At 36.6% G+C, this 124,601-nt stretch overlaps 2 protein-coding genes across 2 annotated transcripts; one reads left to right on the top strand and one right to left on the bottom strand.

The window, feature by feature from the left end:
- The first annotated feature begins 15,687 nt into the window (after positions 1 to 15,687).
- On the top strand, positions 15,688 to 44,995 carry ND-B17 (NADH dehydrogenase (ubiquinone) B17 subunit). Its single transcript, XM_090371499.1, has 4 exons — positions 15,688 to 16,106; positions 21,534 to 21,635; positions 40,381 to 40,437; positions 44,776 to 44,995. The coding sequence occupies exons 1-4, from the start codon at positions 15,819 to 15,821 to the stop codon at positions 44,866 to 44,868; spliced, it is 540 nt and encodes a 179-aa protein (XP_090227625.1). The 5' UTR covers positions 15,688 to 15,818; the 3' UTR covers positions 44,869 to 44,995.
- A 13,500-nt stretch (positions 44,996 to 58,495) lies between these two features.
- Positions 58,496 to 105,837, bottom strand: Sgf29 (SAGA-associated factor 29). Its single transcript, XM_090371498.1, has 5 exons — positions 105,697 to 105,837; positions 101,675 to 101,905; positions 83,523 to 83,751; positions 75,611 to 75,759; positions 58,496 to 58,950 (listed from the first exon to the last, which is right to left on the bottom strand). The coding sequence occupies exons 2-5, from the start codon at positions 101,747 to 101,749 to the stop codon at positions 58,540 to 58,542; spliced, it is 864 nt and encodes a 287-aa protein (XP_090227624.1). The 5' UTR covers positions 101,750 to 101,905; positions 105,697 to 105,837; the 3' UTR covers positions 58,496 to 58,539.
- Positions 105,838 to 124,601: the final 18,764 nt, after the last annotated feature.

Raw genomic sequence — 124,601 nt, 5'->3', positions numbered from 1 at the left:
AGATGGCAGTTCGAAACTCCGGAAAGCTTAAAAAATTACATGAAAACGTTAAAAGAAAGTTACGATAGCCTACATCAGATAAAGGCGGGAAAAATTTACTAAACACAGAACTCCGAAACGTGGAATAAAATATGAAATATTAATAAATAATGAAATCTGATGTCAGCAAAATAAATATTGATGCTAAATCAGGTATTTCATCGGGGGACTACACCTGACATAGCATCAACGGACTGCGTTTCCATACTTGCCCATAGTTATGCAAGAGAAAATTTATAAATGTAAATAAACAAATATAAAAATGTAAAAAAAAAAAAAAAAAAAAAAAAAACGAAAAGGTATCTCTTACAAAGTATGGACAAGGTAGTCCCTACGCAGTATTATAATGAAAATATAATTAAGAGAAAAGGGTGAATATTATAAAAAGTAGAAGATTAAAAATATTATACCTGAAAATGGCGACGCGAAACTACAATGGTCTTGTTTTTAACTCCGGTTTGCCATTTGCTGGCTTCAATCTTTATTCTATAGTTAATCTATTTTTTCCTTGTGGCCTTTAGTGTTGCTTGCATTGGCATTTATATTATTTCATATACATCTGCATCCTTTGCTGCTGCTTTGCGCGCTTTGGTGCATTTGTTTGTCCAAACAATTTTTATCATTCTGTTATCTCTATTGGTTTTAATGCACTATTTATATTAATTTAAGTTTTAGCCATCTGCTGCTTTGCGCGATGCTAAGCTTAAAACCACAGCCTCTCCCGTTTTATTTATTTATTTATTTATTATTATTATTTTTTATATATATATGGTCCTCTCTGGTACACTTCTCGCCACATTTCTTCTTATCTACCTAAATTTCTCCTTATTCTGTATATTTAAAATACTGTCTTAAAAACTGATTACAGAGGTCACTAGTCATCTATTTTTTCGTCAGTAGCTGTTTTATTTGTTTTGTTTGTAGTTTCGCGTCGCCATTTTCAGGTATAATATTTTTAATCTTCTACTTTTTATAATATTCACCCTTTTCTCTTAATTATATTTTCATTATAATACTGCGTAGGGACTACCTTGTCCATACTTTGTAAGAGATACCTTTTCGTTTTTTTTTTTTTTTTTTTTTTTTTACATTTTTATATTTGTTTATTTACATTTATAAATTTTCTCTTGCATAACTATGGGCAAGTATGGAAACGCAGTCCGTTGATGCTATGTCAGGTGTAGTCCCCCGATGAAATACCTGATTTAGCATCAATATTTATTTTGCTGACATCAGATTTCATTATTTATTAATATTTCATATTTTATTCCCCGTTTCGGAGTTCTGTGTTTAGTAAATTTTTCCCGCCTTTATCTGATGTAGGCTATCGTAACTTTCTTTTAACGTTTTCATGTAATTTTTTAAGCTTTCCGGAGTTTCGAACTGCCATCTTTACTTTTATTTATCATATTAATTAAAATATACATATATATATATATATATATAGATAGATAGATAGATGAAATAAAAATAAATTAATAGAAAAATACATAAAGATGGAGCAGTATTAAACACAATGTGCCGAGGCTAATAGAATAAGAAAAGTAAAGAAAAACAAAAGAATGAGAAATAAAAAGAGAAAGAATTATAAGAACTTTAAAAAAAATTATAAGAACTAAAAAAAAATTATAAAATTATCCGAAATTAAAGGCTGAATCAATGCGCCAATTAAACGTAGAAAAGCTGAAAGGGAAAGCAAAAATATATGATTAATAAGTAAAGAAAAATAGTGAGCATCAAACTGAGGGTGGGAAGACTAAGGGAAAGAAAAAGTTTGATGCAAACTAAAAAAAAGTTGATACATAGATCACGTATTTCATCAAGGGACTACACCTGATCATGTACCAAACCACTGCCTTTCTATACAAACGTATGCTAATGGAGGAAAGATTAAAAATAATATGGGGGGAGTGGGGAGGGAAAAAAGATAGATCCTCCAAAAACATAAGTAAGGTAGCCCCAATGCAGTGTATATAATAAATTAAGGAAATTAAATTAAAATGATTATGAATGCCTTGAATTCATGTATATAATTTAAGCATATGTCTGTTAAAAGGATATGTCTGTTAATTTTGCATGTCCGAGATAAGGAGAGGTAAAGTTTGACTGAAAATTTAGTGAAGATGTAAATTTAGTGTAACAGGCATTGGTATAGACAGGGCCGGCGGAAGCGGACCTCCATTGCAGGTGGGCGCCGTTTCGAAGTGTTAGTATGAAGTTTAGTATGTTTGGGGGCGCCCATTTCAGCTTTGCAGGCGGGCGACGTCCAGCCTAGCGCCCGCCCTGGTATAGAAACGGGAAATGAAACAAGGTGCGGGAAGGAAAAAGTAGTAGAAATAAAAGAGACGAAAATGGCAAAGAAGTAGGAAAACAAGAATGTCCGAATCGCCCTCGTATTACACTAATAGCTCAACAGGCGGAAAAACGAAGGATAAAAGTAAAAATATGAAAAGCAAAGAAAAGAGTTTAAATGATACTAGGCAAGCTGGGTGCGTAAATACCCAACCTCTTAGAGAGAGGGCCTTGACTGATGTGTAAAGTACACAAAATGTCAAAACTAATAGGAGAAGGATAGCAGAAATTGAAGATGATTAAGGCGTAAGAAAGAGAGAAATAATGTGAATATCCTATATGATATAATGAATTAAGCAAAATTATAGACTGAACTGACTGGATAGCCAATTAGAGAGAAGGGAACTGTAAAGCAAAAAATGATTAAATTAATATATATGAAGTTATAGCAAGCATCAGATAAGGGTGGGAAATTTTAGTTATAAGTCCAAGAAATGAGTAGAGAAATTATAAGATCATAATCTGATATTAGCTAAAAATAAAAAATGATACATAATCAAGTATTTCATCAGGGGACTACACTTGATGTATCAAAAACTGCGTTTCTATACTTGTCCATACCTGTGGAAGAAGAAGAATAAATAAATAAATATATATATATATATATATATATATATATATATATATATATATATATATATATATATTTTTTTTTTTTTTTTAATGAAAATCCCAAACACTCAAGACATTGAAACGTATAGTACTTAGTACCATGCATGGGTTGAAGGTTGAGAAGATGAAAGAAGATACTTGTTGGCATTAGACTTGGATTTCTGTAGATTGTAATTTTCAGGAAATACGTGTGAAGGGAGGTTGTTCAGAAAACGGAAGTTGAAGGAATAAATGGGGAAGAAGAAAAGTTGGTTCTGAGAGTTTGAAGGAAAAACTCTTAGAACAGTAAAAGGATGCTGACTGGTTGTGGCACGTGTTCGGACTGGATTGGAAAAGAGAGTGGGAATTATAAAACACAATTCAGAAGAACAGTGCCAATGGTAGTATCTATAGAATGCCCTCGTGGGTAGTACATTTGGTTGAATCGCCGTCTTCCCTACACTGGGTGGAAAAGACCTGGGTTAGAGTCCCGTCGATGACGAGAGGAATTTTCATGGACCTTTTTCACAACGTGACTGAGTTAGTCAGTCTCAGGCGAGGGTAGCATGGTTTATTCTCCCGAAAACTCAAGTTTTTATCCAGCAAACTGAAAATCAACCACAGAACATTCTCAATTACTCCTAAAACCCAATAACAACAGTATTTATAGAAAAGGAATGCAGCAGAAACAGAACGTATATGAGAAAGAGTGGAGACACTTTGTAAGAGATGGGTCCTTAATTAACCTAACTGCTCTCTTTGGAAGAGAAACTAGAAGCCTGAGAGAGTCTATGGGGCACTGTCCCAAGTGTGGGAACAATATTTCATAGTACGGCGGATTTGAGATTTGTTCAGAGTGTGTTAGAGATTAGAAGCCAGAGTAAGCTCTAATAGAGAAATATGACTTTGTCTAGAAATCTAAGAGTCATCGAAGATAAGCATAGGAGCAGAAAAATTCCTTTAGCAAGATATTAGACACGACTGAGTGTCAGAAGGATCGATATTAACTAAGTTATCTTTATCCCATTGGAGAATTACCTGGAAATTAGCATCTAAGGAATTCGTAGTGCATATTCGACAAGATGAAGCTGTTTGTGCAGGGCATGGTATCTCAAATTGGAAGGTGAAATGCAATGGGCTATCATCAACAAAACTATGGATACAATTTCCAGTCAGTGGAAGAAGGTCATTAATATACAAGAGGAAAAGGTTGGGAGAAATAACTGAACTTTGGCGAACACCGGCATTAGTGGAAAAGTTGAAGACAGAGAGCCAGCGATCAGCAAGAAAAACTGATACTCAATTGCAAAAACAGCCCATAATCCATAATACGGAGCTTGTTTAGAAGACCTTTATGCGAAACACGATCAAAAGCCTTAAAAATGTTGAGGGAAACAGCTTGAGTCTCACGATAAAGTGCTTGGACATTTTAAAACTTAGTGTGATTATTGCGTAAGAAATTTATGACCATAAAGCATGGTTGGGAAAACTATGGTCCGCTGGTCGTATACAACTTACCAAACCTTTGACCCAGCCCGGGGAGTCTTCGTAAACTGAATCTTTTTCTTGGCTGTACGTTTATCTGTTAATAGCAATGTGAGTTTTGTTAGTCTCACATTGCTATTATATCACTATACCTTTATTGTTTTTATTTGTAATTTCATACAAAAGAGGGTGCCCCTCAGTTTGACGATATTATTTACAAATACAAATGCTCCAATAAATATTACAATTACTAAAACTTTTAACATCTACCAAATTATTATTTTAAATTCTTAAAGGTAATATCTCGTTAATAAAAGCGATATTACCTTTTTATTTATTATATTTAAATTTAAATATTAATGAATATCAATAAATTGAATAGTAATGAAATTTAATTATCAATGAATGATTTTGGGAAGAATTAATAAAGAACGCACTAAGGTTCATTAAACTTTCAATTTTTTGCATGCATGTATCCAACCCTTACCCTCACAGAGTTCTTCAATTGTAATATATATATATATGTACGGCTCTCCCTTTAAAATTTTAAAAATTTACAGATTCAATTTATTTTGGTGTTGTGCTTTACCCGCTAGATGGAGCCACATCCGGACGTCTAGGTACTATTAGGAATACATCGTGAAGCAGTAAACAATATTTTAATGGTTGTTTATATTTACTTTTAGCCTAAAAACCTGAAAAGTTAATGATATAATAGTTCTTACTTATAAAACTGAATGTTACAGATATAAGAAATCATAAGTGTTTTCAGTGTTATTTCTTAGTTTGCAGTCTTGCAAGAACCATTTCTTCCTTTCTTGCTTTCCTGGTGCTGGAGATCCAGAAGGATGGCTGGGTCTTAATTTCTATAAGTTTATTGTTACTATATTCTTGCCATAATTTTTTTCATTGGGAGTAGTAGGTTTTTCACGTAATGGTTTTGTAGTTTTATACAGGAATCTTAATATCAATTACATTTGAATTTATTGGTTGTTTTGCTGCTTTATCTGCGTTTTCATTTCCGAGTATACCACAATGAGTTGGGTTTCAGCAGAATACCACTGTATGTTGTTTTTTCTTTCTTGTAGCTAGATCAGTTAGATCTGATTTGTTTCAGCAGGGTACGGTAATTGTGTGTTTCATTCTGCATTGAGCTGATAGAGTTTAAAAAATCGGTATAAATCATATGCTGTGCGCTGGTTTGAGAATCTAAGTGATTAAGGCCTAGGTAGATGGCAAAAGGTTCTGCAGAGAAATTGCTCAACACTCTGTTGGTAGAGAAGCAGAAACAGTGAAAGCAGGTAAGACTGCTGCAACACCTACTATCTTGTCTGAATTCGAACCGTCAATATATTGTATATCTGATTATATTCAGCATAGCTTTGGGTATGAATAGCATGAAGTTGTCTTATATTTAAACTTGCCCCACTGACTGAAATAACAATTACATTTAATCATAACTGCAGCCCATGGAGGATTAGGGAGGAGCACATATTGATAGATTTTCTCCATCTGTTGTAGATTACATTCTGAAGTGATCTCAAGGAGTCTAATGCCTGCAGGTATATTGAAATGCGTCTTATTTTTATATTGGGCAGTCCGTTGTGGTTGGAAGAGGCATGGCCAAATAGGATAAGTTCGCAGCCTCCAAACTTTAGACGCATAGTATATTAATAAAAATTTCCTTCTGATATGTAATGGTGGTTCGTGAGCTTCTATATATAAGCTTTGAGGTTGGAAAGTTCTAAAGACTATTAAAGCAAGTCAGAGAGCGTTGTGTTGTATAGGTTCAAGCCATGGTAGTGCACTCTTCCTGAAAGAGTGATAGACTGCAGAGCCATAGTCCAGACGAGATCAACTTAGAGCTCGATAAAGATTGAGAAGGCTAGTACGACCAGCATTCCAGTTTTTGGCAGATATTGCTCTAAGAATGTTCATTTTTTCTAAGCATTTGGTTTGGATTAGCTTTATACAGTATTCGTTAAGAAGATAAGTTTTTTTTTTTTTTAGTGTTAATCCAATGAAGCGCATGATACTAGTGAATGGGATTATATGCTCATGTAAATATAATTTAGTGTTTGGATCTAGATTTCGTTTTTTACAGAAATCTATGGCTGCTGTCTTTTTGTTTTGATAGATGACAAACTGCCATTGCAGTTTGCCCATGCAGTGGTTCCACTGATTGTCATTTGCTGTTGTCTTTCTATGCATGCCATATCTAGAGAGTGACATGATATTGATTGGTCTTTTGGAAAAAGATATGTTTGCACTGAATTTGGAAGGTCATTAGTTAGCTTGAGTAAGCTTTAGAGCAAAGAGATTGGGCTTAGTACCGATCAGCTTGTTATTTGTTATTTGATTTTTTTTAGGGGCATTAGCAACTAGGCCATATTGCTCCGGGGATATGCGGTGGTCATTCCCTGACCTTTCCGCATCCTCCCTATTTGGTGGTCAAGGGCTTGAACCCCGGTCTAATCGAGAAGCGTGTGCTACGCACTGCTGCTCCTGCCCACCTGGCTACGGAGGCGCCTAGTACCGATCCCTGGGGTATTCTCTGGTCTTGTGCTTGAAAAGAAAATTTGGTATCGTACTTGGAAGGATCGATGTTGTAGAATGTTTTGAATAAAGAGAGGAATTGCCTCTAAGTCTTAGCTCATAAAGATCCTACAAGATTTTATAACGCCAAGTAGTGTCAAATGCTTTTTCTATATCCAGACTCACCATAACTCTATGTTTTTTTTTAATGAATGCGTTGGAAATGATAGATTATGTTTTGATCAGAAGGTCAAGGGGGGGATGGATCTGTGCTTGCGAAAACCAGATTGATTAGCATTTAGCAAATGTTGGGTTTCTAATAGCCAACTTCAGTGGTTATTGATCATTCTTTCAAGAGTTTTCACAAGACAGCTGGAAAAGGATATCGGATATCAATTCCGAGGATTTGAAAGGGCAGTAATACCTGGGATAAGTATTTTCTAGAAAAATAAGGTTCTAGTAGTTTAATATGTCTTCTGCGTGTGCTTTATTCCAGTGTCATAGTCCTCGTAGGTATAATCGCCTACAGTTGGTATAATCGCTGTCCTCCCGACACCGGGTGGAAAAGACCTGGATTCAAATCCCGTCGATGACAAGAGGAGTTTTTATAGGCCTTTTTCACAACGTGGCTGAATTAGTTGGCCACAGGCTAGAGTAGTATGGTTTTTTTAGCATTAACATTAGTTGAGGTATATGATGCAAAAAAGCAAGCATATAGAGCATCAGCAATAAAAAAAACCCTTCCCATTTCACCCATCTGGTCATTTCAAATGTTTGTCTAGTCAGCCTTAAATTTATTTAAGCTATCAACTTCCACAACAACAGATGGAAGTCTCTTCCAGCAATCAACTACCCGCTGGTTAAAGGCAAATTTCCGCACATCTATTCTACAACTGATTTTCCTTAATTTGAATCTATGCCCCAACAGGTACTTAGTCTGAACAAGCGGAAGTATTCTATCAGCATTAAGCCTGCCCAAACCATTCAAAGCCTTGTACACCTAAATCAGATCACCTCGCAGGTGCCTAGTCTCCAGATGCTGCAACTTTCAGAATTTAAGAGAACCGCTTTGTTCCTCTCACTAATCTTGTTGCCTTTCTCTGTACTCGTTCTAGCAACTCTACATCCTTCCTAAAATGAGGCCTCCAACCTGTATGCAGTATTCAAGGTGTGGACTACCATTGCCTTATAAAAAGGTATAGTCACCTCCTTGTCCCTGCTAGCAAAATTCCTATATATCATTGACAAAACTCCATAATCTGCTCTGGTAGCCTGTCTGCACTGCTCAGAGAATTTCATATCCGACCGCACAATTACCCCCAGGTATTTTTCATTCTCCAACTCACTGAGTGTAGTACCACACAGTTAGCACTTTTCTCTTGGGTTTCTGCTACCCATGTACAGTACTTTGCATTTGTAAAGATTAAATTTCAGTTGCCACTTCTCAGCCCATCTGTCGAAATTTTCTAGATTCTGTTGCTATAACATACTGTCTTTACTGCCATTAACAACCCTGCCAACCTTTGTATTACTTGCAAATTTGGATATTAAGCCTAATATACCTTCATCGATATCATTGATAAATACACTAAACAACAATAAGCCCAATACTGAACCCTGGGGTTCTCCCCTAATAACATTTATCGACGTAGAGCAGTGTTTATTTATTACTACTCTCTGCCGTCTCCCGCTCAACTGTCCCTTTTCCATTGAAGGAACTTGCCCTTAATCCATACCGCTCCAATTTGTACAGCAGTCTTCCACGTGCAACAGTATCAAAAGCTTTCCTGAAATCCAAGTATATGATATCAAAATTATTTTTTGCATCCAGTCCCTTTGTGACCACATCGTTGTATCCAATCAAACTGGTGAGACAAGGGTTCCCCTTAACAAACCCATGCTGTTTCTGAACTATTACTGAAGTCTTGTCTAGGTGAACCTACATCACTTCTTTAACCAGTGACTCCATTATTTTTCCTGGAACAGAAGTTAAACTGACAGGTCTATAATTATTTGCGTCACCCTTTCAACCCCCTTTGTGAACTGGAGATACATTTGCATATCTCCAGTCCATGGGTACTTCCCCTAAATCTAAGGATGCTCTCATAATTATGGCTAATTTTCTTCCGTAAACTCGGATTTTTCGTCCAGAAAAATAAAATATACCAGAGAACCCTGCAATTTTCAGATAGTACACTGAAAGGACAAAATTCATAGATACCTAATTCCTGAAGAATGCGATCCTGTCACCCCTTTTGCTAATGGACGAACCCATTGCTTGGCAGGTATATAGGTACACTGTATTCACGTTAGACGGTAATTCAATGTCAGTATGGATAAACGTCATGATTTAACCATCTTTGAAAGAGGGATGACAGCGGGTGCCCAACGCATGGGTTACTCTATCGCGGAGGTGGTACAGAAATTGTACTATCCCCGTTCGAGAGTATCAAGAGTATATTGGGTAATCACCATTTCCAGAATAACATGTCATCGTGGACAGCGCTGTGGGTGGAGAAAGGTGGTGGATGAACGTGGCTATCAGCGTCTATCTCGCATTGTTTCAACCAACCTGAGAGCGACAGTGGCACAAATCACCACCGACTTCAAAGAGGGAGGTGCCAGAAACGTCTCCACCAGGACCATCAGGCGATCATTTGCTGCAATAGGTTATGGGAACCACCGGCCCACCAGAGTCTCATTGCTAATACCATGACACAGGACTCTATGCCTCAACTGGGCAGAAGAACATCGGCACTGGACCTTGAATGATTGGAGACGGGTCTCCTGATCCGTTGAGTCCCGTTTCCAGTTATTACTAGTAGACGGGAGGTCGAGTACCTGGCATAAACCGCACAACACTATGCCCCCGTCATGTCAACACAACAAGGAAATGTTCGGGCAGTGGACGGTCGGTAATGGCTTTGGGGTGCCGACCGGGCTAGCCGGGTGGGTAAAGTGCCTGCCTGGCAACCCAATGGTCGCGGGTTCGAATCCCTCCTCGGGCTTGGATCAAAGTACTGCAAAAACCTTGGGAGGTGCATTATGGCTACAGAAGCCGATGCGCCAACAACCACCAAAAAAAAAAAAAAAATGGTTTTGGGCGTGTTCAACTGGCACACGTTGGGACCTCTGGTACGTCTAGACGCATCACTGAATGGTTAGGTTACATGTCTATCCTTGCAGACCATCTGCATCCCTTAATGGTTATTGTGCACCTACAAGGCAATGGACTCTTTCAGCAGGGCAATGCGCCTGCCCGCAGAGCCGTGATAACTGGAACATGGTTCGAAGAGCATTTCGAGGATTTTACCACCATGGAATAGCCTCCCCATTCACCTGTGGAGCATCTTTAGGATGCTGTGGAAAGGTCCGTTAGAGCTTTGGATCCTCCAGCCAGGAATGCGACGAAATTATGGACTGCGGTACAGCAAGCATGGATGCAAACGCTTGTGGAACACTTTTGTGAACTAGTGGACTCAATGCCTCGCCGTGTGACTGCCCTTATTTGGCGAAATATGGTTCTACCCTTTACTAGGTTGGTAGGTATCCAATGATTTCTGTCCACTCGGTGTATATACGGAGCAATATCGCCTTATTCGTTAATGCTCCTAAAACCTAATAACAACAATCATTTGTCGTAGTTTTGAGTTGAAAATTCCGTCTGGACCAGTTGCACAATCGGGAGCGGCAGGGCCAGATGGAATGCATCACTTCACAATAAACTCTTTAAACGATTTTATTAGGGTCGCCTGAAAATATAATTTCAACCACTCATGTGTATTGTGTCTACAAATTGCATGTGTTCTCTCGTCGAGTCAAAAATTAGAAATTGAAAATATTCAAAAAAGAGCAATCCAATATGTTTGCTTTAAAAGTGGCCTTGAATACAATGAGAAATCCTACCAAGAGTGGTGTGTATTCTTTGGACTCGAAACGCTGGAAAAAAGAAGAGATAAAGCCGACTTACTGCTTCTTAACCATCTGTTAAATGGTACCCTGAATTACCCTCATCTGGTCTCACAAATAAATTTCGACGCTCCGACAAGAGCGTTAAGAAACCATTCACTGCTGAAACCATCCTATGCGAGAACAAATTATGGATACAAGAACTTCAACAACAGGACTGCAAGATCAATGAGCAAAACAAATATTAAGATATTTGACACCCCCGGACACTTCAAGAGGCAATTGAAATTGCTAACCTCATCCGGTACCTGACTTAAAATGGACTCTTCTTGCAAGTTCAAAGACTCTGATTGTGTAATGTGTGTGATGAAATACCAGTGCTCTGCCTTACTCCTACCTGTTCACTTAAATAGGATGGATGAGTCCTACTTTTACTTAGTTTTATTTTATCTGTACATTTACTTTTTTCTTTACTTTGGGAAATGTATACTCCAAGCTTCTGCTTTGAAGCTGTGTAATAATGCCTTGTAGCTGCACCCTCAGGCACGTTTGTTTGCTGTTTTGTAGCTGAATGGGCATATACCCCGGTGGGGCATATGCCCATTAAAGTTCCTCGCGTCATCGCGGGATTCGAATCCGGGCCTTTTCCACTCGCTGTGTGGAGGACTTTGGCGATACCACTTGTGCTACCGTTCAGACAAGTTCTGTCAGTAAAGTGTGTTTGTGTCAAACGGCATAAGGGGTTTTTCTCATCCACGTAATATACAGTACATTGTCTGTGAAACTGTACACTGTTGAGGCCAGAGATTTAAAAGAGTGTGGATATTGTATGTGTGTAGTGTTCTATACCGTTGTTCATCTGGCCATTTAACTGTTGCGTCCCTAATGAGTCCCATCGTTACCCACACTTAGCCCCTTGATGCCAGCCCAGGTACCCAGTAACTTTACTTTAATTCACTTTGGCAGGCCTTGCCACCTGGTTTCCTGAAATTTCAGTGGCTGGGGCCTAAAATAAAAACTATGGGAGAACACTGGAGTTGGAAAGGCCAAAAACTGGTGAGTACGGTTTAATTTTGACGTGATTAAATTTAGACGGGTGGAACATTCGGGTTCCTATAGGTATAGTGTGGGGGACTGAAAGCTGGGGGAAAGATAGAAAAATGGGAACGATAGGGAAGGCGACCCCAGAAGATCCTTGAGGCAGGCCCATGCTTCACCAGGTGAAGAAAAGGGGTGGCAGGGAGGGGAGCGACAGAGGGCCCGTCTCCTCCCTTGACAAAGGAGAAGAGAAGATAGGACCACGCAAGAGAGAGAGAGAGTAGTTTTGAGAGCCAAAATGGCCGACAGCAAAGCTGTGCTGTCTTTTGTCGTGATGATGTTCTCCCTAGGGAGGTCACACTTCAGACAGGGTTCCCCTCCAGGAGACGACATAATTCCGAGGGTGTCAGGTCTGTGTGGTCGCAGTGGGACATAAGTCCCGTGAGGTCTTATTGAAGCGCCACCAGTATTTTTTATTTTATTATTATATTAGGGTTACCCGTAATTTATTACATAAACCAGTATTTGTGTCTGTAAATTGCGTGTGTTCCCTGGTTGATTTTCCTGTTTTTCTGGACGAAAAAAACCCAGTTTCTGGGTTTTTTCCAACTAGCATATTTTCCAAAATTAGCATATTTTTCCAACTAGCATAGTTGGAAAAACGTTGCCAACTATGCTAGAGACCAAATAACTCAGCTACGGAGTAAAAAATGCCCACTAGAGTTCCTCGCGTCATCGATGAGCTGCCTGTAGACGTCACCAATGCAATGGTTAGTCCATACGCACCAGGGGTTCTAGTTCTGGCCAGCGAAACATGCCCAGTATTAATGCAACCACCGCCACTACCTGGATGGTTGGAACCATGCACGAAGGGTCATTGAATCATGTTGCTTGCTTCACACACAAAGGCATCCGTTGGCATGTTGCAATAGTTATTTGGACTCATCCGTACAGCACACTCGTTTCAGTCACACCACAGCATTCGATGTCGACGATGATCAACGGTGTGGAGAGGGTATCTCTTGGGTCGTTTGCTGTAGAATCCAATACGTCTGAGTGTGCATCGTCACCTGGAATATTCTTCTTGCATTCCCCATATTGTATTGCGATGTTATCTGTCGCACAGTGACCTGTCATTGAGTCCGCACAACTCGCTTCACCCTTTGCTCACCAAAAACATTCACATCGAGTAATCCTTTACAGTTCTGTTTGTGGGAGGTGGTTTGATCCACTCGACACCATTTTTTGCACACCTTAACCACAGTCAGGGTGGCCAACCATCCCGATATGGCCGGGACTGTCCCGATTTAGAACTTCAAGTCCCCGCTAATACCATCATTTGTCCCGATAAGAGAGAAAAAAAAAGTGTTAATTTATCGATTTTATGTATTTTTAATTAATGCATATTGGAATCTAACGGATGTGTTAAAAATTAACTCTAATAACAAGAGAAAAAGAGAAAGTCAAAAGGCATTTTTGTTCCTCACTAAGTAATGAATAAAAGAAAATGCGTGTTGATAAAAAAATGAGTGCAATTTTTCTCAAAATTTCCGGAGGCAAATAAGTTGTCTTCAATTGTATGCTCCATATTAAGCATACACATTCAAATGCTTCATCAGAACGAGTTTTCACCTTAATTCAAACTGCTTGGTGGAAAGAGAGAAACCATCTTTTATTAGAAAATTTAGAAGCCGAACTTATGGTGAAAGAAAACTATAATATATCTTGTTAAGAATTTAAAAAGCTTTTTAAAATCTTCGAAAGGAGAAGAATTTTACAAATAGCGAAATCTGAAGAAAAATATATAAAGTAAAAGTAGTCTTCCTTGCTATTTTTAAAATAACTGTTAAAAATAATATTATAGTTTATATAGGACAAATACATATTAACAACAATTACATAACAAATAAATACCATGATTGATTGATTGATAAAAAAATGTATTTGAATTGTAATTTTATATTTTTCTTTTACTTTTTGAAGGATAAAATGATATACTAAACATTTCGTTTCAAGTTGTCCAGCTTACCAATTTTCAAAAAAGGGACACCCTGACACAGTGAGCCACGAGCAATCGACAAGATGTGCCGTTTCAGATATGGAAGCATCTGACACACGAGGACCCACAATCATTCCCTTTTGAAACTTTGTGATATCTTTACTAAGTCCCATAATTTCTACTTGATCACTTTGCCTTGCAAGACCAAATGCAAATTACGACTGCTCTACCCTATGAAACTGTTCGGCTTATTATACTGCGAAGTGAAAACTACGCCTCATAGTCCCTTATGGATGAGGTGGTCATAATTCAGTGATCGCTAAGTGTATATATATATATCTACGAGTACAAAGGGTACTAGGAAAGTTTTGCAATATGACGCAACAATGAATCACAGGAAGCTGCTTGTTGCTGCATGTTGAGACATGTTCACACGTGCATAGTAGCCGCCGCGCCAAGTCGATGGGCTCAGTTATTCATTAGTAGTGAGAGTGTAAAGTGCTTGCGATGGCATCGTGGTCACGAAATGAGATAAGGACAGTTTTGCGGTATAATTTCGTGCGTGGTTTAACCATAGACCAGTGCTTAAAAGAAATGACTCTTGCACTAGATGATGATTGTCCACATCGTACAACGATATTCAGGTGGTATAGAGAATTCCAAAGGGGAAATTTCACTCTGGAGGATTCTGAGAGGCCGGGAAGGCCACGAACGTCAGTTACGGAGGAAAACGTTACTGCTGTGAGGAAAATGCTTGACGAAAACAGGCGAGTGACCTACCAACAGATAGAGGATACTTTGGGCCTAAATGCACCAGCAATTCGTTCAATTCTGCAAGATCATTTGCACGTGAAGAAACTTTGTTCTCTCTGGGTGCGGCATCAACCGACTGAAGAGCAGATGACACGACGTGTGACTTGGTGCCGGGAGATGTTAAAAAAGTTTGATAAGGGACAATCTCGGTATGTGAACAACATCGTGACAGGTGACGAGACTTGGCTGTACTATTACGATCTGCCGACCAAGGCTCAAAACAAAGTTTGGGTCTTTGATGATGACGACACACCCGTAATTGTCAGAAAATCCCGATCTGTAAAGAAGAAAATGATAGCTGTATTTTTCAAATCGAGTGGAATTGTGGAACATGTCGTTTTGGACACGCAGAAGACAGTCACAGCTAAGTGGTATACTGAACAATGCCTGCCTAAAGTCATTGAATCTATGAAGAACCTGCGGCCAAAGTCAAGAATGGACACCTGGTACCTCCATCACGATAATGCTCCAGCTCACCGCGCCAAAGCCTGCACCGAATATTTGACCACGACAGGACTGAAACTTCTCGAGCACCCTCCCTACAGACCAGACCTTGCTCCCTGCGACTTTGCACTGTTCCCACATGTGAAAATGAAGCTAAAAGGGAGGCGGTTTTCCAGTGATGAGGACCTTCTACGGGCTTGGGACAACGAGTGTGCTTCACTCCCTAGTGAAACTTGGCAGAACTGGTTTAAAGATTGGTTTCGGAGGATGGAGAGGTGTATTGAATGTAGAGGAAATTACTTTGAAAAAATTAAATCAACAAAGCTGAATTGCAAAACTTTCCTAGTACCCTTTGTATATTTATTTACGATTATATAATCAGTATTATTTTTAACAATACTGATTATATAATCATTGGTATTTAATTTAATTCCCATTATATACCGGTCTCAAACAACAATAGTTTATAGGTGGCACTGAAAGCCATATTGAATTCAGTGTTCGAAGAGTATCTGCCTACCAGTGCTACTGGAGGATATGAATACTTATTAAGTTTAATTTTCTTATTGATATTTCATTTTTTTGGAACATCTTTTCACCTACTCTAAGAAATATGTCGCTCATCAAAGATGGCAAGGAGTATCCGAATTACCCAGAATCTCCGACTGGAGGTGTTAAGCCTATGAGTATTGAAGGTCGATTTAAAACTGAAAGAGAGCGACTTTCGGGTGAATTTACTGATGCTGATAGGAAATGGAGAGCACAATGGCTAAAAGATCAGGAACTTTCTCCAAGTGAACCACGCTATGTACCAGAATTAGAAACGGAGTATAAAAACCCAATTCGCCGTTTTTATGGGAAGCCGTGGAATTTTCTTGCCGCAAGGCTTGTACCCATAATTGTAAGTGTAGGATGCGCATTCATTATTTTCATCTATATAATATCGGTGTAAATACACCATAGTTAACCCATATATTTGAGCTACGATTGTAGCGTAGAAGGCATCGTTTTAAATGTATCTCATAATGTGGTTGCCTTCACAACAAGATAGCTACTATTCTTTTGTGAAGGCAACCACATTATGAGATACATTTAAAACGATGCCTTCTACGCTACAATCGTAGCTCAAATATATGGGTTAACTATGGTGTATTTACACCGATATTATATAGTTAATTATCAAAACCCATAAGGATTATGCCTAGTGCATTTAATTTTCCAAATACATTATTTTCATCGTATGTCGTATCTAGAAGATAAAATGAAAGATCGATATTACATATTCTATTCCAAATACTTCGTGATTTTTGACGAATATTGACTAAATATTCCTCTTTATTTGTAAAATTTGCATTTTCTTCCAACTGTACCAGATGCACCTCTTCTTGGCTTTCCTTTCAGCGAGCACCTAGAGTATTACTTTGTATTACAGCTCGTCTGAATGCTTGTAGGAATTTTTAAACGCCTTCCATCAGTAGAATTTGACCACATCACTCTGCCAACTAGCTACATACTAATTAACGTGATACAACATATCACTTCGTTAACTACAGAAAAAGTAAAATACATTTTAACATATTATGTTACAAAAGTAAGCTAACCTAGCCTTTACCAGATACTAAAATAAGGGAAAAGAAGTGTAACCTGTTTGGGTGTTTTGTCAATTCCTCATTCAGCAGCTTAGCAGATTTTGACAGTGGCCAAAGCTTTTAGATTTCTTTACATTAAAATTACTGAAGCGAACATTGTAGCTGAGTGATTAGGCACAACGGCTCAGAAGTACAAATGCTTTGAATAGACCGTGGTTTAAGGTCATGTGATTGCTAAATACAGTTAATGATTGTATTGTCAAAATAATTAATTGTAACCTCCATAGCCAAGATCAAGCACAAGGGTACAAAAGTGCACACACTTAAGTGATGGTGATTCAAACCATTCAGCTACTAAATACGATATAAGGTTTGTGTAGTCTGTCTAGCTTGTGATCTCCTCTGACCTTATGTGATCATCCCTGAGCATAAATAGAAAATTTATTATTATTATTTTTTTAAAAATTCTTTGTCGAAGTCTGTGCAAAGAATCCCTGCAAGCATGGTGCCTTCTCTTGTTAGTTCTCTTTAGCAGCTCAGTCAGTGTGACTATTGCCATATGTATTGTATTCATTTTATGAAGTCTAGGTTTGATTCCCATCGGTGACTGAATTAATTTCTAAAGTCCCCTTCAGCCAAGGCAGAAGTAGGGTTCTTTGCTGTGAGTTATTTCAGGATTTTTGGCCTGTGAACTTATATAGACAAATACATATATGTGGGTATGAGCTCTGATGCTATTAAAATAATAATTTGAATTTTTCCTTTGCCTTTTATAAATAGAATCCCAAATAAATAAATGATTTCTTTAAAATGCATGTTAAAGAAATAAAAACAAAAAACAACAACAGTACTGTCTATAATAAAAACAAAAAAACTCCGAACAGACTACATGATAATCTTGGATAACTCTGGTGGACTAAAATCCAGCTGATCTGCATTTTCATTCAGGATTGTATTTAGCCAATCTCATGTAGGGAGAGAGAATAGCTCCCCCCCCCACAAAAGTTATTTTGTAACTTTTCTGGTGTTTTTAACCCAGAATAACACTTCTATCAAAAATAATTGATAAACAAAAGATGTATTCCTACAAATGACAGAAGTACATGTTCTGTTTTTCCCATTGGCCTACCTATAAGGAAATATCAGTGGCAAAATGCCAAAAGGACCTCCAACTTTATATTTGTCTGTATGGGATCCATCAGTTTGATAGTATAAACCAGGGTTGGCCAACAAGTCGATCGCGGATTTCATTTCGGTCGATCACGACGAATTTTAAATATACAGTCATCCCTCAGTTTGTGCACCTTGTGCAATGAAATTTTTGAGATGGTAGATCACAGCACATTTTGAAGGAAAAAAGTAGATCGCATCACAAATTAAGTTGGCCACTCCTGGTATAAACCATAGCTATGATGCTCAGTACATTCTATGTTGATTTCAATATTTGTAGAAGAATAAGAGAAATTTACCTCAACAAGGAAGGAAAATTGTTTTTCAAAAATTGCATTAAACTTCTTTTAATTTAATTATTTTTTAATTGTGTCCAATTGATTTTCTAATTGTTGTTTAATTATTTTAAATTTATTTTTTTTTACTGTAATCGTTTTGCATTAATGTTATATTCGTTTTAATTTCTGGAGAGTAGCATATAGGGATCTATCAGTGGAATTTTGCCACAGCTGTTTTACCCTAAGCCATGCCACTGATTGAGTCAAGGTTCACATGGCTTAAGGAGAGCTGATGTCAGTAAACCTTGAACATGGCAATTGTTCCCTGCCCTGTTGGCTCTAATAGGAAAAAGTGCATTTGGTAGCAAAAATATAACCCAAACATTATGAACTAGATCCTCCAAATTAGCTGGATGAGATACTTGGATATCCAAGCATCTCATCTAGGATAAGCATGGCTTTGTTGTTGATTTTTCTTTGCACAAAAACCCTTAATAAAGGTGGAGAAATAGTAGTAGTAATCAAGGCATGTGATGCAAGAAAGCAAGCTTATGTAGCATCAGCCCAAAAAAAAAAAAAAAAAAAACATTTCACACATCTATTCCCTCTAAATGTTTGTCCAGTTCCTCCTTGAATTTATTTAAGCTATTAACTTCCACAATGACAGATGAAATGAAGTGATACCATCACTTCATTTCCCTACACTTATTACTGTCATCCAGGCTTTTATCTGGAGTTTTTATCTCATTTCATACTCTTAATTTCTGCATTGTGCATGATCTGGTTTCTTCCTTTTGCAATTCTGATTGCACTTGATGGTTCCATGCTATAGCACATGAATTGTCTTCACCAGGCACATTCATACTATTATGTGCATCTACATGTAAGTTTTAAAATTCACTCATTGGAATAATAAATGATAAACAAAATTTACATTTTGTTATAATTTAAAAATAACTTGGAAACATAAAAAAAAAATATTAAAGTAAAATAATACTAACGATGTACAAAAAGTATCTACTTTTGTATAAAATATTAAAGAAAATACAATTAATTTTTTAATTTCTTTCTGGGAACATCTTATCCTGCAAAAAATTAATTTATATATTAATAAAAAATGATATACATATTTTATTTTTTGTAAGTTTTTTATATAGTGTTCACCGTACATGATAAAAATATTCTACTGTTTATGAGAATAAGAATAATTTTAATATTTACTCTTTTTTTGTAAATTGCTGCAATTTCAATAATGAAAGTTTATTATTGCCACTGCTGTGACTTGCCACCTGCATATTGATCCACAATACCTGTTCATTTGAACAACAGCCCTAGTCTTTACAGTGGCTTGTGGTAAATTAAATGCCAAACCTATAGGTACTTCACATTTTCTGAAACCAAACTGTTTTAATACTTCTAATTTCAATTGCTTTCTGTGAGTTTTTTTTTTTTCACCACTGTTCCTTAATCCTTTCAGTGTACAGAGTCTACTTTTTTTTTTATGTAGACTGGAGATTACATATGTAGATCTGTGTTTTGAAGATTGCTTCAAAACTGGCTTTAAATTTTTTTTCTAGTATGTACTGCAATATTATCTGTGTTTTCAACTAATTGTAGACAGTTTATAATAAATGGCAGTACAAAAATAGCTTAAATTTTGTCTGATTTTGGCTTACGAAAGCTAAAATAGAATTTCTGTGGAATTCATATAGAATCTGTTAGTAATACATGAATAGTTATTGAGGATATTAAAAGGGTAAGAACAGGTTTTATTGACAATTTTTTTTTTTTATAAACTTGTTTATGAAACTTTTTAAATTCTGATTTGACTTTTGATAATTTTACTCTAGTGTGTGTTGGAAAATAAAAGCCATAATAGAACATATCAGTATTTTAAAGCATTTATCTACAGAGTTTTTATTTTTACAAATTTCAAAATTCTGCAAAAAAAACCTTGCCCCACAGATTCTGCAACTATGAAAATTCACTGTAAGGTCCATGCTGCACCACGTGGCAGCAGTACTGGCAGTATGAGGATGTACCCACAATTAGGTATGTGGTTATGTTTGGACTGAACATTGTATAACATTTCATGGGTGAATTTTTTTATTTTATCCGTCACGACTTTTTTTTTTTTGTCAAAAAATAATAAAAATAGGAGCAAAAATCCCTCAGTGCCCATAGTTGAATTTCATCACGTGTCTTGTATGTATTTGTATATGTATTTCATCATGTATCTTGTTTGTACATAATTGGTATAAGATATCAATTATCTATGAACAGTGGACCCATGTACAAGTCCGTGGGGCTCTGCAAGTAGGTGCACTCTTTGCTCATTATGTGTACTACAAATTGGTTGCATAACAAAAACTCACTGTCACACTAATTCTTAGAGGTAAGTGGTTAGAGACTTATTTTAATTAGTGATTATGTATCAAACATACCATGTACATACACAAAGAAATAGATTTTTAATTTCATTTTTTAAATTTGTGTATTTCTGGCTTTTGCAGGTGGGTTAGAATATTTTTGTCAATCATGGTGTTTTATTTTTGAGAACAGTAAAAAAAATAACATTTTATTTTGGGATCTGCTAGTAAAGTTGGGAATCACAGGGGGGTTCAAGAACATTTGCATAACACTGATCTATACCAAGAAATGATGAGAGATATGCTCGTTTATCAGCATGTTGCATTATGGTATTGTAATGAGACCAAAGGTGGCTATCCTAGTAGTAGCAGTGATTTCAGAGAGGCACTGAATATGGGATATTAGAGTGAAGTGAAGCAAATCAATAATATAGAGAATGTTAAGTGAAAAAATCATCCCATTAAACTACTCAAATCAGATCATATAATAAATAAAAATAAGATCAATATTTTTGTGATGTAACTGGAACTTAGTCATAAATTACAGTAATTTTTATTTTGTTAATTATTGTACAGAAGAAAGTTACAATGAAGAGAAAAGAAACAGGTGCTAGTTAGAACATTTTCACTCTGTGAGTGGTAACATTAATAGTATTTTACTGTTTCAGAAATCTGTTTGTTTTTTTTTTTTTTTTTTCATTTCATTTTGCAGCAGTAAACAAAGATGAGTAATTTTTAAGGAAGTTTTTGTGTATGCATATATGAAATTGTATTCTATTAAACATACTTTGTAGTCCATTTTTAAAACCAGCAGAACAACATTTTATATAATTATAGCCAATTAAATATTATTGTTGGACTTATCTTGCTTTTTTTTGTTGTTTCCGTCTTTATTTATACCATTAAATTTTTTTTTTCTTAGGGACAGAATAATGCTGCTGCATTTCGCTTCTGGGTACCTAAAATATTGTTGGGAATATCAGCTCTTTATTTAACATACTACAACTTGAAGTATAATCAAAATGTATGTATAGAGAAAGTTATAGTAAATTAGGTTAAATAATTGTAAAACTTTTTTAAAATTAAAATATTTTATAATAAATTTATGGCATGCTTATATGAAATATACACCGATGAGCCAAAACAATATGACCAGCAAGTCATTATGCAAATTAAAGCAACTGCAGGTGAACTATGGTGCGTGCACGGGTTGGGACATGGTATAAAAAACACCTGATACTGAGCTCCATTAATCAGTGTTACTCTTGTTCTTCAGATGGGAAAGGCAACAGACTTAAGTGAGTTTGACAAAGGCCAAATTGTAATGGCCAGATGACTGGGTCAGAGCATATCCGAAATGGCACAGCTGGTGGGGTGCTCATAGTCAGTTATGGTTAGTACCTACTAGGGCTTGCAAACCGGTTTTATAAAACCGGTTAAATCGGTTTTCACATTGAGTTGTTAAAACCGAAACCGAGCTTCTAAAACCGGATTCGAATATTTTCTTAGTTAGCCCTCGAATATAGTTTTTTGTTACGCACATTTTCTTTTGTTTGTCTGGATCGTTCAACTGCTTTATGTTTTAAACATGTTCTTTATTTTATTTTATGTTTAGGTACGAATCTCATGGGCAAGTGGCCCAAATCTAGGAGGGGTACCTTTTATCTTCCCACCTGTATCATGGCACGATGCAGGCGTACTCATTTACGACTGAGTGAGTCGGAATGATAGCGTAAAATAAAATGCTCAACATTTCTCCGTTCCCTCTATCTTGTTCGCCAGGCAAGTTATGGAACGTGCCTTATTGATGGTTACCCGCTAGAAACAGATTCGCTGAATATTGCATCAAATTTCAATCGTAGAAAGTTTTTTGCTTCTTTAATCCTATTAAATATGCGATCAAATGTTCTCCAAAAAGCAGCTTCACCAAATTTAGCTTTTATGTAATTTTGAAAATACAATAGATTTAATTGGGGGAAAAAAAATTGCAAGTAAATAAATAAAAAATTTCTTTCGTGAAAATTTTGAAACTTGCCTCATTTAGACTCTTCATTCAGTGCTTGCAGGAGTGACGCATAGTATTGTGCCTTTGTGATCTTCAATATTTTTATTTAAAATTGTCGGTGATATAAATTCCTGCTAATTAATATTTATTACTCTTAATATGTCTAAGATGAAATCAAATGTATGGAATTATTTTGCTCAAAAAAGCAAAGATGAAGCACAATGTTCGTCTGGAGGATTGCCGTAGCCTAGTGGTCAGGTGCGTGGGTGCCCAAGTACACGTGCCTTGAGTGACCGGGGTTCAAGCCCGTGACTACTGAATATGGTGCTGTTTCTTGTATTCTATCTATCTTGTGAACTCCTTTGACCGTTTGGTCATCCCGGAGTATAAACAGAAAATTTATTATCTTTGATGTTGCATTTCAAGAAAATGCATCAGATTGACATTAAACAAGATAACAGTGAACCTCCCGTAAAAATGGTAAGAACGTTAGAAAACTTTATCGTTAAAAAATCTATGGAAGAAGAGATTTCAAAATTAGCTGCTTTAGATGGATTTTCTTTTAATTCAATTGCCAAGAGTGAGTTTATACAATCAAGCCTTCACCTTCAGAGAAATAAATATGATAAATTACCACCAGCCTCAGTGAATGGAATTAAAAATATGGTTCTGAATTATTATAAAACTAAGAAAGAAGAACTTCAGCATTTCAAAAATTCATTGGTTTTGGGTGCACGGTATTCATTGACTCTAGACAAATATACGTTTATACAAAATAAAAGGTACGTGAATATAAATGCGCATTCAAAAGAAAATCATTCGTCGTTAGGTCTTATTGAGATTAATGGTTCACTTGATAATAATTCAGAAGAACTGAGCAAATTGTTAATGGACACTTGAAGGAATTTGGTTTGAACTTGGATGAGGATATTGTTGCCTGCACCACCGATGGAGCTGCAATGATGATTAAGTTTGGCAAGCAAATTACTCCTAATCAACAATGTATAGCCCATCGTATACATCTGTCACGTGGAGATACACTCATGCGAGAGTATGATAGCGTAATAAAGAGATTAACTGAAGAGCCTTCAAAATATCCGAGTGAATTGGAAATCGGCAAAGAATTTAAAATTTTGGAGGCAACTAGCAGTAGAAGTGAAAAGCCGGAGAAAGTTTATAGAGCACTGCTGACCATTAAACCAACAAGTGTCCAATCTGAGAGAGTGTTTTCGATCACTGGCTTCTTTAACACAAAAATAAGGTCAAGTCTATCAGGAAAAATGCTTAATATACTGTGTTTTTTAAAGGATCATTTTCAGAAAAAAGCTGAGCAATAAATAGTAAAGTAATTTCCCCAAGCTGTTTTTTTCACATTATTTTTATTTATTTATTATTATTATTATAGGGCTTATTATTTTTTTATTTACTATACGAGAAGATAGTTTTTATTCAAAGGATTTGAATACAATTTGTAATTTTGTATAGTCTCAAGCTGATTACTTTTTAGGAGCATTTTAATTTTTTTTACTATAAGAGGTGATAGATTTTGTTTAAAAGATTTGATTACGATTTGTACAATCTACCCAAGATAAAATAAATACCTGTGTTATAAGCTTTTAATTATTTTCCCTAAGTCTGAGAAAATCGGTTTTGAAATCTCTTGGTTTTATGCAAGCCCTAGTACCTACTGAAAGTGGTCTGAGGAGGGAAAATTCACGAACTGCTGGTGAGGTGTTGGACGACCATGGCACATCAATGCTTGAGGTGAGCAAAGGCTGTCCTGGATAGTATGTGGCAACAGAAGGGCGACTGTGGCACAACTTGCCGGTAATTGGAATGCTGGTGATGGGAGTAATGTGTCACAACACACAGTACATTGAACCCTGTTGAAAATGGGACTGCATGGCCGCAGGATGCTCCAAGTGCCCATGGTTCACCCGCGACAGCACCTACAATAGGCACAAGAGCATCGAAACTGGACCTTGAGTGATTGGAAGAAGGTCGTCTGGTCCGATGAATCACGTTTCCTGTTGCACCATGTGGATGGTTGGGTACGTGTGCGTCTTTTACCTGGGGAAGTGATGTCGCCTGGATGCACCGTGGGACGAAAACAAGTTGGTGGCAGTGGTGTCATGCTTTAGGTGATGTTCTGCTGGGATACCCTGGGTCTAGTCATCCATTTATCGGGCACTCTGATGTCTACTACCTACCTAAACATCATTGCTAACCAGGTACACCCTTTCACGGCAGCAGTCTTCCCCTCTGGAGGTGCCGTCTTTCAGCAGGATAATGTGCCATGCTACACTGCTCAGATTATTCAAGACTGGTTTGCGGAACATGAGGAAGACTTCCAGGTATTGCCCTGGCCTCCAGGCATCAATCCCATCGAGCATCTGTGGTTTGTGTTGGAACAGCAACTCCAATCTGTGGTGTCTGAACCACGGACCTTACAGGAGTTAAAGGATCTGCTGATTACGTGTTGGTACCAGATACCATAAGACACATTTAGAAATCTTGTAGCATCCGTGCCTCGCTGGGTACGAGCTGTTTTGGCTGCACATGGAGGATCAACATCATATTAGGTAGGTGGTCATAATGTTTTGGCTCATCGGTGTAAGCTAATATAAATACATATAAAAGTTACTAGGAGACATTAAAATAACGTGCTATCTTTTACTATATTTATTTTAAATAATTTAGCAAATATTCATATTGGCTATTGGGTTTTCTATACTTCCTGTATATTTGTGCATTATAATATTTTGTTAAATTAACAGTTTTTTTTTTTTTTTTTTTTTTTTTTTTATTATTCTATATCCGCCATTCCTATATCTTTCTAAATTTTTTATTTTTGTAATGTATTTTCTTTCTTTGGCCTGCATCTTATTTTTCTGTAAGTTTTCAATTTTTCCTATTTTTAAATTGTAAAGCTGGTAGAAGTACTGCAACTGTTATTTAACTATTAGGTAACCCAATAGTTAAATAAAGTTTGTTTTTTGTTAGATTTTAATGCTATATTATTACTTTAATTACTAACCTAATGTTTGAAGGAGTTCATTTATGCATGGGTAAGCACGCACACAAACATCATTTCTACTAATAATTTAGATAATAATTGTATATATTGCTAACCTTTGACCTACCTGTATGTGGTACTTGACAAACCATTTTTTTTAATAAATTTAATTTTAGCTTTTTTTGTTGATTTGAAAACAGTGTTTTATTGATTATAACTTGCCCTACTTTTTGCTGTGTGAAATTTCTTGTAACTGTATACATTTTTTCACTCATCTCATCTAGAATACACACACACTATAACCATGTTGCTCAATTTCTAGCTTTTCATTAGGAAAATTCCAATTGAAAAAAAAAAAAATTTTTAGAAAAATGCATGTGAAAGGTAAAAAGAGCCAAATCATAATATGCTGTTGGTGCAGATATATTACGCATAATTCATACTTTTGGAAAGATCTCCAATTTATTAGGGGATCACATCTGGTGAGTATGGGCTTGGCACACCCAGGGTCCTGAGCTGGATATCATCATTCTTCTCTTTCTTGGTGATTCCCTTCTACTTTTGACACTCTCTCTCTCTCTCTCTCTCTCTCTCTCTCTCTCTCTCTCTCTCTCTCTCTCTCTCTCTCTCTCTCTCTCTCTCTCTCTCTCTCTCTCTCTCTCTCTCTCTCTCTCTCTCTCTCTCTCTCTCTCTCAGGGTAACTCGGGAACATTTTTTTTTCTTGATGCAACATAAGCTTCAGGCTTCCTTGCACCATATGGCTATTAATAATAATTACATGCATTATTACTTTTTTGTAAATGTGGCAGAAATCTTTGATGGAATGTTCACGTTGAAGAATCAAAAAAAAATAATAAATAAATGCATCTTCTCATTAAGATGCACATATGTAATGTACAAGTTAGTGCAAATGCATCATTTCAGTACATAGCTAACTACTTAAATAGTCATGAATTGGCATCATTAAGTATATCTTGTATTGAGAATACCTTCACAACAAGTTGTCATGACGTTGCACTACCTCGAATAAGTAACACTTCACCATAGGGGAAGACTACTGTTACTTTCTCAGCGGATACCATCACCCATACGGCACTGTTTTGGAGCTTATTGGCTGCTCATCAGTGGGTTGACAGGTACCCTGGTGTTGCAATGATGACAACCCAGTTGTGAAGTATAACTGATGAGGAGCCAATAAGCTCTGAAACGGTGCCGTATGGGTGATGGTATCCACTGAGAATAAGTAACAGTAGTCTTCTCCTATGGTAAAGTGTTACTTATTCGAGGTAGTGCAATGTCATGGCAACTCGTTGTGAAGGTATTCTCAATATGAGATATACTTAATAATGCCAATTCATAACTATTTAAGTACAGTCAAACTTCCCTATAACGAATTCGATAAATCCAGCAAAAAAATTCGTTATAGAGAAATTTCGTTATACAGAGAATATCTTTTTTATTAGAAATTGTTATCTAATTAGAAAATGAAAACGAATCTACATTTATTTTTAATGTATTTTATTTCAAAAACATACTTATTTAAATTACGTTTAAACAATTTTCGCTGGTATCACAAATTTTAAAAAAATCTGTAATTTTCGTTTGCACAGTACAATTAAAAAATGTCTGATTCTCAAAGAAAACCTCACATTTGTTCAGAGCATTAAAAAAATTATCAAGAACATTTTCACAAAGCTGTAGATCCATACGAACCATTTTAAAAGTGTTAATCATTTTTTTGCGAGTTGGCTTTTCTACGGGTTGTTCTGATGCATCTTCAGTGTCATCGTTAATTTCTTCTTGATCATGGTCGCGTCTAACACTATTCAGCAGTCTTTCATCTTCATTTGGATGTTCTGCTATAGTCAGATCTTGATCTACATAAACATAACTATCCAGTGTTATTTTATTTTCGATGTTTCGGACGATTCTAATAATGTCCGAAAGGTTTTCAGTTGTGAAAGGGGCAGTTCATCTTGTTCGTCCAGTTGTTCGACTTCTGTATTCAATGCAAATCCCGCTTTAAAAAAACAATTTTGAATAGTGTATTAAGTGACATCGTTTGCCCAACTTTTGCCAGTTCAGAGATGCAATCTCTAAGGTTAATTGTAACCTCCAAGTTTCTATTTTCTGATAACGCATTGACAATCTTTATTATTATTCTCTTTCGATAATGAAATTTAAAATTTTTAATAATGCCTTGGTCCATTGGCTGGAGTTTTGATGTTATGTTTGGTGGTAAAAACAACAACTTCGCACTTTTAAGTTTGGCAGAAATACTGGCAGGGTGTGCTGGACAGTTGTCAGTTACCAACACGATTTTCCTTTTGTTATACGCTTGTCTAGTTTTAATATCCATTCTTCAAAAATATCACTTGTCATCCATGCTTTTTTTGTTAAAGGTGTAGTCAACTTCCAAAGATTTTGTGCCTCTAAAACATCTTGGATTTTTTGATATTCCGATGACTAAAAGTCTTAATTTTTCACTTCCTGTCATATTTGCTCCAACTAGCACAGTGATTCTTTTTTTGTTTTCCGCCAAAACATTTATCATCCTTAAAAGCAAGTGTTCTATTCGGTAAACATTTAAAGAATAAGCCCATTTCGTCAGCATTAAAAACATCCTTATGCTCAAAATCTTCTTTAAGGTATTGTTCCTCGAACTGTTGCAATCTTCTTCGCTTACATTAACACTTTCTTCACAAATAACCTTTTCCACAATTCTGTGGCACTTAAATTTATCTAGCCACCCAGTGCTCACATTAAATTCTGTATGTCCAAGGGACTGTGCAAATTCAGAGCTTGTTGCTTAATTATTAGGCCTGATATTGGGATATTCTTTTCACGTATCATTTGCACCCATTTTATCAACATCTTCGTATATACACAACTTACTTCGCTTCTTGTCTGCTCCTCCTTCAATTGCATTTAAAATTGATTCTCAATTTTTTTAAAATTGTAGATAAACTGCTTGAGATATGCCGTATTTCTCCGCAACATCTTTTTTCTTAAAACTTTGGTCAATATCATAATCTTTGCTTTATCATTAATACTTAAACACTTTCTCTTCGACATTGTTCCGGCAATAGTAAAAATTACTTGACTGCAGCTCTTGCCGATACACACACCGCAAACTTCGCTGTGCTGGCCATATAGTGAATTGTTAGTACCGCCTACTCAATGACGTTCGCTTGCCAATTGAACAGTATCACGTGACCTTTCCTATCAATAAAGTCTTACAACCACTTTGAAGAACTATATGAGTTTGTGAATTTCTTTTATTCTGCTTTCATTCATATATACACGAAAGATAATTTATGATTAATGTATGCTGTATGTTACTTTTTAGAAAAAAAAAAATACAAGAGCATATAGCCTATGTGATTGATGACGACGAAATTAAAAAAAAAAATTCATGAAACCATCTACTGGGAGTCCAGTTAGATGAGAATGGACATATCATATAATGAACGAGGGTCATGTGGTAGGTGACGTGAATGTCACTCAGTAGGCATTACTAAAAACCGACTATGGTAGAATTCTATGTATTGCCGCAGCGAATTTCATTTTCTCCTGAGCCAATATCAATTTACAAATCTACCCTATTTATTGTAAAATTTACGACCACTTTTAAGAAAACCCATTTGGTTTAATAACTGTAACAAAAATGAAACAAAGACCCTCCTACGGGTGTCAATGGCCACATGTGTTCACTAAATGGATGATTATTTAATTCCAGATGCTAATGTGCAATTTTGGAAGAAAGGAGGCAGTATATTTGAGCAGCTGTTTAGCAGTAAATGCTTGAAAATCTTCAAAAATGCTTTTACTAATTTTTTTAAAAATTCGTTATAGAGAGAATAACACTTCGCTATATGGGGTTAATTTTACATGTAATTTCGTTTCAAGGTGCAATGTTTTGAGAAAAAATTCGTAATATAGAGAAATTCGTTAAATAGAAGTTCATAATAGAGAAGTTCCACTGTAGTTGGCTATGTACTGAAATGATGCATTTGCACTAACTTGTACATTAGTTAAACTCTTTAAAACCTGAGGCTTTAGCCCTAAACTATACTGATGCACATATATGTATTTTGGGTGTAAAATTATGGACTATGACAGAAAAAAGTGGTATTTGTTATGCCATCTATACAACCGAATGGCACATGCCTGTTTTGTTGAATTGAAAATGTTTTAGTTTTTTTAAAAGTTAAAAAAAAAAAAAAGTTTATTCCATCTTCCTTTAGCAATAAGCCTGTGTCTCATAGTGAAAGCCCTCCTATATTGGAGAGGTAAAGTCACACCATAAAATATGCAAATGTAGACAAGTCAATATAACTTGAAGAAAAATTTGGAACAGACTGAAAATTTCATCCACCTAAGTTAAATAAATGGATCTGGAAAAAAAATTTTTCTGTATTCCACAGCTATGAGAAAAGTCTGACCAACTCTTTTTTTTTTTCTATTAATACCTTCACTGCCACCTAAATGTGATAAAACTCATTCAATGTGCTATAATTTTCACAATGTTGAAAAATAATCAAAATTCATAAATCCCCAGCATTCCAAAACTTTGCGCATAATGGTTGAAAATTAAAAGTTTGGAATTCATTGCTAAAAGTGAACACTTTTGAGCTGAGCTGTAAATCAGAACAAATCTTAAAATTTTATGAAATGTTTATTCATGTATATAAACTAACATCAACATAAGCAAAGAACAAATAAACCTGTGTGCCAAGTCTGTAAACAAAAGCCAATCATTACCACAAAGAATTCAATTATCGTGCCAATACTTCAGTATTAGTATTATAATTGAATTCTTTGGTATGCTAATTGAAGTAGTTGGTAATTTCATGTGCCTTTACATTTACGGCATTCATTGGTTGGCAAATTAAGAATGACCACTCGTATGCATTGCAGACATTGCTCTTAGTGCCATTTTATGTTTATATGCATAAAGACAGTTTTTTTTTTTGTCCTTGCCTTTTCCCATTATTATTTGGGGTCAGCGTTTTTATTGTTTTGGCATGCAATTTTTATGGCCGGATGCCCTTCCTGACGCCAACCCTCACGCTTTATTCAGGTTGTGGATATGCGGTGGTCATTCCCTGACCTTCTGCATCCTCCGTATTTGGTGGTCACGGGCTCGAACCCCGGTTTAATCAAGAAGCGTGTGCTATGCACTACTGCTCCTGCCCACCTGGCTATGGAGGCGCCGCATAAAGACAGTGAACATGCTAATGGAAATCTTTACCATTTATTTGGTTATGAATGTTATATATGAGAATGGTAGTTTATTATTAGTTGTTTGTATCCAAGCTGTGTTTAAAAGCTATTTTCTTGCATAATGGAAATATATACTGCACACCTTAGCATCTGCAACATTTCCAGGTGTTCCCTTACTTTTGGCATGTTAAAAATGTTGTTGAAAAAAAAATATGAAAATAAATTCCACATTTAAATTAAAATATAAAGCAACAGTAATACACACATGAAAGGCAAATACGTCACTAAAACAAATCACACAACTTTCTTTTTGCTTTTACACTGCTAAATATGATTAATGTTTGTACTGATGATTTATTGTAAACTCCACTGACCTGGTGGTCGTGCCGAAGTATAAATAAGAACTTTTTTTTAATTTCAAAACGTATCTTCTTAGTGATTACTGTCCCACTGCTGGGCAAAGGCCTCTTCCAAAATCTTCCATCTTTTTCTGTCCCATGTCGTGGTTGGCCAGTTTCCTCCTGCAAACTCCTTCAACTTGTTGCACCATTTTTTTTGTTGACCTCTGTTCCTATGCCAAAACATTATGACCACCTACCTAATATGATGTTGGTCCTCCACATGCAGCCAAAACAGCTCATACCCGGCAAGGCATGGATGCTACAAGATTTCTAAATGTGTCTTGTGGTATCTGGTACCAACACATAACCAGCAAATCCTTTACTTCTGTAAGGTCTGTGGTTGAGTCACCACAGATCAGAGTTGCTGTTCCAACACAAACCACAGATGCTCGATGTGATTGATGCCTGGAGGCCAGGGCAATACCTGGAAGTCTTCCTCATGTTCCGCGAACCAGTCTCGAACAATCTGTATGGTGTAGCATGTCACATTATCCTGCTGAAAGACATCACTGTCAGGGGGAAGACCATTGCAATGAAAGGGTGTGTCTGGTCAGCAATGATATTTAGGTAGGTGGTAGATGTCAGAGTGCCCGGCTCATGGATGACTGGACCCAGGGTAACCCAGCAGAACATCGTCCAAAGCATGACACCGCCGTCACCAGCTTATTTTCGTCTTACGGTGCATCCAGGCGCCATTACTTCCTCAGGTAAACAACGCACACGTACCCGGTTGTCCACATGGTGCAGCAGGAAATGTGATTCATCGGACCAGACGACCTTCCAGTCACTCGAGATCCAGTTTTGATGCTTGCATGCCCATCGCAGGCGCTGTCGCGGGTGAACTGTGGTAGCATGGATACTCGAAGCGGCCTGCAGCTATGCAGCCCCATTTTCAGCTGGGTTCAATGTACTGTGTGTTGTGACACATTACTCCCATCACCAGCATTCCAATTACTGGTGAGTTGTGCCACAGTCACCCTTCTGTTGCTATGTACCATCCAGGAGAGCCTTCGCGCACCTCGAGCATCGACGAGTCGTGGTTATTCAACACCATGCCGGCGGTTCGTGGGTTTCCCCTCTTCGGACCACTTTCGGTAGGTACTAACCACGGCTGACTGTGAGCACCCCACCAGCCGTGCTATTTCGGATATGCTCTGACCCAGTCATCTGGCCATTACAATTTGGCCTTTGTCAAACTTTCCTAAGTCCGTTGCCTTTCCCATCTGAAGGAAGAGAGTAACACTGATTAACGGAACTCAGTATGAGGTGTTTTTTTACACCGTGTCCTGACCCACGCACATGCTGTAGTTCACTTGCAGTTGCTTCAATTTGCATAACGACTCGCTGGGCATAATGTTTTGGCTCATTGGTGTATAAGACTAAGCAAATTTGAAAGCATAATTTGCATCTAAATTTTCTTTTAATGTTTTCCAAACAATTTTGTGCTGCTGGCTTGCAAAAAATAAATTAATTAAAATCCTAATGTTTATATTTCAGCATAGTAGGTAGCTGGATTTCAGTGTGCAGAGGTTCCTCTCTTTCAAAAGGCAGTTCTTGAACAAAATTGTGGCTGTACAGTTTTAACAAGAAACTAGGTTTGATAGATAGCAACTTCTGTTGAGAAATATGCTCTGCATAACATCAAATTCCAGGAAATTTCTTGTTTTATACTTCACAAGAAACCATTTACAAGAAAAGAGGTTTACTTGTGCCTCCCATGAAACAGCTCAGAAACTAAATTAATAGTGCTTTTTGTATGTGTATATGGTGAGGTACGTATCTTAACAGGGGGTCTGGCCCAAAATCCTGACTGCCAGAATCCCGATGGCCAAAATCTCGATGGCCTAGAATCCCGACAGTGTCTACTATATTGTAAAAATATATGAATATATGAATATAATTCTATATGTTTATTAGTTTTTTAGTAAATATAATTTACCTTATTAGATTAATTTTGTAGAACGAATAAAAAAAATAACAAAAAAATTTTAATGACAAATATCTCTCAATTTGAAGATCATGTTTTCTGTTACAGAAACAGTTTTAAAATAAGATCAGCAAATAAAAATGACTTAATTTTACTTAATTATACTGCATTTAAGTGGTAATTTTTGAAGTCGAATTTTGGTACTTGTATAGGGCGTTTGAGCAATAATTATAGGTATAGCATTGAAATGCTAAAGATAAAAAACTTGAAATAAGAATATTTTCAGAATATGGAAATTTAGAGTAATATATTTTGGCAGCTGCGTAACATTTGTCATAAATATCATTAACGTAACTAAAACTAATTATACAGGTATTTGTTATTAGCCGTACTTTCACGAATTTCTTTGACAAGTACATGGCGCACATGACCTTCTGGCACCCGTGGTCAAGCCTACATGACCATGGGTGCTGGCAGGATATTTTGAAAGGGGTAACAGGAAAAAATATCTCATTTTCTTATTATAATAATAATAATAATAATAAGAAGAAGAAGAAAATGGGATTTCTTGTTAAAGATTCTGCAGTAGGAGAGGAAAGAATTCTATTTACAACAAAAATAAATTTTCAATGCCTATCATGTGCTCAATATTGGATTATGGATGGTATATTTAAAACCGTGGCCACAATTTTTTATCGATTATATACAATACGTGCACCTGTCAGTAATGAAAATTCTCGAATTCTTCCCTTAGTTTGATGACAACGAATAAGAGTGAAGAAAATTATAAATGTTTGTCTCAAGATATGATTGACTTTGTCCAAGAAAATGAAATTGAATTGAGACCACAGATCATATTAATTGATCTCAAATTAGCTGCAATACAGGCACTCCCTGGCTTACGTAATACTCGACTACGGAAATTCGACTTTACGTAAGTTTTTGCTGGTAAAAACTTAAAAAAATCGTGGAAACATATTTTGCATCCCGTAGGAATAAATGGAGGTATCATGAAAATATCGTAATATGAACCCAATAACACAGTGGTTCCCAAACTACTAAGATCTATGGACCCCTTCAAAAATGAAAAAAAAGTTTACGGACCCATTCAAAAATTTTAAAAAAGTTTGCAGACCCCTATATATATATATATATATATATATATGTTTCTGTGTGTGTGTGTGTATATATATATATGAACACTGGGTTTTCTGAAAAGAAAATTCAAAGTTTTATGTTTAAAACAACTCAACTTTATTATTTTTACATAAATATATAATAATAACTTCATTTATCATCAATTTGCTATACATAGAATGAATAATTTGACTAGTTCCAGAGGGTCGTTTGAAGTTGAAATTTTTGCATATAACTAAGCTATTTATCTCTCTAAAAGGTCATTTTTATAATGAAAATTGCACTACACTTTCATTATTGTCATATGTTACATTATAAGAATCAGTTTTGAATGCCTTTGTGATATTTTTCTAAAACACATTTCTGGAGGTCACGACCATAAAACAATAAAAACAATTTGCACTTTCCAGTTTATTGGCCTTTTCTGTTAGCGCAATCTATTATAAACAGGTAGTAAACTCAATCTTATTGGATTTGCAATAATACCAATAACTGGAATTCTGTGGGTATTATGGTGAAATGTTTTCCCTTCACTAAAATCTTGAATCATATAAAAAACATAAATGAATTTTCAGCATCTTCTCTTCATTTCTATTTACTTATTACAATGGTGAAGGGAAAGGGAAAACATAAAGGGAAAAGACCAACAGAAAGTGTAAGTACTGGCAGTGCTAGGAAAAGAAACAAAATTGATTTAGAAATGAAGATGATTAATTAAGAAGTACGAAGCAGGACAAAGTTTGTCATCTTGCATGAAATTAGACCTTGCTGCTTCAACAGTGAATACTATTTTAAGGGACAGTGTGCGTAAAAAAGAACATGTTAAAGGATCAATGCATTTAAGATCAACAGTGATCACAAAACAGCATTCGGGTGCTATATTGAAGATGGAAAAGCTATTACAGTGAAATTTCTCCCAACGGACACCTCTCGTTAACGGACATCTCTCTACAACGGACTTTTTCAAATTCCCCAACTCACCTCCATTGGTTTTAACGTGTTTGCAGCTTCTGTCTAGCGGACATTCTCTGTAACAGACGCGGACAGGCAATCTGCACTGTTTCGTTTAGATTAGCACTTAATTTTATCTCCTCATAACGGGACAGGCGGGCAAGCTCACGGCCCTTTTTCTAGGAACGTTTTTCTTCCACGTATTGCCTCAATCGTGTGTTTATTTTCTATTTCCAATTCTCTGAATTTTATCAAGGTTTATGTCGCTGTTCTAAACCCTTTTTCAAGAATTTTAAGGCACGGCACGTGTAAAACTTCTGATGAATTCGGTGTGTGTGCAGGGGGGGGGAATATGGTCGGCCTTTCGTCTTTTCAGTTTTCAGTTTTGTTCAGTGTCGTGCGAAGTGCACAATGTCTTCTCGTAAACATTTAACTTTAAAAGATAAAGTCGAACTCATTAATGCGTATGATCAGCAAAAAAATAGTGTTCGCAATCTCGCTGCAAAATTCAAAATCGGGAAGACGCAGGTAAGCGACATCCTAAAGAAAAAAAATGAACTGCTCAAACAATTTTGGCAACACGGAAATGATCATGTTCAAAAATCATTCCCGAAAATTGTTGGACTTCAAATTTATCGCGCACGTGCTAAAAAAATTCCCATTAATGGGCCTATTATTAGGGGAAAAGCTTTGGAGGTTGCGAAATCTATGGGAGTAAATGAGTTCAAAGCTTCTGTGGGATGGCTAGACAAGTTCAAAACTCGGCATAAAATTTCTTGGAAGACCGTAAGTGGTGAAGGTGGATCTGTTGATACTGGGGTTGTAACAGAGTGGACCGTCCAATTGGAAGATTTATGTCGTGATTTTGAAGCTAAGGATATTTACAACTGTGACGAAACAGGGTTGTTTTTTAAAGCTCTTCCTGAAAAACAATGAGTCTTAAAAACGAAAAGTGCCAGGGCGGAAAAATTTCTAAGGAACACTTGACTGTACTATTGTGTACAAATATGCTGGGAGACTTTGAACAACCTCTTGTTATAGGAAAACCACAAAATCCTCGTTGTTTCAAGGGCATAAAGTTGAATCTTTTGAATGTTGACTGGAAGTCTAATAAAAAAGCGTGGATGACACAAGATATCATGAGCGAATGGATAAGTCACTTTAACCAAAACATGATTCGGCAAAACAGAAAAATTATTCTTTTCATGGATAATGCATCTCACCCGCACATTGAATTGTCCAACATTCAAATCATTTTTCTGCCACCAAACACATCTGCAGAGTGTCAGCCCTTGGATCAAGGGATAATAAAAAATTTTAAACTTCACTACAGAAAACGTGTTTTAAGACATCTCATTGCAAACATGAACGATGTAACATGTGCGAGTGACCTTACAAAGAAAATCAGCATCCTAGAATGCGATTCAGTGGATTTCCTCTTCAGTAAACGCAATTAGAAAACAAACTGTCGTGAACTGTTTTGTAAAGTCTGGCTTCTCAAACGCAAAAATTGAAGTTGTGAACAGCAATGTGGAGCACCAAGAAGAACAAGAACTTCAACATCTATTGATAGTGTACGATACTTCCGCTGCAAGTGACCCTGGCTACAAAGATATAGACTCAAACCTCACTACAGAAGATGGTGCTCTAGATATCAACGACATTATCATCGATATTTTTCAAGAAGTTCCTCATGAGGATGAAGAAATGGAAGGAGGTCATTCTGCCGAAGAACATATTAACGATGAACCACCGATGAAAATAGAAGAAGCGCTCATACAAATCAATCGTTTAAAAATGTTTTTCGCCGCTGAAGAAGATACTGAAGGACTTTCGATGGTTTCTTCACTCCAAACAAATGTTGAAAACAAAATTATCAGCCGGAAGAAGGTGCAGAAGAAAATAAGTGATTACTGTATGTATTTTTCTTAAGATAAAGTCATAATATGCATAGCACAATTGTATGTATATTATTTACAAAAATATTGTTCAAAATCTGTATATATTTTAATTTAATTTTACATTAAACGTTTAACGATTTTTCTTTATCTCTTGTGTATGTAATTGTATATTATTTACAAAAATATTGTTCAAAATCTGTATATATTTTAATTTAATTTTACATTAAACGTTTAAAGATTTTTCTTTCTTTCTTTTTTTATTTTTTCTCCCTCAGACTTCTTGTTAGCGGACACTTCTCTCTAACGGACACATTTTCGTTCCCCATGGCTGTCTGTTAAAGGGAAGTTTCACTGTATATTAATAATAGCTTTTCCATCTCAGATTCTAGATTCAGAAGCGAATGCCCCTGAGTCCAGTGGCCATTCGAGCAAAAGCAAGAAGTATTTATGAAGATATTAAGGATAACTACAGCAAACCCCAAGCCAAATTCATGGCAAGCAAAGGGTAGTTTATTAGGTTCAAGCATCGCGCTGGTTTCTAAAACATGAAAGTATGCTGTGATGTCGCCAGTGTCGATTCTGCAGCTGCAGAGAAATTTTGTGGCGTTGGAACCCCTTCTAAATCTCCACAGCCCTCAACTTCCGCAGTGGTGTGCTTATCAGTTGGAAATGTTGATTCTAGCAATGATGCTCAAAAAAGTAAAACTTGCTGACGTTATGCCTCTCTTCCTTCTCTTTTTATAATTTTGAAATTTTTGTACACTTTTGTCATTTTTTCTGCACATGAGATAAAAAAAATTGAATAAATAATTCTATTTACACGTTCGTCAAACATTTATTTTTTGCTTCAATCGAATTTGTGAGTGCTGCATAAGCATTTAGGGAAATTCTGATTTACGTAGAGTTCCGCGGAACACAACTCTTACGTAAGTCGGGGAGTGGCTGTAAATGTCTCCAAAGGTGAGTTCCCTAATGTGTCTAATAAGGTCTGTTTTTTTTCCACCTGGTACAATGTGTTTGGAGAAAAATTCAAGCAAGTGTGGACTGGCATCTCAGTATGGCACCGGTGAAGGATTTAGTGTGCTGCTTCAACATTTGTGTGCCTTGGAGTGGTTTGAAGACAATTATATATATGGAAGAATTAGACAGTATATGTGTAATGGTACGGTGATTTGCGCTCCACCATTATGGTCTGTGTACGATTCCATTCAACTGGGAATTCCACGCACCCAAAACAGTGTTGTGACGCCTGGTATAGAACAGCATTTCCCAAACTGGGGGTCTGTGAAACACACCCTCTGGAACTGGTCAAATTATTTGTTTGACCAGTTCCAGCAAATTGGAGATAAAGAAAGTTATTATATACTGTATTTATGTAAACATAAAACTGAATTTTCTTTTCAGAAAACCCAGGTGTGTATGCATATATACGCACCTGGACTCTATACATGCACACAGAAACATATACATGTATATAGGCGTCTGCAAACATTTTTTGATTTTTGAAGGGGTCCGTAAACTTTTTTTTTTATTTTTTAAGGTGTCTATAGATCTCAGTAGTTTGGAAACCACTGGTAAAGAAGATGGGAGTGTATAGTTGGATGAGCACATATTGGCATATATAGGATCATCAAGGAAATATATATACATGTAAAGTGCGTGTTGTTTATTCATTAATATGACATAAAATATTAACATTATCATATACCGCTTGCATAACTGCAATGTACATGTTCCATGTGTTCAAATAAATTTTAATGTTTTTAGCAGCCGTTTTGATTATATGAAAAACATTTTTTATCGCAAACAATTTCTGAGATATGGACTCTAACTTTGTTTTTTTTTAAATACAATCTTTATGTCAGGATTTTAGGTGGCACCGCTTAATGGGAATAAGCAGACAACAATCCATCAATTCCTTCATGAATAAATCATAAAGCAAATATGTTATTTATGTAGACTTTCAGCCATTTAAAAATGGCAAGACTTTCTCTCATATTGCAGATTTATAGCTTTTTATTTTTTCTTATCAGGCACTTTACTAATGGGCGGTATCTTCTGATCCTCTGAAAAGATGGCTCTAAGGGTGTTGATACATTATTGTGAATAAAAGATAGTATACTTCTTGAAAGGAAAGCCTTTTTATTGGTTGTAGAATACTAAGGAAACTTGTGATAGTGTTTCATATGAGAAAGTAGTGAGTGCTATTTTAGAAAACATTTATTCCATGCAAATTTTAGCAAACAGTTCGAGATCATTTAATAGATGCCACCATCTCAGCTCATATTTGCAGTATAATATTCATTATGCAGTTTTAACATTCATCTGCTAGGACAGCGTCCGAGAGACCACTTCTAAATCTGGAGGTAAAATCAAATCCTACCACGTACCTTTTACCACAAATATTCTCTAACTGGTTATATACTTGTTATTTGGTTTTTAGGAGCATTAGCAACTAGGGCCATATTGCTCTGGGGATATGCAGTGGTCATTCCCTGACCTTTTCCCATCCTCCGTATTTGGTGGTTATGGGCTCGAACCCCAGTCTAATCAAGAAGGTTGTGCTACACACTGCCGCTCCTGCCCACGGAGGTGCCTATATACTTGTATTTTCTGTTGTTATTTTGATATACTATGAATTTCAAGACATTAAATTGTTTGACATTTAACAGATGTAAGGTGAACAAAAGCTTCTACCTTTCTTCTAAGCAACTCCCAATTCCACACGGTGTCTGTGGGACACCATGTGGGATTGAGTTGCAACACCAGTGATGGGTGTCTAATCTTGCCATATTGCTTTGATTTTGCTGGCTAAATGTGAATGGCTGACAAAAATATAGGCATTCACGTTGGAACCATGCAAACATCCGAGTTTCAATCTGGGGGATCAGTAACCTTAAATTAAAAAAAAAAAAAAAAAAAGCAATAAAAACATTATTATTGGTTTCTCTCTCATTTATTTTATTCAATATTTTTTTATTGGGTTTAGCAAATCAATAGATCACCATTTTCATTTCATTAATAAAGCTAAAAAATTTTTATAATTAAAACAAAGCAGGAGGTTAAATAGGTGCCATGTGAGTGTCCTTGTTACAATTGAGGGTGCAAGTGAGTGGAGATTAAGTGGATCCTCCATGTGTACGTGTTTCTTCATTTTTTTTCTAAATTACTTTAAAACTACATTTTGTTTAAAATATTTTAATAGGATTGGACCAGGCATGGTGGATGGACCGTAGCTATAACCCGGCCTGCTGTTGTACCTGTAAGTAATAGCTTTTTTTCCTCCCGAATGTTTGAAAAAATTAATGCTACTATATTATTATACTTCTAATAATAAGTGATATTACAGTAATATTCCAATGAGAATTTCAATACTGAATGAGATTAACTATATACAGTATGCTTTTGATAACTCAGTGCATTTTCCACTTTTTTTGATTTGATTGCTGCTAACTTCCGATCTGGTTTTTAAACCAAACACTCATTGCAGATCATCCATCACAGTCACTTCATAAATGGCAGCTGCCATAAGCCACGGTAATGAGAATTTAGATTTCCCTCTTTTGCGGCACAGTTCTAGAGGTAACATGCTCTCTGAGATTTGTGTTATGTGAAATTAAAATTTAAATCACTTGGTATCTTGGTTAACTACTTTGAGTGAGACACGTGACATTTAAAAGAATAAATAATACTGTATTTTGACATGTGATAATTTTAAAACACAAAGATTGATAAACAGATTCGTCTCATGTTCCACTATACAACCAGTAAGATCTATTACAGTGGTTTTCAACCGGGGTGCCGCAACAACATTCCAGGGGTGCCACGTAATTTGGATTTAAGTTACTTAAATCCAAATGAAAGAAATATATAAATAAATCATATACGGTATCTTTTTAATTTTGTGGTGATCTATAATTGATGTTTATTTAGTACCTCTATATAAAGAATAAAATTATTATATAAGTATATATAATTTTTATTATGAATTGTAATTTTGTTATAATTATATAACTATCATATGACATTTTTAGATTACGGTATAGTTTAGGCCAAAGCCTCAGGTTACATAAATAGTTTAACTAATGTACAAGTTAGTGCATTTGCATCATTTCTGCACACGGCCAACTATACAAGTAGTTATAACTTGGCACCATTAAGTATATCTCATATTGTGAATACCTTCACAACAAGTTGCCATGATATTGCACTACCTCGAAACGGTGCTGTATGGGTGATGGTATCCGCTGAGAATGAGTAACAATAGTCTTCTCCTATGGAGAAGCGTTACTTATTCGAGGTAGTGCAATATCATGGCAACTCATTGTGAAGGTCAATTGTGAAGTTGCAATATCATGTTGCCATGATATTGCAACTCAGTGCAATATCATGGCAACTCATTGTGAAGCATCATTAAGTATATCTCACAATATGAGATATACTTAATGATGCTAATTTATAACTACTTATGTAGTTGGCTATGTACAGAAATGATGCAAATGCACTAACTTGTACGTTAGTTAAACTATTTATGTAACCTGAGAATTTAGCCCTAAACTATACCATAATCTAAATTACTCCACACTATCAGGCATCTCTCATATTGTGGATTTATACTTCACAACTGGGTTATCATTGCAACACCAGGATACCTGCCCACACACAGATGAGGAGCTAATAAGCTCTAAAATGGGTGATAATATCTGCTGAGAATAAGTAACAATATTCTCCTATGGTGAAGCGTTACTTATTCGAGGTAGTTCAATGTCGTGGCAACTTGTGGACGTATTCACAATATGAGATATACTTAATGATGCCAATTTATAACTACTTATGTAGTTGGCTATGTACAGAAATTATGCAAATGCACTAACTCGTGCATTGGATAACATTTTTTTAATATTAGAGATATACAGGGTGTCTCAAAAATATTGGTACAAACGTTTAGGGGAGGTAGGAATATCTAAAGGAATGTGAATCGCATAGGAACCCATGACCGGAAACGGCACCGTAAGTCGCTACACGGCGCTGTTCATCAGTTCGCGAGAGGGAAAATTTCTGGTTTACTCATTCAAGCAGTATTCGCCGCACGAAGAGCATGCATCAATATACGAACTGTGAACTGGCAGACATGCACATAGCGTATGGATTAGCAGAGGGCAACGGACAATTTAGAGGTAACAGGAGTAGTGCGGGCAGACCACGTTCGACGCGAACTCCCGCCATAGAAGAAAGTGTGTTGAATACCGTCCAGAATAATCCTACCAGCACATGTGCCATTGCCTCTGCCTTAGGAGTGTCTCGTTGCATGTACAGCGTGTCTGGCACGACGATTCCTTACACCCCTTTCATCTCCAAAGGGTTCAGTTACTGCTCCCCCAAGATCATCCTGCACGTGTGGCTTTTTGCGCAGTGGTTTCTCCAAGAAAGTGTTCAAGACTTGAATTTTCCAGCCTATGTTTTGTTCACGGATGAGGCTTATTTCACTCGGGAAGGCTTATTCAATCAGCACAATGCTCATGTGTGGGCTCACGACAACCCACACGGTGTGCGCCCCAACATCGCTTCGCAATAAATGTGTGGGCAGTTATGGTCGGTGACTGCTTAGTCGGCCCATACCTGTTACCATCCCGCATGAACTCCGCTAAATATCGGATCTTTCTTGGACAAGTTCTACCAGGGTTACTTGACGATGTTCCAGCAAATGTGAGATGCAACATTTGGTTTCAATATGACGGGGCGCCTGCCCATTATGGAAGGTGTGTTCGTGACCATTTTAACAGGCGTTCTGGGCATCGATGGATTGGCCATGGTGAACCCATTGCCTGGCCCCCCAAGCTCACCTGATTTATTGAGCCTTGATTTCTTTCTGTGGGGGGGCCCTCAAATATATTGTGTATGAATTGCCTGTGGAGGCGGAAATGGATCTTGTGGCGAGACTCGTCTGTGCTGCTGCTACTGTCAAAGAAACTCCAGGTGTGTTTGACCATGTCCGCCAATCCATGCTGCGTCGGTGTCACGCATGCATCACGTCTCATGGTGGAACCTTCGAGCATCTGTTGTAACATCATGAAATGCATCCATCTCGTACTCCATTGTTAATATTATGTCAAATAAATGTTTGCCACTAATTACTGTCTTGTGTCATTTCTGCTTCTTGTGCCTCTGCTATTACTTTCCCGTGACGTTTTGGGTTCCTATGCGATTCACGTTCCTTTAGATGTTACCTACCTCCCCTAAATGTTTATACCAATATTTTTGACACACCCTGTATATATATATATACACACACACACACACAGAAAAAGAAATTAAGTCGGGGTGCCGCAAAATAAAATAAATTACTTAAGGGTGCCATTATTAAAAAAAAGGTTGAAAACCACTGATCTATTAGATCAGCCCTTTCTTTCTCATTTGAGCAACAGGAAATCATAAGAAAATTTTATTTCACAGTCAATGGAACAAACATTAACTGATTGTAGTCAATTATTTGAAACTTGCCAAAGTTTCAAATTAACCTTCAAACTGTGAGAACTGATTTAAAAAAAAAAAAAAATCAGATTTAATTGCGCATAACTCATGAAATTAAGAAATGTGTATCTTGAATGCCTCTACCAATTTCTTTATTTGACAAAGTTGATTAAAATAAACCTTTAATAATAGAAACATTTCAAGTCCAAAAACTGCAATATGTATAAAAAGTATAGAAAAAGCATTTTTCAGTTAGAGAAACCCCTGATGTGGGGGGAAAAAAGAAAAAAATTTTTTTTCTCCCTTGCTTTACAAAAAAAAAAAAAAAAAAAAATACAGTAAAACCTTTCATATCTCATATTCATATTTGGGTGATCATTCAAGCATCGCTTTTCTGAAGTATTTTTCCGAGAAGGAAAGCTTGTCACACCCACAAATTTTGAGGTTTTTTTTTTTTTTTTTTTTTTTGTGATGCCTCTTGATTCCAACTGACCCCCAGTAGTTGCTTTTTATTAGTAAATCTTTGCATGCACTGGTGGAATATTTTGACATTAGGAGATGGTAGCTGCTGTTTCTTGGTCTATGCCAATTCAAATGACTCTCCATTGTAAGCAGATTATATTATAGTATATTTATAATATAGAGCTGATGGGATGGACTATAGTATTAAACACATTAAACCAGTTATTATTATAACAATATTTATTAAACAAGAGTACAGTGCATAAATTCTCTCTGATGGTAATTAATGCTCGTCTGGTTCTTAAAAAAGCAATAAGCAGAAACAACAGGCTTGAGAATTGAAACACATTGGTGATGCACAAAAATATTTGCTATTGAGAAAGCAACTACCAGGGAAGTGTCGCCAGAAAAATTTATCAAAAGTCATTGATAATTATCAATGACTTTTGATAAATTTTTCTTAAATTTTGATAAATTCTTGTCATCATTTGTGATGACAAACTTCTGTTGTTGAGCATCAAGAAATAAAAAAAAAACGAGCATCTGATTTACAGATAAAACGGAACATCAGATATGCAAAGTTTTTATTAAAATAAAACCATCTTTCCTTCCCATTTTATTTGAAAATCAATTAAATCTCTTAAAAATATTAAAAATTCCATTACAGGGTGATAAAGACTATCCCAAACCAAGAGACAGATTTCATCCTTGGGAGTATGATGATCGTGGGTTCAACAAACGGAAGGTGTTCTTAGATTAACTCAGTTGTTTATTAAATAATATTAGTACTAAAAGAAATGGGTATTGAATGACTGTAGTTATAACTTAGAGAAGGGTACTGATAGAATTGTATCAAATATGTACAGAAAATAAAGCATCTGAATATACACATTTTTTTTCTCTGTATTCACTGTTAACCTACATTATATTCTAAAAGCATTCTCACTGAAATAGAAAATAAACCTGGGATGAGGACTAAGATGTTGCAGGCTGTAGGGAGCAAGTATAGCCCAATATTAACAGACTTAGAGCTATCACCATTTGCAATTTTTTAATAGTATCACTTGTGAACATGGAAGAGGCAGTGTCTAAAAAATATGTAATTATATATATTTATCTAACTTTTTTTTATTTGCCATTTTTTATATCCTGAAATAACAGAAGTTGCAGGATATATACATGTTCCTTTACTTTCTGTACCTCCAAGATGGTTGGATTAACAAGAAAACAGTCGACTTCCAGGGCAGTAAATCACAAAAACAACACCAGATGGCAGTTTGTTTCAACGGTCAATCACACTCTGACTGAAAACAGATTTTTGTATATCTATCCTACAGCCATCCTTACTCAATTTAAATTTATGTTCCCTTAAGTTTGTTGTGTGAGAAAGAGTGAGGATGCCATCAGCATTTAGAATACTCAATCCATTTAAAACTTTAAACACATCAACAAAATTTCCTCACAGGCACCTGGTTTTCAAATACCTGTAATTTGCAGAACCAGTCTTTTATGGTAAGAGTACCTTTTATGTTCACTAATCTTGTTGCTGTTCTCTGCACCCATTCCACCAGATCTGCATTCTTCTTAAAATGAGGCTTCCAGACCTGTGTGTAGTACTCAAGGTGTGGCCTAACCATTGCCTTATACAAAAGGATAATCATCTCCTTGTCTCTGCCAGCAAAATTCCTGTACATCATTGACAGGGTCCCATATGCTGTCCTAGCAGCCTGTCATCACCACTCACAGAACTTCATGTTGGACTGTACAATTATTCCTACCTAGGTCTTGTTCATTCTCCACCACCTTGAGTGTTGTGCCACCCAATTGTTATGTTATTCTGGGATTATTGCTGATGTAGTACCTTGCATTTATCAATGTTAATTACCATATCTCAGCCCATCTACCCAATTTTTCTGGGCTTTGTTGCAGTAGTATGCCTTAGTCCAACCATTAACCATGCAGCCAATCTTTGTAACAGCTGCAAACTAGACAATAAGCTTAATATGCCTTCATCAACATTAAGAAATATTGAAAATATTAAGGGTCCCAGCACTGAACCCTGAGGTTCCACTAATAACATTAGTCTAAGGAAAGCAGTGCTTATTTATAACCATCCTGTCTTCTACCACTCAACCATCCCTTTATCCATAGCAGTAACTTGTCCTAATGACAAACTGCTCCAATTTATACAGCAGTCAAAATGTCGAAACAATGTCAAAAGCCTTACTGAAGTCTAAGTATACATCAAAATTATTTTTTACATCCAGTTCCTTTGTTATCATGTCAGTATCCAGTCAGATTGGTCAGACAAGATTTCTCTTAACAGATTTGTGCTATGATTTCCTTATAACTATATTCCTGTGAAGATTATCCTGCAATATTTCTTTAACCACCGATTGTTACTTCCCCAGGAATAGAAGGCAAGCTTACAGGTCTATAATTACTAACGTCACCCTTTGGTTCTCCTTTGTGAATAGGAGATACATTTGCATATCTCCAATTTAGAGGCTCTTATAATTATGGCCAAAGGTTTGTTTACCTCACTTGCTGCTTCTTTTAATATAATTGGATGATTTCATCAGCTTTAGGTGCTTTATTTACTTTTAGCATCAACAATTTCTCTTCCATTTTCTTTTTAGTTATTACAAAATCATGCTTCTGGCATTCCCATTCTTGATTCATGCTTAAAGTAGTACTTACTGTAAATTTCTGAGTCCCTTTATGCCATTCATATCTAGTGGGCCAATGTAGTTCCATCCCTTTCCTTCTAGTGTTAACATAAGCCAGGAATTCTTTATATTCTTAGCCAAAGACCTTTCATTATCTGCCTTAGTTTATCTAACCCCCTCAATGATTTTATTGCATTCTACTTTGTAACTACAGTAGGTTTGTGTCCTCTTATAATTTATAATCATCCCATGCATTTTTCATCTCTGGCAATAGCCTATCAATTAATCTGACATGCATTTAGGTCTAAATCTTGAACAGTATCTCTTAGTTGGTATAAAAAGCTCAGTAGCTTCTATGATTACTTATCTGAATGCCTCTCAGTTAGAATTTGCAGTTGGTAACATCATCAATTGTAATCTTTAAGCAAATCTCACATTAATATGTTATGATCATTTCACTGCCACGTAGTGGTTCCTTTATCTGGAGATTCTTAATGCATGAAGTGGCACTGATAATAATCAGATTAAGACTATTGCTTTCTTTTGTTCTTTCTCTCTCTAACATGCTGGTATAGAAAGCAGTCATCCAATGCACCCATAAAAGTTCTGCTACTGTGTAAGCTGCATACCCACAAGTTCCAATAAATTTCCAGAAAGTTAAAATCCCCATTATGAGATTCTCTGATTTGCCAGCCCACAATAGTTGTTCGTTGTACTTATCAGTTATTTGGCCCATAAATACTCCTTCCCATTTTTGTTTTCCCAGTGTTTATATCACACCAAACTGACTCAACATTACACCCCACATCAACTGGGTGTATTTTCTTAGATTCTGTGTGTCTTAACTAAGAGCATAACCCCCCCCCCATCTTTCCTGTACACATTATACTCACCATATACAAATTCTATATCCTTTATGTTTTAGTGGCATCATGTACCATTATCCTTACATTGGCATTTGATGACGTAAATCAAAAACTCATACTTCATATTCATCAAAATTGTTTATTATACTCATAGCATTAGTGTACATGCAAGTATTCGTGCACCTGTTTTTACTCTTAGTAATCCTAACACAACCCACGTATATGCTTGTTCCATGAAGATCTCCAACAGGCCTTGTAATCCCTGACATCCTGCTTTCCAGACTTCTGATATTCCAATAGAAGTAGTGCAAGAATCACCTACAGAATCTGTGGCTATTAGTCCTGTATTCCCTCCAAGCTAGGATTTTTCTGACCAACCTGAAATTGTCTTGATAACATCAGCAAATATTCTTGCACTCCTGTTTGTATCCCATTGTCTAAAACTCTCTCTTGTTAACTAGCATGCAATGTTGAGACAAATTCTACCCCATGAGCATTGCAGTCCCTCAAGGGCTTAATGACCGAGGAGGCTCTCAAGTGCTCCATCCTGTTGTATCTAAGTAGAATTGCAGACACTTTCAAATTTAATTCTAACTCATAACTTTTTCTTTCTCAATGTTGACCTATATCTGGTAAGTACTTCCTCGGATCTCCTATTTTTAATAACATTGGTAACGTGTTCAACAAAATTGCGTTTTGTGCCCCTAAAAGATGATAGGTGCTCATAATGTTCACCCCTAGCAGACATCCATTTCTTTGGCAATAGAGTCATCAATAATAGCTATTTCCTGTACACCAGATATCTGCTGGGGAGGATGTCATCATCTGATGCTCAAGTGCAGGCTCTGGTATTTATCTGGGCAGCCAAGTGCTTGATGGGTCCTTAATTTTAATTCCTTCAAGGGCATTAGCTCTGTTCTTCAAATACTCGTATAAGCACATCAGAATGTTGATTTTGCACTCTTTACAATGAACAGATACACAGACATCCTGCATTGGATGGCTGATATCACACATTCCCTTCAGATTCAACACCAAGAATTATTATTTGGGCTGAATTTTGACTCGTCAGGAAACAGAACTTGAGTTCAGTATTCTACAATAAACAGCTCTCTTGCAAAATCGAGTTAGGCCAGAGGTGCTCAACCTATGGCTTGTGGGGTGTATCTATCCCACAATGAAGTTTTATCTAGCCTATAAAAGAATTTTAAAATTACCACCATTCAAGATTTTATAAAAGCCAAATACAGAACTATTGTCTCACAGAGTCATAAAATCCTCAACGAAGCTTTTCAGCATAAAAGATTGAACTACAGAGTTTGATGAATGCAATGCTAGTTGATGTTGAATTAGATGAAACGTAGATCAATTTTCGAGGCTGTTAATCATAGAATATATAATTGCAAGAAAGGTCTACAGCCTTTGCCTTTCCTGCAGTTACATGGTCTTGTCTCTTGTAATTGTTTACATAGCCTTGAAATGATGCTTTCAAGCATGCTAAAGAACTTGGTGATCCCACATGTAGTTGGATTATCTCCTTGCCACATTGTAGTCTTGAAAGAAACTTACCAGATATTTTCTCACCTAGCAAGAATAAAAACAAAAAATACCATTTAAAGCCTATTTATAGAAGGTGTGAAATTTTCATGTTGTGCACCATTTATGTGAATTTCCTGAAAGAGCACATGAAATTTATGTATGGTACATGTTTTTTCTCCAATTTTACTTATAGGTTGTCTCACATGTATGTGGAAAAAGTACAAGTTCCTTAACTATTGGACAGGCATATATTTATAACAAACCCTATCTTTTAAATTCATACAGTGAGTTTAAAAAAAAACTCCAAAAGCTGTGTTCTGTTGTTTTAACTTATCTTTATTATTTAATACAGTAGAATGGCAATTAAACAGATGTTCAATCAAATGGACAAGATTTTTAACAAATTAAGTTTTTTCTTCATAAAAAAAAATATTTACAGTTTCTATATATATATATATATTTTTTTTATTTATTTATTATTTTTTTCTCTCTCTCTCATTTTTTTCTTGTGTTTGAGATTATGCAGATATGCACGGATAATGCAGTGTGAAGGAAGTCAGAGGCTCTTGCTGCAATGGCCAAAACAAAAAATTTTAAACTGTGTTTCTCCTCTGCCTAGTTATCTATTTAGCAGGCCTTCCAATTTCCACAAGGTGTTGGCCTCAACTACCTATGAATGTAACTTATTCCAATGAATAACAACTTGCTGGCTAAACAAAAACTTTATATAATTCTTTCTCCCTTTTTTTGAACATATGGTTCTAGTGTCACCTGATGCCATTAAAACAAACTTCAACTTTGCTCATTTTGGTACTAAGTGGGGTTTCTGCAAACCATCTTTTTAGAAAACTGCAGTTTTCGGTTTGCATTTCTTGAAAACTGCAAATAACCATGGTTTTCATTTTTTTTTATAATAAATAATAAAATTGGAAAGTGGGAAATAAAAGTTTTAATAGTTTAAATTCAATTTTTATTTGAGTTTACATAATAAAATTTAAGGAACACTAAAGAATTGAGTAATTTATTGGATGAACAAGAGCAAATTTTTGTACAGAAATAGATGCTTAATGAAAATGTTCTTTCAGCATACGTAGATGTTGATCTTATAGTAGAGTGCTTCACAAATAAGTTAAGGTTCTTTCTCAAGTCACTAGTTTTTTAAACATCACAAATTCCTACTTCATTGTTTGATTTTCTGTTTGGTTTTTCCCAGACCACTCATTAATACATTGATTGCTTCACTGATTATCTTTAAAAAAAAAAAAAAAAAAAAACACGCTCTCTACTCTATAACTGGTTTTTCATCCAAATTTGGCTAATTTTTTGATTCTAAGCCTTGATAAAGTCAACTTAAAAGATCAGTAGCCTGATCTTTTAAAACTGCTTTCAATGGAATATTTGTAGGATGAAGACACTTAAGACAATTCTATCAAATTTTTATTTTCACAATCTTTCAATTGAGTTTGAAAGTTAGTTACCAATTTTCTGCTCATATCAGATCCAATTTGAGTCAATTTTTTATTACCCAAAAAATTTATAACACCTTGAGCAGTAAATATATTTCCATCATTGCAACTAACAGCTTCAACAGCAGCACTTGAAGGGGATAAAGTGATTTTTAGGTTTAGCGTTATTTCAAAATTAATATTTTCAATCAAATGATTTTTTAACATCAAAAATGTAACATTGGTTCAATCAAACTCCACCTTGTTTTTACATCTAATGCTAGCTCAATTTCTTTCTTAAAATTACTTAACTTTGAAGGAAACTGTTTTTAACTGGTTGATGCTCGAAAGAATTTAATGATTTTTCTTACCATATTTACATTTTCATGAATTTTTAAATCGCTGTTAACTTCAATGTAATCATGCTTATCAGCAACATCATCATAATAGTCTTCATTACCCATCTCTTCTGTGTCATCTTCAGTGTTAACTTCAGATAGTTTTTGCTTTTTATATAAAAAATATCAAACAGCCAAATGAATAGTGTGATTTATGCACGAGTCCAGATGGTCATTCTCGTCCATATTTTTGCATAATCCCATCATGTATTATTTCAACAATATATCATTTTTAAAGCTCATTCCAAAACTATCTAAATGTTTTCAACTTCGAGCATTATTTCATCTGCAGAACAAGTTCCTACAATATGAACTAAACCGAGGTTAAAATATAAATAATTTTCTTTGTGAATGTTGATGTTCAGATACTGATGCTGACTTAAACTTGTCCTTTCATCTAATCTAATGCTTAATTTTTTTCCCATCTTTTTTCAAATCTTTAAATTTTTTAAATGATTTCGTTTTTCTCTCTACATATTCTTTATTTATGATATTCATTGCTCACTTTTGTTTTTTCGGAAAATGTTGATTAGGAAACTGGTCAGCTATTGATTGGCGAATAAATGTGGTTCTTGTTATAGCCCTTATTGATATACCAGAAATGCATGCCATTTTTGCAACAACAGTTCTCACTGTATCTCGCTGGAAATATTCATTTATTAGCTTCTGTTTTTTGGGTGCTGACAGTTTTTATTCTGAATTTCTTCAGTATCTTTTTGCATTAATGTTGTGAATGCTTCATAGATGATTCAGCACTGCACCTGTAGATCCTCCAAGGCAAAAAGTAATTTTTGCCTTGCATTTTATACATTGGACTTTTGATTCTGTTTTTAATTTATTGAAATACTTCCAAACATCACTTTTTTTTCTGTCATTTCCTGGAGTAAAAGAAAAATGTTTTTACAATTTTTTATTTCATAAATGAGTTTGGTCAGTATGTACAGAATTAAGTTAGTATTTAAATTAGGCAGTATTTATTATTGATAAATAGTAAAAAATTGTAACTTTTCAAATTTTTTTTAGGTTTATGTGAAATATTACAAAAGTATTAAACAATTAAATATCAACCCAATATTTTATATATAGATACTTTACTTACTTTAGTTTCATTATTTAATTTAAAATTTATAATAAATTAGAATTTTAAATAAGATTTCTACCATTTAATTGTTTGCCAAACAATTTTTTTCCGCATAGTTAATAAGCACACTTCACTCAAAGGAGGAGCATGGGGATTTGAAAGTTGAAATTACAAATTAATAATTAAACAGAAAACAAAATATACATAGTTAATATAATATATATATTATATTATTGATATTATTTTATAAACTGAAAACCATGGTTTTTTAGCTACAGTTTTCAGTTTTTCATAAAAAATTGCATTTTATGGTTTGGATATATCCAATTCAGAAACACTATTACTAAGCTCTGTAGTTCTCACATCAAAGTTTTTCTTTCTCCTCATATGGGTGCCCTTTTGCCAATCTCACTATCAACATTGCCTGTATTTAAACCTTTTCAAGTAGTGCTGCATGATCAGTTGCCTCCAACTTCATCTCAGACTTCTATATATTGCTAGTTTTACTCGGAATTAGTATTATAGAAAGCAGGGTCATTCAGGCATGGGGGATTTGTGGTGCTTGGTGATATAGCTCCCTTTGATGCAAAGTTTTTTTTTTTTTAACTTAAAGCACATCTTATTTAGTACTGATGGATCCCTCAAGTGCCGGAGTATAAAACAAGAACTTTTTTTTAGGCCTGACACAGCGGAGTGGTCAGGAGAAAGAGTGCAGTAGCACGTGCTCTTTGAGTGGACCAGGGTTCAAGTTCGTGACTGCTAAATATGATGATTTATTGTAAACTCCACTGACTTGGTGGTCGTGCCAGAATATAAACAAGAATTATTTTATACAAGATACCACCAGATGTAATTAGCATTTTGAATAATCAATGTTTAACAATGCTACAAAGAACAGCATGTAGAACCATGGCCACCACCTGATCCATTGGAAGAATTAATGTGCAGCCAGCTTCTCTACTAATCATATAGACCCAAACCCTCTGGAATGTATTCTCTCTTCAGTAGTGAATTAGGTGTACATCCCTTCCAGCAGCCAAATCAGGAGTTTCTGTGAAGGCTTCTAGACTACTTTATAGCCCAAGATCTTGTTGAAAGTTGCAATGTTTAAACATGCACAAAGAGAAACCACTGAATTTTTTCAGTCCCCCCCAAATAATCCTTGCCTGAAGCAGTCCAGTTTGAATCCTCTGTGATCTACCATATTTCCCCGTGTATAAGACGCACCTTAATTTTGGGGCCCGAAATTTGAAAAAAAAATGTATTACATAAAGTTATTGAACTCAAGTTTTATTCATCATAAAATTCATACAACTCATCACTGTCAAAACTCCCATCCATTAGCTTGTCCTCATCTGTGTCTGATGACGAATCACTGTCTTCATATATTGCCTCATTCTCAGTTCCATCTATGGCATTTGAAATGCCACACTTCTTAAATGACTTGACAACGATCTCAATCTTGATCTTATCCCAGAATCTTTTCACCCAGGTACAAACTTCTCGTATAGTTGGTTTCTTCACTCTTCCTGCTGGTGTCAAATTGTCCCCAGAAGACTTCATCCATTGGTTCCATTAGTCTCTCATGGCAGCTTTGAAGAGTTTGTTAATGTTGACATCAAGTGGTTGGAGCTGGGATGTCAAGCCTTCAGGTATGACGGCAAGTTTTGTTTTTTGCTCTGCGGCAATCTTCTTTGTGTTTTTTGTTATGTGTGCCCTGAACCGATCAAGCACCAATAGGGCAGGTTTGCGTAAGAGCCCACCTGGTCTCCTGCTCCAAACTTTCTCAAACCAGATCTTCATCCCAACCCTTGTCATGAACGTGGACAATCACTCCTCGAGGAATGTCTTCTTTTGGCATTGTTTTGCGTTTGAAAATCAGCATAGGAGGCAGCTTGGTTCTGTCGGCACAAGCTAGAACTACTGTATAATGGCTCTTTTCATGTCCACTTGTCTTCACAGTTACAGTTTTCACCCCTTCTTATCAACAGTTCTGTTACTTGGGACATCAAATTGAAGGGGGACTTTGTCCATATTTGCAATCTGTCCCAACTCAAACTGACGTGTCTTCCGACATTGAATGACAAAACAATGAAATTCAAGGACCTTCTGCTCATAGCTTTCGGGCATCTTTTGGGCAAGTCTGGTGCATGTACGCATGCTTAGTCCATTCCGTTTCATGAACCTGAAGCACCAATTGTGTCCTCCTTTGAAATCAGTAACTTCTTTTTTTATCAGCAATTCTTCTTGCCTCATGCTGAACCATCTTTGTGGACACAGGAATTCCAATTGCCCTTTGCTGCTCAATCTATAGCTTCAGTTCCCTCTCTAAATTAAGCCATTTTGCTGACTTGCCTCTAATGACCTTCTTCTGCCGTGGTGTTTTCAGTAGGGTTTCTTCTTCCCGTAGCCAGTCTCCGATTGTTTTCTCAGTTGGAGGAGGACCAAACTTACGTTCAGCAACACGATTTCCATTCACTTTTGCAAACTGGATCACTTTTAACTTGAATTCAGCACTGTACGAAAATCTTTTCTGAGCCATTTCTGGGCAGAACGTGGCAAAACGTAACCTAATATATCGGTAACAAATGCGAAACAATGAGCACGAAGACAACAAGCGCAAAAAAGTGGGAAATGGAAGTAAAAAAAGTCTACAACCACTGTATAAGACGCACCCAGTTTTTAGACCCCAAATTTTTCGAAAAAAGGTGCGTCTTATACATGGGGAAATACGGTACCTTCTGGTACTGCCAAGATATGAGAGAGCTGCATGGAATTTGACACACTGGCTGAAATTTTGAAGTGTGATGCTGATGAACTCAACAATGGTACAGCTGACACTCAGCCTGGAAATAAAATTGGTGATTGTAGATATGAGGCTATTATCCAAAAAATCAAATCTGTACAGTGCAGACAATAAAAAAATGAAATGCGAGACAACACCTTGGATTTTCAAAAACTGGCATCCCTGCAGAGTAAACTGTAATTCATATTCGTGAATCAAAGCTTACCAATTGTAACATCTCAACAAGTGTTTCTAGACGCAGTGAAGAAAGTTAAAAGGAGTCAATAAATTATCTACATCCAAGCTTAAGCTCTAACTTCCTTACCAGATAGTTGCTCACCCATCTCAACTCAACCTGACAACCAACCCTCAATAACAACAAGCATCTGGTGATTAAGCTGACATTGAGGCACATAGGTTAGATGAACTACAAGATCTAGATGCCTCTATGCAGAATGATGAACCAGACAGTGAGGTATCTCGAGAGCTCACAAGTCAAATTAACCTTTATCTGTTCAGCCTTCAAAAGAAATTAAAATGCTGCACTTGTGGACCCTAAGGGTTTACAGAGCCACACACCTAAGCAAGCAGAGTGAAGACCCTGATTATATGATTACCATGCTGTCCTTCCACGGGTCTTTCCTGACAATTTGTTTTGTTTAACATGAGCCAGAACTGTGACATGGTCAGCTCAAATGGCATATACTACTGTGGCCCCAATGTTGACCACTCAGCTACATCAAATGCAGATAAAATATAAAACAAAGGGAGACATTTTATTTTTGTTAATTTTTTTTATGGCAAGTGCTACATAGTATTTGCTTCCTTGTGGTATTCTGTGATTTAATACTAATCTCATCCAATTTTTACTGTTTATGAACCTGTTTTTTATACAATCTTTTATAGGGTAGTTTACTTACCTGTACTTACCTATTCAAGTTGATATAATTTGAGTGGTTTTTTTTTTACCAATAATCAAGTCCAGTACAAAATTTTCTAGTTAACTCTGAAATAAAATTTCAAATTGTGTAAGAAAATAAATTTTCAAATAGATGCTCTGGAGCTGTCCAGATAATACAATTGATCTCTCAAGTTGTAAGGCTACCAACTTGAGTTGTCTTGTGCATTACTAATAATTAACACTTCTCTAAAAAGAGAAGTATAATGTTATTTATTAGTAATGTAGCAATATCCCCCCCCCCAAGATGGCCATTTTGGTAATAGTTAAACTCACAAGATGAGAGATATCAAAAAGTATGAACAGTAAATTTTCTAAAATGAATAAAGAAATTCTCTAAGCCTGGTTATAAAATAATGCAGTTCAACTATGGTAAGATTTACATCCTTATTTTATGACATGCATAGCCCCACAATTTGAGAGGTCAACACCTTTTGTAAGACACCTCTTTTTGGTCTGTGCTATAAAAATGTTGTAAATTGCATCAACTAACTAAACTGTTATTTACAAAGCAGGCTTAAAGCATTTCTTAGCTCAATTTTGAAAATTTGCTATTCACACTTTTTGGCGCCACTCATTTGTGAGTTAAGCTATCAGTAGATTGTTAGATGCTGTATTATTGAGGTACCCAGTCTTCCACCAAAGAGATGCCAAGACGCACCAAAACAGCAGTCTTCTCTTTTATGTTTTATGTATCAAGACCTAAGCAAATATGGTATTACTACCATATTTGCTTAGGTCTTGATACACCCCCAAAATTATATGGTTTTGAAATGGGAGGGATTAAGCAATTATCTACTTGTTGCTTCTTGCATAACACAATAACATGGCACTGATAGGAAATGAGCTTTTGGAGAAATCGTCCAGTAATTTTGTGCCAATGTTTTTTTTTTTTTTTTTTTCCAAGTGCAAGACTGCTTTTTGTTGCATAAATCTTCTGCACTAGCTATTACTTGCTTTAAACTTGTTGTGAGGTAAACCTACACAGTTGATATTTTATAATGCCCTTAACAGAATAATTTCCTGACTGATTGGTATACTACCATTTCTTTTTTCTTGCACAACAGAAAGTGCATGTTCATCAGCTTCTGGATTTATCCTTCTGAACACTTTGTATGTGAATACTGCTATTACAATTTATCTTTAAATAGACAACAAAAGCACATCTGATTCATCATCACACATCTGATTCATAAACTTAGTAGCAACTTGTCTATTGGTTGTTTCTGCATTCCACACAATTTTGAAATAGGCATCATAAGCACATCACAGTCCTTTAGTTTTTATACTTTATCATTCCTGTTTGGTCACCTGTGTCTATTCATAATCTGTATCATGACACTAATTGTATCTTTCATTTACAGACTTCTTAAAAACATGATATTGGGTTTAACTATGGTAATGAAAAAAGAAAGCGAGCAAATGCATAACACTAATCCCATTTTTATTTCAGTATCAAACTCATTGTGAAACCCAGAAATCTAGAATACTTGAAAAATAAGGTAAATAAATTCAAAGGCAAGGAACTACAAATGCTATGTGTTGATGAAATGGAATGTCAAAATATGAATCTCTCGAGACAGTATCAGTAAAATAATTACATTTAGAATGCTACACTGTTTTTCAAGAAGATTCTATATGCAACAAAACTTCGGTTTTGTTTGTTATTTAGGAGCATTAGCAACTAAGGCCATATTGCTCCGGGGATATGCGGTGGTCATTCCCTGACCTTTCCGCATCCTCCGTATTTGGTAGTCACGGACTCGAACCCCAGTCTAATCAAGAAGCGTGTGCTACGCACTGCTGCTCCTGCCCACCTGGCTATGGAGGCGCCGTCAAAACTTTGGTAAGCAAGCTTTGTGCTGCTCCATGTAGTTGCACACATTAATTAAAATGTTCATTTAAATTTTTGGATCAATGAAAGGCTCGAATAATGTCAAAAAATTGGTAATGATATGGTATATTTCCATTAAGATTCTGCTAGGTGGTAACACTGATTCATATCAAGCTTATGGCAATGTAATATTTAATCGGAGAAGCTAAAGCATTACTGTGTGGTCATGATAATGAACTGTGTATCTGTACAGGATGGGGAGGGGTAAGTAAAAATAGTTGTGCAGCTTAGGGAAACTCATTGTAGCCTTACGATTTGAGAGCTATCTTTCACGAGAACCAGCTCTTTTTTTTCTTTCCTGTGCTATAAATAAGGATGTACATCCTATCATAGCTAAATTAAGAAAATATTAAAATTTGTACAAGATAGTAACCATTGTAAGTAAACAGATTTACAGATTCGAGTTTTCTACCTTATACAATATGGTTATTATGACATATGACAATGTCTAAGCAGAATTCATCTTGGACATATAATCAATAATAAAGTAGTTACAAAACCCAGTGAATCAAATTTTAAGCAAAACTTAGATTTTTCATCAAGCAAAACTGAACATGTCATATCTATTATAAAATTTCATGTAAAATTTCATCCCAATTGTTCTTATTTCTATAAGAAGCAGTTTATACTTCTCTGGGTAGGAACAAGAAACTCTGTGAAAAAATTATGAAGTAGCTTTTGCACCTTTTCTTTTAATAAAGATATCTTTAATAAATTTGTACTTTCTTAATTACAATTTTATGTCCCACAAAACCAAAATGGTTTAATTTCCTCTCATTACGGCTGAGGATTAAAACTATTTTTTGCGACTTTCCTTGCAAGCTATAACGTATCGTTGTGCTACAGTGAGAGGTGGTGAATAACCATCTGAATAAGAAGAATCTTCAAATAAAACCTGATAATCCCCTTGTGGACCAGATGGTGGTTCATGAACCACAGCACGATAAAAACAAGTTGTTTGCGGATATAAAGCCATAATCAGTGTTCCTTTTGAAAATAATGCCTCAGGGTCAGTTTCGGGATGGGCTCTCATTAAAGGCAAGGGCATTACTCTTCGCCGGCTAAGAATATGCCTTTCTTTCTGTTCTTCATCAATGTCGTCAACTTCATATTTATTTGTGTTGTGATTATAATGAACAACTTCTGCTAATATCCAATTTTCATCACCATCTGAGCCTTTTACTAGTGCTGCCACCATATCACCAACCTATTAAAAAAAAAGTGAAAAATTTATTTAGGAGTAGTACATGGGAAGGATGTTAAGCAACACACCATAATAAGTATGCATCCAGAACAGAAATGCAAATATTCACTATGGGAGAAAACATCATTCAGCATATAAAGTTTCTTCTATAAACCAACTGGTCTCAGACTTAAAAAATTCACTCTATGAGTTAAGGACTTATCTCATGGGATCATAGTGCATTTAGCATAAAAATAATTCAAAATGCTATAAAATGTTTCATCTATAAACACCTACAAGTTTGTGTTTATTAATCCACTGCAAAAATTATCACTCTGCAATATTAAAAAAAAAATCTGATTATCACATTAACCTATAGGTACAGTGCATGCTACTTATTGTGATCACAAATAATTTATCACTTTTATGAAGTTCCAATCAAAGGTATATGAATATGTAGGAAAAAAACTGTTTATTGCAATCAGTACTTTGGTTTATTATTGCTTCTGTCCTTATTATGGTTTATGCACATGCAGTGAAAGTGATTACATAACGTTCTTGAACTCCGATATGTGATTGAGGTAATTAAGGGTTTGAATGGATTGAGCAAGCTCGATGCTGATGGTATTCTTCCTCTTGTTCAGACTATACACCCAAGGGGGCACAAATTCAAATTGAGGAAGGACATTTGCAGAATAGACGTGTGGAAGTTTGCCTTTAGCCAGCGGGTGGTTGTTTGCTGGAACAAACTTCCATCTGTTGTTGTGGAAGTTGATAGCTTAAATAAATTCAAGGAAGAACTAGACAAACTATTGGAGGGAATAAATAGGTGTCGTATATTTTTAATATTTTTTTTGGCTGATGCTGTATAAGCTTGCTTTCTTGTGTCATTTGCCACTGCTAATGCATGTCCAGTTACTGCTGTTGCTTTATAGAGTTCATATGGTTGTCAGCGTTGTTACTCCATGAAAGAAAGTATTGTATCTGTACTCCTACCAGTGTGACTGTTTTACAGTACAGCATCATCAGTCCTTTTCTATTTCTTGATTTGATTATTTCCTTTATTTGTTCTTAATGGCTTGTATGAATTGCAAGAAAATTATGACAGTTTAATTTTTATTGATGATTTTAATGTTTTCTTTTTGTCAACTTCACCCTTACATGCACATTTCTGCTCTGCGTCAATAAACAGCTGCATTCTTGCTTCTTCAGTAATTATTAATTGGTTATTATCATCAATTAAGCTGAGTCCTAAAGTGATCACAATAAGTGGTGTCCACTGTATTTATAAATCTATTTACAGTGTAAACCAGTTAACATAAAATGCAGGAAACCACACAAGTATTTTATGTTAACCAAGTTAACATTTTTTTAAATTTTAATTTAATCTCATGGGCTATTATTATTGTAATCAGGGTTAGTTTCGTTAGGCTAAGTAAAGCACATAAATATTTTATTGACCATATAATTGTAATGACAATTTTCTTTCTATTATTACATTTAATATAAAAACCAAAATGATTTAATTCAAGTTTAAAAATAAAATTTAATATTTGAGGTCTTTATAAGACTAAGATTTTTTTCTCCATTGATTAAGTTTCTAAAAATCTTCCTTTAAACATTCCATGGATATCTGCAGCTTAGTGAGCACAACTCTTCATTTTTATTATTAACACCTTTTCACTTTCTATTGACTCAGGTCTAATAATTCTGCAATATCACTGTGTTAAAACTGGTGTAGTGTGAATGTGGTCATCAACTCCAGTATACAGTAGTGCTCAAAAAAATTGCGTCAGCTCATTTTTTAGGTTGTATTTCCTTCTATTGGTAGTTAATCTTTTAGAAATAACTGAAAGAACATAAAATAAGTAATAACAATATACATATTAAACTATTAATTGCAGAAAAATTTACTGCAATTAATAGTTTAATATGTGCCTTATGGGTAAATATACAATGATACAATTAATAATTTATGCCTTATGGGTAAATATGCAATGATATAAATACTTCTCTCCAAAATAACAGCATGTTACTTATGGTTCATATAATAATAAAATTTCTATGAAAGCTGTAATTTTTTTTTTATTACTTTGCTCATAGGACAACAGGCAGCTATATAACAAAAAAAACACAACAAAATTTAGTTTGAATTAATGTCTCGTGCAGCTCAAACACAGATTGTCTCCTGAAGCTCTTTAAGTGTTTTTGGTTTCTTTTGCATTACTGAAACACCTACTTTGTTCTAACAATTTTCAAATGGATTGAGGTCTGAACTGTTCCTAGGCCATATTGTGCGAATTAATTTATCCTTCAATAATTTTTGCACCTGTGGACAGTAAAGATAGCAAAATAAATTACATTTATTTAAGCAAGAGTGTAACATTTCATAAATTACAGTTTTGCCTCTATGACATGGAGCAGAGTCAGCCAGAAAAATGCAATTGGCAACATACCTGCAGTGATCTCTAAATGTGGGAAGTAATTTTGTCTCAAGAATGTCCTTGTACACCTCAGCATTCACTGTACCCTTCACAAATTCAAGACAACCAACTCCTCTATGTGAAATATAGTCCCACATCATGTGAGATGCAGAATGTTTCACTATGGAGACGTCAGTCATGATTAAATTCTTCTTTTCTTCGTCTAACATTCTGTTGGCCGTCCAAACCATGTAAGTTGAATTTTGATTGACCCTCAAGACCAACTAGCATGCTCTTTTGCCACTGGGCTTTCATTTATTGCATCAGAAGTAATTTTTGGGCATACTAATAATCCTGATGAGAAAAAAGGAATCTACATACTGTAGCAGTACTTGACTTTACTCCTTTATGCTTCTCCTATGCTGTTTTGAGATCTGTCAATGAGGATCTTCTGTTTCATACAAACAGATGGATTCCAAATCTGTCCTGCACTGCAGAAGATATTTGTGATGTCCCACTTCCTTTCATTCTGTTTAGACTGCCAGTTTCTGATAATTTTTGTAATAAACATGCCACTATTCACTAATTACAGAAATCCTTTTAGCTCTTTCATGTGTAGACTGCCCCAAAGCATTTGCAATAGCATAGAATACTGGGCTTGTGGCACATGCACTGTATTTATACTGCCACTAGGGTGATGCAATCATGTATGGCACGTGACATCATCTAAGAGAGCTTGATAGAGATAGATAATGCAATTACAAAACATATATAATTAATAGATAACAGAGCAACAAAGGCTCAATATGTAATTCCTCCATGTATAAACTAAAACATATACTGTATGATATATTGCCAAATTTTATAGATATTAGGTGAATTTTGCAAGTGATGCAATTTTTTTGAGCACCATTGTATTTGTTAAGTATGATTTTTGTGGACAAACTCAAGATGGAGGACATATGCCTGAAGGATATTATCTAAATCACATTCAGAAGATGTGTCCTTAAGCATTTTAAATGTTATTTCAGTTTCATTTAAAAAAAGGATTCTTTTCCTATAGAAAATAAAATCCAGTGTGACAAAAACAGTTTGCAATTACTGACCTCCAGGCAGTGTACAACAAATGAAGAGTGTAAAAGTTTCAGGGATTTAAATTTCTCCTTTTATTCAGTACTACATAAGTATTTTTGTAGCAATATGTTAAGATAGTAAACTTTATATTTTTAATTATCCCTTGCTCGTATGGCTGCAATACACTGGTTGTGGTGTCATCTGAAGACCAATCCAATGAATTCCAACCTATTCACTTTTGGACAGGGTTGAAATTCATCAAATTCAACTACTATTGACAACCAAGCAACCTTATGGTTCTCCTCAGAAAGTGCTTATCCAATACTTTTATCCAAACAGTGAAAATATTTGCCTCTTTTTTTATTTGTTGCATATTAAATTAAAATTTAATATTTCTTAAATGTTTTTAAAAAAAATGAGAATGTAAAAAATTAGCAAAGAAGCAGTTTTTTCAGAACCAGCAGAATTGCAAGCAATCATCATGGTAATATAATACATTCTTCTGATTCTTTCCCCAACCTTGGAACACTTTTCACCTTTAGAAGGCAAAGTACATTTTTTTCCCCTGAAAGGCAGCAAAAAAAAAAAAAAAAAAAAAAACCATCTATCTGCAACTGAAAAATGACACCTTTGGCAGTCTTTCAGTGGCGAGGGTGAAGTACAAGGGGAGTATACAATTGTGTAATGCCAGGAGAAACCTCTTTTAATTCACCACAAACATTCCCTTAAACCACCTCATATTAAACTGTTCTGGCCAATGAGGGTTATAGCTGAACTCTGTTCTTCTTCTCTGTAGTCAAAACACATACCTACCATGTGTCATCAAAACAGGCAGGGCCAGAAATAGGAGCATTTTGAGTCCTCTTTATTATTATTAGCCATATGGTGCAAGGAAGCCTGAAGCTTTTTCTGCACCAGCCAAAAACAAATTTCTGAGTTACCGGGTGTGTGTGAGAGACAGAGAGAACAAGAGTTAGAAGTAGAAGGGAATCACCAAGACAGAGAAGAATGATGATATCTAGCTCAGGACCCTTGTCTGCTTAAATCAAAATCTTCATGCTCTGTTGTATGTAGACACTGCTGTTGTGGTTCAAACTTAGTTCTTGTCAAAACAGGTGTCAATTTTTCAGTTTTTTTTTTTATAATTGTCAAAAATGCTGAATATGGAATTCCAAACTTTTAACAAATGTCTGTTTTGAATTTATCAGTGACAAATTATTTGCACAAGCTGCATTTTCACTTTGGAAGCAGTGCACTTTGCTTATGGATTTTATTGGCAATCTTTAATATGAACATTTAATTTTTATAAAGATATAAAATTATACCTGCAATTTATTCCAGATGAACAAGGAAGACTTTATACAGTGATTCACTTAATATTGTAAACACAAATGATTTCACTTAAAAATTCAATAACAGCCTTATATACATTTAAAAAAAAATGTATATAAAGGGAGTTGGTTTTTAAGGAATGATTGGTTGAGCAGTAAATTTTTTTTTTTTTTGGGAGGGGGGTCAACAATCACAAAGAAAGGTCATGGACAGAGATGCAAATTGCTACAGCTGTTTTATTACCATGAAGTCCATTACTCATGGAAAATAACAGCATTTCTCAGTAGGACTGCTCAGGTAATATATTTATTACCCTGAGTGATGCAATCCAAAGTCACCCATGAAAAAGGAGCCTAAAGATTGGATGGAAAACCTTGTCTCAACTACCATTTCATATAATACAAAAATGTGTTTGCATGAATTTATTTTCTTAGGACTATAAATTATTTTCTGATACACATTAACACATTTGCTACCACCGATCAAACGGCACCAAAATAATATGCTGTCATCCTTAAGCGATCAATAAATGAGTTCTGTAAAAGTAAAGGAACATGAAATTAATAACTGCTCGATATTTTTGGCACACAACTGAACTTTGTACCATTTGAAGAAATGCTTGGTACAGTTTTATTTGTTCTTTGCTAGTGTTGAAATCAGTTTATGTACATGAAATAAAATTTTAAAAAGTTTGTTCTGATTTACAGATCAGCCTAAAAGCATTGCTTTTAGTTCGGAATTCCAGATTCTACTTTTCAACCATTATTTATTTTTAGGCAGATATTAATGGAGTTGCTCCTCAACATTCCAAAAACTATAGCACATGGAATGCCTTTAAATATAGGCGGCAGCAAATATGTTAAGTGAATAAACACTACAAAGTATGCAAGTCTGATCTTTTGTTGCATCAGGTGCAACAACAGATCAGGCTTGCATTTTGTGTTAAGGATTTTACACTGTACCTTGAATTCTTTAGTTTGCTTCTTTATTTCTAAATTTATTTTATTTTTTATTTCTATCTGTGCATTGCAAATGCTTTTCTCTCTTCTGATTTTGTTTCTCATTTAAAAATAATTTGACAGAAAAGGTCAGATATTAAAATTTTTATTTATTAAAAATAACACTTCAAATATTTCTACAAATACTAAATATAATATTTGTAGAAAAACAAATGCAAAAAAAAAAGTTTGCATAAATTTCCATTTAGCTGATTCTGCTTCTTTACAACCATAAAAGTTTTGGACTGTCTGATGAGTAATTATAATTAAAGGCTATCAACTACTCTTATTACAGATAATAATAGCAAAAAACTTCAAGATATCAAAATGATATATATAAGCAGAAGTAAAGAAGTATTTCAGTAGTTGAGTCTTCAGTCAAGAGAATCTGGGGCAATCCCACTGTAATGCATATAGAAAATGTCTTATTTCTAAAAAAAAATAATTACCATCAGGAGGAAAAGATAGATCAGATGTGAAGAAATTCTTCATTTTTCAGTAAATAGCAATGAGAGCCCACATAATAAAACTGAATTATCAGCATGCTTGTTCAAAGATAATGCCAACTCCCTGGATTTATAACAGACTTTTTTGACTCATTTAGACCCATTCTCTGTCTTACTATTGTTAGTTTTCCTCCATGTTTTTGCAAAAAAAATAATATGGTTTGGACATTAAATTCAGAATTTAAAAAAATTCTGAAAATATCTGCTTGTTTTCATTAAAAAAATTGGCTAATGCTGGTAATCAGGTATGCTAGTTTACATTGCATAAAAAATGTGACATGCATGAAAGAGCATGTGTGATACATGTAAATGTTTACCATTTTTTTTTTGTGGATGCAGTGAAGTAATAATATCCTTCAGTAAGACGCAAAGAAACTCACAAAGATAATTCTACAAATCTAGAATTAGTATACGAAATAAGTCGTTAACTTGGGCAGTCAGCAAAGTGGAATAGGGTGGAATCACACTATTGTCACCTCGTGAGGTTACATGGAAACAAGTCAAACATCAAATGTATGGGAGAGAGAGAGAGAGAGCTATATTTCCTGTTTTGTTTATTGGTCAGAGACAAACTGTTGTTAATGGCTGTAGTTGCAAGATAACGTGTTGGCCTTCAAGGCCGATTCACATCCTCATGAGTTTGCAGTGCAGAAAATTTTGTACAGCGTGAGTTTTCTGTTACGCTGACAGAAGAAAATAGAGGAAATGATAATAGAAACATGTCCAGTCACATAGATGCTCAAAGATGGCCAAAGGAGGGAAATAGACCAACAGTATTTAGAGGAGGAACAAGTCAATCATTTCAGTTTGTACAACTCATAACAATTTCTAACAAGTTCAATTTTTAGCATTGTGAACTTGTTTTTGTTATTAAATTTAATTAAAAAAAATTTTTGTTTTGTATTGTGACAGAATAAATCCTTATTCCAAATTAAACTTACATAATTTCAACTTTCCTTAAACATACAACTAATTTTTCCTTACCGCTGACTGAATTTCGAAATTGCATATTTTGCCCTTGTATGTCATCCTTAATTAGATTATATTGGAAATTAAATTCTACTTTATTCATCTGTAAGTACATCTTAAAATGATTTTCATCTTCTTCTAAGTCCTGCAGTAAATGCAGGACTTTTAAAATGATTTTCATCTTCTTCTAAGTCCTGCAGTAAATGCAGGACTTTTAAAATGATTTTCATCTTCTTCTAAGTCCTGCAGTAAATGATAGAATTTGCCCTTTTCTGTTCTCTTCCAGTTTATGTCGTGTATCTATTGCTTACTCTCTTTTGTTTTCTTGGTCAGGGCCCCAAAATTAAATATGGCTGGAGGCCTATTTCATTCTTAATCCACCTCTGTTCTCGGCTATAAGAAAATCATTTTCTAAATCTTCTTCAAAATCTGAAGAAGAGGGTGAAGTGTGGCAATTCATTTCACTTCAGCTTTCTCCAAAGAGGGAAAACACATACATAACATCGCTTGGTAGTAATGTGTCTCCTATGACTGACTTCGCAATTTGCACTGAACAGTGTGTTTACGGTCAAATGGCACTGGGAGGGGGGTTTCTCCCTTCTCCGAGTGATATGACTTGAGGTGACAATCACTGTGTGCCCTTGAAAACATAAATTGTTTTAGTTAGTGTCCAAGAAGATTTTTGTTCTAGTGGTCATGCTCAGTTTTCGTTTTACCGCCATTGCTGTTGTCAAACTTCAGTGCTATTTCTAGTGTCAGTAGATATTTTCGTTCTGCAGTGTTTGGGAGTGGATTATTCATTTTGTTTTGATAGTTTCTTATTAAAATTATTTTAGTAAGAGTTTGAGTTGTGTTGAAATAATTTCTTACAGAAAACTCCTAATGATCATGTCTGACGCAAAAAAGAAGTGTCATCAACATTCAGTATAATATTTAAATTTCGGGTTTGTGCCTTCTCCTAGTAATGACACAAAACCAATGTGTTTTATGTGAGAAAACGTTTAGTACGTTTAGAAAACGTAAATCTTCAAAAATGAAAGAACATTTAAAAAAAACAGCATAATGATAAAAGAGACAAAGACCTTGAATATTTCAAGACAATGAAGGAATTTTTAAATCGTACAACACTTAAGCCCTTTATAAAATCATCTGCAGTACCAGCAGCCAGTGGTGGACTACAAGCATCGTATGATATTGTTCTCCTAATTGCAAAGAAAGGAATGCCATATACTCTTAGTGAAGAAATAATTCTATCTATAAAAATAGCAATAGAGTCAAATTATGAAAAAGGATGCTAATTCAGTTTTAAGGAGTATTCCACTTAGTAATAATACAGTGCAACAGAGGATTGCTGAGATGGCAAATGATGTCCAAACAACAGTAAATTCAGAGCTGAAAGAGGTTATGTTTGCTATGCAATTAGATGAGTCAACATTTGGAAGTATAAATATTTTAATGTCATTTGTACGGTATTACAGTAGGAGTAAAAAAGCAATAATTGATGAATTCCTTTTTGCCAAAGGTGAAACAATTTTTAGATGTATGCAAGAGTACTTTGAAAAGTACGACATTCCCGTTAGTAATATAACCGCAATTGCAATGGATGGAGCTCCACCAATAAGTGGTAAGTACAGAGGATTTTTAGCTTTAGCTAAAAAAGAAAATCCTAAAATATAAACAGTACATTGTGTTTTACACAGACAATGATGGCAAAACAGTTATGAAGTATAACTATACAATATGAGAGATGCCTGATAGTGTATGATGTATTTAAACTATAATCATCTCTCAGGCATCTCTCGTATTGTGGAGTTATACTTCATAACTGTTTTGCCATCATTGCATCATTCGGGTACCTACCCACCCACCGAAGAAGGGCCAAATAGCCCTGAAACAGTGCTGTCTGGGTGGTGGTATCCATCTGAGAATAAGTAACATTAGTCTTCTCCTCAGGTGAAGCGTTACTTATTCGAAGTAGTGCAATATCATGTTAACTCGTTGTGAAGGTATTCACAATATGAGATATAACTTAAAATGATGGTGCTTTGCTAATATTCTGTTCATTCAGATTTGGCTATAAATAAATAAATAAATAAATTTTCTGTTTATACTCTGGCACGACAACCAAGTCAGTAGAGTTTACAATAAATCGTCAATACAAATATTTATCGTATTTAGTAGTCATGGGCTTGAACCCCGGTCCACTCAAGGAACGCGTGCTATGCACTCTCGCTCCTGACCTCAGGCCTATGTATTATAGATGCTTTCGAAATATACTTATACATTATAAAATATATTAACTTGAAGCTTATTGCTCTTGGAGGTTTTTGTTATTACTGAATTTTTACTTAGGGGGCGGCGCCTCCATAGCTAGGTGGGAAGGAGCAGCAGTGCGTAGCACAAGCTTCTTGATTAGACCGGGGTTCGAGCCCGTCACCACCAAATACGGAGGATGGTCAGGGAATGCCCACTGCATATCCCAGAGCAATATGGCCTTAGTTGCTAATGCTCCTAAAAACCAAACAACAAACAACCAAAAAGTTTGGGAACCCCTGGTGTAAATTATTGAATGGAACTGAAATTTATATACGATCAGACGTAATTCCTCTGCCACATCTGTTACAGCCATGTTTTCCTCAATGATCCCTACTAGTGTACTGCTGGGGTCTGCTGTACAATGCACAAATTTCTGCTGTTGGAGCTGGTTCTCCTGCATATGTTACAACCCACTGTATCCATATCAATAATAGTAGCAGCATGTGATGCAAGAAAGCAAGTGTATGCAGCATCAGCCAAAAAAAAAAAAAAAAATTCACACAACCATTCCCTCTAAATATTTGTCCAGTTCCTCCTTAAATTTATTTAACCTATCAACTTCCACAACGACAGATGGAAGTTTGTTCCAGCAATTAACCACCCGCTGGCTAAAGGCAAATTTCCGCACATCTATTCTACATCTGTCTTTCTTTAATTTGAATTTATGCCCACTTAGGTTCATAATCTGAACAAGTGGAAGAATCCCATCAGAATTCAGCATGCTCAACCCATTCAAGGCCTTATACACCTCAATCAGATCATCGCGCAGGTGCCTAGTCTCCAGCCACTGCAATTTGCAGAATTTAAGCCTCTCCTGGTAAAAGGATCCCTTCATTTCCCTCACCAATCTTGGAACTGGTTTTCCTTCTGCACATATTAGTGTTATTTCACACCATTTTGCACTCCACTTGTGCTTATCAGAAATGGCAAGTGATTAAAATTAACAGTAATAAATTTTTCCTAAGAATATAAGAGGAAACCTAGCTTTTAACTTTTGTTCCTCTATGCAAGGTCCTCTTGGAGCATTGGGAAAATATTTTTGAGTGGTAATGGCAAACTGATGTGTCAACTTTTTAATGACAAGAGGATACCCGACTTTTAATTTTTGTAGTGGGCTGTTGTTAAAAATTTCCAAACGGTAAGTGACTTTTTAAATTTTATTGGAGTTGTTATTAGGTTTTTTACACTGTTTTTACTGTTGGAACTGGTTTTCCTTCTGCACATATTGCAGTATTATTTCACACCATTTTGCACTCCACTTGTGCTTATCAGAAATGGCAAGTGATTAAAATTAACAGTAATAAATTTTTCCTAAGGATATAAGAGGAAACCTAGCTTTTAACTTTTGTTCCTCTATGCAGGGTCCTCTTGGAGCATTGGGAAAATATTTTTAAGTGGTACATGAGTTTGACATTCCAACTAGATGTGTTTTTCATCCAAAACAGCTGCAATTTCCTATGATTGATATTACAGCATTATCACAACAAATTTTGACCAATGGCCCAAGAGCATTAAATCCAGCATTTAAAAAAAAAAAAAAAAAAGGAAAGTGAAAAGCAAACCAATAAACAACAATTAATAGAATTTACTGGGTAATCATGTTTTTTTCATTCATTTAATATTATTCTAATCACTTATTTTTTCATCATTTTAAATAAATTCAGTTTTTTTATTCAAGAAATTTTTGACCGAAAATTGCCCAGCTCACTCAATTCATTAAAAATTAAACTTTCTTTGGCACTAAGGTCTCGGGAGCAGATAAAAAAAACTCCTAATTACAAAACTGATGGACACGTAGCGGGCATGACAACAAAAGCCACTGGGACCAATGAACCCTCAGTGGGACAAACATGCCATACCATCTGGCTAAATCACATATTCAGACTTTACCAAAAATTTTATCACATACCTTCATGTTTGAATTGAACAGTTTTACTATTCAACAAAATTTAAAGATTAAAATTATGAAAATTCTGCACAGTGTTAATAAGAGTAGCTGAGTGGAAATTTTTCCTGATTAATTAATACCAACATGTTCTGAACACATGATTTTATTCTTTTCAGCATTTTAAATAAATTTACCTAGGAATATTTTAAAAAATTAAAATGGGTGTATTTTGGTCACCTGAACTTCAAATTAACCAAGTTCTACTGTATCTAGAAAGAAGTGCTAAAAGGAATGGGACATTGAAACAGTTTCAAGTAAAAAAGATTTTGAAGCATGTGCATGCACATTGGCTTATCTTGGGATAAATATTTAACTAGACTGAACAGTGGCAACTTCTGGCAAATTTATTTAAAACAGAGATTAGAAGTGGTTATCAAATTCAAAAGTATAACAGTTTATCACTAGCAAGTAGCACTGTGACTCAACCAAATGCAGTTCATGCTCCAAAATAAGTTTTGAAAAAAAAAAGACAAATTGATGACCTCCTCAAGGAAAAGAACTTGCCATTTTAACTACTCTTTATATGTGAGAGGATATTCATTTGGGTGAAAAAAACAAAAACACTCTCTCCAGATCTTCTCTTTTGAGTGAAACTCTATAAGAATATCTTCCCTTGAAGCAATTATAATTAGCTGGTGTTTAACAGACAACCCAAACAGATATCCAAAGACAGAAAATTCCTAGGTAAGTTAATGTTTGAAGACATACTGTACTGTATTGGTAAACGCCATATAGACTATCTACGTGTGTGTGTGTGTGTGATAACTACTCTTTATACTATTATCTATATATAAGATACAGCCATAGAATCCTATGGTTGTATCTTAATATAAAATGCATATGTTGTCCATAAAATTCAATTTCAAGTCCAAAGTCTGGATTTTACAAAAATCACTTGTTTTCCTCCTGCTTATAGTTACCAATTCTTTCAGCTTTTCAAAAGTCAAAATGTGGCAGCTATGTATGTATACATATTTGAATCTGCACAAAACAGCAAAAATGCAGTCTAATTTTAACTGAGTGCTATTACCCCAGCGTGTAAACAAAAGTTATATTTTGAATACGAGTATCCACCAAAATACTGAAAAGGCAAGTCAGTGGCAGAGGAAAGATTAATTATAGAAAATGGCAGCAATTCTCTAAAGATACCACTGATGAGTGAGTGACCTTTAATTAGATGCCATCATAAGAGCAATACAAATTTAACATAGCAATGACTCTTGATGAGTGTAGCATTTGTTGTAAAAAACTTGAAATAAGATAAAAAAAAAAAAAAAAAAGCTTTGTAACAACAGGATTTGGATCTTCCATCATTTTTATCTTGAAAAGAAATACTGATAAGATATTAAAATTCTATGTTGATTTTCAATATCTTATCACTTTTTTCGGGATAATTAAAATATAAATACAGTACTTTCATCATACATGTATCACATAAATACATTGCACAACAAAAAAAAAAAAAAAAAGTTAATATCTCCTATGGTCAAGTTAGAAAAGTTTTCTTGCAAGTAAGAATTATTATAGTGTACAAATATGATACAAGTGAAGCTGCAACACTTAGTTTTTACTACATATAAATCATGTACAAATAATGCATAAAAAGTATAGTGAGCAAATAAAAACAAAAGGTCACATTATCTAAAGAAATCCAGAATTTGTTCTAATCAATGAATTATCAATGTTTTGTATGAACCAAGAATGTTGCAATAAATTTTATATTAAGACCTTAATTTTTTTTTAACATGAGTTCCCGTTTTCATTCTATCTGCCAGTTTACAATGCAGTTTCTGTTTGTAATAAATGAAACAAATTTTCCTAAAATACAGGACAATATCAAATATAATCTTTATTGTAAATGCATGCTATTAAAATGTAAAATACTGTAAATGTATCTCTAATCTGGAATCCTCAAGACCCAATGCATTTTAGAATTTTAGGTTTATTCTTCCTTTATTTTATTAGATATATGTGTATAGCCTTTATAACTCACATAACGCAAGTTATCATCATTTATCTGTGCTTCATACTAGCTCTGAATTGAAAATAAATGCTTTAATTAAACTGCATAAGTTAAAAAATACTCACATACAGTTTAAATCTACCATTTAAATAACAAAAAAACATTATTTTTGGCTTTTTCATAAAGCATGAGAATAGATACTGGAATGCCTTCACTCCAAATTGTTTATACTAGTCTTGCACTGTCTTAAAATTCCAAATTTCCTACTGAAGTAACTAAAAGCAAATTTTCTAATCACTTTTTATATCCCAGATCAGGTGTTGCAAATACCAGTTCCATGAGCTAATCACTGAAATATCTACACCAAAATGATCTCTTAGGTTACACACCGATTCTCCTATTTCTAACAATTGAAGATTTTCAATTTTATTCACAAATGCAAGTATCTCATATTTCTTTTCAGAGCTACTATGACCTTTTTTTTTTGGTCAACTATTTATCCATTTTAAGGATAAATAATATAAAATATGTACCAAGATATATACAATTCAATATGAAAGAGCTGAAGGATATCATTAAGAATGCATGGATGAAATAATTGTAAAATAAACAACCTAAACTGCACATTGGATGGACATAATAATTTAGAAAACTTCAACAATTATATAACATTAAAATATGAATCACAAGGTAATTGTGATCCATATTTTAATGTCACTCTGAATTTATTCAGCTATTTGTTAAATTAGTTAAATTAACTTACCAATTAAATTTCCTCCTGAACTGCTGGAACTATGGAATTATTCCATGAAAACAAAATATCAAAAATCCTATTGACAAGAGAAACTCAGGATAGGTGACAGCTCCATTACAGCTCAAATTGCAATAGGAAATCCAACAGAAACAAAAGACTGAGAGAAATCTCAACACAACCTGAGATACAGACTTTGATCCACACATCTGCCTAAACTGCCTGGAAACCCTCTCCCACCAGCAGCCTACAATGCACACTTTCTCCAAAACAAGTCCACTAGAACTGGATAAGTGAAGCCATCTTGGCTGCACACTTGCAGCCAAGATGGCTTCACAGTGCTTCAGCCTACAAGTCAAATCATAGGCTACCTAGGTAGCCTAATCTGTAATGGCTTCTTTGTTGCTGCACTGTAGAATTTCCTCAATTTTTTTATGTTGCTTTAAAACAGCAACTTGGTTCCTGTAATCCTTACTTTAATATTATTCGCTACTGGTGAGAGAATCAGAGTTCCAAAGTATTTGGCTTATTTATGTATAATCATTAGTATTAGCATTGACAATATAATGCGAGGAAGCAAGGCATATACAGCCCCAGCAAAAAAATAAAAAATAAATAAAATAAATAAATAATTTGTCCATTCCTTCTAATTTGTCCAAACCATCCTTAAAAGCAAATTATTCAAACTAACCACCTCTGCAACACTAGAAAGAAGTGTCCAGTACAACAACTGATTAATCTTTGGTTACCCAAAGAGTAATAAGTTGTTCATCTGTTTTGCAGTCATCCTTACCAATTTAAATTCCCCCTTGAGTGTTTTATCTCAGAAAGAATAAAGATGACATCAGCATTTAGTTTACTTAGCACTTTTTAGCCTTATACACTTCAATTAGGTTACCCTGTAGATGCCTTGGTTCCAGACATTGCAATTTATAGAACCCCAGTCTTTCTTGGTATGAATATCCTTTTGTGTCTCCAATTAATCTTGTTGCTTGTCTCTGCACCCTTTCCAACAGATCTATGTCCCTCCTAAAATGAGGTTTCCAAACCTGTATACAGTATACCAGATGCAGCCTGACCATTGCCTTATACAATTGGATAATCGCTCTTTTGTCCCCGTTGGCAAAGTTCCTGTATATCAATGATAGAAAGCTATGGGCTATTCTTGCAGCCTGTTTGCACTGCTCAAGGAATTTCACACCAGACTGTACAATTATCCCTAAGCCTTTTTCCTTATCAACTACTCCGAGTTCTTTACTCAGTATTAAACCTTAATTGCCATTTTACAGCCCATCTGTACAATTTATCTAGATAACAACCATTAACCACTGTGCCCATCTGTACAATTTATCTAGATAACAACCATTAACCACTGTGCCCATCTGTGTACCATCAGAAAACTTAGGCATCAAACTTGAAATACCAACATCAATATTATTAATAAATATGTTTATTAATAATCATTAATGAATTTAAAAACTTCACTCATTACATTAGTTCACGAAGGGCAGTGGCCATTTATAACCACCATTTGTCTCCTACTACTTAATAATCCTTTTATCCATGGTAGTAATTTCCCTCAATGCCACACTGCTCCATTTTTTATACAATCTTAAAATTAGTTTTCTAAATTATTATGCCCAATGTAGCATAGTGCACACTGTATTTAATTTACAAATATACAACTCAATGGCCAAGCATCGGCTGGTATTTATGTTCAGAACCATAACTGCTCTAAAATGCTGCCACAACAACTAAGGCAACTACCAAAATCACTTCTGAGTTCTAGGTTTTAGAAGTTTCCATATTTTGGAATCCCAGACTAGAGATGCTTAACTATAAATTGTGTTTTATTTCTATTTGTTAGTGAAAAGGTATATTATAAATAAAGAAAAGTGACTTAACTCTTTAATGGAAATAACAGAAACCATACAAAAAAAAACAAAAAAAAAACAGATTCACATTCAGCCTCTGATCAGAATTACCTACCATCTTTATCCAAAATCTGTTACTGTGAAATCAGAAATAATCTGTTTTCACTGCAGATAGAACAGGAATGCACTTACAGTATAAATTAAAACAAACTATGCTGTAAAATAATGAAATGAAAAAATTAAAAATGCATAGTGTCACTTTAGCAAGGATGTCTAATGTTTTTTTGCTAAGTCCTTCACTCTTTTGTGAATTCTCTGAAGCTGATGTAGAGACCAAAAGCACAAATGACTCCAAAATTGTAGTGATTATTGAGCTGTACACAATATTACAGAACACAGACAATTCCAAAATGCTGTCCATAAAAGAAGTAACCAGTACTTTACTGGACACACATATTAGAAATAAGATGATGGGGTGATGACTGTTATGCTGATGAACTTCAGTGAGTAGCAATTTATACAGAACCTACCTTTGCTACATAATTTGCTTCTGCTGGAACTGCTCCACACAGTGCAGGTGGAGATTCATTTCCTTTTGGTATCCAAAGTGGCAGAGTTAGGGCATTCTGCTGCAACATTTTCATAAGGGCGCCTCGACGAATTGTCTCTTTTGGACGTTCTAGAATAAATTAACTGTAGCTAAATATTCTATGTATATACATACATACATGTCATTAACAACAATAACATTCAGACTGATTATTCAATATTAAATGTCAGCTATCCAGCTAAATAAAAATTTTAATTTTATGTTTATACTAATATTATCAACTAATTATTGGCAAAATGGTGAAGTGGTGATAATGAAAATCTTTTTAACTTAGTTAAAAATATTATTAATATTAATATTAATAATATTTTAACTTCTTTTCTCAACACTGATGCAATAAGAAAAGAAGTGAAATAAATTAAAAATATTCTAGATGTTTTTTTGCATGCAGGTCAGGTTAAAACAAAAATAAGGGAATGGAAATATTCCTTTTTTATTATAGATATTTCTGCAGTGTTTACCACATGACTTCTCTTATAGAGCAGTTTCACCTTATCAGCTGTTCTGCTAGTTTTGTGTTATCTGGTATCTGCCTCTGATGAGACAGCTGTTACAAAAAACAGTACATGCTTGGCTACTCAGTTCTAAAATTTAATTTCAGTTAACTTTTCTGATTTTTTGGGAGTTTCATTAAGAACATCATATACAAAAATACTTGTCCCCACTGCTGCTTACACAACTTAGAGGATGTTGCACCCTACAAGTTGAATTCCACAACTGAAATCCATAACACATATGTAAAGAACTTGCCTATCAACTGAATGTATATTAAATCACATGATGCAGTACACAGAACATCTGCAGATTGCAAAAATCTTTTCAGTTTTGAAATAATCTGCACACTGCACCTTTAAAATCAAATGTATGAAAAGAATATTCTTTATAGATGGCATTAAAAACCAAGTTTTTTTGGCATGTTCATAAATGAGTAAAGCAACTGTTGTTTTCGCCACTTCCATCAATTCACATTTCGATTCTCTCAGAAATATTTGTCAAGCTACCCCAAATTTTATTAAATTCAAACTAACAGAAATCCAGTAGCTCAACTGGGATTCAAGGATATGAACTATGTAGTTGAAATCTGAGTTCTTGGAAACAAGCTTTTTGAAAAATTTTGCTTTTACTTAATTAACATATTAAATTGTGTTCAATAAATAATTTAGTAGTACTAGTCATGGTAATTAGCTTATTTTGAAAATTTAGCTAGACATTTTGTAAGTTACACTTAATATTCGTAGAGCTTCTGTATCAGTGATTTGGCACAAACCATCAATTCTGTAACTGCTAGAATAGGTTGGCTTTTTTTTTTTTTTTTTGTTTTTTTTGTTTTTTTTAATGTAGAAATTTTAGTAAGGCTATAATTAATTTCAAACTCTAGGAACATAATGGTATAGTGTAATACATATAACATAAATGATAGCGTAATACGCATTATTTCTGCATAACCTGTGAATAGAGTTATTACTGCATTTAAGTATCTATTAGTTTAGTGTAGTATTCTCAAATTAAATTGAATTTAAATGGAAGTCATATCTTAGACTAGAGCAGCAGGGCAATTGGCTCAAAGCAGCAGGAGTGCTATATGGCTTGGGGTCAGAAATGAAGGGGTGGTTTTCCTGTGAATCCCAACCTTTACAAAATGTCCTACTTGTTCAATGTTTGCAGATATATCTGGAATGGAACATAACACACCCAAGGGAGATGTCTTTGTGTGTTTGGTACAAAAACTGGAGGAAATTAGGTGTGAACTCAGCATTCTGATGATTTATGAGCTTGAAGAATAGAGTGGATGCCCTCAAAGGAATTAAAATGCAGGCCCATCAAGCTGATGCACAATGAAGAAGCTGATAAAGCTCAACACAAAATGTTATGCTTGTGCATCTGGCAACACAGCAACAATCCCCAAGGTAGAATGCACTGGTCCCATTGGAGGAGGTAATTATTGTCAGTGACTCTCTTGTCAGGGAAATGGAAAATATTCTGCGCAAAAAGGATAGGTGGAATAGGGCCAGGGCATGTTTGCCAGGGGCAAAAGTCAATGATATAAATCAGATATCTTTAAAGGGCACGAAGGGTGATACTGTTGTACGCATTGGCACTAATGATACTATGAGTAGATCTGAGCAATGTTGGAAAAGGTTGTGAGTTAGGATTACATTTGAAAGTGTCTGCAATTCTCCCCCAGACAACAGGAGTGAGTACATGCTGAGAGTCTTGTCAATCAATTTAGCCATGGAGAGATTATGCAAGGCTCATGGGGTAGAATTTTTCTGTGGTTGGAAAAGGTCGTGAGTTAGGATTACATTTGAAAGTGTCTGTAATTCTCCCCTAGACAACAGGAGTGAGTACATGCTGAGAGTCTTGTCAATCAATTCAGCCATGGAGAGATTATGCAAGGCTCATGGGGTAGAATTTTTCTGTGGTTGGAAATGTGTTGGAAAAGGTCGTGAGTTAGGATTACATTTGAAAGTGTCTGTAATTCTCCCCTAGACAACAGGAGTGAGTACATGCTGAGAGTCTTGTCAATCAATTCAGCCATGGAGAGATTATGCAAGGCTCATGGGATAGAATTTTTCTGTTTGGTTGGAAATGTGTTGGAAAAGGTCGTGAGTTAGGATTACATTTGAAAGTGTCTGCAATTCTCTCCCAGACAACAGGAGTGAGTACATGCTGAGAGTCTTGTCAATCAATTCAGCCATGGAGAGATTATGCAAGGCTCATGGGGTAGAATATTTCTGTGTGGTCTGACCCCTCCTCTCCTGTCTGTCCTTTCTGTACACATCCCAATTTAAGTGTATCCCATTACTGAAGGGATGGGATACACTTAAATTGAGGGGATACACAGACTAATACATTAACTACAGCTGCAGGTGGGAGGAGAGTGTGATTCTTGCACTGCTTCTACTGGAATATGCAGCAACCTGGAAAGCATGGTGTTGGGATTTCAGAAACTGCTGTGGATCCTCATGGAACATGTAAATACATGAGCTGTGTTAGGGTATCTAAGGCTAAGAACAGGTTCATGTATACTTGCATGTACACTAATGCAAAGTAAATACTTTTCATGAATTTGAAGTACTGATTAAGTCATCAAATGCAGACACTATAGGGATAATGGAGATGTGTTGTCACACAAACATAAGGGATGTGGGATCTGAAAATGGAGAGTACAATGTGTACAGAAAGGACAGACAGGAGAGGAGGGGTCATGCTCTTAGTTAAGCATATTAAAAATAAGGCAATGCATCCAGACATGAGTAGCCAGTGCAACATTGAGTCAGTCTGGTGTAACACAAACGCAGGGAAAACAAAAATGAGAGCAGGAGTGTATTATAGGCCTAATGACTGTGATGGGTATAAAGAACTGTACAGACATAGAGCTGGCTAATAAATCAGAATGTCCTATAATGGGCAATTTTACATTTTCAAATACTGACTGGAACTTGTGGATTGGTCACTCACACAGTAGCAAGACTTGTAGATTTATTGGATGACTGTTTTCCATGGCAGCAAAGTTAGAGAAGCAGCAAGAGGAAGCAATACTCTTGATCTGATTATCAGCAGTGATTCTTCGTGCAATAAGCATCTTAAGGTAAAAGACCTACTGGGTGGTAGTGATCAGTGTACTGATGTGGGATTTACTTAAAAACATAATTACTGTCAAGAGTAAAAGAAAAGGCTTTTGCAAGGGTGACTACAGCGGTCTCAGACAGTTTTTAGGTTCTACGCAGTCAAACCAACTGATGATGTTACCAACAGCAAATTCTAAATCGGATGCATTAAAGGAAGTAACTGTAGAACGTACTAGGCTTCTAATGCCAACTAAGAAATACTGTTCAATACTTAGACCTAAATAGATGTCAGATGAACTAATGAGGCTTGTGGCAGGAAAGAAAAATGTATGAGTACACAGAAATTAATGAGTGATACAGAAGCCTATAGTAGATATAAACTAGTTAGAAATCAAGGTTACAAAAGAGGTTAGGCAAGCTAAGGCAGATTATGAGAAGTCTCTGGAAAAGAATGCAAAGAAAAGCACAAAGACTTCTTTACTTATGTTAACAGTAGAAGGAAGGAATTAAATCACTTTGGTCCATTTGATATTAATAGTTTAACTCTTGATGATCCAACTCAGGTTGCTGACAAACTGAATAGGTATTCTGCATCTACGTTCATTCAATCAGACATGAAATTTCCATGCAATGTAAATTTATGGCTAGGAAGGCACATGGTATTCTACCCACAATTTATAAAACCTTTGCTAGTAATGAAAAGACTATTATTATCTTTCTAAACAAAGTGACGGTTAGATTGTATTTGGAATATTGTATTCAGGTCTGGAAGACATAACCTAAAAATAACACGGAACTTCGGGAGTATCCCCCAAAAGAAAAACAGAAGACTGGATCTCATGAAGGGCAACGCGCTGTCAAACACTTGAATAAGTTGCCTCCCAACATGTGCCTGGCTAAATTCAAAGCAGAATTGGATGATTACCTATTGTGAGTGGAAATAGTACGAATATTCTGTTTTATTTTATTTTATTTATTTTTAGCCAACGCAGAAAAAGTCTACCTCTTGCATCATTTGGTGTTACCAAGTGGCATGATAATTTACTGCCTTTCAACACTACTGTCATTAGATAAACTGAAAATTTAATTTTGCTTGTATTTATAATTCATTCAAATAAATGTATTACTAAAGTGTGGGATGAGAGACACTCTTTATTCCACAAGTTAAACTACGCATAAACTCGACATTATCATGCAAATAAGCATGTAAGTATATTCAATTTAATTTATTTTGTTAATAAGATTAAGGCAGAAATCATAAATGTAAGGATGTTTTATGCAAAAATTTATATACAAATTAGTTAACCATATTAATAAATTAAAAAATTATGGCAAGAAGTGCAGTTTATCTATAGATCAAATTTATTCCTTTATCTACCAGTTCTAGAGTTAATGAAATTCAAAATTCCCATAGTTATAATGTAAACAACACCTGCAACAGAGAGAAATCAAAGAAGTCTATATTCACATAGGAAATTGTGAATGGGTTATTTGTTTGTGTCTATACTCTTTTCATCCTAACTTTAATTCCTTAAATAAATAAATATACATCATCAATTAAAGCTATTATTAGCCAGCTGCCAAATACCACTATATTGTTTGGCAACTGACGAACAAGCTCTACTCAATAATGTATATTTGTTTATGTTAGGATTAAAGTTAAGTTTGAGTCAAGAGAATAGTTATAGAGGAAGACCTTCCAAAAATCTGCCTTACTTTAAGTTCTTCTCATTATAGTCTTATTTTAAGATTTATGTTCCCCATATAATCTTATACTGCTTACTAATAGAGGTAAGGAAAATAATTAGTTCCTGAATTCAGCTGCGTATACATAACGTTTATTCACTAAGACAAAAATATGCATATATGCTCATTTTTTTTTATGCAAAACTGAAAGTTTTGACATAATAGTGCAATGCTGTCTAGCCTTTCTAGCTGGCCATGCACCTCTTGTATAATTTTAAGAAGTTGGAGGGCTCACAAAAAAAAAAAAAAAAAACATATTCACCAAAAATAAGCACATGCACAAAACACACATCTTAATTGTTTCTTAGATTATTTCTTGTTTTATATGCTCATTGATAATTAATAATTTAGCAAAATGCATACAATTTTCTGTGCAAAAATGTTAAGCTCTGGAGAAACGAACTTCATTAAATAAACTTCCATTGCTTCTATTTAACAAATTTGCTTGTGCAATTTTTTAAAACACTTTTGAGTTTTATTATTTTCAATAATAGAACATTATTTTAGTAGTACAGGCAGGCAAAAGAGGAAAATTAGATACTTAAAATATGTAATTTTATTTTGAAATGATTAATTTTTGATGCTTACATCCTGTAATTTCCTCTAAACACCATTCTCAGAAAATATTCTTGCAAATTCAAGGGCAAACCACCTGATTTTACAAATGGTGCTATGGGAACTGAGAGTGCCATGTTACAGCACTGTAATAGGGTACCAATAGAACAAGAGCCACTTAAGTGGCAAAAAAATGTTTTGGTAGTAAGTTGGGAAAATTTTTATTTAGCCAATTTTTACTGGTTCAGTTGTGATTCCAACCCATGTGTTCTGTGACCTACCTGCTTAGATGGAAAAGAGAAGTGAAAATCTTTTTCAAAGGCTCTTCTCCTAAGATAGCATATAACAGATAGATGTGATATTATAGGAGGTTGACCTGGTGCTTCTTTTTTCCACACCATCACAGAGAAGCAGAGGTCAACCTCCCACAACCTATATCACCAAAAGAAAAACAATCATTATGGAAGCCTGGTCCATAACAGTGAAATCCAAACCATAACTTCAATAGAAACAGGAACAAATTGACCTTTCCATCCCCAACTAATTACTTGTTTTCAGAAACATCAATCCCAGGCTGTACAGAGGTTATAGGTTCAATAACCAGGCTTTGACAAACTTAGAAGGGTGAGAGTCAGATAACACTTCTCAACCAACGAGAATACGGTAGAATAGTGACATTAACAAGAAAAAGAATTGACATTAATAGGAAAATGAATGTTAGCATCCATAAATAACAGCAAACCACATTGGACAGCCAATCAGTGCTCTCTTGGATGCCATTATCACCAGCATCAGATATTAATACAGACATTCGAAAGTTGCTATACATGAAAACTGCTATACGTGAACAGTTTTGAAAGGGTAGTGAAACACTGTGGCATATTAATTTAATTTAAATTAGCTTAGTTTTTGCATTAGAAGTCACCAAAATAGAAAGAAAAATAGCTTTTGAAACCTATAGCAGTGTCAATAATTCATTTTAAATAAAATTACCTATTAATTTATTTTTCTAGCATATAGAATTGCATTAATTTTCTAGAAATCAAAAATGCACATAAAAACATTATTTTCAGTTTCAGTTAGAACAAACAGAGACTTTCCATTCCATGGGCACATTTCTTCTGCACTGGCATCTGTAATTCTCTCACTCTCTTCCAACCAGTCTGAACATGTGCACCAAACAGTCAGCATCCATTCACTATCCAAGTCAAACCCACGGAGCCAATATTTTTAAGACATATCATCAGAAACTTAATTTAGCATACTGAATGGGCTGGAAGTGAGAAATTGCTTCTTTGTTATAGAGATTTATAAACTAATAATTTTAATTTCAGGTGGAGTTTCAGTTTCTTATTTAAAAATTCAACAACCCATGTCACTCAAATATGCTAAAGACTTACAATTTCACTGACCTACAAAACACTGTTTAATAATGGGAATGAACTGAAGTAAATGACACTAATCTATCACATGAGAGATTAAGCTGTTTTGTTAAAAATGTAGCAATTAAATTGCATATAGCTCAATATATACACTTAAAACAATGTGACATTTTGAAGTCACAGTTTGTTAAAACATTTTCTCATTGTCAGGCCTGTTGAACCTAGATCTATCCGACTCCTAGATTTATGTGGAATGAACTATGGGCTGAACATCACTAAACTGTTTAAGTGTTTCTACTGAGGTGTATTCAATTTTACTGCAACATTTTCAATAAAACATCATAATCTCTCACATGACAGATTAAAGTCATTTACTGCAGTTCATTCCCATAAGATGAATAACTACATCACACCCCTTTACCAACTTAACTGTTTCATAAATTAATAATTTTAAATAAATGAATGTACAAATATCCATATAAGCTACCTGACTGCAATTTCATGGTATTAAATATTACAAAAAAAAAAAAAAAAAAAAAAAAGGTAAAAGATAACATTAGAAAGGATAAAAATTTACCTGAGTTTTTTGTTGCCAGCCTTCTTTCATTACGAATGCTTCTGACTTCTGCTATGGTATCTAGAGCTTTTCTAAGAAGTTCTGCTTCACTATCAGCATCTTGCATTGCTGTATTATATTGTCCCCTTAGCTTACTTTTGTAATATGGGGAAAGTTTCAGTTCATGTTGCATTCTTTCATGTGTCTTAGCTATATTTGTCAGATTATGTTCACTACGATTTCTTTCCTCCTGAGGAAGAAAAAAAGTGACTTTCTTTTAATCTTATTAGGATGGTAGAATATACTTGAATTATTTTATTTGCATACCAAAAACCTAGCAACAGTGATTTAATGTTAAAATATTCAAAATTTAAAATAAAAAAAAGTTTAGAGGGCTTGGTTCTAAATTTAATCATTTTATTTCTATCAAACATTATTAATAATTTCTTAAGTAATCATTTATTAATCATTTCATTTAACCACTCTATTCCTTCAACAAATGTGAGTATAAAATTCAGTAATACACTTTAAAAGGTTTGCACAAAATTAAATTAGTCCAAGATCTCTCCACTCAACAGGCCGTCATTTACGTAGTGCCCCTCCTTTTTTTTTTTTTTTAATCATTTTGTGGATTGCTACTTTTTTGTTAGTTTTATACTTTATTTGATAAACATCCTATTGTTCTTATTTGTAATGACAATTATGTTTATCACAAGTATTAAACTGCTAGAGACTGTTAAAATGATATATTAAAAATTCTGACTTTCCAGTTTTAATTATAAGTCTAAAATTTATTTAAAATTTTTCCAAAATAAATACTGACAATTCTGTACCTATTAATATCACAGTCACATAAAAAATATGTTCAATTTATTTGAAAGCATGGAATTTTACTTTTCATTATTTATAAACTTAATAAACTGAAAAACACTTGAAAAGTTGTGTTAACAATTATAGAAATGCCTACACTAGCACAGGAACCACAACTTTTCATTCAAGTTAACTCAAATTATGTGCTTCAGAGATGGGATCAAAAGAGACCTGATCTATGGACAAGGAAATTTTGGAAATTACTTCGTGAAAATATGCCTGCTCATCATGCAATAATAATTTCTGAATATCTTTCCAAACACTCAAGAAATAAATTACAGCTGTGCTGTGAACAAGAACCTAGTAAATAGTTAATAACATGATGCTATTTATTAAAATTATTTTACATAATGTATAAAGTATTAGAATAGTTGAATTCTTCAATGGATAACACCTGCAAATAAACACCATTTAAAGACTATTTTTCCAAACACTCTCACACACCATTTTCCTTATTCACCCAACCTTGACCATGTGCTTTTTATTTTATCCCCAAAATTAAAAATCTCATTAAGGGGAACAGTTTTCTGGTAAAGTAGAAGTTATGACAAATGCAATTAAGGAACTTTCAAAAAGGATTTTGAAGAAGCTTTTTTCCTTTCTTTTTTTTTCTTGACAACCACAAACAAGAAAAGTATTAAAACCTATTTAGTACCATGCGTGAGTTAAAGGATGAGAAAAAAAGAAAATAGTAGTTGTGTGTGTGGTTTTTTTTTTTAGGAGCATTAGCAACTAAGGCCATATTGCTCTGGGGATATGTGGTGGTCATTCATGGTTTGTAAAAGAGCTAATATTAAAAATTCTTAAAAATTCATCCACCAAGAGGTGAGTCGTTACATGCTGTTGCACGCTGAAGTCAATAGGAGCTTTACACACACACCTGGGGTGCCTCCGTAGCCGGTGGGAAGGAGCAGCAGTTCATAGCACATGCTTCTTGATTAGACCGGGGTTCGAGCCTGTCACCACTAAATACAGAGGATGCGGAAAGGTCAAGGGAATGACCACCGCATATTTCCGGAGGAATATGGCCTTAGTTGCTAATGCACCTAAAAAACAAATAACAACAACAACACACACACACCTAAAAGATGCCTCTATAGTATATAACCAAAAATAAAAATACCACCAAAATGTTCTCCCAGGTTATAATACACATCCAGTTCTACAATAGAAAAGGGACCTCTATTTTGTTGAACTGTAATGTGCTTTTACAATGCACGCCACTAATGCTGTAAAAAAATATATTTAAAAGCCTAAAAAAAAATCTAATATTTGTAGGTAGCCATCTCCCCCCTCCAAAGATTAATATTGTATTAAACTCAGTGATCAATGAATTGATAGAGTCAGCTACTATGGCAAATTACAACAGATTTGTTAAAAAACTAGCATTTAGAGAGGCAACAAGAGGAAGCAATACTCTTGATCTGGTTATCAAGAAGTGATTCTACATGCATAAGAATCTGCAGGTAAAAAAGACAATGAGTGGCAGCAATTACAGTGTACTAATGTGGAATTTAATTAAAGACATAACTACTGTCAAGGGTAAAGGGAAAGGCTTTTGCTTTCATAAGGGTGGCTACAGTGGTCTAAGGCAGTTTTTAAAATCTATGCAATTGGACCAACTGATGATGTTACCAACAGCAAATGCTAAATGGGAAGCATTCAGGAAAGTAATCAAAGAAGCTACTAAGCTTTTCATACCAAAAAGAAATACTGTTCAAGGCTTAGACCTAAATGTATACCAGATGAGTTACTGAGACATGTAGCAGTGAAGAAAAGTGCGTGGGACATATATAAATTATAAGGAGATACTAGAGTTGCCAGGTCCTACATTTTTTCCCCGTAAGCTTTACGTTTTTTTGGTTGATTTTACTGTTTGCATTTTTAATTTGTCTGCAAGTAGGTTTCTTCTTTTTTCCCCCTTTTTATGATGAAAATCATGTTTTAAACATCCCGGTAAATATAGTTAAAAGTTAGTAGCTAACACAGCCTTCAGATGATGCTGCAGCTATTCAAAAACTGTTGGCAACAAAGTTTTTTCAACAGTTGCCTACTGTGAGAAAGGCGGAAGAAGGTTTGTTGGTTGGTTGGGGATTTGTTTGTTTGTTTTTTGGTTTTTAGGAGCATTAGCAACTAAGGCCATATTGCTCCGGGGATATGCAGTGGTCATTCCCTGACCTGTCCGCATCCTCCATATTTGGTGGTCACAGGCTCGAACCCCAGTCTAATCAAGAAGCATGTGCTACGCACTGCTGCTCCTGCCCACCTGGCTACGGAGGAGCCATTGGTGGGCAGGAGCAGAAATGGGATTTATTTGGCACATCAGCATCTATGGCATAGTGCACCAGCGGAAGAAGTCGCAGAACATATTGTTCTTTCACTTTCATTGTGTTGAAATGTGAAGTTGTTAATAAGCCATAGTAAGGAATATTGAACTTTATAGAAATTTAATGTACATTGTGTGTTATTATTGGTATTTTTAAATATAAAAACACTTTTATATTTAAAACAGAAAGCAATAGAAAGTTTTTTCCCATATGCATTAGATATTTTGATCCTACTAAAGGTATAGAAAATAAATTGTTAGGTGTTGTTGAAAGAGCTGATGAAACAGGTATTTCTATATCTGAAATGTTATTAGAAAAGCTTGAGGCTTTTCACCTTAACCCAAAATATATTTCTGCGTACAATGCTGATAATGCAAATACCCGTAACTCTGAACCAGATTCCAATTTCAATCCAGTTGAATGGATCAACTATATAGCCAGATTCCAAGACAACATCACACAACCATATGATTACCAACCAGACCCCATTTCTAGTCCAGATGATGAGCTGTTTTCCATTCAAATCGATCGACAGCAGCTTCGTCAAGCCACCAACTCGCTGCGTCCGTCATGCACCGCTGGCATCGATAAAGTCCCGCATTTCATCGTAAAGTGCCTCAGTCCATATATCCTTGATCCTCTGCTCTACTTGTTCAACTCCATCCTCTCTCATAGAGTGTTTCCTGCATCCTGGAGCAAATACAGTCTTGCCCCACTACCTAAAGTTCAACTACCAAGCCAGCCAAAGCACTATAGACCGATTTCCACTGCATCCACGCTCCTAAAGCTACTGGAAAAAGTCCTTCTTCCGCATATAACACGCCATCTTCTTCCACAATCATCAAAACAACTCCATTATGTTCTCCCTAATAGATCAACTGTCTCCAACCTTCTGGCAGTCCAAACGGAAATTTTAAATGCATTTGAGGCCAAATCAGAGATGGCGGTTGTTTATGTCGATATTGAAGCTGCTTTTGATAGCCTCAACATCTCAGCCCTTCTGAATCTCCTAACCAATTTCTTTCGGATCAAAGGTGACGTTTTCGCTTTTCTGCACTCGCTCCTCCGGAATAGAACAGTGTACCTCACTCATCGTAACCTCTGCTACACCCGATCCATCAATGCTGGTGTGCCGCAAGGTGGCGTTTTATCGGGGTTACTTTTTACCGCCCTCCTTATTCCGTTTGTGTGTAACAGAGATGATGTCATTACCTACGCCGACGATATAAAGTTCCTAACGGAAATACCACCCTCAGCCGACAGGGGAGTGATCACATCGGAAATCTGTAATAAGATCACAGCTTTCTCTAGCCATCTCAACCATTTCGGTCTCGAACTGAACCCCCAAAAATCCGTTATTATGGTTTTTTCTCTGAAGAAGTGTCCCACATCCATACAACCCTCACTGCAGGGTGCAGTTATTCCAAGTGTTACTAAACACAAAGATCTCGGTGTAACCTTCGACCCAAACCTTAGGTTCAACTGTCACATCGAATGTGTTCTACGCAAGATCAACCGAATGCGCTGGATTGCCCGTCAACATCTTCTTCATAACACAGATGCAAGAACCACAATCAGATATCTGGAAACCATTGTGTATCCTACCTTTCTGTATGCCTCTGAAATATGGGCATCCGCAGTACCTTCTCTCATGAAGCCCATCTTCGCCAGTGAATACTGGATATTGAACTGGGCAACCCACAAACATCGACTCCCCCCTCAGCAGAGGACCACCAGCATGGCCGACCAACTCCAAATCCCGCGGCTGCCTCAAATAATCAGCATGAGGAGAACTGTGACCACAGTCAAAATGCTGGTTGGCAAAATCAACTCCCCTGACTTCTGGGATATATGAAAGTGGAATGTTCCACTTCCTTCCTTACGAGCCACCCCTCGTCTTCAGCTACAACGGAACAGGCTGAAGATCAGTGACAGATTCCTACCTGGACAAGTACTTCCTACAGTACAAGCCCTGCTAATGATCGGAGTTGACCTGCAGAAATTCGCTTCTGATCGCAATTACAGGCGCTCGTTGGCCGAACTTGTTCCCCTTTTGTTTGGCCCCTGATGTCGACTCATACTGATATCTCTATCTGCTATCTCCTATGAGGCACATAACGGCACGTCGCAGGCAAATCGACGAACTGTTTCACAAGAAAATGCAATACCGAACATCAATTTGGCACTGTGAAATATTCTGACTTGTGTGAATATGCTTAAATATGTGCTTTGTACATATGAACGTGCACATACCTTGGTGTACTGTCTGCCTCACAACTATGTACATACTCATATCTATTGAATGGCTAATGCTACGTTTTTAATTGTTATGTAATCTTTTATACTGCACAAATTTTTATACTGTACATATTTTTATATTACCCTATATCAATGTCAAGCCCCTGGCCTCCTGGCTGTGACGGGCACATTATTGTATCTGTATCTTTACTGTACAATAAAGATTTTCTCTCTCTCTCTCTCTCTCTCTCTCTCTCTCTCTCTAAATTTTGGAAAATATCACTCTGTTTTTCAGTTGTTAAGGGCAAGTAATGCCGATATTATTAAAGCTAATTGCATAATGTCATAAAATATGCTTGTGACAGTTTTGAAGTAGATATAGAAAACACTGTACTGAAAACTTCAATTTTTTTTCTGTATCAGCTAAAAAAAGGAAAAACTTATAATCATTTTTTTGACTTTGTGGAGCTGGACTGGTCTGAATTGGTATGCCAGGTACCAACGAGATGGTTGGCCTTAACACCAGCTATTAAAAGATTACTTCAAAACTGGTCTGCTATTAAGAGTTATTTCCAAAGTATTGATGATTGCCCGAAATATTTCTCCAAATTATTTCAAAGTGAGGATACAGATTCAGAAATAAAATTGCAAGTGGTTTTTAACTTTTTTGTCACTGTTGGAGAATTGCTAGATGTTACTACTAAAATTCTTGAGAAAAGTGACTTGAGTATTGTGGATTCATACAAATCAATGACAATGATCAGAAATAAAATAAATCAAAGAATCCAAGATCAATACTTCGGAAATTCCGTAAAGCAATTTTTGAAAAAGTTACCCCAGTGCAAACAGAAAAAGATTGTTGATGAATGTTGTGATTTTTATTCAAATCTATTGCAATACCTAGAAAAAAAACTATGACTTCAGTGAGAAAAATAAGTGTTCTAAGTTAATAAACTTTTCTCTGGAAACAGAAGAAATTAAATATCAAGATTCTGAAATGGCAATTGATATTTTTCAACTCCAAGAATGTGTAAATCTGGACGAGTTGTATGAAGAGTTTTGTGAGAATAGGTTGCAGTAGCTGGAAAGTGTTAAATGTACAAGAAGTGATGTGCACAAGTGGCTTGATTTTTTTCCCGAAGTTCCTAAAGAAAATGTACTCAATATCAGTAGAATAGTAGGATATTTGTTAAGTATTCCTGGCTCAAATGCTTTAGTAGAAATGGTGTTTTCGTTAATGAAACTGAAGTGGGCAGATGTCAGAAACAAAAGTCACCGAGAATTAATCAAGGCAGAGTTGCAGATTGCAATGAATATCTCTTTTATATGTAAAGAGTTCCTTCAGTATGTAAAACAGGATAAACAATTGTTAAAAAGGGAAAAATGTCAAAACAAGTACAATTAAAATATCAGACAATTTGAATTTTCTTGTATTTTTTAAAACTAATTTTATCGACAAAAAAAATCTTCCCTTTTTTTTTTAGGAAAACCTGACAACACTAGGTGATACAGAACCCTATAGTAGATATAAATTACTCTGTAATCAAGTCACAAAGGCGGTTAGGCAAGCTAAGGCAGATTATGAGAAGTCTCTGGCAAAGAATGCCAAAAAAAAGCAGCAAAGGCTTCTATGCTTATATTAACGGTAGAAGGAAGGTACTGAATCACATTGGGCCACTTGATGTCAATGGGTTAACTGTTGATAGCCCTGCTCAGGTTGTTGATAAATTGAATAGATATTTTGCATCTACATTCAAACATGAGGAATTCTTTATGGGAGTGGATGTTGGAAGTTTATCAAACTCCAACGGGGAGCTAAGTGACTTTGTGATAACTGAAAGGAGAGGGGAATAGAAATTGTTGAAGATGAAGAAAAAAGGGGAACCTGGGGTGGATGGATCTATTCAATCATATTAAGGGAGGTAGCAAAGGAGGTAAGCAAACCCTTAGCCATAATTATGAAAGCATCCTTGGATTCCAAGGAGGTTTGTGTGGACTGAAATGTGCAAATGTATCCCCAATTCAAAAAGAGGGATCAAAAGGTGACATAAGTAATTACACACCTGTCAGCTTAACATTTGTTCCAGGAAAAATAATAGAGTCATTGGTAATGTTAAGCTGCATGACCCTCTGAACAGGAATGCAATTATACTGCAATCACAGCATAGATTTGTTAAGGTGCGGTCTTGTCTAATCAATCTGATAGATTACTATGATGCAATGACCAAGGAACTGGATGCAAAAAATAATTCTGATATCATATACTTGGATTTCAAGAAGGCTTTTGATCCTGTTGCACATAAAAGACTGTTGTACACTGGTGTGCAAAACTTAAGAACCAACACTATTTCTACAGGTTACAACCACAAAATCAAACGAAACAGCCTGTGGTGATTTGCATAACAGTAGTCATTCAGTAGAAAGCTGGTGCACATGCAAAAATCTGAATTGTGATGAGAGGGCTCACATAAACAGATAAAAGCAGCAGTTATGTGCAAATTACTGAATAGTGAGCACGATTGTTACAGACACTCCATTGGTTTCATACAGTGCTACAGGCAGCAAAATGGCCGGTAAACAACATCCAGATGACTTTACCTGGGATTAAATAATTGGGAAGCTTGAGGAAGGTCGAAATGTGAGGAGTATGGCTGTAGAGTTCAGTATTGACCACAGCATCGTGTCACATGCATGGTCAGCCTTCAGAACGACAGGTCAGCTGTTCAAAGGACCAGTGGTGGTCGTCCACAAAAAATAATGCCCAATGATGACCGCTATATACTCCTACAGGCCAAGAGGGACCAACACCAGACAGCAGGATCCATTGCAAACCAGTTGCACAGGACGCAGGATATTGCAGTTTATTGTGGCCAGGCAACTCCACAAAGGTGGACTGTTTGCCCAACGGCCAATATACTGTGTCCCTTTAATACCTGCCCATCGGAGACACCATTTACAGTGGTGCACTGAATACAAGGACTGGACAGCAGCACAATGGGGTAAGGTACTCGTTATTGATGAGAGTAGATTCAGTCTCAGCAGCGATTCTGGACGTCAGCTAATCTGGTGAAAGGTTGGCACACAGTATCACCCCACAAACATCACTGAAAGGGATCGATATGGCGGTCGAGGTGTTCTCGTCTGGGGAGGGATTATCTTGGATGGACATACACAACTTCATATACTGGAAGGCGGTACTGTGACCGGTGCATGCTGCTGTACTGAGGTAATCCTTCCCCATGTACGTCTGTTCCGAGGTGCCATTGGCCCCGAGTTCGTGTTTATGGATGATAACACCACACCCCATTGCACTGCAGCTGTTGATATGCTTTAGGAAAGTGAGGACATTGTTCATATGGATTGGCCTGCCCGTTCCACAGATCTAAATCCCATTGAATACGTACAAGATGCTCTGGAGAGATGCCTGGTGGCACATCCACACCCACCAGAAAATGTTCACTAGCTGAAGATAGTGCTGACAGAGGAATGGATGATGCTACTGCAAGAACTTAACAATAACATTGTTCTAAGTATGGACAAGCAGTGCAAAGCCTGCATCAACATTAGGGGTGGCCATATCTCCTACTGAGGACCACCTCTTCCCTTTGTTCCATCTTTGGCAGTGATGCATCTGTATCATGGCAGCCGGTGCTATGTTGCCATTTTTGAATAGTCCCTCTGTACTGTTTTGTTTCCGTTGTTGTGTTCGTGTTATTTCCTTCATCATTTCTGTACCTCACGAGGTTCCTTTGATATGCTTTTCCCATATCCTGGCCACTCCTATGAGAAGTTACAGGTGAAAACCTGACTGGTCCTTAAGTTTTGCACACCAGTGTATAAACTGGAGCAATGTGGCATTAAAGGCAAGTTACTGCTATGGATAAAGGGATGGTTAAGTGAAAGAATATAACTGGGCACTGCTCTTTATGGACAAATGTTATTAGTGGAGTTCCCCCAGGGTTCAGTGCTGGGCCCATTGTTGTTTTCAATATTTATTAACGATACTGATGAAGGTATATCAGGCTAAATGTCAAAGTTTGCAGATGATACACAGGTTGGCAGGATAGTTAACAACAGTAATCAGGGTGAACTACTGCAACAAGATTTAGAAAAATTAGGTTGATGGACTGAAGTTGGCAGTTGAAGTTTAAAATTGGCAAATGCAAAGTACTGCATGTTACTTGCGGTAATCTCAGAGTAACTTATCAACTATGTGTAACTACACTGAGGGTGGTAGTAGAAAATGAAAAAGACGTCGGGGTAATTGCACAGTTAGATATGAAATTCTCCGAGCGGTGCAGATCTGCTGCCAGTACAGCACATGAGGTTTTGTCAATGACATACAGAAACTTTGCTAATAGGGATAAGGAGGTGATTATTCCTTTGTACAAGACCATGGTTAGGCTGCACCTAGAGTATCATATACAGGTCTGGAGGCTTCACTTTAAAAAGGTTGGTTGGTTGGTTGGTTATTAGAAGTTTAATGGCGCATCAGCATCTAAGGCTATCATGCGCCAAGTCTAAGGTAATAAAATATAAATATGTAAAAATATAAAATAGCGTATCTAGTTAATATATTATGCACAGAAATATGGCATAAAACATTTACAATATGTTAAATATTAGGGCAACCTAAATAAAACTATGTAGATTAATCAGTTGTAAAAATCTAAATACATCTGACACATTGTCATCGTCTGATAAAATCTGCCTGAGTGTATAGGGCTCAGACAGATGGTTAAAACACGAACGGCGTTCATTACTAAAATATGTACATTCGACTAAAATATGACGGATAGTTAAAATTGCTTTACAATGTCTACACACAGGACAATCATCAGCCCTCAGCAAATACGAATGCGTCAGGTGAGAATGTCCTATGCGTAGCCGAGCAAGAATTACTTCCTCCCGTCGGACCCTGCGCTGACTAGAATGCCAAAGCATTATTTCAGGCTTAATTTCATTCAGCTTGTTGGTAGGGCACCCATTCCAAGATTCTTGCCAACGCGCGCATAATTTTTTGTAGATCAGTTGCTTGCAGTCTGTATAGGGGGACTGACAAGCGGATGCGACTTTGTGGCATTGCTGATTTTGCTGCCGCATCAGCTAAGTCATTGCCCCTGATACCAACATGGCTAGGGATCCAACAAAAGCGAATATCGAAATTTAACTCTAAAAGGGAGTGTAATAGTTGCTGCACCCGACATAACACTGGGTGAGTGCTTTTTACATTGGATAAGGCCTGTAATACGCTTAGAGAGTCCATATATAGCATGCACTTTTGGTAGTGGTGGGTTTTTATATGATCCAAGGCCAGTTCTACTGCGTGTAGCTCTGCAGTGTATATGCTACATTCACTTGGAATACGACTACAGATTGTTTTACTTGGAAAGACACAAGCAGATCCCACAAACTCTTCAGATTTCGAGCCATCTGTATATACCGGCAAGAAATCAGAGTGTTCGGCAAGGTGTGTTGCAAAGATTTGCCGATATATACATGGCGATGTGTTAGCTTTCAGCCAACTCCTAAAACTGAAGTCACAAGACGGAGATCGTATATTCCAAGGGGGAAGATCTTGCTTGACTGACATTGATATATTGTCCAACGTGAAGCCAATATCATGAACCAGCTCTTGAATCCTGATACCAAAAGGCCGACTGGCAGTTTTACGCGTATTATATAGATTTTCCCACCGTAGCATATAAATAGATGTCCACGTGGGATGGTCAGGCAGGGATTTTATTTTTATAGCATATTGTAGCGACAATTGCTGACGTCGAAGCATCAATGGTGGTTCATTGGCTTCAACGTATAGACTTTGGACAGGCGAAGTACGGAAAGCCCCTGTGGCAATCCGAATGGCTTTATGGTGGATTGGGTCAAGCCACCGGAGTACAGAAATTCTAGCAGAAGAGTAAGCTTGGGAACCATAGTCAAGTTTAGAGCGAACAAGTGCTCGGTATAAATGCAATAATGTGCTTCTATCTGCTCCCCAAAAGATGGAGGCGATAGCACTGAGCATGTTCAAACCCCTCATGCATTTTGCTCTAAGCTGACGAATATGGTGTAGGAATGTCAGTTTTTTATCAAAGATAAGTCCCAAAAATTTTGTTTCTGCTACCACAGGAATTGGATTTTGTCCAAGTCTGAGTTCCGGGTCAGGATGTAGATTCCGTTTGCGGCAGAAATGCACGCAAACGGTCTTTTGGGAAGAAAACTTAAATCCATTAGTTAAAGCCCAGGAACTAAGGTAATTGACTGCTTGTTGCAATTGTCGTTCAATAACTCTCATGCTACAGGAATAACAAAAAATACTAAAATCATCAACGTACAAGGCACTATTTACTGATGGAGGAAGCTGTTTTGTAATGGAGTTAACTTTGACTGCAAACAGCGTAACACTGAGGACAGAGCCTTGGGGAACTCCTTCCTCTTGACAAAAAAGGCGGGACACACTGGATTTAACACGAACCTGGAAGAGTCGTTTAGATAAAAAATTCCTTATAAAAACAGGGAGGTGGCCTCTCAAACCAAAAGAATAGAGGTCTTTTAAAATACCATACCTCCAGGTTGTGTCATAAGCTTTTTCCATGTCAAAGAAGACTGATACCAAGTGTTCACGCTTTAAAAAAGCATCGCGAATCGCTGTTTCCAGTCGGATTAAATGGTCCAAAGTGGAGCGATTCCTTCGGAAGCCGCACTGAATCTTGTTCAAATGGTTGTTTGCCTCGAGGTAATATATGAGGCGGGCATTCACCATTTTTTCCAAAATCTTACATAGGCAACTGGTCAGTGCAATTGGACGATAGTTGCTGGGAATTTTGGGGTCTTTTCCTGGTTTTGGCAAAAGCGAGAACGGTTGCTCTACGCCAAGAAACAGGAAATTGATCCTCCAAATAAATTCGGTTGTAGAGATGTAGCAACAGCTCTAGAGAGTGAGATGAAAGATGTTTTATCATCTCATACTGAATTTCATCTGGCCCTGTGGCACTCACTTTCGAGGTAGCAAGTGCAATGGTTAATTCCACTTCACTAAAAGGCAGGTTATAAGTTTCGGCTTTGCTTGAAGGGAAGTTAAGTTTTTGTTTCTCCGCTTTCTTCTTTAACACTAGAAACTCAGCAGAGTATGAAGTTTCAGCAGATATAGTGGAGAATACTTCTCCTAGAGCGTTGGCAATAGCAGTTGGGTCTGCTAATGTACAACCATTATGTTGTAACATAGATGAAGGAGCTGATTTGTATTTACCCTTCATCTTCCGAATTTTATCCCAGACAACTTTGGTACTGGTCATCTGGTTAATTGAAGATGTAAACTTGACCCAGCATTCCTTTTGGCTCTGTCGGCGTATAAATCGTGCTTTAGCACGGGCACGTTTAAAAGCTATAAGATTTGCGGTGGTGGGGTAACGTCGGAATTTTCCCCATGACCGATTTTATAACTTTCTTGCTTCTTTACAATCTTGGTTCCACCATGGCTTTGGAAAGCGTGGAAATCGGGAGGATGTTTTTGGGATTGCAGTTGCCGCTGCGTGGATAATACACTCTGTGATATACTTCACTGCTTCATCAATTGATTCTTGCTGAATTTGTACAGGATCAAATTCAGTGAGTAGTGAAAATTTACTCCAATCTGCTTCATCATACTTCCAGCGTGGAATTCTAAATGGATGACAAGGTTGTCCATTCACAATGGTAGATATTACGGGGAAATGGTCGCTTCCATAAGGATTCTGTTCCACTTCCCAGGAAAGCAAAGGTAGCAAAGAAGGCGAACAGATGGAAAGATCGATGGCAGAGAAAGTACGGGTAGGCATATGGAAATAGGTGTTTATTCCCATATTTAGTAACGACAGGCCGTTATTGTCGAGAAAACGTTCAACAATACGACCTCGTTCATTAGTTTCTGCACTACCCCACAGGGTACTATGTCCATTAAAGTCTCCAAGAAGGCAAAAAGGAGAGGGCAGTTGCGTAATAAGATCGTTGAGATCTACCTGGGAAATGTGTGTCCCAGGAGGCAAATATATAGAACATATTGTAAGTAAAGACCCTATTGCTAAACGAATGGCTACTGCTTCTAAGTTAGTGTTCAATTGAACTTGTGAGAAAGGGGTATGGTTGCCCACGAGGATTGCGACTCCTCCATGGGCCGGGCCATCCCCGTTTCTGTCTTTACGAACAGCAGTAAAATTTCGCAATATGGGGTCATCATTTGGCTTTAGGTACGTTTCCTGCAAGCAAAAGCAAACAGGTTCATATTTGCGCATTAGCATTTTGACATCCTCCATATTTCGTTGGAATCCACGACAATTCCATTGCAGTAGTTTAGCCATTATTACTTGGAATTAGTGGGACCGTTGACTGGCTTCCGAAGTGATGCGGGTTTAGATTGACCCGCTTTGGGTTTTATTCTGCCTTTGGGAAATTGAGGGCGCCCAATATCCATTTCTTCCTCCGGATGAAGATCTAGAATAGATTCTTCCACACTTTCAGCTTCCTCATTTACCTCCATTTCCTCCTGTACCTCACTAATAACAGGTGGGGTTTTTGTTTGAGGTGATTTTCCTTTAGGTGCTACTTCCTTAGTTGGTATTGAAATGGGAGTAGCGACTGCTTTATCTTGCTGTGCTTGTGTCAACAAGTATCTAGCTTGGGGTGCAAAAGAATCACATGGCGATATTGATATATCAGTTTGCGTCGAAATTGAAACCTTCCTCAAGACTGCTTGTGCATAAGATTTTCCAGTGTTTGCTGGTGTTAACTGTTTCTTTGCTTCCATATATGGTATGTTCTGTTCCGTCTTGATTTTTTGAATTTGTTTTTTGTCTTTCCATCTTTGGCATGCTCTTGAATATGCAGGGTGTTCACCGCCACAATTCAAGCATACTGGTTTCGAGGCAGAACATTCCTTTGTGTCATGTTCTTTTGCTCCACAGCGGGCACAAGCAGGAGATCCACGACATGACATCTGAGAGTGGCCATATTTTTGGCATTTGAAACATCGCAACGGGTTTGGAATGTATAGCCTTACAGGACAGTTCAGATAACCAGCCTTGATGGAAGTAGGCGGTTTAGGTGTATTAAATGTAAGGATAAGAACCCTAGTTGGGACTAATTTTCCCTCCTTACGCATAAATATCCTCTTAACGGCTGTTACACCTTGATCTCTCAGTTCGGTGCATATCTCCTCTTCAGATGTTTCAAGGAGATCCCACTCGGCAATTACGCCACGCGATGTATTCAATGTCCTGTGCGGTGATGTCTTAATTGGAATGCCCCCAAGAGATGTTGCTTGGAGAAGCAATTCTGAATGTCGCACTGAAGACGTTTCTACTAAAAGGTCACCCGATCTAAGTCGTTTTACCGACTTCGGGGACCCTGCCAGCCCTTCGAGACCCTTCTGAATGAAGAAGGGCGACATTTTACCTATTTCCTTTTCACCGGTAGAATGTATGATAAGGAATCGAGGTACAGGAGGTGGTGCAGCGTCTGTTCGGTGTTTCTTTTTTGATGACACATTATCTTCATCAATTTCAGGTAGGGACCTCGTAGAGGCCCCAGAGGGGTTTGAAAGATTTAAATTACTCATAAGAGTAAAGAGAAAATGTCTGATGCCTAAGTACCTCACCCACCACCGAGCCCAACAAGGGGACGCCCACTCGTGAACTAGCAGGTACTGCGTACACGAATGGGACGCCGAGTTCGCTTAGAGCACCATACCCACGTTACCAATAAGTCTTTATCCCGTCCCAGGACCATAGGGAGGGAGACTTATTGGAACGCAGTTGACCCTAGCAGTATAGAACCACCCGCCGATTGATCCCAGTCGAGCCGGTCCGGGACCACCCGTCTCGTCGAAGCAGGGGCCAAAGTGGTGTATTAAGGCTGGGCCCCTTAACCACCAGGATCCCCCTTTCCGCTTCCACGGGTCGCGGCACACGGCTGCACACGCCGGATTCCAATGTTGTAACCCTGGAACCAAGGTATGGGCGTTGGATCCCAGTGATGCTAATCTGGAAAACCAGCAGCATCACTGGGAGGTCCCCTCACCACGTACAGGTGCCCACGTCGAGGGGACTTTAAAAAGGATGTAGATCTGATTGAACAGGTGCAGAGAAGAGAAACCAGACTGATGAAGGAACAAAAGAGTGCTCTTACCTAGAAAGATTTCAGTTCTGCAACTTGCCGTGTCTGGAGACTAGGCACCTGTGGGGTAATCTGATTGAGGTGTTTAAGACCCTGAATGGATTGAGTAAGCTGAATGTTAATGGCATTCTTCCTCTTGCTGAGACTACACACACACGAGGGGGCATAAATTTAAGCTGAGGAAGGATGGTTGAAGGATAGATTTGAGGAAGTTTGCCTTCATCCAGCGAATGGCTGACTGTCAGAATAGGCTTCCGTCTGTCGTTGTAGAAATGGATGGTTTGAATATATTCAAGGAAGAACTGGATGGGGGGAGAGCAGGGATTTCCCCCGTCTCCACGTTGCTTTCATTGTGGGTGTACCAGTTCGCTGGGAATGCCAGAGATTTAAAAGTGTGTGGGCTTTGTATTTGTGTGATATCATGCACCATTGTTCATCTGGTCGTTTAGCCGTTGGACCTCTGCTGAGGCCCAACGTTGCCCCACTTTCGCCCCGTGGGGGCAGACCAGGAACCCAGTAGACTTAGTTACTCTGGCAGGTCCTGTCACATAATTTCCTGAGATTTCAGCAGCTAGGACCTAAAAAAAAATAAAAAAATAATTTTTTTTTTTTAACTAATTGATTGCAGGAGAGTGGTGTCACTTGAATTTGAAAAGGCCAAAATATGGGCAAAAGGTGATTTGACATGCTTAAATTTAGGTGTGTGGGGTTTTTGCTAGCATACAGATAGAGAGGGGAGGGAGACTGAAGACTGGGGGAGAAAGGCAGAAGTATGGGGCCAATAGAGAAGGTGGCCCCAGGTTTCAGTGGGGCAGGCCCATGCACCACTAGAGAGGAAAAGTGGGGGTAGCGAGGAGGGGAGGAGATGGGGAAAAGTCCCCCCAGGAAAATGTAATTCAAAGATGAAGGGGGCTAGGGTGACCTCTTCAGGTCGCCATAGGGCATTTGGCAACTAAGCTGCATTTTGTTTTGTCATTTCTAGTTGCATCCTTTATGGGGCCCGCCCTGTCCTTGTATTTTCTTATTTCTGCTTTGGGTGTTTTCTTTGGGGAGGTTCGTTCCTTATTTGTCTCAGCTGGTGGTGAATCACTGCCAGCCAGGTGCTGCATCCACCATTGTTGTCTGGCTTGGTCAGGTTATCTCAATTTGTCTTTCAGTGCTCAGGAGGATTGATCATTGTAGTTGAGAGTCATACTCGAAGTGTGTGTGTGTGTTTTTTTTTTTTTTTTTGGCTGATGCTATATATACAGACAGTTCTCGCTTTATGATTTTTTTTTTTTAAGTATTAAGTATCAACCAAATCGAAAATATGAACATTAATTGCAATAAATAAATGCTAAACATTCATAAATATGGCATTTCAAACCCTGCACATGGCTATACAAATACAGTACTACTGTACATTGATTTCTTTGTTCATTCATGCAGATGAGAGCGTCTCACCGACACACACAACATAAAGCAGTTACCACGCCGACGTTACAAAGAGTAGTTGTGTTGCCTTTCATTTTCGCTCTCTTGTCTTATTTCTAAATTATCCCTCTTATTAATACTGTACAGTATGCCAAAATGAAGTAATACTACAGGGAGTGATGTTAATAAAAAGAAACAGAGAAGAAGAATAACATTGGAAAGAAAATGAGATTCATGCGGCCGGAATGATTGTTAAAGATCTATGTGCAAAATATTACCTAAGCACTTCAACTGTGTATACAATTTTAAAGGATAAATAAAAATATTTGAAGAAAGTTAAAAATGCTCAATCCATGCAGTCTACGTGGTTACGTACTAAAGAAGTTGACAGCATTGTTTCTCAAATGAAGAAACTTTGAACTATAAGAATAAGTGATCAAACACAACAATTGAATATGCCTGTTACCTATGCTACTCTTCGTGCAAAAAATCTTTATCCATTTTTGAGATGCTTAAAGACAAAAAAGGGGTCAACTGTGGATAAACAATTGTTTTGTTGACCTTTATTTAACATTACTATGGTCAAATTTCATTGTTGAGAACATAACCCCTGTTTATAACATTATGTCTATGGGAAATAAATTCCCATTTTACAAGTTTTTGCTTTACGAGCACGCGCTAGGAACAAATTAACTCGTAAAGTTGGGAACTACCTGTATAAGCTTGCTTTCTTGCGTCATCCACTACCACTACTGCTACAGAGCAATCATATATGGAGACTTTATTTCTCTTCTGAACTCAAACCCATTTGGTTTTAAAAGAAAACTGAAATGAATGAGCAAATATAGACTGAATTTCAAAATTACTAGTGAAGGTAATGCCACTCTAGCACATACGGTTCTCCCTAATGAAGCAGTTTTGAACAAACAAATATATACTCATAGCATCGATGGATACATGGATGGTCAAATCATATGCACTATTAATTACAGAAATAAGCTCTTGTGATTAATTTGATATAGTTTTTTTTCATGTTACATATACATAATAAAGTTACTAACTATTCAGTTGAAATTATTATTTGGTTTCTTTAACAAAAGGGAAAGTAAACAATAAAATAACGCTAGTGGGGTACATACAAAGGACATGCATTACAATATAAAAATGTTTACAAACCTGACATTGGTGTATAAGCTGATATAGTTCTTTTAACTTTTCTTGAACAACAGTGGTATCTCCATCCTTCTGCATCTTGCCTTTTCTCTGTTCCAAATGTTGTACACACCAGCTTACAGTAGTGGTTTATTATCGCCAGTGTTCTAGCAATGTTTTGAGATAGCGTTCAGATGTAATGCAACCTACCCAAAGAACACAGCCCCAAGATATGAGAACTATTAATGCCAGAACCTAGAAATATACATCAACAATATTAATTAACAAAGTATAAATTTTAATTATGAAAATACATCTACATTATAAATAATAAAAGAACAGCATGCATCAAATATCATCTCATAAAAAAAAATTTACTATGACATGAAATATTCAAATTATTTTCATTTGCACATAAGACTATCTTGGAAAGTTCACTGCACATTTTTAAAAATGAAGCAACACTACTATATTCATGCCCAATAGCTTCCTTCAACTATTCAATGTTACATGGCCTCAATTTATAATGGGAGTTTAAATTTCCCCAAATGGAGAAGCTCAAAGGAGATAAAACAGGACTTTATCTTCCCATTTAATTTTAATTTCAATTTAACTGAGCATAGAAAAAAGTTTTGTTCATAAATTTTATTGTTCTCAAAGTTCATATTACTTATGATTGATTTGTTATAAATGTCTCCATAGTTCACTGTGGAGCTATATATTTGGGGGAGATGTATATTTTGTATACATAAGCCATGTGGGCATTCATTATAGAGTAAAACTGAATACAGTAGACTGTCGAAATAACGACACCCCAAATAACGGAACATTTGAGCTAATGGCACATTGAGTTCAGATGTCTTGCAGTGCCAAAAAAAGAAAACGGCAAGTCATGTGATTACTGTATTTGTTTACGTTCGCCATTTTGAAAGTAAATTCTCTATTGATATCACAGATTATACCACTGTTTTACATTTATTTAAAATTAAAAATCCCTCACTATGGCTCCTAAAGTTAATAAGCCTCATACAGAGGAGAAAAGAAGCACAACATTAAAGCTTAGTGACAAACTTGATATAATCCAAACTATTTCATTAAGGTCACCCGGAAAGTTAATTCATATACCCATGTGTATTGTGTCTGTAAATTGCGTGTGTTCTCTGGTCAACTTGTCTGCTTTTCTAGATGAAAAATCCACAGTTTCTGAGAGGAAACCTTGCTATCTACACCTGAGACCGACTAACTCAGCCATGGAGTGAAAAAGCCCATAAAAGTTCCTCGTGTCATCGACAGGATTTGAACCTGAACCTTTTCCATCTGGTGTGGGGAGGACGGTGATGATACCACTGTGCTACCTGTGCAGACTAAACTTGATATAATAAAGAAAATAGAATGGGGCGTAAGTAGGAGTGTATTAATGGCGGAATATAACATTGAATCATCAACATGTTTATGTTAGTTATGTGCAGTTGATAAAATTGCATTATTAGTCTCTCTATTTCTTATTTAGCCTTATTATATGTGCATTAAATACATTAAAAATAAAACTTTTTTGTACTTCTTTTAGCTAAAAGAAGACATCTACTGTACTTCTTTTAGCCTTCCCTGGTAATTAGAATCAATAAATGAAGAATTTTGCTCAGTATTTACATGACGAGTGATGTTCAACTTTAATTTCAAAATAGATATTGTGACATTATGTTGTTGTTGTTATTTTGGTTTTTAGGAGCATTAGCAACTAAGGCCATATTGCTCCGGGATATGCAGTGGTCATTCCCTGACCTTTCCTCATCCTCCATATTTGGTGGTGATGGGCTCGAACCCCGGTCTAATCAAGAAGTGTGTGCTATGCACTACTGCTCCTTCCCACCTGGCTACGGAGGCGCCTATTGTGACATTAGCAACATCCAGTGCCGGATTAAGGCACGGGCTAGTGTGTGTGTGTGTGTTATGGGTGTTTAATGGTGCATAAGTTACACTGGCTATAGTGCACCTCACTGGCTAGTAGGGCCCTTGCCCAGGATGCTAAAAACAGAAGAATGATAGGGCAAGAAATATATCCTTAGTAAAAGGGCACCAAAAAATCTTTCTGCCCAGGGTACAAAAATACCTTGGTCTGGCTCTGCCATATGCTGGCCACATCAGTAGGCAATGATTTTGCTTTTAATTTCTGGCAACAGGGAAAAGGAAGCCCACTCATGTTTTATAACAAGATTATGTTTTCATATGGAAGGGTTGTTGGCTGAATTTTAAAACAGGGTCCCCCCCCCCAGACTGCCTCAGTCTTAGGGTGTTTATCCCCCCCTCCTGCTGTTTTAAAACAGGAAAATCAGTGCCCGATTTTAAAACAGTGGCAAGGGGGGAGAGTATAAACACCATAACTAACACTAAGAATAGCGGGTTAGGCATGTTAATGCCTTCTTCCTCTTCTTCTCGTCGCCATTTTGGAAGGGGGACCCTGTTTTAAAGTTTTACCGGGTTGTTTCTGATGCATATTTATAACATTGTGTATGGGATTAATGGCACTTAACATTGTCTCTACCTGAATGCAACTATGACCTTCAGTGAGTGTTCAGTAACTTTTTTTATTTCTTAGATCAGTGTTTCTTAAACTTACCATAACTGCATACTTCTTTTAAGAGTTCAGTCTTACTGACGTACCCCTTCTCAGGTGAAAATATTTTAGGAGTAGTTTTAATATTATTTTTTCTAGACTAGAGAAAATACAGTAGAATATATGATATCATTTATTGATATATAATAAAAGTTATAGATATATACTATATATAAAAATAATAATTTAAAAAATGGAAGTAATAATAAAAATCAACAACCATTCTGAGAGGACAGCATAGTATATATATGGTGGATTCATACCAGTCTGAAATTAAAGTACGCATATTAATTAGTGAAGAAAGCACATTTTGAATCCTTACTATTTTGGTCAGTAAATAGTGGAGGAAAAGTGAAATTTATATTAAAATGTATAAATTTAAATGAAGTTTAAATTGTTATGTACCAAGCACTTTTTTTTAACGTTTTACAGGACAGCTAACAACATCCACTGAGCAATAAAGGATTAATCAAAATTTAACAAAGCACACGTTTTGAAAAGACTATTGTCACTATCATTCTAAAATTAACTCAATTACTATTCATATATTCAACACAGTGGAGTTTATTCGCAGATGAAAAAAGACAGCAAGCAGTAAACAAACGGCATAATTATCAAGTGATTACATCGTACAGATGTCTGGCAAAACGTTGCTTGGGTCACTACATGTAAACAAACAAATCACACACACACAACACAGTGGGCTAATACGCATATACCGGATCATTTCAGAGTGTAGTCCAATAAAATTTGATGAAGGGAAGAAAAAAATATATAAGAAAACCCGAAAAATCATGAATTATATTGCTATATCATTTTTTATGATTCAATAAACTGATATTGCAGTTCTATTAAGAGAAGTTTTACACACTCTGGGCCGGATTTAAACTTGTGGCCCTAAGCTATAACATGTATGAGGCCAGTGGCGTACTACCATGTAGGCAGGCAAGGCAATTGCCTCCGGGCCCGTGCCCTTTAGGGGTATGGCGTCTTTGGCTGTCTCCTGTGTGCAATTTTCATTTAACTAGAGGCCCGAACATGTTCTTTGCCTCCGGGCCCGAAAAAGGATAGCTACGCTAGTGTATGAGGCCCTTCTCTCTTACAGTTCACCCGTGACAATATTAAATGATTTTTTTAAGATAGAGAGGCCCCAAGCTATATGTAGCTTGTTTAGCTTATGTGTAAATCCAAACCTGTACACACTGCAAGGTACTAAGGGTTCGGGTTTTCATGTTCTGATTCAATAAAGCGGCTGATTCAATTAACCAATAATTCCTATAAGCAGAACCCAATGTATTAAATTTTAATAAATTGTTTTCTGCAGCTTAAAAAAAAAAAAAAAACTATAATAAAGTAAAATAAAAAATTCTGCCGTGTTCTAAAACGGTTTGGGTCTTAGATTATATCAGAGAGCACACAACTTTTAACTTACCGAATTAAGAATCCTTCTGACTGCTCGTTTGCTATATTCCCACATTCACCTTCCTCTGCCCCAAGAACCTAGTGTTGTCTAAATATAAATATCAACTATTTACTTTAAAAAATTAAATAACAAAGTACAACAACACAACACTCTAACAACTTCTATAATCAAAAATACACAGTAGTGACACCTTTGTGTAAGAAAACAGTGGAGTGCTCATAATATAAATATTATTGCTGAAAACATGAAGGGGAGCAACTTAAAAAAAAAAAAAAAAAAAGGCCACTTGAAATAAATAAATAAAATAAATTTTATGTTTTACGCCGAAACGACCACAAGTTCAGATGAGTTCACAAAATAGAGAGAATACAACAGCACCGTATTTAGTAGTCACTGGCTTGCACCCCAGTCACTCAAAGCAAGTGTACTTATGCACCCTCGCGCTTGATCTACAGCATGACCTACGGTATATGATTTATGTGGCTACAGTATAGGATTACCTCATAGTTATACTACCAAAAAGCAATAGGGCACTGGAAATTATCAACAAAATGTATTAATTCAAAGAAATTAATAAGTAATTAATTGTTGGCCCACCTTTGTCAATGTCCCTGCTTGAATGACTTATGGTAGACTTTCTGCTGATTTCTGGAATAAAAATGTATTGAGCTCGATTGATCATTTTAGCATTCGTGAACTAACAAAGAAGGTCTTTTTCGCCTTACTTTAATCCTACATTCAAATTCACCACAAAGATGTTCATTTAGATTAAAACCGATTACCTGTGTTAGCCACTGCAATATCCTCATGTTATTCTCTTTAAATGACGCATTCACAATTACAGGTGAATATATGGGGGGGGAGCTAAAGCCCCAAGAACATTTTGCATTTTGTCTTATATTGTATAATTGTATTGTCACGTAAAAATACCAATGTAGAACTTACAGGAGATCCTGTAAGTTCTACATTGGTAGAGATAAAAGAGCTCTTTTATCGCTACCAATTGGTAGAGATAAGATGGAGGGTGTAACGGTCACTTCAGTAAAATTGCTACAGCAACAATGTAGGACACACAGCACTGTGCAGAACATCAATGTAGATTGCAGCATTAATGGTTCCATACCCTGTGATTATAGACCTGTTCCATATAACGAGAGCCATTCCCAGCACAGCCCTTGGAGGTAGCACAGTTGGTATAATCACAGTCCTCGGCACACAGGGTGGAAAAGACCTAAGTTCGAATCCCTTCAATGATGCTAGGGACTTTTATGGACCTTTTCGACAACATGGCTGAGTTAGACGGCCTCAGGCGAGGGTAGCTAGGTTTTTTATCCAGCAAACAGAAAATCGACCACAGTACACGGACCATTTACAGACATATTATAAACGGCACAATATGGCTTAAGTTTCTGATGTGCCTAAAACACAACAACAATTTCCCCTCACAGCCCACGACACCTCTTCCTACCAAATTTACCTCTACCTGCAGTTGCAAGTAATTACAAGTAGAGGCATCACACTCAGGAAATAAACGTTCTTCAGACAACCTCCAAACTCATCCATCAGATCGGAAGATCACGTGGCTTACTTCGTCCCACAGACGACTCTTTCCATAGATTCGGATTTAATGTTATTTTGTGCCATTCCAATCGAACGTGTGCATTGGTTTTTGTTATCAAAAGGCTTGCTGCAGCTCTACCGAGAAATCATGGTACACCGCTCTCAGCTTTTAAAAGTTTGCCAGTGGCCATTCATATCCCTAAACTAAGATTCTCTACGGTTTGATGGCAACATGAGGTAACTTGCAGTCTCGAGGTGGGTCGACTCCAGTCGATCTGATAATGATAAATTTGATGAATATAAGGTGCTGGTCAAACCATCAAAAGCAGATATCGTTGAGATATCAGCGACGCAGTGTCACACAGGTACACTGGTGTGCAAAACTTAAGGATCAGTCAGGTTTTCAACTGTAGCTTTTCATAGAAGTGGCCGGGATATGGGAAAAGCATACCAAAGGAATCTCGTGAGGTACAGAAATGATGAAGGAAACAACACCGATACAACAACGGAAACCAAACGGTACAGAGGGACTTTATTTAAAAATGGCAACATAGCACGGGCTGCCATGATACAGATGCATCACTGCCAAAGATGCAACAAAGGGAAGAGGTGGTCCTCAGTAGGAGATATGGCCACCCCTAATGCCGATGCAGACTTTGCACCGCCTGTCCATACTTAGGACAATGTTATTGATAAATTCTTGCAGTAACATCGTCCATTCCTCTGTCAGCGCCATCTTCAGATGGTGAACATTTTCTGGTGGGTGTGGACGTGCTGCTAGGCATCTCTCCAGAGCTTCCCATATGTATTCGATGGGATTTAGATCGATGGGAACGGGGAGGCCAATCCATACGACCAATGTCCTCACTTTAAAAAAGCATATCAACAGCTGCAGTGCGGTGGGGTGTGGCGTTATCATCCATAAACACGAACTCGTGACCAATGGCACTTCGGAACAGACCCAAATGGGGAAGGATTACCTCAGTACAGTAGCGTGTAGCGGTTAGAGTAGTACCGCTTTCCAGTATATGTCCATCAAAGATAACGCCTCCCCAAACGAGAACACCTTGACCCCCATATCGATCCTTTCGGTGATGTTTTCGGGGGGGTGATACACAGAATAAAAGGGTAACAGTGGCTGCAGGCAGAGGCAAAAGTGATTCTTGCACAGCTTCGATTAGAATGAGCAGCAGCCTGGAACGCAAGGTGATGGAGATTTTCAGGACTGTCATAGTGCAACAAGTAAATACATGGGCTGTTGGGCTGTGTTAGGGTAATCAAGATTAGGAACAGGTGCATGTATGCTTGCATGTACACCAATGCTAGGAGTATACTTAATAAATTTGATGAGCTTGAAATGCTTGGGAAGACATCAAAGGAAGATATTGTTGGGATATCACAGACGTTGTGTCACACAGATATAAGCAGTGCAAAATTGGAATTTGGGGAGTACAATGTGTACAGGAAGGACAGACAGGACAGAAAGGGAGGAGGGTCTATGCTGTTAGTTAAGAAAGACATAAAATCTAAGGAAGTGCACCCAACTGATGTTGGTGGACAATGCAGTGTTGAGTCTGTTTGGTGTGAAATAAGCACTGGGAAAGGAAAAATGAGAGTAGGTGTGTTTTATAGGCCAAATTATTCTGATGAGTATAATGAGCAATTGTGCAGAGAAATAGAGTTGGCCAGTAAATCAGAATGTCTTATAATGGGGGAATTTAACTTTCCAGATAGTGACTGGAACTTGTGGATTGGTAACTCGCACACTAGCAAGACTTTTGTTGATTTATTGAATGACTGTTTTCTACAGCAACAGGCAACGAGGGAGTAATATTGTTGATCTGATTATTAGCAGTGGTTATTCATGCATTAAGAATTTGCAGATAAAAGTACCACTGGGTGACAGCGATCACAATGTACTGATGTGGGAATTAGTTGAATATGTAACTACCATCAAGGCTAAAGGGAAGAGCTTTTGTTTTCGTAAAGGTGACAACAGAGGTCTCAGACAGTTTTTAAATTCTGTACAGTGGGATCAACTGATAATGTTACCAATGTTGAATTCTGAATTGAAGCCTTCAGGGAATTAATTTTGGAAGCTACTAGGCTTTTCATTCCAACTAAGAAATACTGTTCAAGGTTTACGCCTAAATGGATGTCAGATGAATTAATAAGGCTTGTGGCAGAGAATAAAAATGCATGGGATGCATATAAAGTAGCAAGTAACACAGGAGCCTATGGCAGGTATAAATTAGTCTGTAATCAAGTCACAAAGGAGGTTAGGCAGGCAAAGGCAGATTACGAGAAATCTTTGGCAAAGGATGCAAAGAAAAACAGCAAAGAGTTCTTTACTTATGTAAACTCTAGAAGGAAAGGGATGAATCAGATTGGACCACTTAACATAGATGGGTTGACTATTGATGATCATGCTCAGGTAGCTGATAAACTGAATGAGTATTTTGCATCTACACTCACACATGAGGAGTTATTCAATGAGGGGAGTGCCAGAAGTTTATCAAACGCTATCAAGGAGCTAAGTCATTTTATAATAACTGAGAGCAAAGTGTAGAAGAAATTGTTGAAGCTAAACAGAAGGAAGGCACCTGGGGTGGACAGGATCTATCCAATTATATTAAAGGAGGCAGCAAAGGAAGTAAGCAAACCCTTAGCCATAATTATGAGAGCTTCCTTGGACTCAGGGAGGTCCCCATGGACTGGAGGTGTGTAAATGTATCACCAATTCACAAAGTAGGTTCAAAAGGTGACACAAGTAACTACAGACCAATCAGTTTAATTTGTGTTCCGGCGAAAATAATGAAATTACTGGTTAAAGAAGCATTGCAGAATCATCTAGACAAGACTGCAGTAATAGTTAAGACACAGTATGGGTTTGTTAAAGGGAGGTCTTGTCTGACCAATTTGATTGATTACTATGATGTGGCCAAAAAACGAACTGAATGCCAAACGTAATTTTCATATAATATACTAGAATTTCAGGAAAGCTTTTCATACGGTTGCACATGAAAGACTGCTGTACAAATCGAGAGAGTTGTGGCATTAAGGGTAAGTTGCTACAATGGATAAAAGGAAGGTTGAGTGGGAGAGTGGTAATCAATGTTATTAGTGGAGTTCCCCAAGTTCGGTGTTGGGCCCATTGTTGTTTTGTATATTTATCAATGATATTGATTAAGGTATATCGGGTTTAATGTCCAAGTTTGCAGAAATTACAAAGGTTGACTGGTTTGTTAACGACAGAAAGACAGTATGCTACACCAACTGGATATAGATAAGTTGGGAAAATGGGCTGATAAGTGGCAATTGAAGTTTAGCATTGACAAATACAAATTACTGCACATGGGTAGCAATAACCGAAGAGAGAGTACCAATTGTATGGCATTAGCATTAGCATTAGCATTAGTAGAGGCATTTGATGCAAGAAAGCAAGCTTATGCAGCATCAGCCAAAAAAAAAAAAAAAAAAAACACTTCCACTTCACCCGTCTGTTCGTTCAAAATACCTGTCCAGCTGAGCCTTAAACTTATTTAGGCTATCAACCTCCACTACAAGGGATGGAAGTCTGTTCCACCAACCAACCACCCGCTGGCTAAAGGCAAATTTCCGCACGTCTATCCTACATCTGTCCTTCCTCAATTTGAATTTATGCCCTCTCAGATGATTATTCTGAGCTAGAGGAAGAATCCCATCAGCATTGAGCATGCTCAAACCATTCAAGGCTTTATACACCTCTATCAGATCACCTCGCTGGTGCCTAGTCTCCAGACACTGTAATTTGCAAAACTTAAGCCTTTCTTCGTAAGAGCACCCCTTTGTTCCATTCACTAATCTTGTTGCCCTTCTCTGTACTCGTTCCAGCAGCTCTACATCCTTCTTGAAATGAGGCCTCCAGACCTGTATACAGTACTCTAGGTGTGGCCTGACCATTGCCTTATACAAGGGAATAATCACCTCCTTATCCCTGCTGGAAAAATTCCTGTATATCATTGACAATACTCCATGAGCTACTCTTGCAGCCCGTCTGCACTGCTCAGAGAACTTCATATCTGCCTGCACAACCACCCCCCCCCAAGTCCCTTTCATTCTCTACCACTGTCAGTGTAGTACCACAGAGTTGATACATTGCTCTTGGGTTGCTGTTTCCCATGTGTAGTACTTTACATTTGTCAATGTTAAACTTCATTTGCCACCTCTCAGCCCATCTGCTCAACCTTTCCAGATCCTGTTGCAGCAGCATTGTGTCAGTAGTGTCCTTGACAACCCTGCCAACCTTTGTATCGTCTGCAAACTTGGACATTAAGCTTGATATACCATCATCAATATCGTTTATAAATACAGAAAACAATAATGGACCCAACACTGAGCCCTGAGGGACTCCACTAATAACATTAGTCCACGATGAGTAGTGTCCATTGATTACCACCCTCTGTCTTCTCCCCCTCAACCACTCCTTTATCCATAGCAGCAATTTGCCTCCAATGTCACACTGCTCCAATTTGTGTAGCAGTCTTCCATGTGCAACAGTAACAAAAGCCTTTCTAAGATCCAAGTATATAATATCAAACCTATTCCCCGCATCCAGTTCTTTTCCAGATCTTTAAAAAAGTTCTTTAATATAACTTTTGTGACTGCATCATAGTATCCAATCAAATTGGTCAGGCAAGACTTCCCCTTAACAAAACCATGCTGTGTCCGAGCTATAACTGAAGTCTTGTCTAAATGATCCTGCAGTGCTTCTTTAACCAGTGCCTCCATTAATTTTCCTGGAACAGAAGTTAAGCTCACAGGTCTATAATTACTTGTGTCAACCTTTGATCCTCCTTTGTGAATTGGGGTCACATTTGCACATTTCCAGTCTATGGGTACCTCCCCTGAGTCCAAGGAAGCTCTCATAATTATGGCTAAGGGTTTGCTTACTTCCTTTGCTGCCTCCTTTAATATAACTGGATAGATTCCATCCACCCCGGGTGCCTTTCTTGTGTTTATCTTCAACAGTTTCTCCTCCACTTTACTCCCAGTTATTTCAAGATTCTGTAGCTTACTGCTAGAGTTGAATACACCTCTGGCATTCCCCTCGCTGAATAACTCCTCATGTGTGAATGTCGATGCAAAATATTCATTTAGTTTGTTAGCTACCTGAGCAGGATCATCAACAGTTGACCCATCAATATCAAGTGGACCAATCTGATTCATCCCCTTCCTTCTAGAGTTTACATAAGTAAAGAACTCTTTGCTGTTTTTCTTTGCATCCCTTGCCAAGGATTTCTCGTAATCTGCCATCGCCTGCCTAACCTCCTTTGTAACTTGGCTACAGATCAACTTGTATCTATCATAGGCTTCTGTGTCATGTGTTAATTTGTAAGTATCCCATGCATTTTTCTTCTCTGCCATATGCCTCATTTGTTCATCTGACATCCATTTGGGCCTAAACCTTGAACAATATTTCTTAGTTGGTATGTAAAGCCTAGTAGCTTCCAAGATAAGTTCTTTGATTGCTTCCCATTTTGAATTTGCTGTTGGTAACATCATCAGTTGGTCCCACTGTATAGAATTTAAATACTGTCTCAGTCCATCGTAGTCGCCTTTACGGAAGCAATAACCCTTCCCTTTACCCCTAATGGTAGTTACCTCTTTGAGTAAATCCCACTTCAGCACACTGTGATCACTGCCACCTAGTGGTTCATTTATCTGCAGATTCTTAATGCATGAAGAATCACTGCTGATAATCAAATCAAGAGTATTACTCCCTCTAGTTGCCTCCCGAACATGCTGAGGTAGAAAACAATCATCCAATAAACCCACAAAAGCCCTGCTAGTGTGTAAGTAACCAGCCCCCAAATTCCAGTCAATATCTGGGAAATTAAAATCTCCCATTATAAGACTCTCTGATTTACTGGCCCACTCTATTTCCCTGTACAGTTTCTTATTATACTCATCAGAGTCATTAGGCCTATAGCACACTCCTACTCTCAATTTTGATCTCCCAATGCTTATGTCACACCAAACTGACTCAACACTGCACTGTCCAGCGATGTCGACTGACTTCACTTCCTTGGTTTTTATGTGTTTCTTAACTAATAGCATAACCCTCCCCCCTTCCTATCCTGTCTATCCTTTCTGTAGACGTTGTACTCCCCAAATTCCCGTTCTGCATCCCTTATATCTGTGTGACACCACGTCTCTGATGTCCCAACAATATCTGCCTTTGATGTTTTGAGCAATACCTCAAATTCATCAAATTTATTTACTAAACTCGTAGCATTGGTGTACACGCAAGTATACCTGCTCCTGTTATTATTCTTAGCTACCCTAACACAACCCATGTGTTTACTTGTACCGCAATGGCTCCCAGGAGTCTCTGAAATATCATGCATCTTGTTTTTCAGGCTTCTGCTCATTCTAATAGAAGCAGTGCAAGAATCTCTTTCACCTCTGCCAGTGGCTACTGTCAATCTATTGGTCTTTGTCTCCCCCCCCAAGCTAGCAGTTTTCCGACCCACCTAACACTGCCTCGATAGCATCAGCAAATATTCTTGCACCCTTTCTATTTAAGTATATCCCATCCCTGTAGAAGCAATCTCTCCTGTTAACAAGTACAGTCCAGGCTGAAAAAAATTCTACCCCTTGAGCCTTGCACAATCTTTCCAGGGCCGAATTGATCGACAAGGCTCTCATCATATACTCCCTCCTATCGTGTCTGGGCAGAATTGCAGACACTTTCAAATTCAACCCTAATTCTCGGCTTTTGTTCAACAGTGACCTGTACTTGTTAAGTAATTCTGCCGGTCTCCTACTCTTAATATCATTAGTATGGTACTCTCTCTTCCCCTGAAGAAAGTGGAAAGTGAAAACTACCTGTGGGTAATTGTGCAGTCAAATATGAAGTTCGCTGTGCAGTGCAGACGAGCTACTAGGGCAGGTCATGGAGTCTTGTTAATGATATATAGGAATTTTGCTAACAGGGACAGGGAGGTGATAATCCCGTTACAAGGCAAGGGTCAGGCCACACCTAGAGTACTGTGTACAGGTCTGGAGGCCTTATTTTAGGAAGGATGTAGAGTTGCTAGAACGAGTACAAAGAAGGGCAACAAGTTTGTGAGGGAAACAAAGGGATGCTCTTACCAAGAAAGGCATAAGTTGTGCAAATGCAGCGCCTGGAGGGTAGACACCTGCGAGGTGATCTGATTGAGGTATATAAGGCCTTGAATGGGTTGAGCAAGCTGAATGCTGATGGGATACTTCCTCTTGTTCAGACTAAGAACCTGAGGGAGTACAATTTCAAATTGAGGAAAGATAGTTGTAGAATAGATGTGCCGAAATTTGCCTTTAGCCATCAGGTAGTTGATTGGTGGAACAGGCTTCCATCTTTTGTTGCGGAAGCTAATAGCTTAAATAAATTTAAGGCTGAGCTGGACAGGCATTTGGAACGAATGGAGGGGTGAAATGGGAGGTTTTTTTTTTTTTTTTTTTGGCTGATGCTGCATAAGCTTGCTTTCTTGCATCGTATACATCTACTAATGCTGACTGTGTTAATAAATTTGAAAAGTGGACGATTTAAAATATATTTACAACAATGGAGACACACTACATTGCTTCCAATAGGATCGCTATCCTCCCCACAGTGAATGGAAAAGACCTGAATTCGACTCCAGTCGAATGAGGGGGAATTTTTATGTGCCTTTTTCACATTGAAAAAGACGTGTTAGTCGGTCTGAGACGAAGATACCATGATATTTTCTCCCGAAAACTGGCGTTTTTCTTCCAGCAAAGAGAAAATCGACCTTAGAGCACATTTAATGTACAGACAATATACACGAAGCAATATGGGCTTAGTAGCTGATGCTCCTAAAACCCTACAACAATAGCAATATTGCACCTTTTTTTTTGTTAGCGCATCGGCTTCTGTGGCCATAATGCACCTCCCAAAGTGTTTGCATTTTACTCTGATCCAAGCCCGAGGCGGGTTTCGAACCTGCGACATTTGGGTTGCCAGGCAGGCACTTTACCCGCCTGGATAGCCCGGTTAGCGCAACATTACACAAATTGTTCAGATTTTTTTTTTTTTTTTTTTTTCAGTATAAATTGTAATTCTCTATGCATAATGTTAACTTTTCAAAAATAGCTTCACTTTTTTTTTCATTTCATTTTATTTATTTATTTTTTTCTATTTTTATTGATAACAAGACACACTATAGATAATCGATAACAGTGTATCTGAGAGCAGTACAATGAATAAAGTTGATAAAGTATTTTAAAAGAAATTTAAATATTAAAATTATATGTTTAAAATAAGAAGTTTAAGTTTACTTTCCGGTAGTTGAAAAAATAACTGAATAAAATAAAAAAAATATTCAAGGGGAAAAAATTAAAAAATGGGCTTAGTGAGTTCTAATCTCTTCGCAGTGTAAAAAATGTGGTACACTTGTGGACTGAGTTCGTTAGAGATTAAGAGTTACCAAAAAAGGCCAACGAGGGAGTCAATCTGCTGATCTGGTAATTCTGTTTATTTAATTTTAAAACAAACATACTGTTCAGTGCTTCAACTACAATATATAGTGTATCTAGCTAACTATTGCAATATGTATGCCAAAAAAAAAAAAGGAATAATCATTGCCGAATTTCTATTGTTTTAATGAAATTTAGGCTTGTGGCAACCCTCTCTAAAGAAACCAAAAAAATCATGAAATTCCATCCAACGGTAGTGGAGTTATTACATGAGGACGGACAAAAAAAAATAATTGACAGATTTTTAATGATCTGATTTTGATGAAATTTGAAATGGCTAGACAAATCTTTCTAAAAGGCTCAAATATGAAATTTCTAAAAATCCATTTATTGAGAGTGAAGTTATTACACGAGTTTGAAAAAAAAAAAAAAAAAAAAAAAGAAAGAAAGAAAGAAAGATTAACTGGTGGATTATATGCTAATGCCCTAAAAATGCTTAATTAAGATTTATCATGAACATCCACCGATTCATAAACTGCAAAAGAAAATTTGGAACACGCCAATTCACAAATTTTGTGTTTATTTGCCACAACAGTTATATATTTTAGCATCAAAGAGCCTATCGTCTTCGCTATGTCTGAGAGTCCGCATGTGCTAACTAACTCTCAATGGATAGATTTTCATGAAACTTTATATTTGACTCTCCCAGTACAATTTGTTGACTCTTCCCAAATTTCATTAATATCGAACAAATAGAAATCTAGCAATTATCATTTCTTTGTCAGTCCGTCCGCATGTAATAACTTGACTACCAACGTATGCATTTTCACATTTCCATGAAGTTTTATATATATATATATATATATATATATATATATATTTTTTTTTTTTTTATGAAAACCCTAAACACTAGAGGTATTAGAACTTGCAGTACTTAGTGCCGTGCATGGGTTGGAGATTGAGAAGACGAAAGAAGATATTTGTTGACATTAGACTTGAACTTCTGTAGACTGTCATTTTCAGGAAATACGTACAAAGGACGTTTGTTCCAGAAAACGGCAGTTGGATGAATAAACGAGAAAGATAAAAAGTTGATTCTGTGAGTTTGAAATTGGACAGTAAATGGATGTTGGCTGGTGCCGGCACGTGTTCGCACTGTTTTGAAAGAAAGAGCGGGAATTATAGATACCAATTGAGAAGAACAGTGCCCATGGAAGTATCTGTAGAAAAGGCATGCAGCAGAAACAGTATGTCTATGAGACAGAGAGTGGAGAAAATCTGTTAGAGAGGAGTCATTAATTAACCTAACTGCCCACTTCTGAATGGAATCTAGAAGCCTGAGAGAAGTTTTGGGGGCATCGCCCCAGATGTGAGAACAATACTCCATGGTAGGGCGGATTTGCGATTTGTACAGAGTGAGCAGCTGTTTGGAAGAAAAGTAACGCCGAGAGCCAAAGAGAAAACCGAGTTTTTTAGATGCAGAGAAAGCAATATTTGTAATGTGTTTGTGCCAAGAGAAATTGGAAGTGAGGGTAATCCCCAAAAGAGATATATCATCTTGCGTATAAATCGGAATGTCACCAAAGATAAGCATAGGAGAAGAAGAAGAAGAATCCTTGTTGCAAGATATAAGACGAGACTGAGTTTTAGAAGAATTGAAGTCAACTAAGTTGTCTTTGCCCCACTAGAGCTCGGCATTTAAGGAATTGGTAGACGATATTCGTGAAGTTGAACTGATTAAGCAGGGCGAGGTTTCTCAAACTGGAAAGTGGAGTGCAATGTGCTAACATCAGCAAAACTATGGATAGGATTTCTGGTCAATGGAAGAAGGTCAGGAAAAGAATGGAGGAAAAAACTGAACCTTGGGGGGGACAACAGCAGCATTACTGAAGAAGTTAGAAGAAAGAGAGCCATTTACCATCCCCCTCAGTGAGCGGTCAGAGAGAAAACTGGATAAACAATCACAAAAAACAGTTGGCAAACCATAAGATGGAAGCTGGTTTATACCAAACACGATCAAAAGCCTTTGAGACGTCAACAGCAACCGCTTGTCTTTCACCGAACTTTTCCATTGAATTTGTCTATATATGGGTAAAATAAGCCAGAATATCACCAGTGGTTCGACACTGACGGAATCCATACTGGCGATCGTTGATCAGACTGAAGGTTTCTTAGGTAGTTTAAGAGTTGTCGGTTAATTGATTTCTCCATTACTTTAGAAAGAGTAGAAGTAATTGTAACGGGACGATAATTGGATGGGAGGGATTTGTCACCCTTTCTTGGAACTGGCTGGATATGAGCAAATTTCCAAACAGAAGGAAAAATACCTTTGGAATAAGAAAGTGAAAAAATGCGGCAAAGAACAGGAGTAAGTTCAGGAGTGCAGGTTTTGAGAACAAATGGAGAAATACCATCAGGATCTGGAGCTTTCTTATCATCAAGGTTCGAAAAAATCCTTCTGACATCCTTTTGACGGAAGACCACCGGATGCATTGCACTAAACGTGCTAGGAATGGTGGGAGGTGTTTTACCAAGATCATTACTGCACGAGTGGAAGAAAAACGAGATGCTAGCAAGTCAGCTTTATCCTTGGCTGAATTGACAACAGAACCATCTGGTTTGTACAGAGGTGGGAACAGAGATGGGCAAAATTTGCGGCCAATAGCTTTGGCAGGAGACCAGAATGCTCAGCTACCATTAGGGCAAAAATCAAGTTTACTACTCTTAGCCTGTTCAAAATCTAATTTGGATTGATTAACTGCTTTACAATTGTTGCGAGCTGTGGTGTAGACAGAAAATGAAACTAAAGGATTGGAAACAAGCCAATTACGATATGCAATATTCTTCTCCTGAACAGCCTTAGCACATTTATTGAAAATGCAAGGTTTAGATAAAGGACGAGATTTTAAGGTGGAATGTGAAATAAAGCATTTCATTCCTATAAGAATAGTTTCACTGACACGATCTGAGCAAACGTTGACATCAGAAATTTAGAAACAGTAGTCCAACCAAGCAAAATAAGAAAAGAAATTTCGCAGGTCATCCCATTTTGCATTCTTGTAATGCCAAACAACACGAGGTTGGGATTGCCCATGAGATAAAGGCACCTTTTGAGAAGAGACCATCACCAAGTTGTGATCTGAGGTGCCTAAAGAACCACTTACTTCGACCGTGTACTTGGAAGGTTTGCTTGTGAGAAAAAGATCAAGCGTGTTGGCTGTATGGGTAAGGTTGTCCGGTATTCTGGTAGGTAAGTCTGAAAAATCTGTGCCAAGTCATTAGTAATTGCAAATGTCTCAGCATCTCTACCAGCTGGATCTGTGTGACTAGAAAACGGAAGCCAGTTGGAATTGTGAACATTAAAATCACCAAGGAAAATTACCTCACTGTCAGGAAAGTTAGACTGGAGAAAGTCAAGTTGCAAAGAGAGGAAGTGAAAGAGTTCCAAGTGATTAGTGGAATTGGGAGAACGGTAGGGCCAACAGATGAATTTTACAGAATTCATCTGTTGGGATGAATTCATTTACTGTGAGTCCTATTGCTGCTATGTTTTTATGGACGCTCTTCGGCACCATGTCAGTGATTGACACGGATTGGGATGGTCATTACTTCTTCCATAACTTATCATTTCCTTGTATGTTTTCTAGAGGTTGCTGGTATTGAGCACCGCTATGTCGATCAGGTTGGTAGCCATTTCCTTCTTGTCGATGAGGGTTATATCTGTTCTGTTGTGCAGGATTGTCTTTTCCGTTATTATAGCACGGTCCCGGTATAGTTTGTGAGTAGAGGTCTCTACTACGGCCTGAGGCTCAGACTTGTAATACGTACACTTTTTTGAATCAGCTGGTATTTCTTCTCTAACTTTGGATGTATTATCCCGGCGACCTGGTCGTGTCTGTAAGTGTACTCCGTCTGAGTGATCGCCCTGCATTCTGCGTTGATGTGCTGGATTATTTCTGGGCCCAGTTGGCATCATCGACATGCGTCATATGTTAATCAGAGGTCCTTGGCGTTGCATTTCCTTGTGTTTGCAAGGGTAGCACAGTGTTATTGTCACCTTCCTCCCCACATCGGGTGAAAAAAGCCCCGGTTCGAATTCGGTCGATGACGCAAGGGACTTTAATGGGCTTTTTTCACTCCTTGGCTAAATCAGTCGGACTCAGGCGTAAATATCAAAGCGTTTCCCGCCACAAACTGTTTTTTTTTCGTCGACCAAAACAAGAAAATCGATCAGAGAACACATGCAATTTACAGAAAAAATACATATCTGGGTATGTATTAGAATTAATGGGCGGCCCTAATATAATATTTTGAGGTTTGTTTTTTTTTCTGTAGTTTCTTGTGTTGAACCTTTCTGTCTCGGGGAAGAATCTTCTGTTTGTGAGCTACGCGTAGGAAGCCATCTTATCTATGTATTCTTGATGGCGGTCATTGTAATATCTGCCATGGGGTGTCTTCTTCGCCCATCTTTCTATCTTTGGTTCTTCTGTGTGAGTGTGGGGCCATTGTTAAGGTTGAATATTGTGTGTCTTTTGTCTATTTTTCTTATGGCTTGGTAGATTGGCGCTGTTTTCCTGGAAGTAATCCCGGAAATTTTTTCCTGAAATTTCCAGTAATTTTTTCGTAGGTTCTTAATCGCCTTTTCTTGTTCAATGAGCTCAGTCAATCCCCTCCCCCTCTCCTTTCCGGGCTATGCTCCATCTCTCAATTGCCGACTTCGGGTAGTGTTTTCGAAGATCTTGGTCATCATTATCCTGATAGATCTCATGATCTCCTCCACTCGGTGTTGGCCTAATCCATGATCCCGAGAAGTAGGTTAGTACTGGGAAGGCATAAGTTTTTATGGCTGTGAAACGTTCCCGCCATTCAGCTTTGTTTTAACAGGCTTCTCAGTCTCTAATGGTATTTCTCAGTCAGGCGGTCCTTGAACTCCTTATGTCCTAACTGGTGGGCCTACATCATCCTAGGCTATTTGCAGGAGACCTACAAATAGCCTAGGATGATGTAGGCCCACCAGTTAGGACATAAGGAGTTCAAGTGTCTCTGTAGGCTTCAATCTCTTCACTAGTCTTCAGCTGGTAGTTTCGTCTGACTGGATGTCCTTGATGCAGTCAATCGGTCGTGCATTTTTCTAGGCCAGATTGCTTCCTTATGTCAGTGCTGAACTCTTTGGTGAACCAGAGTAGCTGCTGGAGTTGCTTCTCGATTGCGACATAGAGTTTGATGTCATCCATGTACATCAGGTAAGAGAAGGTGTACAGATCGTTCTTCCCTTCATTAGGGGTATATCAGTACTTGTAGTTGTTGAGCATGGCGGAGAGAAGGTTGAGTGCTAGACAGAACCATAGAGAGCTCAGTGCATTTCCCTGGAAGATTCCACTTCTGATGGTCGTGATCCGATCGGTTTGGTGGTGATGTTCTCGACTTCGATGGTGGTCTTCCAATTCGCCATGGTTGCTTGTAGGAAGTGCCGGATTGACTGTAGATCGTTAGTGTCTCTATTAGCAGCTATTGGACAGGACGTTGAAGGCCTTGAAGTAGTTGGTGTAGGCCGTGTACAGGTTCAGTGCTTCTTGCAGGCTTGCTTCATAACTGACACTTCAATAAACAATTGTTTCTTGCATCGTTTTGAACATCTGCTTACATTCCCTCTGCTGCTCGGTGATGATGTTCTGGTTATCCAAGTGTTCTGTTATCTTCTTAGTTACGTAGTTTTTCAGAATCTTGTACATTGTTGGGAGACAGGTGATTGATCTCTACATCGCCTGGTTCTCAATGTCTATGTCCTTATCCTTCAGGTAGGTGATTTCTTGAGTCAGAGACTCTGGTATTGTGTCAGGTCGCTTTATTATCTGGGTGAACTGCATATTATTATTATTTTAAAAACGTTATCTCCTCTGTGGGATTTGTTTCTCCCTTTGACGGGTACTGGTACCAAGTGCATGGTGGTTGGTTTTGACCGGTTACTATTATTATTGTCATTACTGTTTGTCGGGGAATTTTCATACTCTCCTACAAGTGTTCAGAATCGCAGCTTTGCCCTTGTGGGTAGCACAATTGGTAGGATCACCATCCTCTCCACATCGGATGGAAAAGACATGAATTCGAGTCCCGGCGATAACGGGAGCAATTTTTATAGTTCTTTTTCACGATGTGCCTGAGTCCCAGGCGAGAGTAGCATGTTTTTTTTTCCCTGAAACTCGGGTTTTTCGTCCAGCGAACAGAAAATCGATCTCGGAACACCCGCAATTTACAGACGATTACATGGAGCAATATGGTCTAAGTCGCCGATGCTCCTAAAACCCTACAACAACAACAACAACAATCGCTGCTTCCTGGAGTTCCATCTAAGCGTGTTCTCTGTGAAGTCAAAACACTTACATTGAACTCTAGAAAGCTGCGAACATGCTGCAAGGTTCTTATGGCGGCTCTTTGGCACCATGCCGGTGGTTGACACAGTGATCGGGATGGATTATTATTATTATTATTAAAAAAGTCTTTATTATTATTACTTATTTATTGTCTGCGTGGGTAGCACAGTGGTATAGTCACCGTCCTCCCCACACCGGGTGGAAAAGGCCCGGGTTCGAATCCCGTCGATGACGCGAGGAACTTTAGTGGGCTTTTTTCACTCCGTTGCTGAGTTAGTCGATCTCAGGCGTAGATAGCAAGGTTTTTTCCCCTCAGAAACTGGGGTTTTTTCGTCCAGCAAAACAGGCAAATCGACCAGAGAACACACGCAATTTACAGACACGAATACGGGTTAATGTAATCATTTACGGGTAACCCTAATATAGTAATTTGATAATAATTACTTATTTATTGTCTGCGCGGTAGGACAGTGGCAGCATCACCGTCCTCCCCACACCGGGTGGAAACGTCCCGGATTGGAATCCCGTCGACGACGCGAGGAACTTTAATGGGTTTTTTTCACTCCGTGGCTGAGTTGGTCGGTCTCAGGCGTATTTAGCAAGGTTTTTTGCCCAGAAACTGGGGTTTTTCGTCCAGCAAAACAGACAAATCGACCATTTAACAGACGCACGGCAGATATATTTAATTATTCGGGTGGTCTAAATATAATAGTTTTGTTTTAGTTACTTATTTTATTTATTTTTCCATACATATCACATACTCTATCCATGTATACCGTATATTGTAGCTAAACACTGGTTATTTTTTATTATTTTTATTTATTTATTTATTATTGTATATATATATATATATATATATATATATATATTTTTTTTTTTTTTTTTTTTGCTGTGCACTGATTGGAGGAATAAATAAGAATACTGCGGATGCGCAGGAACGAAATGCTTTCGTTTCATATATAAGAGTCGTTGGTTTTTTGCTAACGCCTTGAAATGAAAATGCACCACGTTTATTAAATAACTTGTTTATTTTATAAATATAATTTACTTTAAATATTTGAGAGGCAAGCCAATTTATGTTCGGCTGAAATATATTTTCACTACATATCATGAAAACGTTTTTAAACCCTACACAAATTAACAATACACTTCATTCCACGAGAGATGTGACATAAGAACAATGCGTGCGCAGGACTTTGATATCATAAAGAATTAAATATTAAAGTACGAGACCTGGCGTTTTACGCGAATAAAAGAACACTGAAATTTGTATTCATCAGTACCAAACGGTTTAACATCTATTTCAGCCATTACCATCAACAACATCATGGCGCAGAGAGCTCCTAGTAGCAATAGTAATAGTAGCAGTAGCAGCAGTAGTAGTAGTAGTCGTAGTCGTAGTAGTAGAAGTAGTAGGGGTAGTAGTCAACGAAATCGTTCTGGAAAGAAAAATAAGAGAAAGCGAAAAATACATAGAAGCACCAAGAAAAAAGAATCATTCAAATCCTATATCCGAAAGGTATTAAGACAGGTGCACCCCGATTTATCACTGTCCAAAAATGGAATGTGGATCGTTAACTGCTTCCTTTTCGACTCGTTGAAACGTATTGCTGGACAAGCTGGAGAAGTTTCCAGGATGGCCAACAGGGTTACTCTGAATGCTAAAGACGTACAAACTGCTGTCAGATTGGTCCTTCCTGAGGAATTAGCGAAGCATGCAATCTCTGAAGGAACGAAAGCCATTACCAAGTTTGCAGGAGACATCTGAGCTGCATAAATTTCTATGGCCATTTGGATTCTCAGGCGAATCTTGATTTCCCAGATGAACTTAAATTTCCATAAACTGACTCGAGGTGTCTATTGCAGAACTGTTGCTATTTTAACTTATCATGTTTAGTGTTAAAAATAATGGATTGATTAGAAAATTTTAAAAATAAAAATACTGCAAGGAAGTAAGTGAACTTTTCTGATTTTACTTATGTTATAATTATAGTTTTAGCGTGTAAATAATTAACGCGACCTACTTGCTTTAAGTGGAGTGTATCAATGCGCTTGTCATTACTGAACGTCAGCTTGTGGGCGGAGTCAGATACATAATTTCAGTTTCATGCTAACATCATATAGCATGATGCTTTTCGAATCAACCTACAGTTATTATAATCTTATAATTCTATTTGCTTCTAAAGAACAGAAAAACTGGAACAAACTGGTTTTACTTATAACAATAGACGTAAATGCGCATCAGATTTCTGGGACCATCGGCAAGACTAGAGGAGTCTGTCAGCCGCACGGTCTGATGATGGGTATCGGTAAGATACCTGAAACTTTATCTTAATGTATGGTAATTCAGTAATTTAGCTTATTAAACTATATTATTAATTTCACTTAGTATAAAACGTCGCCTTGGTGACTATCTTTGAGTGCCCTCTTCGAGGACTGAAATTGTGGCATTCACAAGACGAAAGGTCAGAACTGTAGTCTGTGCGTGGCAGCATTTTTCATCCAATTGTACTTGTGTATACT

Source organism: Mastigoproctus giganteus, chromosome 4 (assembly GCF_048544385.1).
Source record: "Mastigoproctus giganteus isolate SK-2022 chromosome 4, ASM4854438v1, whole genome shotgun sequence".
Taxonomy (NCBI): Eukaryota; Metazoa; Arthropoda; class Arachnida; order Uropygi; family Thelyphonidae; genus Mastigoproctus; species Mastigoproctus giganteus.
Note: the sequence above shows the minus strand (reverse complement) of the source record. Positions and strands in the feature narration are given on the sequence as shown.

Bases quoted from the DNA above. Each gene is read 5' to 3' on its own strand.
- ND-B17 (XM_090371499.1), top strand. From the start codon at position 15,819: ATGTCGCTCATCAAAGATGGCAAGGAGTATCCGAATTACCCAGAATCT. The intron at 16,107-21,533 runs GTAAGTGTAGGA...TTTTTTTCTTAG, and splicing joins CAAGGCTTGTACCCATAATT to GGACAGAATAATGCTGCTGC. The intron at 21,636-40,380 runs GTATGTATAGAG...ATATTTTAATAG, and splicing joins ACTTGAAGTATAATCAAAAT to GATTGGACCAGGCATGGTGG.
- Sgf29 (XM_090371498.1), bottom strand. From the start codon at position 101,749: ATGCAGAAGGATGGAGATACCACTGTTGTTCAAGAAAAGTTAAAAGAA. The intron at 75,760-83,522 runs GTAAATTTTTAT...AATTTATTCTAG, and splicing joins GCTGGCAACAAAAAACTCAG to AACGTCCAAAAGAGACAATT. The intron at 58,951-75,610 runs GTAGGTTCTGTA...TTTTTTTAATAG, and splicing joins AAGCAAATTATGTAGCAAAG to GTTGGTGATATGGTGGCAGC.